Below are 144,179 nucleotides of genomic sequence, written 5' to 3' on the forward strand. Positions count from 1 at the left end.
TCACTACGGTGGTGTTAAGGAATGCTTCCTTGGCACTGTCATTTAATCGTAACGGCAATACTCAAAGGGTACAGCATCATCAGTTCCATTGCAAACAGCTGGGAGGCAAGGGGCTCTCCCTCATCCCTGTACCAATTTCTGTACTTCTCATTGGCCTGCTTCATCCTCACTGTTCCGCGGACAAGCAGTTCTCCGATGTGCTCCACCTCTCTCTATGGAGTTACTTGAAATAACGATACTTCCTTATGCCATGAGGCATGAGCAACTTCCCTCCGTGCCCTTCACCTAAGCCCCGCAATGTGCCCGTCTCTGGCTTGTTATCGGTAATGATGTGTGTGGGGGCGCTTACCGCATTTTCAGATCTGGGGCCTCCTGTGTGTGTGTGTGTGTGTGTGTGTGTGTGTGTGTGTGTGTGTGTTTCTCTTTTAGTAGTTGCTTCCATCTTCGTGTTCTCCCCCCCCCCCCCAGGAAATGCACACTTTTTTTCTTTCTTTCTTTTTGGTTCTGCTAAAAGACAGAATCTTGCAGCTCTGCCTTCTCAGTGTGGGCGGCTCTGTCATTCTCAGCACCGCGAACTTATCCTCCAGCCGCCTCCAATGGCTTTATTAGGAGACATGATGACTTCTCTCCTAAATTACAAGGATAGCTTTAAAAATAGAGAGCAGGGGTTCCCTCATCAGGAGAGGAGAGCTGTCAGCCGGCCCACCTTTGACACCCTTTTCTCCCTCCCTTTGTTAGTACACATCAAAGCATTTTTATTTTTATTTGAAAAGTGTTCTGCTCAATTTTTTTTTTTTTTTCAATTACCAGAAACTGGCTGGGGGTGGGGAAGGGGGAAGATTGGGGGAGGAGAACGGTACTTAACATGATTCTTCCTCCGGACTTAATATCCCGAGCAATTTGATTTTCTCTGCTTTACTGTCTTTGCAGGCACATTGTCAGTATGAAAATGAATCGTAAAAAATATATTCTGGTGGAGGCAGGAGCCCTGTTGTGCAGGGTTCGGCTCTGTGTCAAGGCAGGATACATTTTAGGGCATAAAGTGGATTTGGTATATCTAACTGTGCGTGTGTAGTGAAAATGGCAGAGGCCGTGAAAGATGAACCGAACAAGCAGAAGAAAAAAACCCACCTAACAACACACCCTGTAAGTAGAAACAAACTAGCCATCGTAATAGTAATAAGACCCCACTGCACACACATGTGATGGGATAGAGAATGGCCTGCCTCCTGGTAAAAGTTCTTTTGTTAATTCTTTACCCCCAGATAACAGAATTTGTGGAGACATCTTGTCCTTTGTGTAAGGGGAATGTAAAACCCGCCATTCCCCCCTGTAACTTTTTGCTTCTCCATTCCTTTCCTCTTATCTGCGTTTTCCGCTCCTCCCTTATATGGCCGTGGCCGGCTGCCCTCGGAAGTCCAGGAATTTGAATGTTATGTGAAAGGGTAATGCTAACTGGACCCAGTGACATTCACGTCGCCTGGGAGATGTATGGAGGTCACCAAATGAGAGACCAGTGAGTATCCACATCTGCTCTAAGGCTTTTCATTGCTTTCTCTCCAAACACCAGTCTTACTTAGCTAATGGCTCCAAGGCCTGCCGTCCCCCTACCCAGGCCAACTGTTTCCTTAATTATCAGGGCAAAGATTTCTTTAACATTTCAGTACTGAAAAAAAAAAGAGGAGTACATTTATAATCTCATGTATTGCACCCAGAAGAAGCCTGTGAGAGAACAGGGCAGGAATTTTTACATTATGTCCATGTTGCACCCGAAAAACTGGAGGCCTTAGCTGTTCCTAGTCATTGCTCATGACGGTTCGCTCGTGAAAGGCAGAGTCCACTTCCGCTCTTCCAGTCACAGGCTCCTTGGCGCCCTTGGTTTGGGTGGATTTCCTTAAACAAAATACTTCCTGACTTTGGACATCAGGCACCATTTGTGGATCCCAGCTAGAGATAATTTTGTCATCCGAAAGCTCATTCAGATTTATGTCTCATATTAAGTAGGCTTTCCTTATCTCAATCTAAACGACTTCATGCTTTATAAAGTATATTGGCTTCATCAGTGGATATTTGTACTTGACCTAGTTTGAGTACAGAGAAGTGAGCAAAATAGAACAAAACATTCACGGAGTTCCATTCCCACGGAGGAGACCTAGAGAAAGTGGGATGTTAAAACATGCATGAGGGGTCTGGAAATGAAAGGCGCTAAGAGAGGGGTTGCTCTCGATTAAGAGATGGGGGAGGTCAGTGCCCTTTGAAAGATACCTGAGGATTTAAAGTGAATAGGATACGGGATAGGATCAGGGGTGCGGGGGTGGGGTGGGGGTGGGGGTGGGGTGGGGTGGGAGTGAGGTGCGGTGGTCAAAGTAGCTCCCGGAAGGGTGCCGGTGCCGGGGATAGAGAAATGCATGGCAGATTAGAAGAAATAACTTAGGGTAGCCTGGTCAGAACCAGCGGGGAGGGAAGGCCAGTGAGCAGGGGAGGTGTTGGAGAGGCAGAAGCAGAGTGAGAATTTTGGCTCTAACCCAGAGGGAGATAAGATTCGCATGGAGGGGATCGAGCGTGGGATGCCGGTGTCAAAAAGAGCAGTTAGACAAATGTCTGTATCCTGCTGAGGGATGGCCCAGTTTTGACCTCGTTCATTCCTCACCAGGGGTGGATACATAACTTGCATGGCCCACTTTGAAAATAGAATCCAGCGCCTCTTGTTCAAACAGCAGGAAAGAAGACATGGTTCAAAGGTACCGAAACATACAGCTTTCTTCCTTTCTCTCCCAGCCTCACCATCAACCTGCTACGGTGGTTTCAATTTGCCATTTCCCATAGATCTAAGTAAAGACGCCCTTAGCATGGATTTTACTGTTCATCTTTGCACATACTCAAGGCCAGTTTTCAATGCAAATATAAGCGGGAACATTTTGATAGACACATTTCCTGTGTGCATTTTGTTTGTACCAGGACAGTAGAAACGCTATAAAAAAAAAAAAAAAAAAAAAAAAAAAAAAAAGCATAACCTATCCCCCACCCCCAGAAATGCAAACGCCTACTAACACAGGATGTTTTATGTGACAATCAGTAAGGAGGGCCTAGAAGGAAGAGGAATTATTGGTTATATTGTCTCCATCTATTTTTTCCCCCAGGTCATTATTTGGGGTGGGGGTCATCTGCTGATAATAACCAGGAAGCATTTGGACTAACATAGGATATAATAGGACAAACAGCAACTCTGCCATTGTCTTTGATTTACTTCTGCTGAAAGATTTCCACGGAATGGAAGATGTAGTCAGTCCCTTGATGTAGTCAGCCCTCCTGCCTAGTCACAGATGAGATGTGACTCCAGACTCTGGACTCCAGACTATCATAGATGTACAGGAGTCCTGTGCTCCTAGGACATGACAATGCCCATGGGAAGGCAGTGGTTATACAAGGTAGGCATGTAGAGGCTGAGGACTTCCCTTGCTCTTGCATATGGCTCCTTGTCTCAGTGGACTTGGAGAAACAAGAGATGAGGTTACCAAGTATTTTAGATCTGATGACATCAAACTGTGGAGCCATGTTTGCCACGTCTGTGGCCGGCATAAGCTGCACACCCACACAGCTGAGCCCGGTCAACTCTGCTTCTTTGGAGAACTAGCACGGCCATTGTGGCAAATGTTTAAAGGGCCGAATGAATAAGATAAATAAACCTACTGCCTGGGGCACATCCTGAAACCTTGGTTACAATTTGCACTGCCAGCAAAGAGGGGTTTTAGACTCTGGTTAAGAAACTGGTACTTGCTTTGAATGGAGTGGTTTTGTTTGTTTGTTTGTTTGTTTGAATGGGATGGTTTGTTTGGTTTTTGTTTTGTTTTGTTTTTCATAATTGGAGATTCCTGAGGATCAATGTGTGATAGATCACAGGATCTGCATCTGCTAGGTTGTTTCAGAACCAGAATCCTAGAGGGTAGAGAAGAGACAGCAGGCTTTAGAGGACTAAATCAGGTGAGGAGCAGATGAGGGAGAGCACTTAGACAGTAGAGGTGCCATGTTGAGACCTATTTTGTGTAGAGGGCTGAGAAACACCATTGGGCTCTAGAAAATGAGTGTCAAAATAATATCATGGAAAATTTGACTGGAGCCCATTTCAACATTAGCACTGTTGTCAAGGATACCATTAAAGAGGTATGCTACTAACATGGGGAGTAATTAAGGTCCTGTAATAGGGGGATCACTGGGTATGAGCTTTAAATTTGATTTCTTGTGGAAAGTGAGGAAAGATTGATGGCTTAAAGATGATATTCACATATGATGTCTGTGTGTGTACGTGTGTGTGTGTGTGTGTGTGTGTGTGTGTGTGTATGTGTATGTGTGTGCGTGCCCGTGCCCTCACACCTATATTCATACTTTTCCTTGGAGAAAGAAGAAAGAGTGGGATTTCTTTAGGGAAGGATAAAATGTCAAGAAAAGACAAGCTTTCTGAATTTGGAGAAATTGAGAAATTCGAGTTGCCTTTTCAGACCAAAGAGTAATGTCAGGAATGAGACATTTGAAAGCAGTCCATTGCCTGACATTTTGTGATTTATGGCTAAGGTTATGGGAATGGAGGTGTCACCTAGAAGTAGTTAAAGTACAGAGAATTTCCACCGGGGCCCACATGTCTGTGGGAGAAAGACCTCTCTGTCACCTGGAGCAAATCTGAGACGCCAGAAGAGAGGAAGGCTGCATTTTTGTCGAGGCCTGAGACTAGATGCATTTCTGCCTTGATCCCCATGCTTAAGAGGGGCTTGTCTTGACTTCTCTCAAGATGGATGGGCAGGGGGCCTGAAAGGCCAACCTCTCCCCTCATAGGAATTCTCTAATTTCATTTGAGATTGTGATCCAGATAGCCAGAACCTAATCTCCCCAGGCCTCATTCCCACCCGCACCTCTTCCTCCATACAGAAGATTGCAGTGCCAAACTGGTGGGATTGCTGGGAGCCAACTGTTAGGAATTGGAGCAGTGTGATGATCTGGCTGGAATGTGTCCAACCCTTGAGGCTGCCTGCTGTGTGGGATGGGCCTGGTGGGGAGTGAGAGGGAAGGAAGAAGGAAGGGTTATCCCCAAGTCTTCAGGATTCAGTGCAAAATTCCAATGGCCTTGTTACTAAAAAGGCACAGTTGTTAGAGTCGTCACTTCTTATATAACTTTCAGTTATTTATTTGTTTGCTATATGAACCTGCATTTATTCTCCTGTCATGGGTCTCCTCCTTGCTTCCCCACCCCCCCCAAAGTGAATTTCTTGAGTTGAAATTCTTAGGCAATGGGCAATGATTCTCAGATAGCGGTTACCTTTACTGCTTACTACTGTTACTGTCTTTAGCAGTTACGTAGGAGAGAGACCCTTAAGGCCTAGGAAAGTAATCTTTTCGCTTAAATGCGATCTTAATTGCTTCTCATTTTGTGAATGGGTGTAGTTGTTTTTAGTGCAAGAATAAAAATACCTTAGTGTTTTTGGCATTATTTGTCCCTTTGTCCATCAGGATGGAAAGACCAGAATTACTGGTTAAGCTGAGAGTCTTATTTCCTTCAGAAGTCTGGAAGGCATTCTTTTTCAGGGGAGCTGGGACTTGAGGTCTTCAGATGAAGACAATGCTGGTCTAAAAACCTGGTTTTTTTTTTTTTTTGTTTTTTTTTTTTTGTTTTTTCTTTTTTGGTTTTTTTTTTTTTTTTTTTTTTTCCTGCTTAGCTTTGAACTTTGACCCTGAGCTTTTTATTTTCCTTAAGGCTTAAAATGAGCAATTTAAAAACCTGGGCAGATCTGAGAGAACTGAGGATCCAGAATGTTCAATTGAGTAGAGTTCAAGTTCTTTGTCTTTCAAATGTGCCAACAGAGACAAGAGACCACGACAGAGGCCACTTCAGATTTCCTTTGTAATAATAAGCAAGACACAACGATGTGTGGGCAGGGTTAACAGACACAGCTGAGGTTCTAGTCAAACACACAGACACCTTTTTGAAGAGCTCGGGTACAAGCACGCCCTGCTCATCACTGTAGCATCAGTAGATTGTAACATAGCTATCATTTTCATTTTATAGGCTTTGAGCATCTAAGATACCTACCTGAGATCCTATAGCCAATTAGCTGCTGAGACAGGCCTAAAAATAGTCCCCGCTGATGATAAAGCTTATGTCTTCGACCAGGATGCTTCAGTGACTAGCTTTCCAACAGTCCTTGGTATGATGTCAGGAAAGCTATTATTTCCTCATGGATTTTGGCCCCGGGGTCTGAATGTAGGGCCTTGAACTTGCTAGACACATATTCTCACCACTGAGTTTCATCCTTACTTAATAAATTCGAGAGAGTTATTTTATTCAGTTCCTTGAAGACCAACATTTAGGGAAGGTACTTGGTCTGACCACTTCAACTGATTAGTTATGAACGAGAATAACTAGAATTGCCGAGTGATGCATCTCAAATCACACAGCTGGTTAATGGCCAAACTTTTTTTTTTTTTGGTTTTTTTTTTCGAGACAGGGTTTCTCTGTGTAGTCCTGGCTGTCCTGGAACTCACTCTGTAGACCAGGCTGGCCTCGAACTCAGAAATCCGCCTGTCTCTGCCTCCCAAGTGCTGGGATTAAAGGTATGCGCCACCACGTCCGGCTTAATGGCCAAACTTGAATCCCCTCATGATAGTGTTGTGTGAGCTCATCCACCGCTCTCTTCTGAAGGACTGGTCCAGAAACAGAAACGTGGTGCGAGTCATGCTTAGTGGAGAGAAGGAAATGCTTTCTTTCAGTTTCAAACTTGGAGCGGGGATTGCCAGCCTCTCGTTGCCCTGCGATCCGTTTTTTTTGTGGATTCTGAATGCATTCAGAAGAAAGCACATCGATTGTTAGTCTGACCTTGCCGTGTCATACTAAGAATGAAAGCAGGTGTTGGTTTGTTTTGAGACACCAAATGTGTATGTGTGTTTTGTCTTTGTGCGTGTGTGTGTGTGTGTGTGTGTGTGTATGTGTGTTGTGCACACGGATGTGCTTGTGTGCAGTCATGCAGAGGCCAAACTGGGTGAAGAATGTTTCGTGTCTTCCTTGTTTGCTCTGCATCTTACTATCTTCAGACTTTCTTTCTTTCTTTTTTTTTTTTTTTTTTTTTTTTTTTTGTTAGGTTGGCCAGGCAGCAAGCTCTGAAAGTGTACCTGTCTCTGCCCTCTCGGTGCTGGAATTCCTCCCAGCGTACACTCATAGATAAGCCCCGCTTTTTTACTTGAACCTTTTTTGCCATGAACTTGAACCCAGGCCTTTCGTCTTGCTCTTGCTGACCCGGCTGTCTTCTCAGCTCCTTTGGGTTTTGTCTTTCTTATTGTTCCATCAAAAAGCCTCTTCCTTCTCCAAGGGTAGCTAGGGCTGGAGAAAATGCCCCTGTATCTAAGTTGCTAATGTATGATTGGCTTTCACGTTGGAATGCTTGGTTTGGTTTTTCTGTCTAGTTGAAACTGCATGGAGTCAGGTGGGAGGGGTGGCTCACGTGGGTGATCTCAACAGTGTGGATGGAGGCTGAGGCAGAAAGATGCTGAGTTCAAGGTCAGCATTGGTTACACAGTGAGACCTCATGGCAAAACCAGCAGATCAACAACAATGAAACACAAAACTAGATTTAATTTGTTGGGGGCCGACTTTTAGCAGAAAGCGGCTATCAGCTTTGCAGCCATTTTGAGCCATATACCCTGACATGAGACTTGGATTACAATAGCCTACAACAGCTGAGCACACTCCGATAATCTTGGTTTAGATACCTTGGGTGTGTGAGATTAAAGGTGTGTGAGATTAAAGGTGTGTAACTTAAGAGTATGATTTAGAAGTATAGAGATCAGAGTTAGAGACAAGACCTAAGGGCATGATTAAAGGTATAACTTAGAGGCCTGGCTTAGAATGAGACTATAGAAGACAGAATCAGACATCAGAGACGAGAGAGAGATTCAGACACATCAGACATTAGGTAGAATCTGCCCTCACCCTCGCTCTTGCTGAACCCCGACCTGCAGACCGGAGCAGCAGCTTGGGCCGGGATACAGTGGCCGCCCAAATGTGGGTTGGCCTGGGCCTCAACATTTTGCCTGGGCTGCAACATTTATTTTGGCCGCCCCAACGTGGGGCTAGTGCGGTCCCCAACATTAATTCATTTAGAAGAAAATCACATTATTTATTTTACTTTAAAACACTCAGATGTTTTGTTTTGTTTTAAAAGGGGGTTTAAAACAGGAAACTGAAAAAAAAAAGAGGGGGATACTTATCTAGCTTATGGGTTCAGATGTTGTTTCTGTTAGCTTGGGCAGATTATTTTTAAAAATTAGTTGCCTGAATGGTAATTGTTCATTTGTTCATAATCACAATAGTCAATGGTCCATTCTGGTTCAAATGACTCTGTCATCATCTCTCCTATCAGTTCCCACCCACAGTGGCCAAAGTGGTGACGTTGTAGATAGCCTGCAGGTAGCTGTGGCCATTCCTTCCATCTCATACAAAAATCCTCCGTCGTTGAGAGGTTGCCGTCGTTTCTGTGTAAAGCAGCAGGGATTATCATTTGCCATTGTTTGCTGTGAGACCGAGTCCTACGATCTTGCCTAGACTGGTCTTGAACTCTCAACCCTTTTATGTCTCTGTGTCAGCTTTCTGAGTAGCTATGATGAGATGTAGAAAACCATGTTGGGCTTCTCTCTCTCTCTCTCTCTCTCTCTCTCTCTCCCTCCCCCTCCCCCCTTTGTGCTTGGATGTAATTAAGTGATATTTTTTTCCAGTGGGATGTAAATATTTCTTTTATTTATTCAGGTGAAGGGATGGCATGAGAGCCATACCCAAGCTGTTAAATACATCGCTTTGCCTGATCCCAGAGTCCTTTTTTCTCTCATCTATCCCTAGGCCTAGACCTAGGTCTGGAAGCTGCTATCCTCCATACAATCTCATCTTCTTTCAATCCGGCTTCTCTCAGCTTCTGCCTGAATTGCTCTGTTTGGCCTTATACTAACTTGGGCAATATATGTTAATCTTTGGCTCATTCTCATTCTCTGGCTCATTCTGTCTTTATCTGTGTCTAGCTTGTTCTCTTCCTGCCTCTTGTCTTTGTAAAAGCGTTCTGGTAACACTTCCATACACATATACACCACCCTCCCACCACCCCACCTGCCTCTCTTTCTGCTCTTGAGTAACCTCTCTTTCCTGTGCTGTTCTCCTGTGAGTTGGGCGTATCCTATCTCTGACTCATTCTGTCAAATCTTTCTCTGATTCATCACTTTGTCTGCCCCTCAGTTAGATGTCACTTTCAAACATGGCTGCTTCCTTCTATAAACTAACCTTACCTTCATTGTTGGGGATGGAAGGTGTGTACTAAAGGTGTGTCTGTATTCCAGCCAGATCATACTGTAATTCAGGGCATATCTGCATTCCAACTGGATTATGTAGACCTAGAAGGTCTTTGGATGTGATCCCTTGCCAGAGCAGCCATGTTGCTAGATTAAAATTCCTCTACAGTGGGCATTAGCAAACAGGAGACCATAGCCATTTGCAATTGAACAATGGAACTTGTTCTTTTGTTGCTAGGAAGCCAGAGATCACTTGTGCAAGATACTTCACTTGGTCTCAAAGAGAATGGGAACCATGTGTTCTGTTCCATCTGAGACAGGAGATGTGAAAGAGTCCATCTCAGCTCCACGGCTGTGTCAACTTGATCCAGATCCAAAGAACTAAGCACCACCGGTGCCACAAACTACTTCATATTCGTCTTTGCTAGCTTGTTTAAACTATTACATTTATGGCCTGCTTGTTAAGTCATGTGATATAACCATTTCAACAATTACTTTTGCTTTTATGTGCTTTAGGAATTTGAATATTCTAATTTCTTTTTTCAGTTTTTTTTTTAGACAGGGTTTCTCCATGTAGCTCTGTTGTCCTGAAAGTTGCGCTGTAGACCAGGTAGATCTTGAACTTAGGAAGATTGCTTGATTCTGCCTCCTAAATGCTGGGGTTAAAGACACAAAATGGTGTTCTTCATTATCTCATGTAACAGTGTGTTCATAGTTTATGAAACTGTTCTTGCTCACAAGGATGCTCCATTGATGGAAGGGAAGGGAAAAAGATGGCTGGGTTCTGTAGATCAGTAGAGGAGGGTTCATGTCTCTACCACACCAAGAGGGCCTGCAAAAGCCCAATGGCATCTGTAACGTTCCCAAATGGATGAAGGCCAAACTGAGAAGTAAAAGTAATTGGGTTCAGAATAAGAGAATAAAAAAAAAAAAAAAAAAAAAGATGAAAACTTTTTGTATTTTCCTCTTGAGACATGTCTTTGTGAACGGAGACCAGAGAAATCGCGTCACTTTTCCTTTCTGGGATGGTGAGTAGTTTACGGTGCTGGGTTTAATTAAGTCTGTGTCTTCAGAAAGAAAAAACCAAAACCCTACTGTAATTTCGACAGATGTGGGACCATTCTTATGGGCTCAAGAAACATTGTTATTATATCGTTGCCTGTAGATGGAGAACACAATCTAGTCAGGAAATATTCATTTATCCTAGGCTTCTGGCTAATGACTTTATGACTATTGGACAGAACAGCCTCTTGATGTGAGTTCTCAGAGTTTCAGAGACCTTGAATAGGGCCTGCCTAAGCCTTTCAGGGGTGATTTCTACAACCATAGAGTCCCCTATTCCCCTTCATTTCATTGAAACATAAAACTGTTAACAAACGGTAGAAGGTGCCTATCTTCTATCTCATCTACAATACCACAAAGTGAGTGTGTGTGTGGGGGGCATTTTAAAGACTTAATGTGTGCAAAATATAAGCAGGCACAGTTGTATTTGGTATATTCAGGAATTGGCAATTTGAAGGATTGGCCAGATTTTAGATGAAGTAAGGAGTCAGTGGATTTGCTTCCCTGCAGACACTTGAACCAGTGAGAGAACAAAGGCTGTTGTTATAGGTGGGAAGTAAGGGAGAAACAACACTTCAAAACTGAGTGAATGGAAGGAAAGGACAGAATTCCCGGGCTTAGGGGAAAGAGCTTTAGAAGGGCGAGGAGACTATAAAGAGAAGGGGGAGCTCACTAATCACAAATCCCCCTTCTCCCCCTTGTGTAGTTCCAGAGACTGAGCTTGGCCATATCCCCAACCCTTTGGGCTATTCTTGACTTCAGGAGTTGTGACCACAAATTGCCACCACTGTTTTCATTGCTGCTTCCCCTTCTCCTTTTCGCCCTCCTCCCCCTCCTCCCTCTCCTCCTCCCCTTCTCCTCTTCCTCCTCCCCCTCCTCCCTCTCCTCCTCCCCTTCTCCTCTTCCTCCTCCACACCCTCCTCCTTTCTATGGTCTATTTCTCAAATCTCACCAAGTTGAAGTTCTCAGAATTGTTTCTGGGTATCCTGACATACCTAAATACTTTCTAATATATGTTCCAATGTTGGTTTCTTAAACTGCTAAATATGAAAGAGATAACTAATCAAATCAGTTTGAGAAGTATTTATACATTAAACCTCACTTTTTATTACAGTGGACACTAGCATAATAGATTTCAGAGCTGTAACAGTGGAGAAACAATTCTCTCTTTTAAAAATATAATGCCTGTCAATCCTATTTAGATATAGCAACCTTCATAAAATAATTTGACATCACGTATAGGTGACTTCACCGGAGAATTACTGAGTTGGCTGGCTCAATTAAATCAATATATATGTATGTGTATATGGTGTATATGATGTATATGATGTATATGATGTGTATATGTATATGTGTATATGGTGTATATGTATGCTAGGTATCTTGGGTGGATACATCACATTAGGTATGTTAGAATAGAAAATATAAAACTTATAAATATATCCTATAAAATATAAAAAATAAAAAGCAATCAATAAAATGTTTTCTTTGAAGGTTTAAAAAAACCACTAGCTCAAAGTGGCATAAGAGACGAGGAGATGGCTGGTTTATGCAATTCCGACGTTCAAGGTCAGGTAAGGCTTAGTGAGCTTGTTCTGTCTGGGCTCTGGTTCCATTTCCATATCAGTCTTTTGGATATGTTCTTCTCTGGATGTCAACATTACCCTGGAGTTGGCTTCCTTCCCAAGAACAAAATATATATCCCTTTGGCAACATGAGCCATGTAGTTGCTAGTTTTCGAATGCAGCAAGAGAATGCACGTTTGTACAATCATAATTCTAAGGTTTGGGATGATTAGAACTTGGCTTGAGTCAGCCTATGGGGACAAGAAAATGTCAAGTGTGTATTGATCAGTCTTGGCTTACATGGACTGAGTCAAAACTGATGAAATTATCCTTATGGTGTAGACCCTGCTCCAGGCTTGCTGGAATCTTTGGTTGCCACCACATGTTAGAGAAGGTAAAACAATGTTGAAGAGAACTAACTAAGAAAGCCTGTTATAGACAGCTCAGAAGGAATATGTTCAGACCCAATGGATACAGTTAATAGGCTCCGTTTGTTAGAAATCTTAGGGGAATAGCCCAATAGCCTTCAAGCTGGTCATAAAGAACATGCATTAGCCTTGGCTCTGAGGGAGAGGAAGGGAAAAAGGCATTCCAAGGGGGAGGAAACAGCATGAGTCAAGAAGCAAAACATCACCAAGAGCAAGTGAAGAGCTGTTAAGCAAACAGACCCATTTGGACAGAGTAATCATAACAAGGTTTCTATGGCAAAATGCATTCCTCATTGCAAATACTTTAAAAAATGAGGTTTTGAAATACAAGCCATCAGCAGATTGGGAACTCCCTGTTCTCTTAGTAATAGTAGGAGCCCTGTTACCATTTATAATGTCTGTGTTCCGAGAGGAGTCCAATTAATATGTTGATGAAAAAAAAGTCATCAGAGAAAAATGACAGGACCGAGTAAGGAAAAGATGCCATGTTATTGAGTTGACCACTGATACATATTTGTTGACAGGAATTAAAGGGGGTTGGTGTGTTTCTTTCCTTTCCCCAAGGATTTATTGCAGATTACATATTATTAATCGACAAAGTAATTTAGATTAGAGATAAAGCACAATTTTACACAGTTGAGTCTTCCTTTATGGCTCGTCACTTTATTGAGTACCTAAGAAAGTTCATCATGTTCTTAATTTAATACAAACCTCTTGGATAAAAGTTTCATCTCCGCAAATAATGAAGTCCATTAAGAGTGTGTGTTAAAAATGGAAGGAGGAGGAAGAGGAAGAGGAAGAGGAGGGCAGAGGGGGAGGAGGGAGGAGAAGAAGGGGAGGGGAGGAGAGGAAGAACAGTTACATATAGGAAGAAGCACAAGAGTGGTAGCCAGATGACAGCAGCTACCACAGCAACAGAGAACAGCTCTTGTACTTTTTGAGTCTTTTAAAAATGTCTCCCTTGCCTGGTGTGGTGGTGCGTGCCTTTAGGTCCAGCTTTTAGTCCCGGCAGTTAGGAGGTGAGTTCGAGGTCAGCCCGGTCTACAAAGGGGTTCAATGACAGCCAAGGTTACACGGAGGGGGAAAAAATCGAGTCCTCAGGGTGTATTCTTATCTTTAATTTGCATATTCCTTCTTTCTCTTAAGACTCTGGGCCACTTTTTCACATAAAGGCCCTGCATTTTCTCCAAAAACGCTCCCAGCTTTGGTCTTGTTCCCTCTGCTTCTGCCTCTGGCTGGTTCTGAATATGTAATTACTTGTGGGTGGAAAGAAGAGGATTAACAGACCTTGCCCTAATTGCTTGTTTTTGTCGAGTTGTTAAGAAGGACTTAGGCTCCAGAAACAGAGGGTGTAGCCAGACAGAAGGCAGCCGGAGGAGTTCAAAAGTCTTGTAATCTTTGGCTCCACGGGCCTATAAAATGGAGTGTTGACTGAGTGCAAACAGCCTGCAGCCTGAGAGGCTCAGGTCCCAGAAAAGATTGAGGCCACTTGCTCATTTGAAAAGGCAGGGGGTTTCATAACGACCGTGACTAACCTATTAATGGATGGGCCAATTTGACTTCCCCTTCTTCATGAAGGCCAGATCTGAAGCTGTCTGCCACACAACAAAGCCTCTCTTCGTTCCTAGGTTCCCGGAATTCAAGAATAAATGAGGCTTCTTGCAAAGACTCTGCGTGAAAGAAGCGAATTAGGAATTTGAAGGGATGATGATGCCGTTGTTTCCTGGTGTCCCTCTTGAGGTAATGGTTAGAGGCTCATAATTTGTGAGCAAGACTGAGCTCAATATTAAACCATTATTACAGGCAAGTCAGAGCAGGGGGCTCTTCTGGGAAAGTGCGGGCGATCATTCACCTTCTCACCTGGAACGCTGAAGGGTTATGGGAGGTTAGAAGGCTTAATGAGTACGGAATGTTTTGCTGGGTGAGAGGGCATTTTTAAAATGGAGCCGGAAGTGCTTTCAAGTGACTGACTTCACAACAAATCACGTTCCCCAGCACTCCGCGGGGTCATTATGTCTTGACTGGCTATCTTGAAAGAAGCAGATAAGTTGTAACGTGTGAACCATAGGCACCTCATGATTCATCAGTGGAATAAAATAAAAGTATTTCACGTGAATCCTTTCAGGATAGGATGCTGTTGGAAGAACAACAAACACAGACTTAAAAGTGGTTTGTGGCTGGGCAGAAAACAGTAGGGATGCATGCAATTGCCACCATTTTTATTTCCTTCTCAGGTGCATTTGTGCGTGTGCGTGTCTGTGTGTGTGTGCGCGCGTGTGCAATCACATTTTCAATTATTTTAGGATTCATCTAAATCTTAAAATTCATTTCAATCATCCTTGAAGGAATTGTAGGTAAAAATATTTTTAAGTTGTTTTCAGGAATCTATTTTCTTCTCTTCTGAGAATCTTTAATTTTAGAAAAATCATATATATATATATATATATATATATATATATATATATATATACTGGTTAAAATAGTTTAGTATTTGGGTTATGAAATGAAGAAGTTTCTGAAACTCTCATTTATGTTACTAACTCCTGTTCCTGATTGTATTTAAATTTCTTCCTCAAACCAGGGTTTTGTTTTTTCTAGCAGAACTTCTCTACATAGCTCTGGTTATTCTAACTCAGAGAGATCTGCCTGCTTTTGCCTCTGCCTCCGAACTGCTTGAGATAAAATAGCCAAAAAGGTGTGTGCCATCATGGCCTTTTTCTTCTTTCTTTCTTTTTCTTTCTTTTTTTTTTTTTTTTTAACATTTCTTATTCTGAAATGTATCTCTGTGATCATTTAAAACTAAGTAACTAGGGCTGTGCATGGTGGCATGTGCCTTTAATCCTAGCACTCATGTGGCAGAAGCAGACAGATCTCTGAGTTAGAGGTCAGCTTGGTCTATATAGCAGGGTGTAGGCAAGCCAGGGCTGCCCAGTAAGACCCTGTCAAAAACAAACAAAACAACAACAATACAACTAAGAAACTAAAATAATCTTAGGTCTAAATGTATAGAAATAGATACTTATTGTGGTTGTTTTAGTTATTTCTATTTTTCCCTCTCAGGAACAAACATTTCTGACTACACTGTATTATGTCCCAGAAGGTGATTATCGGTTCAGTGATACCACTTACAGTAACAATCCTTTGACTTTTTTTTTTTTTTTTAAATCTCTGGGGTCAGAAATTCAAGACCTATCAAACATCTTGGTCCTCAAAAGTGGTTACTACCTTATGTATCTGACAGGGACTTTATAGTTTATTTTGGACGAGAACGACTGACTACCTTGCAAAGAATTATATAGGCTTGCATAGTTTGGACTTTGGTTTGAGAGCTGCGTTTTCTCCAACCCCAGAGCATCAGCCTTTCAGAGAGTCAAAGTAAGAGGTTGTAGGTTCCATAGGATTATTATTGGTACAAGGAAACATCACATTTAGCCTGTCACCTGTCTCTTCCAGGGGCTTCTGCTTGTTCGTTTGTTGGAAAATGTAAAATAAGTCTAGTAGGTCTTAAAAATCATTCCAGTTTGACAAAGCACACAGACTTTTTAGGGTATACACAGCTTCTCATCTATAGAGTTATCTCAAGTCTCAGGTAGTTTCCTCTGTCTCTCTGTCCCCAGCCTTAATACCCACTTAGTGACTTCAGAGGTTAGTGTTGCCAACCCCTGTGTACCCCTGAGGCAGAGGGGACGATTTGAGAGTCTTTAGATGTGGTGTCTTCTAGGCTCCAAGGTTATGGCCATCAGGCTTCTTGTCTCTCTGTCTTACTCTTGGTTTCAAAGTAAACAAAACCACACCCGTTCTTTGGTTCAGGCAATGGTGCTCGTGGTGGCTGTTTTGATGTCTTTGACAGGTCCTTATCTGCTACTGAATTCTGGTATTCCCCTCAGCTTCACCTGTAGAATCCTCAAGCTTTGTCCCATGTGGCTGGCTCCTCAGTAGGCGGACTGCATTTTTCTCTGAATTCAGGCAACAGAAACATCGCAGGTAGCTTAGAAACTTTAAACCTCAAGACTTCTTTGCCAATCCCCACGGAACGGAATCGGTTAGAATAGCCAAGCTTCAGGTCGAGTTCTCTGAACAGGGCTCTCTTTCAGACACTCTAACCTGGGCATTTGATCTTCTGGAGATTTCATCTGTGAACCCGCTTCCTTCTGTACACGGTAGAAACCAAGGTAGACAAAATTTGGAGTGACCTCTTCTTTCCTCTCCTCCCCTCTCCTTCTTTGCTCTTCCCTGCTCTCCCCTGCCCTCCACTTCTCCCCTCTCCCCTGACCGGATTTTGTGTCCAGGAAAAAAAAATACAGATGCTTATTTACTTCCTTATGGCTCATCTTTTGTCTATGACAAGGATGCCATAGGTGTGATGGACCAGGTTCCTGTCTCACGTTATCACAGAATCCTAATGACCTGAATCTTTGAGACTAGACTCTTGAGGAAAGAAGAAAGTGGTCAGGAACTATTTTCATGTTGTAATGAAATGTGCCAAGCTATTGTCTGGCACATAATCTTGCTCTCTGTTTCAGATGCTAGTTATTTCTTACCACACCCTGAATTTGGTCTACAAAGCATTTTGTGGACAGTGTCACTGTCAGCTGTGACAGATCTCTGGGATTTGAGGAAGTTCTGGGTAGCTGAGTTGAAGTGTATGTGATTTGTGCTTTCTGTTTCTGACCTCTATGCTGAAGCAATATATTCTTTGATGATCAATTTTTTTTTTTTACTTTGAATTTCAAAATAACTCAAACATTATAAAATGCTCCAAGAGTGATTGATGCAAAGAAGTCAACACATCACGGCAGCCGTTTGTCTTCTTTCCTTCCTTGCTCTGTGTATATTTATATGTATTCCTTTTTTGCTTTCTTTTATTGAAAATGAGTTTTTTTCTTACACACTAAATCCTAATTACAGTTTTCTGTTCTTCAATTCCTTCTAACTTTTCCCTACCTCTTTTCCCACTGGATCTATCTCCCTTCAGACGCTCAGAAAACAGACAGGATTTTATGGGATGTTAATATAATTAATATAATATGATAAAACAAAAACTAACACATTGGAACTAGACAGAACAATCAATCAATCAATCAATCAATCAATCAATCAAACAAACAAACAAACCAACAAACAGAAGGAAACAAGAACCCAAGAGAAGGCACAAGAAGCAGACCCACTTGTTCCCATCCCCAGAAATCTCACAAAAACACTAAACTGGAAAACCATAATATGTACACAAAGGACTTGTAAGGTAAAAAGAGAGAAGGAAAAAAATATATAAATAAAAACAACAACAAAAACAAAAACCAAAAAAAAAAAAAAAAAAAAAAAAAAAAAAATGGAAGAGCCCTGACAGAACATTATGAAAGAAGGAATCTCCAAAGATGCCTTTGGGGTCATGTTCTTCTGGCTCTGCTACCTCTGGGGATGCAGCCTCCCACTAAGAGCAGTTTGTTTCCCCAGTGTGACTCCCTTGGGAAAAAAACTTAATTTTCATTCACAAGTGGCTATCAGTTGGAGATAGCTTCTGGGTTACGGATGGGAATATACGTCTATTTCTTTCAGCTCCAGGACCCCAACTGGTTTAGACCTGTGCAGGCCTTGTATATGCTGCTTCAGTCTCTGCGAGGTCACATGACCATCCATCTGATGGACTAAGAGTGCCTTGGTTTTTTGTGGTATCCTCCATCACCTCTGGATCTTATACTCTTTCCTTCTGCAGGGTTCTTTAAGCCCTGAGGGGAGGGGTTTGATGGAGATATCCCTTTTAAGGCTGAATGTTCCAAGTTCTCTCACCTCCCATATATTGTCTGGTTGTGGGTCTCTGCCTTTATTCCCATTTGCTGTAGGAGGAAGCTTCTCTCCTCATGGCTGAGCAAGGCACTGATCTATGAGTATACAGAACGCCCTTAGGATTCATTTTATTGCTACATTTTGTATGTTTGTTTGTTTTTTTTTTTTTTTTTTCCTTTTAGGTCAATAGTGTTTGGTTTTGTCTCATGAAGTGGACCTTGCGTCAAATTAGTTATTAGTTGATTACTTCCAAAAACTTTCTGCTGCCATCGCCCTAACGTATCTTGCAGGCAAATCACCATTGTAGATCAAAAGGTCTCCTGGCTGGGTTGGTGTTTGTATTTCTTCTTTAGTTGCACGGTGAGTAACTTTTTGTATCAAAGGTGCTCGCACGTAGGGGTGAAAGATATAGGTAGGCACCAGCTCTGCTTCTCCATGTTCAATGAGTTGTGTATGGCGTTGTCTTCAGCAGTGGGACCTTGCTGTCAGTTTGTGGAGAGGAACCTATAGCCTTGACAACAGCCTGGGTTATTTGGGGGTTCCCATGGGACTCTTTTGTCCCCAGACTCAATAAGATGTAACCCAATTCTAGTATTAGAAGGTTTATTAGATGACAAGAGATGGTATGAATTGGGTTATATAACCAATGGTATAATAATCTCCCCCATTATTTGGCAATTTCATTAGATTGATATATATACAAATATATATGTATATATATCATGTATATATGATATATATCAGTCTATCTCTATTTGTATATCTATATCTTAGAAAGCTTCTACTGTATTTTATTTACCCCTCTACTGACCCTTAATTTTAGTTGTCTTTCCTTTACTCTCTCCCTCACCCCCTTCTTTCCTCTTCCTCTCCACTTGATTTTTCCATGTCAGTCTCTATTCCATTTCTATTTCCCTGTCCTATGGAGATCTATCTATGCTGCCATCCTCAGCCCTTATGTTGTACTTAACCTCTAGCTCTGTAGATAGTAGCTTGTTCATCACTGATTTGCTTCCAGCTAGTAGCTAATATCTACATGTAAGTGAATACATACCATATTTGCCTTTTTGAAGCCAAGGAGATGATCGTGTATTTTTGTTTTTCAGTTTGCTTATGTAATAGATTACATTTACCCATTTATGTATTGAACCATCCCTGAATCTCTGGGATGAAGCCAACTTCATCATAGAGGATGATCTTTCTGACGCTTTCTTGGATTTGGCTTGCAAGTATTTAACTGAGAATTTTTGCATTTATGTTCATAAGGGAAAGTTGCCTGTAATTCTCTTTTTTGGGCCTTTATGTGATAAGTTTAGGTATCAGACTAACTATGGTGAGGTTAAAAAGGAGTTGGACAATATTCTTTCTGTTTCTATTTTGTGGAATAAGTTGAAGACTAGTCCATTAATTCTTCTTTGAAAGTCTGATCAAATTCTGCATTAAAACCATCTGGCCTTGGGCTTTGTTGTTGTTGTTGGGAAGTTTTTAATTATTGCTTCTATTTCAGTAGGGGTTATAGGTTTGTTTAAATTGCTTATCTGATCTTGATTTAATGTGGATAAGTGGTATGTATTAGAGGAAATTAGCCATTTCTTTTATTAATTTTTTTTTCCAGTTTGATGGGGTTCAGGTTTTAAAAGAACGCTCTTACGATTCTCCAGATTTCCTTGGTATCTTTTGTTATGTTCCTCTTTTCATTCAATTTTCTTAATTTGGATCTTCTTTCTCAGCTTGTTAGTTAATTTGGGTAAGGCTTTGTCACACTTACTGATTTTTCGCAAAGAACCAATTCTTTGTTTCATTGATTCTTTGTAAATTTTTATTTGTTCCTTTGTTTCTATTTGACTGATTTCATCTCTGGAGTTTGATTATTTCTTGATATCTACTCCTTTTGGGTGTGATTTATTCTTTTTGTTTTAGAGCTTTCGGGTGTGTTGTTAGGTTACTAGCATGAGATCTTGCCATTTTTTTTTTTCAAAAGTGTAGGCACTTAGTGCCATGAACTTGCCTTTTAGAACTGCTTTCATTATGCCCCATAAGTTTGGGGTATGGTGTCTATTCATTTTCATTCAATTCTAGAAAGTCTTCAATTTCTTTCTTAACTTTCCATCTTGACTTGTTTTTCATTTTGTAGTGATTCGTTCCATTTTCCCGAGTCTGTAAGCGTTCTGTTATTTCTGTTGCTGGTATCCAGTTTTAATCTGTGGTCAGATAGAATGCATTTGTTTGTTGAGACTTGCTTTGTGTTCCACTATGTGTTCAGCTTTGGAGAAAATTGTGAGGTGCTGAGAAGAAGTTATTTTGTGTGTGTGTGTTTGGGTAAAATGTTCTCTAAATATCTCTAGGTCCATTTGGTTTTATACTATTAGCTCCAGTATTTCTCTGTTTAGTTTTTGTCTGGATCACCTGTCTATTGGCAAATGTGAGACGCTCTCAGAGTGTGAGGTTCAATATGTGATTTAAGCTGTAGTAGTGTTTCTTTTACAGATATGGGTGCCCTTTTGTTTGGTGCATACATGTTAAGAATTACATGTAGATATTTTTCTTTGATGAATATGTAGGGTCTTTCTCTGTCTGTTCACACTAGATTTGATTTGAAGTTTTATTTTGTCAGAGATTAAAATGGCAATACTAGATTATTCTTGGGTCCATTTGCTTGGGGTATCTTTTTTTTCATCATTTTACCATGAGGTAACGTCTATCCTTGATGCTAAGGTGTGTTTCTTGGATGCAGCAGAAGGATGGATCCTGTTTTTGAATTTATTGTTTCTGTGTCTTTATATTAGGGAGTTGAGATCATTGATTATATTTCAATAAAGAAAACAATAAGCAGTGTTTGTTGATTCCTGTTATTTCTTTTTTGCTGTTGTTGGTGTGTGTGTTTTCTCTCATTTGATTTGCTGATCTGGGATTAAGTTTTAGTACTTAGTTAATTAAAATGGAAATTAAATATAATCTTATTGTGCTTACGTGATTCCTATCTCTGATGAAACATAGCTGACCTAACATGCTTACTATCTATTTTGCTTCCCATTTCATCAATTAATTTGTTTCTATGACCTTATGCCTATCTACATAGTGTGTAGTATGCCTGACTACATAGTGTTTAGTGCCACCAAAAGAATCCTTTTTCATTTGCTTGCTAGTTTGTATTCTGTTTCTGTCTGTCCATAAAATGTGAGTAGCAAGACAAGAAAACTCATTTGTTTTATCCAATACAGTATCCCAGTGCCCAAGACAGAAATCTGATCTATTGACTAAACTCGTAAACAAAAAAATGCATCCATTCCCACAGTCAGTTGGTGGTTTCCTGTTAGTCTGCAGGACAGCTTAGCTGTCCATGTTAGTCCAGGTTTTTGCAGAATTAGACTTTGCAGGCATACTTATCAACACTGGCCTATTGCTAACAAGATTACTGTAGATGCCTGTGTGTGTGTGTGTGTGTGTGTGTGTGTGTGTGTGCACGCATGTGCGTGTGTGCGTACCCACGCCCTAGGGAGGGCACACACACATTGAGGAGTGATGAATAACCTCAAGTTTTGGTTCTCGTCTTCTACGTTGTTTGAGACAGGGTCTCTTGATCACTACTGTGTAGGGCATGAGAGCTGGCCCATGACCTTCCAGTGACTCTTCTGTCCTTGTCTCTTATCTCACCACAGCAGTGCTGGGGTTAAAAGATGCCACTTCATCTAACTTTATGTGGGTTGCAGATCTGAACGCAGATTTTCATGTTGGCACTGTAAATTTTTTGCCTACTGAGCCTTTGTCACATTTCCTAAATACTTTTAATAACACCATATGCATTTGGTCTCCATTGTAGCTTGCGCTCAGCTTAGTCCTTAACAAATAATGACATCACTAGTGTTTCCTCTTCTGAATTAGTTTCATATAAGGGAAGTTTGAAACTTAGTTTTCCTGATAGACTTTATAGAAATGATCCCAAGGCCACCGAATTCCATGTAAAATTATACACCTCATGCTCTGTTTATTTTAAATGAACAAACAAGAGTGTCAACCCGAGACTGCTTTGTCCTGTCTTAACTTCTGTGTTGGTTTTGAAAGTCTTCATAGCCAGATGGAAAAGGCATGGCTGAAATCAGTGTTTTAGGCTCTTGGAAGTCTACCAGCAACTGAGAAAATGTAAAATATAAAGTTTTTTTTTTTGTTGTTTTGTTTTTTTTGAGACAGGGTTTCTCTGTGTAGCCCTGGCTGTCCTGAAACTCACTCTGTAGATCAGGGAGGGTATCCTTGAACTCAGAAATCCGCCTGCCTCTGCCTCCCAAGTGCTGGGATTAAAGGCGTGCGCCACCACTGCCCAGCAAATATAAAGTTTCTTATCGCCGACATTTTAGTTTGTGACATTAAAACTGTCTCTCTGGCCCCCAACATTCTTTTTGGCCTTGAGGCAGCAAAGCGGAACTATGCACAGTTTAATCATGGACTTCTTGTTTGCTCATGGCAGACGTAGATTTACGTAGTTATTGTTGCCTGTGTGGGTTGGCGAGTTATTTAGATTTTCTATGCTTGGAGGGACTGACCACAAGAATTGCTGAGACATCCATGAGTGAGTTGTTCCAGGTCTATGTCTACAGTGAGTACACAGTTCTTCTACTTCCCGATGATTGTGAAGTTATGGTTATGAGTCATCTCAACTTTATGCCTAAACCATTTGGATCTCTTGGCACGGACTCACCTGTGTTTGGGAGCTGAGCTCAAGGAACGAGCTCTGAATGCATCACTGGGGGATCTTCAGGCAGTTCTCCAGCTGTCTGGGGAAAGTGATTGAACTGAGTTATTCTTTTCATTGATGCTGCCAACCGTGTAGTTTTGGAACATTTAAGGGCCACAGATTTAGATGCAGTTAGGCTATGTGTTGCTAGTGTCTACTAGTGTTTACCTGGTGCAAAGTTCATAGAAATTTTCTATTGAAGCTGTGCATACTTTATTGTTAGGAGGCCATCTATAGGAATAACGACTGATGGAGAACTCATTGTATTTAATAAAAAAAAGGATTATTAAATACCTACTGGGTGTGAGGTTCTACATGCTAGGCAGCTCTGAGAGATACAAGAGAAAGCAAGAAATGATAGTTATTGTCAAAGAACTTAACATTGATGTTAGTCATAAACTTATACTTTGATATAAGTAGTATGCAAAAAAAAGTATTTTTCCCTCCAGAGTTTTGCTATGTACCTATCCTGGGATGGCCTCAAATATATAATCCTTCTGACTCAGCTTTTGAGTGTTAGGATTACAGGCATGTGTGACCATGTCTAATTTAAATACTGTATATTTTATCATAAGACTTTTTTTTTTCCTACTTCTTCCCACATATAGCATGTGGGTGGAGAGATATACCATGCCTTAGCAACATCAAGAAACTTAGGCGTTGATGGACTTTTATCTTTTGGCCATCATAATATGGCTTCTATTTACTTTCATGTCTGTGAAGCATTCAAAACAATGCTATGAATTACATAATAGAAATGAGTGAGTTTTAGTGAAGCTTAGAGAGAAACTAAAGAAAATGACCCGAGCAACCGGAAACTCCAGTAATCAGACCGGAAGTTTGTATCTTTTAAGCGTCCTTCAGTATTTATTTTCTTGGCTTCTTTTTTTCCCCTCCTCTGATGTTGAAAGAAAAGAATACTGGAGGTGCTGAGATTGCTCTCATCTTTACTAAAGGCAAATGGTATTCAGATTTGCTTTCCTTACTGATTTCACAAGCATGGTATTTTATATTTCTGACTCTCCACGATTACTTTTCTTTCTTAGGAAAATCCCCCTCCCCGCTACCCCACCCCCACCTCGCCCTTCTGCTGCGTTCTTCAGCAGAGAGAACACTGCACCTTATAAGTCTCTCTTCCTCCTACGGCATGCTTCTTGATGGCAGCCTTCCTCGCTTCAGCTCAGCTCCCAAATTTAATTCATTTGTTAGGCCTATTTTTACCTTGAGACATGAAATCTGAATGTGTTGCTAAACTATCAGAGAGAGTGCTTTTCTTTGTGCCTTCCATCTAAGGCAATGCGTGCTCCCCTAATGGTATTATTTATAGCTGTGGGCTGTGAAAACGGAGCCCAGGCAGGATGCCTACATCCCCTGTCACGATTTCTCCTTCTTTCTCTCGCTGGCTTTTTTTTTTTTTTTTTTTTTTTTTTCCTTTTTGCTTTTGGATGGAGTAGTTAGTCATTAGCACCGATTTGTTTGGTCGTGAGCAACGGGGTGGGTGGGGGGGAGTAAGCGTGTAAATATGCTTAGTTTCCACAGCCCTCATGTGGAATTTCTGAGGGAGCCACTTGAGCGAAGTAAGCTGTGATTGACAGAAGGATGCAGGTGGATGAGATGTCCTCTGCATCTCTGACATCATCCTTCCTGTCCTAGAAGTCTCTGTGTGTGAACATCTCACTCAGGACCAGATAGGTACGTCTTTGCTGAGGCAACAAAAGGCCGCCAAATCTCACTTGACTGTACAGAGTGATGTATCTTCTATAGGATGTGCCTTTCAGCTTGGCTGCCTCTCTGCTCCCTGCTGTCTAATGGCACAGCTCTGTCTGGAACATGGTGACTGAAGCAGAAGGAAAAGAAACAGTGTTAACCTCTTGCTGGCTCCAATGGCTTCTGTGTGGAAGGGTCATGTATAACTTCCATCCACATTTCATTGGTTATAGCATGTCATCTGCCCACGTAAGAGTTCAGTGCTACATTGTATATTCTTCCCTCAGAGACAAAGGAAGGGAAGCAACAGAGAACTAGGTAAACAGGCCAGGACAGTGTGGGGTCATTGGGGGTACACAGAGAGTAAGCTTTTCCCAGAGCAGAACTGAGTCTCATGACTGAGCACGACAAAGAGTCTTCTTTCTCCAGGAGCCTGGGGAGCAGACATTAGAAAGTCTCACTGCTTGGAACAACAAGGCTGTTGAGGCTCTGTTGAGGTGTGTATATTCCCATTTTGTGGGGCATCTGTATATACTGTTTCATCTACTCGGCTGAAAGATATTCAGGCATTTGGATAGTTTGCCTATGTATACAGGTTCATCTCATTCCCGACTCCTCTCTCAGACTCTAATCTCTGGCTGCAATCAATTATTTATTATTTCAGACATTTCCTGTCATCCTTAAATGCTCAAAGTCAGTGTCCCTGTGCCTAGCCTTGATCAGTTGCCTCTGTGTTCCACTAGCAACCGTCTTTTTCTTGATCCCAAGGAAGAGTATTTGTTTATCTGTTTCTTACTTCATCTAATTCATCATTGTTCAGACGGCCGCCATGGCTCCAGTTTCATTTCTCATCACTCTGCTTATTTGACCAGTTGTGCTGGGCCTCCAGCTGTTTGGTGATTAAGCTCGGTTGGATCACACCCTAGGGTCTCTTCACTCTCCTTTCCTGCTGCTTGGAACGTTCTTCTGTCATCTCTGAGATACATCGAGCTCTTTTTGTATCACCCTTGTCCAGGTTTAACGATCACCCGTTGCTGGTCTGGTGGTGGAGGCTATTCTGGTAGCTGCTCTGGAGGTTCAGGTAGGAGTTCCAGTTCAAGGCTTGCTTGAGCAAGGTAAGTTCAAGGCTAGCCTGAGAAACTTAATGGTACCCTTGCTTAACATAAAGAATAAGAAGTGGTCTGGGGATATAGGATAGCTTCACCTCAAATTCAATGCTGATTACTGTTTAAAAACGAAATGAAACAAAACAACTTTCTCCCTCAGAGATTTTTTTTGACTACTGATCACATTATCTCTGCAAACCCTTATCACTGTCCAGTGCTTTCCTTTTTTACTATCTCTTCTTTTCACAAGAATGTAAGCTTCCGGAGCAAAGCCCCTTTGAGTCTGTTTATCTCTCATTTATCAACACAGAGGATAAGGCTGGTTAATATTAGTGTTAGCTACTCCAAATAAATAGCTCTTATATATTTTGAATAAATTCACAAAACTATAGTAGTTCTTCAAAATTCAGGTGAACACTTCTATTATTGGTAATCATATAAGATTACCAATAATTTTCAATAAAATTTTGAAAGTTCTTTCCAATTTGTGTAAAATTTTATCTTACAAGTTTTTTTTTTTTTTTTAAATTTCTGATACATAGCAAAATTCTGACAACTGTACTTTTGGGATAGGAATATTTCTATAGTCAATGGTACTATGGTCTTGATCTTAAGTGCTCCCTAAATGCTCAGGTGTGCAAGACTTGGTCACTAGCCCAAGGCTCTACCAGGAGATGGTGTAACACATAAAAGGCAGGCCTAGTGGGAAGAAGTTAGATCATTGGGAGCACTTCTTGAAGAAACTCTTGGGATTCCAGGCCTTTCCTTTTCTTTTTTGTGTCTAGTCATGAGGTGAACAACGGTCACCACTGAATTCCTTCCATAATGTACTATTTAGGCATAGACCCAGAAGCAATGGGGCCAAAACCATAATGCAAAATAAACCTTTCCTGTTTTTAAACTGACCTCAGATATTACAATATAAATAGGTTTTATTAAAAGGCTTCATTATGCAAATACTATGGCCATAATTACGATCTATGTAAATCCTACCAGGATTTAAAGGCTCAGTATACATTTCAACCACTTAATCAGAATTCTACGACCTTCCATAACTTACCTGTAGAAAATTCATCTCAAGATGCTATGGAAATTTCTTGGGATAAACTTTTTAGAAGATTCAGTATGATTTGACATACCCATGGAAGCTTTCCTCTAACTTTATTGAAATATATATTTTTCTTCTTGCAAATAGAATGTGAATCAGATTATTACTCTGATATCTTACTTTATTTACAAGGTATATGACCTTGGAAAATTTATTTGAGTTTTCTATGTCTCCATTTCTTCATCTCTAGATACATGATAATACTATTGGCTTAAAGGGTTGCTGAGAAGGTCATTGATTAAACATTAATTGAAGAATAAAAGTCCTATCTAGAGATATTGAACTCTATGGAAACAATGGGCATGAAAGAAAATTCACAGAGACAAAAATGAATTAATGAAAGTTAATACAATAAATACCCATTGGCAAAAGAAATTTTAGTATTGCTTTATGATCTTATAATTTAGTATTATAATTAAAATTTTACATTTATTTTTTAGTGTTATAGTTTAAATGGAAAATAGCTATTATAGCAAAAACACTTTCAATGAAAGAAGAAACTTGAAGACAAAAAGAGTTTATGTTATAAATATTCTTAGAGTTGAAACTTCCTCAGGAACGAAAATAGCAGAGTCAAAATGTAGGTTTGAAATGTCCTGTAGATTTTACTTGTAAATTGATGATTTTGGTTGTTGTTGAAAATTTATCTTAAGCAACTTCATATATCATCCAATGGTCATCTATACTACTTTCAGTGCGTTCATGATATCCTACTGTGTGAAAATACAATTTTACTTGCAAACAGGCTTCTTTTATTTTTTAGTTAGAGTATATTAAGATATTTGTTATTGCAACTCAATGAAGAACACTTTGTAGAAGGGTGATTTTTTTTTTTTTTTTTTTTTAATAAAAGTTACCTTTTTTTTGAGGTAGGTTTTCTCTGCGTCCTGGTGCTTGTCTGCTCTGTAGATCAGGCTGGCCTCGAACTCAGTGAGACTCACCTGCTTCTGCTTCCCAAGCACAGGGACTAAAGGTGTGTGCCACCACCACTCAAAAGGTACATTTCTTGACACTTTTTAAAAAAGATGGATTTCACAAAAAAAAGTACCATTTGGAAAACTACTGTGAAAAAAGGAGACTATGTTTTTCCTATTTCATCCAGTTTCTGATTATCTGGCATTAAGCTGCTTAGTAAAGAAAACCCCGTAGAAATGAAGCTTTTCTTTACCTTTCAATAACATCTGATATTGTGACAAAATGAGAGACAGTGTCTGAGTTGGGCTTTTAAAATAAACGAAGTCCAAACAGTGAAACTCAAATAGCTCAGAAAGAGCACAGAAGGATTGAAATGTCACAGAGAAGCGGTTTGCATTTGATCAGTGGAGATTTATTTGACCTGAGCTTATTGGAAGAGCCATTTATAGTCAAAGGCAAATATAATTTTAGGTCTCCTTCTGAAACCACAAGCAAAACCAAATGTCGTTTCTGTGCAAGGCTGAAAGGAATGGATTGGGAACAAACTAATTTCACACTCATTGCTCAGTACAGCAGTGAACACATTTCATGAAGAGTTGTTCAATGAATGAATAAATTGATTGATGGAAAGGGAATATTGATCTCATAGTCATGACAAGCAAGTGTGAACTAGAGTACTAACGTGAAGTTTTGCTTAAAACAATACACTTTCTACCATCATCTTGTGCATCACGGAGTACGAAAGCGTATCTGAGATCAAGGTTATGACTTAGCATTGTTTTTGCTGAGCACCCAGGGATGAGTGTTGGCACTTGTAGTGACTTACATGTGTGGAGTTGGCAATTGATGAGTAGGAGGGAATTCGGTTACCTTTCCGAAGCAACCACACCATACCAGACACTTAATACTTGCCAAATGCTTTCCCATTTTATAGGTGTGTGTTTGTGAGAGAGAGGGAGAGAGAGAGATGTTAAAAAAGGAAGAAAGAAAAAAGAAAAGACCAAACATCTCTCAAAGGTAGAAAGACAAGATTTAGCTGGTACAACCTCCACTTCTGTATCACCCAAAGCCCGGGAGCACCATGGTACTTACTTACCGCCTGACTTTTGAGTTTATATTCCAGTAGTATCTATTAAAATAACTCATGATCCAACCATAGAAATAGTTGCTGATACTCTCATAACACGTTAGAAGTCGTGCCTTGAGGAATATATTCCGGTCGATATGTTCTATTTTGTATCATCGCTTTCTTCTTTTCCCTTCTAACAATATCCGTGACTTTTCTTCATTCTGTCATTACGTTTCGCCACGTACCAGAGTGGTGATTTCTTCCATCCCTGTACCCTAAGTAAAGTATGAAGTCTTTCAGGGAAGAAATTTTTAAAACATTTGTATGAATGTTTACTGAACATTATATGTTTGTATTTATTATTATTGGTATAGCTTAATAGTATTTATATGGTGTTATATAATATTGTGTAGCATCTATAGTATTACATAGCATTTATATTATCAATGTCAGGTATTGTACCAATCATATCAAGAAGAATTCATTTTACTTTCAGCGACATGCCATGAAGCAATTCTGCTACTATCCCAATTTTGTGGTTAATAAGTGGTGGAGACAGGCTGAAGCCTAGGTGGTCTGGCTCTGAAATGCCTGTTCCTTTCCACTCTACTCAGGACCTGACACACACAACTGAATGCTTGTCATGTGTGTCATATCCTGGCTCATGTGCAGGAAAGGGAAATAAATAAGGAACACATTTCCCTAGGACAATAATGTGTTTTTATTTTCGGTATTAACAGATACAGAAGAGACTGTGTCAATAGCATTTGCAGTATAGTCAGAGTCAGTTCCAACAGTGTAGCCCAACCCAACCAGATGACAGTAAGAAATCTCCAGCCGTGGTATGACTTGACAAACTCCTGTCAAGTCAGAAAACTGGCTTTTTCTCTGCTTCCCTCTTTCATTGAGTCTTGCAAGGCCTGCTTTTCTTTGTGTTTCTGAACACAGCAAGACTGATTCTTCAAAGTTTGGTTTTGCCTTTCTTGATTGATCCCTTTGCCTGGAATACTTTGCTCTTAGCTTTTCATTGGCTGACTTCCTTTCACCATTTGGTCCTGAGGACTGATCTCACAGTCTCAGCTAAACTGCAGTCACCTCTCCTGGTTTTAGGTCGATGCTGTCAGATCCAGCTTGTTTGAGTTTCTTCACAGCGAGTCAGTCTCTTGTACATTTGCTTGCCTATACCTTCTTCCATTTAGAACATGGGGTCCCATCCATTTTCCAGAGTTTCTGGAGTGTTTTCCATATAGGAGTTTCCTGAAAATGATGCCACACAAACTGTGCACATGATGTTTAAGATGCTGCGTTGGAAAATTGATTGGTTATTTTAGTAGAGAATTTTCAAAACTTGATCAGTCTTTTCTTTCCTTTCTTTCTTTCTTTCTTTCTTTTTTTTTTTTTTTTTTTTTGGTTTTTTGAGACAGGGTTTCTCTGTGTATCTCTGGCTGTCCTGGAACTCACTCCGTAGAGCAGGCTGGCCTCAAACTCAGAAATCTGCCTACCTCTGCCTTCCAAGTGCTGGGATTAAAGGCGTGTGCCACCACTGCCTGGGCAGTCTTTTCTTTCTTAAAAGACAGGATCTAAAGTGTCTCAGGCTGGCCTCAAACTGACTAGGTGGCCAAGGATGACATTGAATGTATGTTTTTCTTGCGTTCACCTTTTGAGTGCTAAAGGTTATAGTTATACATTAACATTCTGGGTTTATATGAAGGTTCTAGGGTATTGATGGTGAAGTATATAGTTTTCGTTTTTGTTTTTTTGATTTGTTTATGTTTCAAGATGGGATTTCTCTAGCTCTGGCTGTCCTGGAAATAACTCTGCAGACCAGGCTGGCCTTGAACATAGAGATCTGTCTGCCTCTGCCTCCTAAGTGCTGAAATAGAACCCAATGGCTTTGTGAGTACTAACCAACTGTTGGACAACGGAGCTACATCCCATCCTAGTAGATTTTATAAGAGTAATTTTGTCTGGGTGAGAGTCCTTGTAAAGAGGTAATTCTAGCTTACCAGGTCAACCATGCAGCTTAAACAATGAACATGAGCTCTCAGTTTGATTCAATAGTAGCATCTACCTTGCCTGTAGAGATATTTAAACACATATGCATTCATGTGGAGAATGAGATCACTCTTAGTCTCTAAATAAGAGCTGTTTGTGTGGTTCTTATACAACAATATCTGAACAGTTTTTGGTCTTTACTAAAACTCTTGGTGAACATTTTGTTGTTGTTGTTAATTTTAAGCAGCACCCTTTCTATTTAAATATGCAAAAATGTATCCCTAACATCTCACAAATTTACAAGCTCAATTTCTCAAGACGGGGATGATACTTAGAGGAGAAAATCACTGTAATGAAATTTCAGGTTACCATGGCTACCTTTAATTAAAGTCTATCTGTTTGGGAGCCATTAAATCTAGCTAAAATGTGTAATGATGCTTTTGTGGCAGAGTATTTGGATTGTTAATTAAATACAGTTGTGACTTCAACGTTGCCCTAAGAATCTACTGGTATCTGTCTGTCAAGTGAAGACGTAGGTTTTACCTAAGATTAGGAGACAAGACTCCCACTTCTTAGTGTACACAGCCACATAATCTCCAACTTTTGTTTGGGGTAGGTTGTAAAAATGATGAATTTCAGTCCTTTGATTAGGGAATGTTGTATGATAAAGGTGAAGGGATTGTGAAGTCACTATAGATTCTGTGTTAGTCGACTTTGCCCTATTAAAAGGAGACCATTAAACACCCTGCAAACTCATGATTAGTATGGCACAGGTCAGAGTAGCTCAGACCTGGAATCAATATAGGTGCCCATTAATAAATGAAAGGATAAAGAGAATATGATGATAAATACACAATAAAATAGTATTTTTCCATAAAGAATGGAATGATTTTGTTTGCGGGAAACGGAGAACATCATGTTAAGTGAAATAAATCAGATTTGGAAAGACATGCTTTCCATGCCTTCTCTCTCACACACTAAGTCAGGCATGGGTACAGTCATGGCAGTAGTAGGGGACAAGTGAGGTGGTGGGAGGACCTAAAATAGAAGAGGCGAATATGAGGGCAGTGGGAGGGATATGACTCCAGTATGTAAAATGTGTGTTTGAAAATGCCATAAAGAATCCTATTGTTATATACAATTAATGAGCTCTAATAAAACATAATCAGGCAGGCTATTCTTCACGCAGAAGTTAATGCATGGCTGCTCCCACAGCAAACATTTCAAAGATGACAATTAACAAGACTTAGTAATCATTTTAATTTTACCAGAGGCACATAGCATCAGTGAAGTAGATCCTTCCGAATTCCTTATAACTCAATAGATTCCTTTAATTTTGATTTTTACATATTATTTATCATTTTGAATATACTCTTTGAGAACTATTTTTTTTCTACCAGTCATAATCTGACAGTGTCCTTCACATGCAGCACGGCCTTAATAAATCTTAATAAACAGTATGGCACGGTTTACCTGGGACCAGCCAAACAGTAAAGAAAAATCAATTATGTCCAAGATGATTATGAATATCCGTGGGCTGGTAAATGCTTTCAAGGGAAGCCATGTGGAACTATCAAGCTAGTAAAGTCAAGGTATTTGTGTGATAGACCACAGGAGCCATGTATAGTGTCAGCTATTATGAAATTATCTTTAAAGGAGCATCCATTATATTGTGTCTGATTTTAAAAGGAGACTATATCCACGCTGCACAGTGAGAAGCTAGTCAGTGCTCCAAAACACTCAAAGTGTTCATCAAGTGCTTTGGGGCCTTCCATTCATCCTAGCTCCAACCACTGGCTATCCCCAGAGACGGATGCGCTCCATAACTACTTCCCAGTTGTCCCCATCTTTAAGAAGGGGCTCCTTCCCTTCCCTTCATTCTGTGTGTCTTCTTCATTGCTTCGTAATTATTTTTATTGCATTAGTCTAAGCTGGTGGTGAAGTATCTCCAAGAACAGGCTTAAAGAGAACGATTTTGACTTTCCTATAAAATTATAAACCTGTGTCCATGGAAACAGAAAGAAAAGCAAACTCTGAGATTTCCTTCCTTTTTTTTTTTTTTTTTTTTTTTTTTTTTTTTTCTTTCCTCGCTGATTGACAGGAAAGAAAATAACCAGGGTTGTAATAGCACAATTACAGGGTGCAGCAAATCCGATATTCCAGGGGTCTTGAAGGTACAGCCCCAGAACCTATGAATGTTTGCCTAATATTTTAGATCATAGGAAGTATGCCTTGGTCATTGTTAATCTCAGTATAAGATTCTAATCTATTATAACTAGTTAACAGTAGGATGTTGAGTTTTAATAAATATCTGTTCGAATGAAATCACCACGACATCTCTGAAACAATGAAAGTGCAGTTATTTGTGAATACTTTTATATTGGAACCTGCTGTGTTAGTAGAATGTTAGGGTCTGAATCGGTTTTACGAACAGAAACTTGTTTTCTCACCTTGCTTGTGGCTGGAAATCCAAGATCTCTACTTAAAGCCACTGGTTTAAATTGTTTAAATTCTGTTTTTAAACTATTTGTTTGTTTGTTTAGTGTGTGTGTGTGTGTGTGTGTGTGTGTGTGTGTGTGTGTGCGCGCGCGCAGGTGTCAACCTCAAATGTCTTTCCTCAGGCTTCATCTACCTCCTTTTCGGAAACAAGGTCTTTCATTGACTTGGAACTAGCTGACTAGGCTGTCTTGGCTGGCTAGTGAGCCCCCCAGGGATCCACCTTCCCACAGCTGAGATGTATAAGGTTAAATAACCACATTTAACAGTGAGTTTGAGGGATCGAACTCAGGTCCTCGTGGCTGTGCAGCAGGAAGTTTACAGACCGAGCTATCCCTCCCAGCTCTTGTAGGCAAGCTTTGCTTTTCAAAGCATCAGACATGGCTAGAAAGTTTGCGTTGTGAATATTGATATTACGGAACAATTTGTACTATACTGAGTGCTAGTTTGATTCTTCTGACGATAAGTTAAATTCTAAGGAGTACAGTCTGTGAGAAGTTGGGAGTATTTCCCAGGAGAAGCAAAGTTTATTAAGGTGCTAACATGGTTTTATAAAATCATGCAATTTGCATACCGTGATGGTTCATTTATGTGACAACTTGAGTGGACTAACGGTGACCCAAATAATTGGTAAAACGGTATTATGAGGTATATCTCTAAGGGTATTTCTGGGTTATAATTTAAATCATTGGGCTGAGTGAAACAAATACTTTTCATCAATGCAGGCAGATATTGTCCAGTATCCTAGGGTCCTAAGTAGAAGAAAGAGTAGAAGAGGGGCACATGTACTGCTATATAGTTCCTTTTCTTTTGCGCTGACCCTTGGAGAATCTGGCTTTTAGACCACTGGACTCTGGAACTCACACCAGCATCTCCTGCTCCTCCTCTGATCCTTCTGTGGCTCTCCTGATTCTTCACCCTTCAGAGCCAGGCTGTGGGCCTTTGGGGTTTCCTTAGTCTTGTGAGGATGTCACTATGTTCTGATTTTCAATTCTGTGAATTGTGGAACTTGTACACAGGTCCACAATTAGAGACAATCAGTCTCTAGTTTAAGAATACACTCCATAGCCAGGTGCCCAGCACTCAGGAGGCAGAGGCAGGCAGATCTCTGAGCCCAAGGCCAGCCGGCTCTACAGAGCAAGTTCCAGGACAGCCAGGGCTAGAGAAATCCTATCTTGAAACACAGAAACAAAACAAAAACCAAAAACGATATACTTCATACACACTCCACTATCAATGCCCTAGAACCTTCATTCATGTTTTGGTCTAGATATTAATTTCTGTAAGCGACCATTGACTACTTTTTTTTTTTAAGCACATATTCAGTGTGTGAAGCATCTCTGTTTATAATACTCCTTTTTTGGTGATTGCTTTCTTTGTTCAACATTACAGTTATGAGAGCCATTCACATTACGGGCAGCCGTAATTTTCTTTATTTCAAATCTTCAATAGCGTTTCATTCTATGAGTACTTTGTCCGTTCCACTGCTGGTAGATATTTGGACTGTTTCCAAGTTTTGTCTATTATGAATTATATCACTGTGGACACTCTCCAATTTGCCTTCTTCTGAATTTATATCTCTAGGCAGCATTCTGGATCATGAAATATGCGTATGGCTTAGCCTTCCTCTTTCAGTGAGACGGATTTTCAAAGCACTTGTATGGACTTGCAAAGACCGGATATGTGTGGACTCTAGTTGCAGCACACACCTGTGAATGTGAGATGTACCTTTTCACCCTGGGGCAAGCCAGTTTCGACACACACCTTCGTATTATCTACATTATTCATATGACACAGTGTTTTGAGCCCCAAGAAAAGCTGGAAAGAAAGAAAAAGCTGCATGCTGGGGTGCATGCCTGTGAGTTCAGCACTCTGGAGGCTGAATCAGGAGAAGCTTGAGTTTGGAGCCAGCCATGAATGAAGCAAAGGAAAGAAGACAAAGGCTGCCAGAGTTGTGGAGGAGATCTGAATGTAGTTTGGCCATCTATGATGTCACAAATTATACTCCTGTGGGGGACAATTTCTAATGCTTTGATACCCTGATTTGTTGGATTATAAGGATACCATGATTGGGTAAATGTAACACAATGAAAACATTCGGTAAACTACAGAAAAAAAGGACACTCTCTGAAGATTCAAGAAAAGGGATACTACGCCAGCATTAAAACATCTTGTTGCCTACGCTTTTATGAATCTCCACTGCCTGCATTGTCTGCTTCATCTCTAGGGCACATCTACCAACATACTCATGAAAAAGTTAAAACGATTTAGATACTGGTTTGTGTATGTATATGTGTTTGCCTGCCTATCTGCCTGTGCACCAGTGTGTGAGCAGATGACTGCTGAGGGTGGGGGAGGGTGTTAGAGCCCCTGGAACTGGAGTTACAGGCAGGTATGAGCCTGCTCAGTGTGTATGCTGAGAACTGAATCCCTGCTCTCTGCAAGAGAAGCACCAAGCCATCTCTCCAGGACCTGAAAAAGCTAAATATATATACATATATATTTACATGTAAATATTTATATATCACATTCATAAATATATATATATATAACATTCATATATACATATGTAAATATATGTATATATATTAGTCTTTGAAGTTAAGTCTTTGATATTATTACATCATCTCCCTTCCCTTTTCTCCCTCCCACTCTTCTCATGTTCCTCCCTCCCCATACTTTCTCAAATTTATGACCTGCATTTTTAAGTTGTTGCCACACACACATATGAGTGCACATGTGGCACATTGCTAAACAGGTAAGTCCAACTTGCTTAGTCTGTATAATGTTAACTGTATGTATATGTGTAACCACAGACCTTCTCCTTGTGCCCTACTCCCTCAATAACGACTTGGAGGCTTATTTATTCATGAATAAATGCATAGGCCGGAAGCTTTGTCCCCCTTCTCCCAACTAGCTTGTAACTTATATAACCCATTTACACTATTTTATGTCTGCCACAAGGCTAGTTACACCTCCTCCTCAGTTTCATGCGTTAGACTTCCTCAAAGTCCAGGGCAAATCCCTGTGTCCCTATCTCGGAGAGTTCCAGTCTTTCTGCTCGATGTCCCACCTTCTAATCCTGCCTTAGCATAGTGGCCATCAGCTTTTTATTGACAGGCGCTGCTTCCACACAGTGCAAAAGAGATTCTCTCTATATACGTTATTTCAGGGATGGCTACTTGGTATTGGCCAGGCAATTTCAGTGCGCTTCCCTGGGGAAGAATTTCTCCTAGGCTTCCTGTCGTTCTCTGTCTAGGGTTGAGACCCCATGAGATTTCCTCACTTCATGCTAGCCTGTCTATTGGAGTCATCCTTGTTCAAGACTTGTGGAGGAGTGATGCTGATGAGAGTTCATGGGTGTGGCTTTTCTAGGAGAAAAAAAAAACATCTCACAGCAAACTTCTGGTTCTGGCTCAGGAATCACAGCGGGAGAGAGTGGAAAGACTGAAAAAGTTGTTTTGATTTAAAAGCGTCTGGAGAATTGAAGAGGAAGAAGTCAATGTCTTAGCCTCTGAGTTCTTTCTTTCCTTTTGTACTTTTTGATCTGATCTAACACACTTTACCCCAGAGATGCTGAGGAAGAAGGCCAACTGATTTGCCACCCGTCAAAGCCCACAGACTTGAGTTAATGTTCATTAACTCAAGAAGTGACACCAAAGTCCTGACTGGCTATGGTGACAGGGATCCACCTTAGAGCCTCAGAGTTGCCATGAAATGCTGGATCACGGAGCTGGGCCATGGGACCACCTCTCGTCCCTGTCTCAGAGAAATGGTGGCGAGGAAAGAGAGAGTAGATACTTTCTGAACAATGACTTTTTATTTTTCTTTTATCTGCATACTTTTGTATGTTTTGAGGGGGCAAAAATCTAGTCTAATAACTTCATGAAGGGGAATTCCCCAGGGTTTAAAGCTTCTGCGTACTTAAAACAACACTCACCTGTGCCATTCTGCTGGGTAACAGTAGCTTCAATAAAAGTTGGCTGTGAGGGAGGCTGCATTGGATGCAGGGAACTGTGTCTCTCTGGGTTTGCTTGCTAATTCTGTCCCCCACTCCCACTACATGAGCCATCTGGAAGGAGGGAGCAGGCTTCAAGTTAAATTTGGACATCTATGAGGCATGAGATACGTAGTTGCTCTCCTCATTTGAATTGAAAATTTGATCCAATTCTGGAGACTTCTCAGTTAGCAGCAACCTTCTGGATTGAACTATAAATCTGGAACCGACCGGGACATTATTTGCTTTGGTTTCACAGGGCAAAGTGCTGTCTCACACCTAGGAGAAAAGCAATAGAGGGACAGTTGGGTCATTGCCACACCTGTCATCTTTCCTTTAAGTAAAGCATCCTGCAGAACTTTAAAAATGGCTCTATGCCTAAGTTATCATAAGTAAAACAGTCGGAAAACCTGGGCTCCTTACAGGGACTTCCTAATGCTATTCACGTAGTGTTAGCCATAGCTACTGTTACAACATTAGTCAGCTAAGGTCATAGTTTATAGGACGAAAATAAGAGGAAAGCCAAGCGGTGGTGGCACATGCCTTTTATCCCAACACTTGGGAGGCAGAGACAGGGTGGATCTCTGAGTTCAAAGCCAGTCTGGTCTACATAGGCAGTTCCAGAACAAGCAGAACTAGGTAGTGAGGCCCAGTCTTGGAAAACCAAAGAATCAAAAAACCAAAAAACGAAACCAACCAAACAAACAAACAAAAACCCAAAATAAATAACTAAATAAGGAAATAAGGACAGAGAACCAACGACCACAAAGCAATCAATACATCATTGCAGAGAACGCCAAAGCACACAATTCCTGCTGCTACCGTGACTGACTTAATCGCCCGTTAACTTCAATTTATACCTACACAGTAGCTAAAGCTAAAAGGCACTAATGAGAACTTCAGCAGGAGCTGAGGTTTGCATCAAAAGTATACTTACTTTCCAGAGGTTATAATGTTAGGTGCTGAAGGAATTTCTAGGCCCCTTTGGTCTAGGTGGAGAGTTCTGTGGGGGTTATGCTATTATTTGGCAGTTACTTTCCTAGTAAAGCATAGCCAAGTCATTTCAAAAATGCATGTAACATATAAAAGATGGATTCAAGAGCAATTTCATATTCCTCCTCCTCCCTTCCCTGGTGGAAGTAGGGATTGAACCTAGGGCATTGTGCATGCAAGTCAAATGTACTGCCCTGAGCGATAGCCCCAGATCACATTCCTTCTTTTCTAGTAGGATACAGATAACGTGGGGTAGACGACACGCAGGAACTCTACAGAAGAGTCATCACTACCAACCACTCAGAGTTTCACAGCTGGAAGGGTAAGTGGGGATTTGTCGCCCATAATCTTTTCTCTGTGTAGACGAAGCAGAAGATGTTTACAGGAATCGACTGGAGCTGAACAGCATGGCTGCTATAGCTCCCATCCCCCATAGTCAACTTGTGTAAAGTTTATGGGATAGCTTTCATATCCAACAAGCGAACACTGAGAAATGGAAGGGGAAACTGCGTGCTGAGAGAGTGCATGCATACATCTGGTAAAAAACATGTTTTGTTGTATTTATCAATGTCCGTCACTTTTCTGAGTTCAAAAAAAAAAAAAAAAAAACCAAAAAAACTGGATATGTCACTGAGAACTACACTTTTCCATATAAGACGTAGCTTAATCACAACATAGCAACATGTCTAGCAGGCCATCTAATTATTTATGGATTTAATAAAAACATGCAAGGGGATAGAGACTGTCCTGCAGGCATGGTTTTGCCCTCATGCATGACATTCTTCTCCAGAAGAGCGTAGACTCATTACATGATGTTCTACTGACTCTAAGGTCTACAATTCTCTCTCTAGTTTGATATCTTTATGCCAAGAGACATGCTAGAATTGCAAGAGTGCCACAGATCCACATTCTCTTTTTTAACTGAAATGATTTAAAGAATTTCATCCATGAGTACTGTATTTGTGTTAGCACCTCTCCTGATCTCCTTCAATTCTTCCCATGTCTCCACCACTCCTTCTCAGATATCTAACCTCTTCTTTAGTTATTGTTTCACACATATAAACATGTAACGCTATGACCCGATGGCATTTAGTGTTTAGGGATGACCACTCGGATTGAGTAACCTATGAGGGAGCTTGTCCTGAGAGAAGACTGATTCTCCTTTTCTCTGCATTTACTATTTACCTGTAGTCTCTCATCTAGGAGTGGGATATTATGATATTTCCATCCCTGTTGGCGTGTCAACTGATGCTGTCCTTGTGTGGGTCTTGTTTAGGCGACCATATTGCGAGACTTCATGGTCATATATATATAGAAGACACTATCTCACAGCAGATGCACTGGTCCTCTGGCTCTCTTTCTACCTCAGTTTCTCTGCAGTTCCTTGAGGTTTAGGCACAGGGCTTGTGTGGAAGACGTATTAGTGTGTGGGATGCATGGTCAGTGGTTCTCTACATTTTGGATAGTTGTGGATTTCTGGAATGATGTCTCTCTGCTGGAAACAGAAGCTTCTTTGATGGGATGTGAGAGCTACGCTTACACATGGGTACAAAGATGAGCGTCTAGAATGAAGTTAGATATGGTTTGGGTTTAGGAAAGTAGCTGTAGTAGGTTCTCCTTTCAGGTCCACGAGCTTACCAGCTATGGAGAGTTAGCTGGCTTTGCATTATCAGGCAGGAACTGCCTTCCATTGAGCAGGCCTTAAGCCCAATTAGACAGCCATTGTTTAGGTATTGCTTTGACTTCATTTTATTGGAATAGTTTTAAATATAAAGGCTAGGAATGGTTGTATTTTGGATAAGCTATTTGGATTTATTTTTATGATTTTTTTTTGGTTTTATTTTATTTTGTTTGTTTTTGTTTTGTGTTTTGTGGTTTTTGTTTTTGTTTTTTTTTAGACAGGGTCTCTTGGTTGGCTCTGCCTGTTCTAAAACTCACTATGTAGACAAGGCTGCTCTCAAACTCAGAAAGAGATTGGCATGTCTTTGCCTCTCCAGTGCTGAGATTAAAGGTATCCACCCTATACCCTCTCCCTCTCCCCCCATTTGGAATTTGCGTAAAAAGATAATGTTGTCTTTTATTTGAGCTTCATACTTCCTTGTTATCTTGTCATTTAAATCAAGTACAATAGACATCTTGAAAACTCCTTACTGTGAAGGTTTCTGGGGATTTTGTGATTCTAACAGAAACATAAATTTGTAAGAAACTATATTCTTCTGGGAAGCATTGGCAAGCCACATGTGGGTTGTGTTCCAGCTGTTTGCTTATGGCAGTAATGCTTCTTAAAAAGATTAAAATATAATAAATAAGTCAGGCAAATTGGTGCATGCTTACAACATCACATTTTGTCAGAAGGACTTCCACAAAGTTCAAACTCAGTTTGAAGTGTACAGTGAGATTCTTCACAAAACCAAACCAACCAAACAAACAAAGAAACAAAAGGCCCAACCAAATAAAACACAGAAGTTAAGTGTACATAAACAGAAACTCACACAAGCTCAAGACTCAAAGTCTAAAACACACAGTTCATATTTGTGTGCATGTGTGTGTATATGCACACACCATGTGTACAGTTTGTCACATGTGTACACATATATGTGGATATTGCAGCCAGAGTTTGACATTCAGTGTCTTCTATCACAGTCCACCTTATGGGTTTTTTTTGTTTTTTTTTTTTTTTTTTTTTTTTTTTGTGGGTGCTAAGTCCTCATGCTTGTATGGCAGGGACTTTACTGAGCCATCTCCCAAGCACTTGTAGTTTGTATTTTTAATTTATGAAACAATGTTTCTTATAATATGATTTATACTTTATTAACATCTGCTATACATTAATACTTTCATAATGAATGGACACATAGTTGAAGTATTTTATCTCTATCTGTAACCCAAAAGTTAGCTTATATCAGGCACCTTTAAATGGACACATGCACATATCCAAACCCCACAAAACCACAAAATCAGAAATCATCACATATAAGCAAAAGACCAGGAAGCGAGAACCTAAACAAAAACAAATAAAACCCAAATAAAGCAACATACGGCAGAAAAGAATATCTTCAAAATTACCATTGAGTTTGTTTTGTGTTGGCCTTCTATTGCTAGGCATGGGGTCTGCACTTAAGTGTGGTTTATATACCCAGTGAGACTCCACTAGAGAAAACTAAGTTTTCCTTTGCACGTGGTTGTCATTTGAAGTTAGTTAGGTTGGCTAGAGGTGAGCGCTCATGGTCTTCATTTCTCCCTCTTCAGGGCCTTACCCTCGGTCTGTGGAGAGCAACCAATAAAATAGCCTTGGTGTCATTTTGTTTCCTGTTCCCACGACCTTAAGTTCTGTTGGCCCAGAAGTTCTGGATCCAGAGCGGGGAGAGAGCTCCTGCCAAGAGATACAGCAAACATCCCATTGAACTGAAAGCTTGGACTTCCCCTTGGCCACTTTGGGTTTCTGATGCCCTTAAGTCAACAAGCTAAGAAAAGAATTACAGTATTAGGAGGGATGGACTTATTCTTGGTTGTCAACTTGACTCCATCTAGAATTAACTACTATCCAAGTGGCTAGGTATACCTATGGGGGATCGTTCTTCATTAAAATCATTCTTAATAGAATGACCTGCCTTTAATCTGGATCTTTTGAGATGGGAACACCCACCTAAATCTGGGCCGCACCTTCTCATGGTGGCCTGTGTAAAGGATGTGGATAAAGCTAGCTTTTTGCTTTTTGCTCTTTGCCTGTCCTCACGCCCACTGGCGAATCCATTCCTTCACTGGCATTAGAGCCTCCATCATCAGGATTCCAGTGTGTACTGAAGATCAACCAAGACATTCAGCCTTATTGATTGAACAGATTTTTCTGTTGATAGACAGCCATAGTTGGACTCACCAGACCACAGTCTGTAAGCCACTCTAATAAATCCCTTTTAGACACACAGAAGCACACACACATGCACACGCATGCACATGCATGCACACTCATTCCATCAGTTCTGTTCCACTAGGGAACCCTGACTATTATACTTGGCAACAGCCTGGGTTGTTTGGTGGTTTCCTTGGGGTCCCTTTGGCCAACAGCTAACTTGGATCTAACTCATTCCTGACTCTGGAGGTTCCCCTTGGTGGGTAGGCTTTATCTTGCCTGTTATTTGGTGATTCCATTTAGATTTCTTTCATGTTTGCATACATTTTTAAGGAGTTGCTTCTCTAAGAGGTTTCCATAGGACCTCTCAAATGGCCTTTGGTGCTAGCTGTCCCTCCCCACATTCCCTCTGTCCTCTCCCTCTCCACTCATCCTCATGTTCCAGTCCCCCTTTCCTAGTCACTCTGTAACTCTTTTATTCTTCTTATTCCCTTCATCTATACCTAATCTCTGTAGTTATATGGATTTAACATGACTTTAAGGACTTAAAAGGTAGCATCCATATATATGAGGATATATTCGGTATTTGTCCTTTTGGGGTGGGTTACATCACTCAGGATGAATTTCTTTCTAGCTCTATCTGTTAGCCTGTGATTATCTTTATATTCCATTGTATAAATGTACCATGTTTTCCTTATGCATTCATCTGTTGATGAACATGTAGGCTGTTTCAATTATTGTTTGCTATTTTTGAATAGATCAACAATGAACAGGGATGAGCAAGTGTCTCTATAGTGGGATATAGACTCTTTTGGGTATGTGGCCCAAAGTGGTATAACTGGATCTTGAGGTAAATTATTTTCAGTTTTCTGAGGAGCCACCACACTGATTTTCATCGTGGCTGGACAAGTTTGCACTCCCACTAGCAACGGATGAGTGCTCCCTTACGTACCCCACATCCTCGCCAACATGAATTGTGATCTGTTTTATTGATCTTAGCCATTCTGGCAGGTGTGTCTATGACAGAATCTCAAAGCAGTTTTGGTTTGCATTTTCCTGATGACTAAGGAGGTTGAACATTTTAAATGTTTCTCAGTCACCGTGCTTCCTCTTTTGAGAATTCTCTGTTTAGTTCTGGTTCCCGTTTTTTAATTGGGCTGTTTTCTTAAAATCTAGTTTTGCTTGTTTGTTTGTTTATTTTGTTCTTTAGAAATTAGCTCTCTATCAGATTCTTAATTGGCAAAAATTGTTTTCCATTCTGTAACCTGGTACTTTGTCCTAATGATGGTGTCTTTTGCCATGCAGGAGCTTCCTAGTTTTATGAGGTCTCATTTATTAATTGTTGACCTTAATGCCTACACTAATGGTGTTCTGTTCCAAAAGTCTTTCCCTGTCCCAATGACGTCAAGACTATTCCCCACTTTCTCTTCTATCAGATTTGGGGTATCTGGCCTTACACTGTCGTTTTGTATCCATTTGGAGTTATGTTTTACATAGGATAATAAATATGGATCGATTTGCCTTCTTCTATGTGCAGCTATCCAGTTTGACCAGCACCATTTGTTGAAGATGCTGTCTCTGCTCCACCCCAGTGGGTATTTCTGGTTTCTTTGTCAAAACTCAGGCGATAAAGGAACATTTTTCTCAGAACCACCACAAAGTATCAGATTATCTCATTATATAAAAATTGCTTTAGAGTTAAAAATCACCGTTAGCAGCAATATAAATTCCCATTACAATAAGTACAGAATAGCTCTTCATCATTTGATTCTGTTTTTCTTTTTCTTTCTTTTTTTTTCATGATTATCTCCAGGGCCTGCTTTGTGTTTCAGTGTTATTTTGCTAGAGACCACTTTACATAGGCTTTCCTGGATGTTACGCTCATTTTAAAACCCAGGTGCACATTTGCATGAAAGCGTTTGCAGGAGATAAAGACAATCGGTGGTGGGTAGGAGTAACTGGGATCTTTCATGAAAACAGTGCAGCTTCTTAAGAGAGAGGTTCACCACCAAACGAAGTCGAGGCGGGGTGCTGTCTACCTCTGACATGTTCTGTGCAGAGACATGTGCGAAGAACTTGTACCCAGCAAACTACACTGACGTTTAGAAACCCGATAGAAGCCCCACCAGTTTCCCAGGAAGTGGAGTGGTTTCAATGGAAACACCTCTAGACTGCTGGGATTTAATTGACCACACATGGTGGAGAATGTGAGCGGAAGAGCTCCGAGGATTACATTCAATTCCTGCAAGGAAAAGCCATCCAACTTAAACAGGAAGGAACACCATTTGAATGCTAGAGATGGAACAAAATTGCTGTAATTTCTCAGGTGGAAATACTCAGGCCGCTTGATATTTTCTTTATGTTTTCCTGCAGAAAGGAGGGGGGGTGGCGGGGAGGGGAAGCAAAAAAAGCACAACGAAAAAGACTGTACTTGAATCAAAGTAGGGAAAAACTTTAAAAATAGAGCAATCAGAACTGGAAGGGAAAAAAGGGTACCTCGAATTTCTACTTCATAATTTGTGTTGAATTCAATTAGCAGTGATGGATCTGTTTTGCCTCGTGTTCATTAACCATCAGCACCACCCATGGAACCGTCATATTAATCAGCTATGACTGTACTTTTCAGGTTTCGAATCAATTTGTTTATCTAATTAATATGAGTGCCTCTCACTGGATGCCATTAGGGTTTCAAAGAGTGTTAATCGAACGAGTGTTAAGAAATGAAAATATTGTTTTAAAAGCTTCTAATAGGATAGCAAAATCCAAAACATCAACAAAACCTCCCACATGGAATTAATAAACTAGCTGGAGGTTGGATAGATAGATGTAAGGGGACATATTCATACATATAGGCAGCGTTCTTTCCTTTGTATGCAGAGGGTAAGGTAGAGTATCCGCACAACAGTGATGTAATTCATTTGTTTTTAGCTATTCTATTTGCTAATAGCCTATGACTGTGGGCAAAATGCCTTCACAGTTTTGTGAACCTCCACTGTTTTTTTTTTTTTTTCTTCATACTTTTTTTTTTTTTTAAAGAAGAAATAAGCAAGTTCTCCCTGACAACTTCCTATGGGACTTAAATAAGAGGATGCATCAAAGTATACAGTAAGAAGTCAGATAACAGGCTAGAGGGATAGATATCTCAGTGGGTTAGACCACTTACTCCTCTTGCAGAGGACCCGGGTTTGATTCCTGGCACCCCGTGGTGGCTCACAGAGATGTTTTCACTCTGAGCAGGAATGGACAGGATACCCATATATACACACACATGAAAAAATGTTCATATACATAAAGTAAAATAAATAATAGAACCAAGGTAAATAAATAAAATAAATTCTTTATAAAGAAATTAAATAATCACATCAACTGAGAAATATGCAAATAATGTTGTTAGTTTTATGCTCTGAATGCCCAGCCATAGGCCGGCATGTGTTGGTCTAGAATGCTAGCACTTCCTGCTTAAGGAATTCTTTGTTTCTTTCTAGGTCTTGATGAATTACTGAACACTCGTGTTATTCTTCTTGGCTGTTGCAGAAAAGTAATCAGAAAAAAATCATTTGAGTTAGTCGGCCAAGCCCTGGTACTGAGAGTTAATTTTGGCTCATTGTGTCCAACATGTTTAAAACTGTCGACAGTTTTTGTTCTCTTCTTTTAACAAGGTCAGAAGTTTAAAAGCAGAGAGATTTTCTTGGTACAGTGTTTGCTTCTTTCCGTTTGGGAAACATCATTGTGCACAGACGTCTTTAACGCTGGAGCTGGCAGGGTGCTGCGGTTGGGAGCAAACAATGAGAAGTTTCTTTCTGGCTCAGCCATATGGGACAAGCGCATCTCCAACTCCCACCCCCGAACCAACCCAGGAGCTGACAACCCACCTTCCCTTTTCCAATCTCAAAGTCTAGAGGGCTCTGGACAAATCCTGGGAGGACAGGCAGTCTGGGGATAGCACCAGGGAGCTATGGTTCTAAGAAATTCCCTCTCTGAAACCTGTCCAGGCTCCCAGCTCAGAGCCAACATGGCAGACTTCAGCTGCATCTGTACAAACAGATGCATGCAGTTTTCTGAAGAGCTGAACCTCAAGCCTACAGATCCGTTGAATCAGAATAAGAGGAACGTAGTATTTAGAATGCTTCTCACGAGCTTTGTTGCATCCCTTAGATGTTCAATAAGAAACTTTTCCAACAAGTTTACTCCACTGGGGAACTATCATAATACAACTGCACATGACAACAAACGCAGAAGAATTTCTGCTTGTTCTAAGGGGAAGGACCAGGCTAATGAGAATGCAGCCCAATCTTCTGCTTCCTTCCGTTTGAACTAGACGGTTATGGAATAGAGAATGCAGTAAGCTCACACATGGTACATTACAGAACAATATATCTACTGAAAGAACTTTTGGCAACTTAGCCTTCTCTTTCTTCCCCTCCTTTCTCCCTCCTCTTCTTCTCCCTCCTCTTCCCTCCATCTTCTGTGGTTCAAGGCATTAAATTAGTGTTGCTTACATCAGCCTTGGTGAGGAGTTATTTATAGGAGCACCGATGACTACACCACTGAAGAAAACATCTCCCCATCCTCCAGCAAGCATTAGCTTCCTCCCTGGGAGGCTTTTTGGGGCTCTTTACCATTTATGACAGTTTTTATAGCTCCGTCCAGGGAGTGGCACTATTAGAGGGTGTGGCCCGGTTGGAGTAGGTGTGGCCTTATTGGAGTATGTGTGTTACTGTGGGTGTGGGCTTTAAGACCCTCATCCTAGCTTCCTGGAAGTCAGTATTCTGCTAGCGGCTTTCAGATGATGTAGAACTCTCAGCTTCTCCTACACCATGCCTGTATGGATGCTGCCATGCTCCCCCCTTGATGATTATAGATTGAACCTCTGAACCTGAAAGCCAGCCCCAATTAAATGTTGTCCTTACAAGAGTTGCCTTGGTCATGGTGTCTGTTTACAGCAGTAAAACCCTAACTAAGACACCATCCATGACTGAATGCAGATAGGTCACATCTTTGATAGGTCTTGTGAAGGGAATCACAGCTGTCATGAGTTCTTCAGTTTGATGACCATACCTTGCCCAGAAGGCCATGTTGGACAACATTCCTCCTTTCCCTTTGGTTCTTTGGTTCTTTCTACCTCCTCTTCCATGATGTTCTTTTGAATCTGACAGGGCTCAGTATAGATGTCTGTTAAGCAATGCATTCAGACTGTATGCTTACTTATTAAACTTCCAAAGTGGGGAGGCTTAAATCTAGCTGAGCAAACCCCAGGCAAGGTTTTACCTTTGGAAGTTCACTTTGCCCCCTGCTCTCTAAAAAAGAATAAGAAATAATATATATTAACCTTATAAGCCATATTATATAGGTTCAAGTGAGTAAATAGCAAAAGATTGTAGCCAAGAAGACATTGCATGTAGATATGCATTTCATCATTTTTCGTAAGCATGAAAAACATAATTTAAATTAACAAGTAGTAAAGATGTTTAGCCATTTCATTTTTATTGACAATGAACTAGATAAATGAGCTGTCTCAAAAGAACATGAGGAGCGTATTAATTAAAAATTATAATTTTGTGGTCTTTACCATCAACACGTTGACATTAAACTCAAATTAATTATGCTCCCTTCATTTTATTTTATTCATTTTATTTTATTTCATCTACATTAGTATATCTTAATCCACAAAATAATTGTGACAGGCAGACGACATCATCATCATCACTGTCATTGTCGAGACTCAGTCTCCCTATGTAGCCCTCCCTGTCCTAAAGCTCTCTCTATAGACCATGCTGGTCTTGAATTCACTAAGATCCTCCCGCTTCTGACCCCAGAATGGGGGGATTAAAGGAGTGCATCCCCACTCCCAGCTTATGCTCCTGTTTTAAAGATGGTGAACTGAAAGTTGTCCAACCTCATTTTGCTAATTGACCCTTGCAGGAAGGTATGATTAAGAAAAACATAAAAAATAAAACCAAGGTAGCCCTTTCACATTTTTGGCCAGAGGACAATCTAAAAAAACTACAAATGGGTCAGAACTAAATATTTACAGATGATTTTTAACAACTAAAATCCTCTAAGACAAAGGGGAAATCTTGTTGTGTGATTAAAACAGAAGAAACAGGGTGGTCTCCAAGTTGCATGCTGGGAACCACAGAATGTGAGAGGAACAAGCAGGATGGTTAGGAGTTCAAAGTCACCCTCCTCACAGCTCGCTTATGCCCTACCAAGGACAAGAACACAAATCCTTGAGTATCGTCCGTTCAGTAACATGAAGAAGTGGCTCCCCAAACCCTTGACAAAGACCTTAGTTTTGATAGGTTACAGGCAATAACAACTGCCTTGCTTCTAAATTATATAACTAGATGTTTTGGGTTGGAACCAGAAATTTAAATACCAGGTAATGGGTTTCCTGCTGGACTATTGAGAGACATTGGTTTTGCTAGAGAGGGATCAGCATCCGGGCTATTCAGGGTGGTACAACCCCAGGGCAGAGAACATCCATGAATAAGGAATCTGAGGGCTGCCATTTAATGTTCGAAAAGTACTTCAGAGTGAGTGGTCACCTGTGGCCTGCATAATTCTACACATAATAGAACCAAGGGCAGAGATGGCTTTTGTCTCAGGAGTAATTCAAGAAACAGCTGTTCTCTTTGTTTGCTGAAGTAGAATGGTTTCCAAGGCGGCTGTACATGCACCCAAAGGTTGGTTACAATCGACTGGGGTCCGAAGAGAAAACATTGCAACTGTGATTTATTTTTGCTCAATAATGAAAGAAGGAAGTGAAGTTTATTGGATGTGTGGAATGATCGGCACCCTGCCTTGACTTGTATGTCAGGCTGGTTTCTGTCCGGAAGAGTATGGAGGTTTTCCAGAGATAGGGAACAGAGTCCCACAAGGCAGAAGGCAGCAGGAACGGGCCACTGTTCCCACTCTTTTGTTTGCTTTCAGACTTCTGCAATGAGAAACAGAGCCCGTAGATTTACAGATTATACTTGTTTCGACTGAATGAATGCCTACTAAATAGATACGTACCTTCAGAAAAGACCCAGACAGAGAACAATAGGATAGCAAGGGTGGATGTCTGCCTGCTTAGCTTTGTGACAGAGACAGGCACTGATTGAGTCAGCTCTTTTACCAGCCAAGTTATCAAAAAATATTGTTTAAAATACAGACTTAAATCTATCATTGATAAATGGTGTCTGTGCCTGCAATTTTATGTCAGTGTGACACAAACTACTAGAGTTATCTGAGAGGTGAAAACCTCAATTGGGAGGGAGGTGGGGGGAAGCTTCCAAATGGCTGTAGGCAAGTCAGAGTCAGGAGGGCATTTTTTTTTTTTTCATTAGTGACTGCTGGAGGAGAGCCCAGACCATTATGGGCTGGCTCCTGGGCCATTCGTCCTAGATTCTATAAGAAAGTAGACTGAGCAAGCTATGGTGAGCAAGCCAGTAAGCAGCACCCCTTTATGGCCTCTGATTTAGCTCCTACCTCCAAGTCCCAGCCTTGTTTGAGTTTCCGGTCCCAAGTTCCTTACTGAACAGTGATGTGAAAGTATGAGCCAAAAAAACCAACCAAACAAACATACAAACAAACAGACCAACAAAAATCCCTTTCCTCCCTATGTTGGTTATGATGTTTTGACACAATAGTAATGCCAACAAAGACAGTGGCCAAGTTTATATTTAAGTAGTATACTGTGCTTTTGCTATGTGCCCTCTTGAGGTGTTATAGATATGTCATTTGCTAGGAACGGTGGAACAAGGGAGCCACACTGGAGAAAACCAAAGCTGGTTATTCTCCCACAGCTCTGGGGCTAAAAGCCCAAGATCAAGGTATCAGCTCTCCTGGTTGTTTCTTTCATCGAGTCTTCCTGGCTTATAGATGGCCACCTTCACTGTCTTCCCTCCAATAATTACACTTGGAGTTGCTGAAGACTTTGACATGAATGGAGGGTGGGGACTGTATTAGTCAGGGTTCTCGAGAGTCACAGAACTTATGGCATGCCCCTATATATTAAGGGAATTTACTGGAATGACTTACAGTCTGCAGTCCAACTAACCCAACAATGGGCCACTGTGAATGAGAAGTCCAAGAATCTAGTAGTTGCTCAATCCTACAGGGCTGGGTGTTTCAGCTGCTCTTTTGTATAAGCTGGAGTCCTGAAGATGTAGGCTGGCAAGTAAGTGCAAGCAGTTGAAGACTAAGCTTTCCTTCTTCCATTGTCCTTATGTAGCCTTCAGCAGAAGGTATGACCCAGATTAAAAGTGTGTACCACTATGCTAGGACCTAAACTGTTCTTGGAATTTGCTCTGTCCCAGGCTGGCCTTGAACTCAGAGATCTGTTTGTCTCTGCTGGGATTAAGAGCATGTACCACCTTGCTTGGGCCTAAGCTTCTTATGACCACTATGCCTAAGATCCAGATCAAAATCCTGTGTCTTCCATCCTCAAGATCTAGATCACAGGTGTGCCCTTCATTTCCAGATATAGTCAAGTCAACAACTGGGAATGGCCATCACAGGGACAGACACAATTCAGCCCATAATATGGTCGTTGAAATTATGCTTGGGGACAGAATTAAATCCCTGTTCAGTTTAGCCAAAATTTATAGAAACGTATTTATAAAAGTTCTGTACCCATTTCATCTCAAATTATTTTTAAAATACCTTGTATTGTAACTCGACTCATTCATTAGAAGAAACTTTTGGTTTGGGGGTATGTTCTGTGGCTTAATTAGGTATTACCGTTAATTCATTAAATTAACACACATTAAATGCCTTCCAGGTTTTTTTTTTTTTTAAGTTGTCTAGAAAAAAAGCAAGACATGTGCCCTTGTAGAGTTGACATTGAAGCAGGGAAAGAGGCTGATAATAAATCATGTGTGTGAGAGTTGAGGTTGAAGGACTTCCCCCTAGCTCTGGGAGTGTCGCCAGACACAGCTTTCCTATGACAGCCCGCTTGGCAATTGCCCTTGTCTGAAGACAGCTACCTCCGTCAAGGTCATGTACCTACCCTTGCCAGCATGCCTCTGTGTGAGGTCTGGTTGCCAGAGAGCTGGAAGAGCCCAAGTAAACAACTTGAATGGCTTTGAAGGGCCACCCTAACTTAAGAGCACCCGAGTGTGGTGTGTTTGTATAGGCACCACTAATGGCGTCACTCAGACTCAGTCTCAGTCCACACATCCTCCATGGTCGTTTCTTGAGGCATAGAATATTAAATAATGATGTCATAAATAGTATTTATGTTGCATTAAATCACTTTACATCATCTTGTAACATCGCATTTTGCTACAACTGGCCTTCCATATCCACAGGTTCTGCATATACAGATTCAACTCATCATACTGGAAAATACTTCTTAAAAGTTTGCAACTGTATTCAACATATATCTATATCTATATCTATATCTATATCTATATCTATATCTATATCTATATCTATATCTATATCTATCTACCTATATATCCCCTGCCACAATTTCCTACATAACTATGTATCTAGAATCTCACTGTATTAGAGATTATAAATAGTCTAAGAATGGCATGAAGTGAGTGAGAAGATACGTGTAGGCTGCATGTAAACAAGAAATTGAGCATCCAAGGATTTGGGTATCCAAGGGTGTCCTGGAATCAGTCCTCATGGATGCCATGTGATTATTGTTTGTTTCCCTTGTTAGAATGTACCCTCTGTGAAACCTGGGACTTGTCTTTTTTTCTTCACAAGTGTCCACAGCTTCTGGAATAGTGCCTGGAAGGTCAAGTGTTCATGGGACTATTTGCTAAAGTGGTGAACAAATATGCAACGTGGGATAAAAACTTCCTAGGACTAAAATGATCATTATCACATACAGTGCTTACTGCAAATGCTTTTCACAGCGTACATGCTTAGGACAGTAGATATTCATTATTTCCAGTGACCAGATGACTTATTATTCTCTGTTTCCTAGAAGCTATTACCTTGATTCTATTTTTTATGTGTTAATTCATCAAATGTTTATTGCCAAGCACCTTTTGCACTAAGCAGAAGGGCTAGGAAGGATAAGAAATGCTCTTCGCTATGGAAGGGGCTCCAGTTCACTGGCAGGGTTCTGGTGATGCTTTCTTAGCTAGCTATTGAGTTGTTTTTCTGTGTGTGAGCTAGCCAATTTGTATATTCTTTCCTCTTTGAAGCACTCAGCGTGGGATTAGCACCTGTTTCCAAATGATTCTTTTTGCTTCTTCAATTATGTGGGCAAAATTTCTCAGCCAAAACATATTTCATGTGAATCGTTGGGTTAGCAGCTAGCTATGCATTGCAGAAAATGTTGACTTTAACTTTACTCTGAGGAAATTCTTTTCATTTTCTAGCTGATTCCTCTTCCTCCTCCTCCTCCTCCTCCTCCTCCTCCTCCTCCTCCTCCTCCTCCTCCTCCTCTTCTTCTTCTTCTTCTTTTATAGGTTAGCATCTTCGGAAAGGATTTTTCTTCTAAGGAAAAAATTAACTAAAAGATGTCAAACATACTGTAAGACCCTTGCCATCTACTGACTGTCCTTGAAGATTTAGCTTAGATATTGCTTCTTCCAGGAAGGCTTCCTAGGCTTAGCCAGCTACCTTCCTTCTCTAACCCTGCTACATCCGGCCACAGGGTTTATATCTTGGCAACTGATAACATTTTACTGGAATTCTGGCTTTTGTTTTCTTTCATCTGAGACAGAGTCTCATTATATTGCCTTGGCTGGCCTGGAACCAGATTGGTCTCAAACTCATAGAGACCTGCCTGCTTCTGCTTCAGAAATCCTGGGATAAACGGCTAGTGTCAATATGCCTGTCTGGAGATCTGGTTTTGATTCAGTCTGCTTTAGTAATTCAGAAGTTCCTAAGGGGCCAGGACTCATTGTTTATTATTGTATCTCCTCTGCTGACTGTGTGGATACCAGGTGGTTAGTTATACTTGTGATAAGCAACACTTCCCGCAGAGCAGGCACTGTTATGTTTTATGAACTCTCACACTGACCTATTGAAGTGTGTGTTGTGATCCTTTCCTATTCTGCAAAGGCCTGGACTGAGATCCAGAGATACCAAATAGGCAACATAGTCTAGCATTTGTGATCCAGTTTGAGTTTGAATATGCACAATATACTGTGGAATCCAGGACCTAAATCTTTGCCACCCACAAATGCATTTTGGATTAATCTGCACAGATACATTCTCTATAACAGTACATTTTAACCACAATCAAGGCTTAATCCTCTCTTAAGTTTAGAAACTTTTTATAGGTAGGCTTCCGCTTTCAGGAGCAAAGGTTTCTCATAATCTCTGGTTTAAAGAAGGAAAGTTCCATGGTTCACAGAAATCATTTGAATATTGATACAGTCTTCCTGAGAAAGAGTAACATGTTTAATCTTGGATCTCTCCATATCCTGGAAATATATAGTTAGTGCACTGGCTAGTTTTGTGTGTCAACTTGACACAAGTTAGAGCCATCAGAAAGGGATGAGACTCAGTTAAGGAAATACCTCCATGAGATTCGACTGTGAGGCATTTTCTTAATTAGTGATTGATGTGGGAGGGCCCAGCCCATTGTGGGTGGTGCTATCCCTGGGCTGGTAGTCCTGGATTCTATAAGAAAACAGGCTGAGCAAGCCATGGGGAGCAAGCCAGTAAGCAGTACTCTTTCATGGCTTCTGCACCAGTTCCTGCTTCCAGGTTCCTGGCCTGTTTGAGTTCCTGTTCTGACTTCCTTTGGTGATGAACAGCAATGTGGAAGTGTGAGTCAAGTAAGTCCTTTCTTCCCCAAGTAGCTTTTTTGGTCATGGTGTTCCATTCCATTGCAACAACAGAAACCCTAGGGTGGTTAGAAATAATATTTATGGGACTCAACATTTAATAAGCATTTACTGTGGCCAAAGACACACAGCTCGGCCAAAGCTTTCTATGTACATTATTTTCTGCTGTGAGACACTGATTTTACATCACAGCACTGATGCTGTGAACCATTTTATTTTGAATAATATCTTCATCTTGTGGTGCAGGAGGCAGAACATTGTGCTGTGGTTCCTCTTATTAAAGCCTTCCTTCTGTCCCTGCCTAGAACTCCATTTCTGGGACTGGCATCCTTCATCTCAGTCACTGTGGTTAGATGTCTATTAAACTTTCTTCCTGGTCATTGATTTTGCTATTTTACCAACAATGGCAGGCTCTTATTATCTTATGTGTCTTCTAGTAGCCCTATTGCCTGGGCAACACTGATGCCTAGACAGAGATCCATAAATTGTCTTAGGAACCCCAAATGTCACCTTTCATGACTACACAATGAGTATTTGAATATAACTTTTGTAGCAAATGATCATATGGATCTCTCTTTCTCCCTCCCTCCCTCTCTCACTCCCTCTGTCTCATTCTCTCTCTCTCTCTCTCTCTCTCTCTCTCTCTCTCTCTCTCTCTCTCTCTCTCTCTCTCTCTCTCATTGTATGCGATGGGGAAGGCCTAAAGCCTAAACTACCTCAGATAATCACTACACAATCTTGCCAATGGAGTTCTTTTGACCAAGGAAAGTAGATTTCATTTTTTTTTTTTTTCAGGTGACTGTAGGTAGGAGTTTGTCCACAGTCTCTTTCTCAGTGTGTTTGCTATTGGTGTGTAGAAAGGCTACTGATTTTTATCAGTTGGTTTTGTATTCTGCTACTTTGCTGAAAGTGTTGATCTTTTCCAGAAGATTTCTGGTAGACTACTTGAAATTTCTAATGCTTTTACATATCATACCATACCATACCATACCATACCATACCATACCATACCACCATTCCATCTACAAATAGGGATAATTTGATTTCTTCTTTTCCTATTTGTATTCACTTTATTCTCTTACATTACTTATCTAATTAGTGCTTCAAGCACTATATTGAAAGTGACTGAGGATAGTGGACAGTTTTATCTTCTCTATTGTAACTGGAGTGTATGTGTGTCGTGTTTCTTTGAGGTTTTCCCCACTTAGAATGATGCTGACTATGGGTTTGTCTTATATAGTCTTTACTATGTGTAGATATATTCTTTCTGGTCCTACTGTTCTCAGAACCTTTTTCATGAAAACTTTTTGAATTTTATGAACAGCCTTTTCTGCATCTGTTGAAATAATCGTAGAATTTCTGTCTTAGGTCCAGTTTATATGATTTATTACATTTAGTAACTTAATGTATGTTGAATCCTCCTGCATTGTTAGGATGAAACCAATGTGATCATAGCAGATGATTTTTTTTTTTTTTTTTGACATATGCCTGAATTTAGTTTGAAAGTTTTATTGAGAGTGTTTCCTTCTATGGTCACCAGGAAAATTGACATGTAGGTCTTGGTGAGTGTGTGTTTACCTTTACCTGATTTCAGTACTAGAGTTATGGTGGCACCATAGAAGGAATTTGGAAGTGTTCAGTCTGTTTTTATTTTCTTGAATAATTTAATAAGTATTGACTGTAGATCTTATTTGAAAGTCTGGTAGAATTCTACTTTAAATCCATCTGGACTTCTGGACTTGTTTTTTTGTTTTTGTTTTTGTTTTTGTATTTGTTTTTTTTTTTTTTTTTTTTTTTTTTTTTTTTTTTTTTTTTTTGGCCAGAGGTCTTTTTATTACTATTTATGTCTTATTTGTTATGGGTCTGTTTGAGTTGTGTATTTCTAGATTAAACTTTAGGGGTTTAGATGAATCTAGAAGTTTATCAATTATTTAGAACTTTATAATGTAAATTCCACCATAAAATATTTCCTTATAAGATTATGATGTGTGTGTGTTGTAATATTGTAGGAGGAGCTAAGGTGGGAGGAGTAAGGAGAGGAAGAGGAGGAATAAGGAGAGGAAGAGGAAAAGGAAGAGGAGGAGCTAGGGAGAGGAACCATGTAGGAGTGATGGAGAGCCATGCAGGTATGGAGAGCAGTTGTGGGTAAAAACTTTTATTTAGAGTTAGCTAATTGGGAAACAACTCTCTTTGTATGGGCATATTGTTATTGAGCATTATCAAACATATAAAACCTTTGATTAATCTTTAAGCATTAGAGTCTCATTTTCTTACTGGGCCCTCATGAATGGTGGGATGTTCTGGGCAATGCCCAGCCTTGTGGAGACAGTGTGGAAGATTGGCAGAGCCATCTCCCATGCTGGCATCTCGTGAGTGGCAAGGTTGGAGTTTTTGGTGGGCTGTTTCTAGCTGCAGCGTGCACGTGGTTTCTGGCCATGCAACATGGCAGCTGAGCTAGGCAGAGTTGCCACAGCTTAGATAGGCAGCATGACCAGAGGTCATTTTAAATAATTACTACAACATAATATATCTGTTCTCATCTCTTATTTTGTTAATTTGGATCTCCTCTTTGTTTCTTTGGGTTAATAGGGCCAAGGTTCAGTTAATCTTGTTTGTCATCTCAAAAAAGTAGCTCTTAGAATTCTTCATTCTTTGTATTATTTTTCTTATTCCTATTTCATTAATTTCAGCTCTGATTTTTATTATTGAGAGTTGAGTCTCAAGGAGGAGTTATCTAGATTGATTTGACCTGTAACTTGTTTGCTAACAAATGCAGGAAGACCCAGCCCACTGTGGGTGGCACCATTTCCTAGGCAGGGGGCTCCTTCACAGTTTATAACAGGAGAAAGAGAGCAAGCAAGCTAGGATGTGCTTATTATCTCTTTGCTGTTGATTGTGGGTGTGATGTGACTATCTGCTATAGTGTTCATGCCTTGATTTCTCCAAAAGGATGGACTGTATCTTGGAATTGTAAGCCAAATGAAGTTTTCCCTCTTCTGTTATATCCTTTTTATTCTGTTGTGTTTTAACACAGCCACAGAAATGAAACTAGAACAAGCAGCCAACCACTAGATCCTGTCATATTCTCAGGTACTCAGAGTTAATGTTAATTCTTTAAACATGTAGAGTGTGTGTGTGTGTGTGTGTGTGTGTGTGTGTGTGTTTTGAGTCTTGAATTCAGTATCTCATGCAAACTAAGGATGATTCTTTTATGGAATTATACCCCAACTCCTCGATATATGAATTATGAGGGAACATAATGAAGCCATAATACAAGGGTGTCGTATTTATATCATTAATCCTCTCTTTTTGTTAGATGTGGCTTAGGGCTTAATGAAAGTGTCTTTGAATCCTCATTTTGTTCCCCAGGGTTCTTGCCATTCCTCCCTAATTTGTGCCATCTGCAAACTCAGTATGACTTCTGTCTGGACTCCCACTGACTGATGAACCTCCACAAGGTAGCAAGTGATCCAGCAGCTCAGCAGCAAAGCTCTGGATAACGATATCTAATTTGTCTTCTTGCAGCCTTTGAACCCCTGTGATAGCCTCTGTGCTCTGTGGCTGGCTTTCTGGTAGCCATGGCTTTATATACTGCTTTTGATTTGATGAAGGTGGAAGATATTTATGAGCCCTTTAGTGCTAGTGTAGTAAAAGGTTCTCTTGCTTTGGTAGCTTGGGTCATAGAAAAGTCACTGGCTGAAGAATGAAACTACTTGGGCTGTTGTCCTGGCTTCACAATTTTTTGTGTTATGTAATCTCTTGGAATTTCACATTTTTTATTTGGTAAAAAAAATGAGATATAATAGAGGCCATACTTTGAGGCCTTACAGGGTTTGTATCAGATTCCAGTGGAACGTATTAGGTGCCATCCTGTAGATAAAGCTCTGAAGATACCTGCTTATCATATATAAGTTTATAAATCATATGCTTATCATATATGTTTATAAATCATATGCTTATCATATATAAGTTTATAAATCATACGCTTATCATATATAAGTTTATAAATCATATGCCCCCCGCATATGATTTATAAACTTAAGTTTAATATCTTGGATTCAACAGCATTCTGAAAGTAAGTCTGTTTCAAGATCTTCCTGTAATGATCTTTTAAATAATATAGAAGAAAGCATAGAATATACATTTGCATTAGCTGAATAATCAATAATTGGAACACAGTTGATGCTTCCTGTAAGACAAATAGCTGAATGTCTAATCTTGTTTCCATACTCCTCTCCATTGGAATGTATAAGCGACTGTCCTATGGTAACTATATATCATCATTACATTATAAATATTGCCAAGTCACCTGTCCTTGCAGACAAGAACCCAGAATCCAGGCTTGGTGGACTGGGACTGACCATGCATATACCTCAAGGAGACTTAGAAGGCATTGGGTTATAGAAGAAAGGATGCAGAGGACTTGAATTCATTGTACATCTACATGTCAGATTTTGTATGCTATTTAAATTTTCATTTAATCCTGAAAATTCTGAGGTAGCACAAATATAGCAGCCGGGACTAGAGTGTGTATAACAGTTAAAATGCCAACGTATTCAAAACCGGCTTCCTAAATTATGAGCCACGTCTGTTGATTCTATTTGTAGAAAATAACATTGAAATAAAAAACTTTGCTTTTCAAATTAAGATGAAAAGAGATAGAGGGGAATCCTGCTCAGTGTTGAGGAGGGCCAATGTCATACCTGAGTATTGTCAGGTCATGAGTGCTACTTTCTGCAAGGTTGCCATGACCACCCTAGGGTTTTTTTTTTTTTTTTTTTTGTTTTTTGTTTTTTGTTTTTTTTTTTGTTTTTTTTGACAATGAAACTGAAGGCTGAAATATGTGTTCCACATCCTAAATGATACAGATCAGAGTTGGGCTGATGCTAAGTATGCATTTGTTCTGTACCCTAAAATGCTGAGCCTGGGGACTGGGAGAATTCTTGATGCCATTGGGACTAATTTATGACCTTTCTGTCATTTAACTCCTAAATTTCACCTTCTTCTCTCCAACTAGAGGGACAGTTTTAGCTTAACGATAAAGAACATTTTTTTTTTTTTTTGAATCTCTGGAAAGATCATGGAGGGAAGCCATGAAGGGCTGTACACATGTAAAGTACTAATTTGCAAAATATCATGAAGTAAGGCTTTCTGTTGTTGTTATTGTCATTAAATTCTTTTCCTAATTTTAGGTTGCTGAGAACCCAGAAGTGGTACCCAATAGAGTTATCAGAGATGATGGAGAACTCAGTATATTTACTGTCCAACACTGGAGCCATGGACTGCTGAATATCTAGCCACTGTGACTGAAGAAGTGAAATTTTAGTTTTATTGAAGTTTTCACAACTTTAAATGTAAACTATTGCCAGGCGGTGGTGGTGCACACCTTTAATCCCAGCACTTGGAAGGCAGAGGCAGGTGGATTTCTGAGTTTGAGGCCAGCCTGGTCTACAGAGTGAGTTCCAGGATAGCCAGGGCTACACAGAGAAACCCTGTTTCAAAAAAAAAAAAAAAAAAGTAAACTACTTGCTACATATTGCTGTGGTTATAACAGATAGTGCAGAACATTGAATGATTTTATCCAAAAATATAGATTCTTTACAACTGATCACTGATCATCTAGCTGGGGAGCTGAATGAATCTCTTTTGCCCTCATGTCGTAGGGCACACTAGAATTGTTGCTTTGGTTTTTAAATGAACGAGATATGATAAAGTCTTCTAACTTTGGGTAGCCTTAAACAACTAATCCATGTTTACATGCTGGATGTTGGATGATACACATCATAGATGAACATCTTGGTTTCCCTTTTGCTCTTTGGGAGAACTCTCCAGGTATGGTAAGACATGCCTTCAATCCCAGCACTTGGGAGGCATAGGCCAGCCTGGTCTACACGGAGAAACCTTGTCTTGAAAACCCAAAACCAACCAACCAACCAACCAACCAACCAAAATCCAAACAAAACCAAAACCAAAACCAAAAAAAAAAAAAAAAAGGAGAGAATTATACATGGCAGGCTTGTGCTGAGGTTTGAAAGTACTTGAGAAGGTGTCTATCATGACATGTACTAATGTCTAACTGAGAGTCTATTTTCTTTTCTTTTGAGAGAAATTGTGATGTTGAAGGAAGAACATATTAACTATAACTGGTCAACTGGTCAGCCTCTGTCTATGTATCTTTGTCAGCTGTCATACTTTTTTGTTTGTTTGGAGACAGACTCTCACTGTATAGCCCTAGCTGGCCTGGAACTCACAGAAATCCCCCTGCCTCTGCCTCACAAGTATTGGGATTAAAAGTATGTGCCACCGTGTCTGCCTTATATATTTTTTGGTAAGTTCAGCTCAGCAGTCTGGATAATCTTTCATTGTGTAGTTTCATTTGCATCTTTTGTGATTCTTAAAAATATAAAGTTAAAGGAAACATATCTTTTCACAAGGCTCAATAATATATTTAATGGGGACCATTTTAATTCTATAAATTCCTAGAGCCCCCTTGTTCTTACATTTTTTTTTAATTGATCAAATGGTCCACCCCCTTTGGTTTCATACATGTTGTAGTATCCCTTCTTTTCATCTTTTCAGTGTTGGGCAGGTTGTGAATCAGCACATGCATAAATCTAAAAAAATAAAAATAAGGTAAAGAATTCTTCTATCAGGACAGTGACTGTAGATATTCTTAGCCTGTGACTTAGTAGACACTTGTTTTAACACTGTAGTTTTAACTTCATGCTTTCTTTAAAAGAAAAAAGTGAAACTTTACTTACAGAAGTTCTAAGGACCTTTTAAAAAGGAATCCTTTGACCCTGTGTTTGAACAGAGCTTCCCTACCCATCTGTGATGCTGTACATTGTTTTGACTGCATAAGTAAAGAACTATGCAGTGGATTTATTCTGCCTGATGTTGGGGGAAAAAACAATTTTTTCTGAGACACTGAAACCCTTAGGACTGATTTCTCTGTATCTTGTTGCTTTCCCTTTTTACCTCAAGGGTAATCGTAAATTCAAGGCGTCCTTTTTTCCGTAGACAGACCCCATAATCGTTCTCAAAGTGGGAGCATAAGAAAAAAAATACAAAAGGTAATCATCGTGGGAGCAACTTTAAAACATTAAAAAAAAATAAAATAAAATTAATGGGTATCTTTTGTAAGCCCAGCCTAAAAAAGATTCCTGTTTCAGAGCAGGCATTAATTTACATAACAGAGCATGGCAGTATCTTGTTGCTCTGCACTATGACAATTTTTTGTTTGTTTGTTTTAGCGAAAAGAAAAAGATGTTAGATGTCATGCTAGTACGATTACTTGGGAGTGCTCAAGAATGGAGTGAAATACAACTAGGAATTTAGTGTCTCCATCATAAAAGATCTTTTGAAGACCCGTTTCAGGTCGTGTCTCTGATGAAGTACAGTGCCATAAAAGGAGTGTTAGTTTAGGAATCTGCAGAAGTCAAAGGATTCTCCTTTGACATCTGATAACTGCTCCCGTGATTTCCTGCATGCCTCTCTTTTCCCAGGAAGGTAACACAATATCACCATGCAAAGAATTCTATTTTATATCTTTTTGTTTAAGTGCACAGGCAGGCTTTGACAAGAGGCTATAAAAGGGAGAGGTATCTTGTGTTCTGGGGACTGTGCAGATGTACTGGTAATGCTCTCTACCCCCATCTATCTGGGTACCCTCCTTTGTGGCCCCTTCCTCATTTGTTTGTACTTCCTGGGATGAGGCACACTGAGAATGCAGTTGTTGACTTTCGTCTCCTTGGCATTTTTCTTGAACCAATTAAATGAATGATGTAGCAAGTGCAATTGCCACAGAGTTTAAACCCAGTAATGGCCCCAACGGGTTACACATGGCTGCTCCTTGACCCAGTAAAAAAGGCCATCGTAAAAATCCACCAGGCAATCCGGAAGATGCTGGAATTCATTGCTCAGTGAGTCATCTGCTGTTGTCAACAGGCACGAGTTAAAGACACGTGGAAACAGGTTATTTTCGTAGTAACTAAAGTTCAACAGATGAACAAAGAGTTGTCATTCAGTTCTCCCAAAGAACAATTATGCCATTTCAAAGCCAACAACCCCGTGCATCCTTTGAGGATGTCTATCATTCAAATGTCTTTCCAGTTCTTCCAAGAACACAAGGATGAGCAGCCTTTGCCATTTCTGTGCAGCTAGAAATAGATGGTGTAGGAAGAGACCCTGTTGCTTTTTCTTTTCTAGGCATCCGTTTTGTCATTTGTAAAACAAAGCTGTGTGTGTGTGTTTTAAATGATCCCTCAAAGTCAAATCATTTCCGTTCTCCATGTTTTGCGACCTGTGAACTTAGAGGCCCCAATATAATAAAATCTCAATGTTTTGCCAATGACTAGGTGAAAGTTGTTTGTAATATGCTTTAATCAACAAATACAATAGCATGAAACCATCTAATCATGAGAAGCTTGAAGCAGGCTTTTTGATGTATGTGCTTTCTTTTCATAAGCATCTAAACTATTAAAAAAAAATAGCAATTTGGTGACCTATTAGATCATTGCTAACATTTTCAATGCCTTACATAGGGAAAAGTATTGACCTTTTTTTTTTTTTTTTTGGAAATAAACCTTATATAAAAGCTTTCAGTAACCGTGAAATACGAAGTCTATGGACATAAAAGTAGTCTAACAAAATTCCTTTTCCTTTCAAAATGTCACTGTTACTATACAAATAAAGCATTTTCTGGGTGGGGTAATGACCATCTATAATTAAGGAGTATCATCATCACCACAATCAACAACATCATCATCATCTTCACCATCACCCACAGCAAAACAAAACAAAACAAAAAAGTCTTCTGAACGAATACTCTGGAAACCTTCTTACGTTTTTCCAAAGGCATTGGAAATTCTGAGGATTCACTAGATATGTTCTACAGTAGTGTGAGAGTTACTTGTAACAGCTCCTTGGCAATTGGATCAGAAATAATTCCTTTATATTAAAAGTGTGTTTTATTTGATAGGTTTTGTGACTTTGCAGAGTTATGAAGACGTGTCAGCATTAAGACAATGAGGCCAACATTAAAATGATAATAGATAGCTGTGTCATAGCTAGCCTTGTCCATAAGTCAGATCCCTTGAGATGGCAAGACTGCCAAATAGTAGCACAGTGGCTGAGCAAATGTTAGTGGCTCGGGACCTGGAAAGGCAAGCGAGACTGAGAGTTTTATCAGGTTAACAAATAAAGGATTTGGATACAGGCCCTGAGATGAAAGGTTGAGAGCCAGGGTTTAAACAGCAACTTGACATGGAAGCCACACACAGGTCTGTCAGAGAAGTCATTCTTGTGCAATGCTTACGGTCATAGCTTGTCATAAACAAGGCCTACCTCATGGAAGGACAACACTCCATGTCAACCAGCATTTCCTTTTGATTTTTTACTTTGAAAAATTAGATAATGTGTGTGGACCCTTAGAGATTATAGGTTGTCACCCTGGATCACTCCTTTCAATACTAAATAAAATTATGAATTTCCTAAGCACCTTTTTTTTTTTTGCCTGCCAGAACCTAAGTCTTTCTAAACCAATAGTTTTATACGGTACCTAGTTCCCATATAAGATATGCTTCCTAACTCCTTAGAACCCCCCACAGTATTTAGCTAATATTTGTTCTGCTTTAGTAGAAATCTCTTGTTTTTCTTTTCTTTTTTTTTTATTGATATAAGACCTATAAATATGCATGATAAAGTGTGGTGTTTTGATATATACTATATAGGGAAATTTGAACTCAGGCTATTAATATATCTGTCACCTTAAATGTGTATCATTGATCTATGGTAAATACATCTAAATCCTATCTCTCTCAATTACTTTAAAATAAGTAATGTATTATTTTAAAATTATCCTTTTCTGCTATAAATATGTGTATTCCTTCATGCGTACTTTAAAATCTAGAATACCAACACAGAGACATCTCTGTCCCTATCTATCTATCAATCAATCTATCTATCTATCTATCTATCCATCCATCCATCCATCTAGGTTTTTTTTCGAGACAGGGTTTCTCTGTGAAGCCCTGGCTATCCTGGAACTCACTCTGTAGACCAGGCTGGCCTTGAACTCAGAAATCTGCCTGCTTCTGTCTCCCAAGTGCTGGAATTAAAGGTCTGTGCCACCATTGCCTAGCTTCCTTCTTTTTAAAAATTTCATGGTCATAATATTTGAAATTCTGCCCATGTCTCTAACTATTCAAGAAGACACCTCACATTTTGCTGGTTATTCCCACCTTTGGATTTGGAACTGGATTTTCATTATTCAAAATTAGAACTAGTAACTTCTGTGTTTCTGATTGCCCTTATAAAGTAGCACATCATGGGGACACATGGTCTTTCTTAAACTATAACATTCAACGTTTGCAACTGAAGTCATGAAGAAAATTTGTGAATCTACCCAACCCTGTTTTCTTTTGCCATGACGCCTGTCTGTATCTAATTTAGAAGTCAAAGATCACAGCAGCCTCTGCTTTACACAATAACTCTCTGGTTATTACATAACCCCTGAGATGGGGTTTCTCTGTGTAATAGCCTTGGCTGTCCTGGAACTTCCTTTGCATACCAGGCTAGCCTTGAACTCAGAGATGCACCTGCCTCTGCCTCTGGAGTACAGGGATTAAAGGAGTGTACCACTATACCCAGCAGATAATTTCTGGTTAATTTTCAAAAAGAAACTAATTTAATTTAATTTAGAAAATCTGTTACATTCTAGAATTCAAGGATCTAACCTTTTCAAATAGCAAGGTGTAAGTAATAATTTTGGACATTAAGCTATTTCTGCATAGAGTTGACTTTAACTGATAACCAAAATAGTTTGGGCATCTGCTTTGTTGTGGGGTCTCTAGGAGAGCCATGGTCTTGACTGACAAATATATCAGATGACATGCCTTCTCTTTTCCCAGTCTCCCTTGCAATTAGGTTGTAACTATTCACAGGTTTTATTCAGCCATGCAGAAGCACCTCGCTTCACTCTTTTGCAAGGACATGTAAGAAGAGAGGGTGTGCCACCCCCATTTGCTGTTCAAGAGCCTAGAAGTTGTAGGTATAAAATAGAAAGGGGCGAGCCATGTGAAACAGAAACACAGTTCTGACTGAGTTGAGCCACTGAGATTCGGAGTTCGATATTTCAGCACTTAGCACCAATGATCCTGACTTTTATACCAAGAGATATATCTAGATGTTATGAAATTTATCGGAGAAATTGGGTTCATTTTCTAGAAGAGGAAATCACAAATCTTTGAATTAATACCCATTGTGTGTGTGTGTGTTGGGAGGAGATTTAGAGGAAAGTAAATCACATTGCTGGAAACTACAATGGAGTAAATCTAAGCTTCAGGGTAAAGGGCACATGGACCCGTGTTTTTATCAAGCTTGTCAAATGCTTCTAGATCATTTCATTTCATTCTAAACTTGAGTCGCTTACCATCAAAGTATTTTCTGGGATGGTGAAATAGAAGATCAAAAGGAATTGGCAGTCTTAGAGTGATGGGGGTTGGGGTGGGCAAACTGTGACCCCTTAGGCTAAATCTGGACTCCTGGTTGGTTTTTATTGAAACACAGCCAAGCTCCTTTGCTTACTTATTGCCTAAGGCTGTTTTCACCACACCAGCAGAGCTGCGATCAGTGACCTCAAATGTCACAAAGCCTAACATATTTTAGGTCTGGCTCTTAGGAGAAAAAAAACGTTTAAGCTCATAGTCTTCTCAGGCCCCACTTCCGGAGACAGACACTAGTACTCAGTCTGCTCCTTAGCAGTAGGCTCAAACTCTACAGTGCTCTTGATGCAAATGAGCTGTAGAAGTGATTGAATCTCATAGGTCAGCTGCCTACGAGAGTATTTCCATGTTCTGTGAACAAAGTCCAACAGGTTCTCGGCAGCTTTTCTTTTAGGTTGTCAAAGCCAGCAAACACACAGCCTAAATAACATCATTGTCTTAGTGGGATCTAAAAAGTGCTGGAGACATTCGCAAGAATAGAGGTTATAGTTTCCAGATACATGTGGGTTTCTGAAGTTTTTTTTTTTTTACTTCAGAAGGAAATTATCAAATATGTTAATAATTAGTGTTACCGAGACACATTCAAGATCGTACGATCTTTATAGTCCGCTTTGGATTCTGGTCAACTTATATCAAAAGCTTGGCGCCACGTAAAAATTTAAAAATAACCTATATTTAAATATATGCACATCTAAATGTGTATACTTAAACATGCTTCTAAATATAAAATTTAAAGCTGTCAGATCCAGGAAATTCAGATGTAAAGTGGAATTCTGGGGGATGGCTAATAAGACTGGCTCCAAGAGCAGACAGAAGTGGCAGACCCTTTAACTTAAAGCAGTGGTTCTCAGCCTGCCTAATGCTGAGACCCTTATAAAACAGTTCCTCCTTTGATGGTGATCTCCCCAGCCATAAAATTATACATGTTATTACTTCATAACTATATTTTTGCCATTTTATGAATTATAATGTAAGTATGTGACATGCAGATGGTCTTAGGTGACCCCTGTAAGCTTGAGGACTCCTGGTGAAGAGAGGAAGGAAGAACTGTAGAACTCAGAGGGGTCTAGGGCACCAGAGGAACACAGCCATAGAACCGACTAAGCAGGGCTCAGAGGGGCTCACAGACTTTAGTGACAATCATGGAGCACGCACGGGTCTGAGCTAGGTCCTCTGTATATATGTTGTGGTTGTGCAGCTTGGTATTTTTGGTGTAGCTCCTAACAGTGGGAGTGGAGGTGTCTCTGACTCTTTTGCTTGCTCTCGGGACCCCTTTTCTCCTACTGGGTTGCCTAGCCTAGCGTTGATATAAGGGCTTGTGCCTAGTCTTATTTCATCTTGTTATGAATTGTTTGAGCCGTATCTCTGGGAGGCCTGCTCTTTTCTGAGGGGAACCTGAGGAATGGATCCAAGGGAGAGGGAGGTGGGGGAGAACTGGGAAGAATGGAGGGAGGAGAAACTGGGTTAGGGATGTGGTATATAAGAGAGGAGTAAATTGAAAAGAAAGAAGGAAAGAAACAAAGGAAGAAAGGAACAAAGGAAGAAAGAAAGAAAAGAAGCCATCTTTTGACCTACCTCCCCATAGGGGTCTCAACCCACAGGTTAAGAACCTCTGGCTTAAAGACGTCTTTACAGTTCTCTTCTTTGATCTTTCATTGCCCCAACCACCAGTCAGAAACCTAGCAAATCACAGCAAAGAAACCAAGTACACGTGTCTCCAAGCAAACAACTGGGGGGAATATCCAAGGCTAAAAATTCTATTATTACTCAGTGAAGAAAAGAGGAGTGAGCCCAGGTTACCTCACAAAGAAACCATCTGGATTTCTGTGAACCTCGTTGGCATCTGGATCGGGTCCACTGCTGAGGTTGGGAGTGGAAGCTGTTGCTAAGGCAGCAGGAGTTTGGATGTAAGAAGTTCTTTCACCCTTTGGAAAGAAAAACTTACACTTAGCATCCACTTCCCCCAACCCCTCCACTGCTCGTTTAATTTATGTAAGTTCTTGGAGCCAGAAAAGAAAGAAAAACCAAAGCAGAACACAATTTCATTACAGTCTTAATGGGAATAATTGGTAACATGTGTGCCTCATTTGGCGTATGCAGTCTTCATTCCCCTCTTGTTGGTTAATTGAGACTGGCAGTCCCAATTAGACAGCTCCTAGTAGCATGTAATGGCTAATTGTGAGCAGGTTAGAAGCCCTCTTTGTCTTTGAAAAGGCCTCTTAACTTTCCAGGGCACGTCTGCTTCGCATTGAAGTTGTAACTTGCTATGGAATGATTGAAATTCAAGAAAATCCTTTAATATTACGGTTCAAATAAGCGAATTCCTACTTCGTGCTGGATGTTTAGCAGGTGACTGAAACCATGTGCTCTTTAGTCCAGTTACTAGAGAGTTACGTGTAAGGGATTTAAAGATGCATGTAAGCAGTTTTGTAGCTAGGGGCAAAGAGTGTCATGGCTAATACAGCAGGCTAGAGTAAGAATTATACTTATTTGGGCTACTGGAGTGACTTTTAGTTGAATTCAGTTAGTTTCCTTAAATAATATGTACCTCTTTCCCCTATACCTATAACTCCCTAAAGTCACAGCCAAACACCCGTTGACTTGCTCAGTCACTATTAACAAATGGCTAGTGTCTGAAAAGGCTTTGCCTACTGGGGAGAGAGGAGGGTCGATGTATATGATTATATAGTTCAATTTGGATGATGACATATATTCTTTCATGGTACAATCACTACTATGACCCTAGGACAGATTTCTAAGCATTGTGCAAGGAAGCACTCTCAAGAACATATGGTTTGTGGCTCAGTTGGTAAAAAGCTCACCATGGAAGCAGAACAACCTGGGTTCCATCCCTAGAACCCATATGAAAACTTGCTGGCTGTGCTGAACGCCTGTAATCCTGCACTGGGGAGGCAGAGCTAAGCAGACCCTTGGGGATGGCTTCAAAACCAGCCTAACCTAACCCACAAACTACAGGCCTGGGAGAGGCCCTGACTCAAAACAAAAACAAATTGTAAGAAGCCCCATGGTGGTCAGAGTCTGAGGAACAACACCTGACATTGTCCTCTGGCTTGCACACATGTGCACACACACACACAAATACACAACCACACATACACATCTATACATGTGTGTACCTAACATGTGAACATGCACACACACACACACACACACACACACACACACACACACACAGATATGCACACACACAAACAGACACAGACTATGCAATATGGTGCCTGGATTTTATCACTTCTTATCATCAGAAAAGTGAACAAAGTAGGTGAGACTCTTGCCCTCTTGGTGAGTGTGTCTGTACCAAGATAAGACTCAGTTCTCCTTTCTCCTTTATCCCTGAGCCAAGGTGAGAGTTTATGCAGTTGATCATTGCCCTCTGAGAGCATCTACAGATGAAGATGGGCCTGGATGAGGAGAAGATGACCCAGCCCACATCAGGCTACAGATGAAACTTTCTTTGTCATCCTTTCTCTTGACTCACCATCAGGGTAGCACTGAGAGAGGCAAGCCAGCCTTGTCTACTCAGCATTCACCAGCCAGCCTTGGATATCACTTCCATTCCTGCCTTCAACTTCTTGCTTTGCCTCTCTGCATCTTTTACTTTTTGGAGAATCTTTTATGACATATAAAGTGACACATTTTCTAATGAGGAAAGGAGAATAGAAGTAAGAATCATACGATAGTTTTCTACCCTATTTTATTTATTTATTTTATGACAGGGTTTCTCTGTGTAGTCTTGACTGTTCTAGAACTCATTCTGTAGACCAGGCTGGCCTTGAACTCACAGATGTCTACCTGCCTCTGCCTCTCCCAAGTGCTGGAATTAAAGGCATGTGCCACCACAGCTCAGCTCTTCTGCCTTTATTCTTGATCTTTTCTTTCACGTTTGCAGATTCAAGGAAACATAGACCAGTCTTCTTCACTCAGAAGACAAGTCCTTATGAAAAATAGGGATCTAAAAATATCCCTTGTTTACTCACGATATATATTTGCTTATCTTTCATATAAAATATAAGTATATGGTGACTTTTCAGCCATTTGGAACATGGTTGCCTTTAACTTTTTTTTTTTTAATATTTATTTATTTTATGTATATGAGTACATTGTCACTGTCTTCAGACACACCAGAAGTAGACATTGTATCCCATTATAGATGGTTGTGAGCCACCATGTGGTTGCTGGGAATTGAACTCAGTACCTCTGGAAGAATAGTCAGTGCTCTTAAACTGCAGAGCCATCTCTCCAGCCCTGCCTTTAACTTTAAAAAAAATTTTTTTATAAAAATTAATTTTTTTTGAGATAGGGGTCTCATGTAGCTCAGATTAACGTGGCACTCCCTCTGTATTAAGGCTGATCTTGAACTCCTAATTCTCCTGTCTCTACTTCCTAAGGGTATTATAAGGGTGTACCATGATGCCCAGCTCTAAGTTTCCATCTTATTACTGAACCTTTGTCCTGCTAGGCAGGGCTCTAGCCCTAAGGAAAAATAAGAGGAATATGCAGGTGGGGTACATAGTCTCCCTCCAAGAAGTCTACCTTTTGTCTGCTCATATGATGCTAGCCACTCTGGGTTTCAGGAGAGGCTGAGATAGGACTCTAATTTGGAAAGCTGAGTAGTCAGCTACATTTTTAAGTTCTAATAAGGAAGGAGAAGGGGGAAAGACATTTAGAGTCACCCAACAGTCTCTACGAGGTCCCATTCAGGTGAAAACATACCTATACCTTCTTCCCATACTTAAAAGGGAGAGCATGATCCCCATTGGATGCTAGGCATGGTCTCTGTCTCTTACATTTGGTCAAAATAGAGTTCTGTTTGGTTCTGTCATTTCCTGGCCCCATGTTACCCAGCATGCTTCAGTGCAGTGGCAACATAATAACTGCCAGGGAAATTCTCATTTGGAAAAAAAGGCAAGGCAAAGCCTGTCCAGTCACTAGGCTCTGGTGGTCACCAAATCCTGCTGGAGCAGAATTAAGGAAGAAAGCCTGGTCCCAGGAGAGGAGGGACTCTCCTCCTGCTCAGCATCTGGAAGCTGTTGGTGTTACCTTCAAGGAAGAGCTGTCTTCTTGCATTAGCTGTTCTGGTCACATCTAAAGCAGGTCCTGGGAAATTGCCTGCTTTCCCAGCCTCGTTTGAGTGAGTGGAAGATTTGGGTTCCAGGGGTTGTCTTAGGGCTTGAATGGTCACAGACTTTGCTTGTGGTTTCAATTCCTGCCCCAAATTAATAAATGTGGTGTATTTGTTTCTGGTTAGTGCCTCTGAGTATACAAAGGCAATGATAGTCACCCCCTCCCCCTCCCCATGTTTTAAGAGATTTTTCCCTTTCTGATCCTTGAGCTGGGCTTGCTATTCTGCCTCACTGTGTTAGCTTTTCTATTAAGATCAGCCCATTGGGCTGCTTAGACAATGGAGATTTATTTCCATTCAGTCCTTTTTTTTTTTTTTTTTTTAAAAGATGTTTAAGATCAAGGTGCCTGTAGGTTTTCTCCTGAACTCTTGCTTCTTGGCTTGTAGAAACCAATCTCTCCCTGTGGGTTTAAATTGTCTTCACTCTCTATTTGCCTGTGACTTGGTTCCTTCTCCTTTAACACCAGTCATATTGGATGAGGGTCTACCCTGTGGCCTCATTTGAACTTAATTGCATCTTTAAAAAACTAACTCCAAATCCAGTCTCCATCCTGAGATACAGATGTTATAGCATCATGTTAGTTACTCTTCTCAGTGCTGTGATAAAACACCTAGCCAAAGCAATGTACGAAAGGAAGAGTTTATTTTAGGAAGGAGGAGCTTACAGAGTGTATGATACAGGGCTGTGGATGCCACGATGGCAGGGATATGAGGGAGGTGGTCCCACGGCATCCGCAGTTAGAAAGCCGAAGGAGAAGAACATGATGTCTCATGCACTTTCTCTTTTTGGTTCAGCCCAGGACCCAAGTCCAAGGAAGAGCATCCTTCACTCTGGGTGGGGCTTCCTAACTCAGCTGACACAGTCTAGAAACTTCGTCACACACACTCCCTGAGGTGTGACTCAGAATTCTAGATCCTACCATGCTGACAATCAACGTCATTTATTACAGGTACGGTCATGAATGAGGACGGGCAGAGTTAACCCACAGAACTAGCCTTCTGAAATGCCGAGAATAGGCTTGGATAGGATCATCTCCCAGAATGATTTTACCCAATCCTATTCTCTATATAAATCATAAGACAGAAGCCAGAAGTGGGGACTTTTTTTTTTCTCTTGCTAAGTCTATGGACTCTTTCTATAAAGAGCTCAGTGTGAGAACAGAGGAAAATGAGCAGTTTTTCATCCCCAAAAGTCTCCAGATGTAATACACTGCTCCAAGAATGTGGGCTGCAAACCCTGGGCAGATTGCATCCGCTGTCATTTCTGCAAGTGGTTAGCTGTATCTGCAGGTACTCTCTCACAAGTCTTTAGTAAGAAGGGCAAGAACCAAGCTACTTGATTGCTATAACATGTGACCTAGGTTGGGTTGGTGTGGGGGATACAGCAGGAGATAGTTTGATCACATGGTCTAGTATATAACACAGGGTTCCAGATTGCTGGTCTCCTGGATATATATGTTTACTACTTGACACCTCACTCAGATGCTAGTGCTACACCTTAAAGGGGATAGGACTAACAGTTTCTTAAATTAGGAGTGTTCTTTCTGCCTCTGTGGAAAGCCCAGCTGTTGGCAAGTCAGAGCTGATATGGTGGGCCTCTGGTCCTTATATTTGGGATGCAGATGCTTCTAACCTTTTCCTGTACCATTTCATGGATGTGCCTTTCATTGCTGTGTCTCCAATTAGTGTTGCGGGCATGACTTTCCTATTTCAAGGATCTGGGTGAATAGAAGTGTCTTAGTTAGGGTTTCCATTGCTATGAAGAGACACTATGACCAAGGCAAGTCTTATAAAGGACAACATTAAATTGGGGCTGGCTTACAGGTTCAGAAGTTCAGTCCATTGGAATCACAGATGGAAGGATGGCAGTGTCCGGGCAGGCAGACATGGCACTGGAGGAGCTGAGAGTTCTACATCTTGTTCTGAAGGCAGCCAGGAAAAGACAGACTCCCACATGGTTAGGAGGGTCTCATTGCCCACCTTTACAATGACACACTTCCTTTAGAAAGGCCAAACCTACTCCTCCTTGGGACCAGCCAGCTTCCATCTTAAAAAAAAAAAAAAAGTCCTGAGAACTTGACCGACAGCTAAACCCAAGCAACACCCAAGTACCAGGAAGGGATCCCATGGCTTGTCCTTGGCCAGAGTTACTCCTTAGTTACTTCCTAGCAACACATAAACTGAGATTAGACTGATTGTTTTAGATGTACTTTCAGACTCTTCGTGATTGTATACGGTCTTGCTTCAGAGCACCCACCTGTCGTCTTACAATAGTTATTGTATTAGATACTTGCCAGGCTGGATATCCCCTCACTTACTCCCATTCCTTATAAAACCTTGTCCTGCTGAGGGTTCAAGGCTATTCTACCTTCCTGCTGTGTCAGGGTAGGTGGGGAGTCCAAGCTTGAGCTTAAATAAAGAGACCCTAATGTGATTCTATCGGAACTGGCTCTTTGGTGGTCTTTTGAGGGTTCATGAATGTTTCCTGGTGCAACACTTTAACAAGGCCAGGCCTATTCTAACAAGGCTACACTTCCTAACAGCACCACTTCCTAAGCCAAGCATATTCAAACCACCACAGAAAGGAATAAGGAAGTGGTCATCTTCCTTTAAAACGAAATCTTACAGAATCATATTCATATTCCACAATTGCTTTAAATTGGGAAGGATTCGGGGCTATAGGAATATATTTGGGCCAGGTAATTCTGGAGACTTTTATCATTATGGATAATAACGATGATAAAATAAGGGGGACTAAATACAAGGAGACAATGGAACTCTCCCCTCCAAAACAGGAAAATCTGTCCCTACATCCTGTCTGAAACCTTTCCCACTTGCTTCAGCTACAGAAGAGTAGCCATTGGTGTTCCTAGAAACAGTGAGATGGCCAATCATGGGCCAGCGTGACGACAGCGAATGATGCCTAGGGAATTGGTAGAGCACAGGTCTGGATGTGTCCATGAGAGTGTTTCCAGAGATTTGGGCTTGTGGGGGAATGTGGAAAATGATGTCCAATAACAGGGAAGGGCAGATGAAACAAACTGTAGGAGAAGCAGGAGGTGGCAGAACATACAAGCTTGATCCTCCTTGAAAGACGTGATTTCCGTTTCTGCTTCCATCTACAACCCACCGATTCCCACATGCCACCTTCCCCAGGCATTGGATAAGGACTCTCATCAGCAACTCTCTGGAGATCTAGGCCTTCAACCTCAGATGGCTTTGCATCATTTGGTCCCTTTGTTCTGAGGCTCCCAACTCCTTGGGCTGAACGGCTACTGGTTCATCTAGCTTCCTGGAAATGTTCATTGGAATATACATGGTTCTTGAGAGCCTAGCTTCTTAAGCTGTGGGTTGGCATTCCATATGGGCTCCTGTAACTCTGAGTGTGCCAGGAGGGGGGTCTTAAAAAATTGGCAATGGTAAAAGTTTTTTGAATGTACAGCAACCAAAAATTCATTCAAAATTAAACAGGTAATGAATGAGTCTTTAGTGCTTGCCTGTGTTACATGGCTTATTGTAGTCTTAGTTCTGAGTGTACAATGTGTACATTTTACATTATACACACATAACAGTATGCTATACAGTGCAATAAATGTTGCCTGAGATACAATGGCTCAGAGTCCAGTCTATTGTGTTATGAATTTCTGGGTTTTTATTGTACATACAAAGTTCTCTGCTGTTATAGAAACATAATCATTTATTTACATAAAACAAAGACTTAGCATTCCTCTGCCACCGCTCCTTAGCCTGGAAGTATCAAATTATACATCTTTGCATGGCATTAGAATCCTAAATTTAAAAATTTGCTGTCTGAGTTGCTGACTTGAGCTCAATTAAAAAAAAAAAATCACTAAGTAAGCTATACTATAGGATTAGAACAGAAATTTCAACAATTTCTCAAGTGGTTCTAAGCATACTTCTTTCCTTTTATACAGTGTGTGCGTGTGTGTGTGTGTGTGTGTGTGTGTGTGTGTGTGTAGCAGCTCTCTTAACAGTCCTGATTATAAACTTAAAATTTCAGTCAGCAAATATTCATCCAAGATTTAATTCTTTATGCAAAAAAAGTTTATCCACCTCACTGACATGAGGCAAACATGTATGTATGTCAAGTAAATGCTTTAAAGCAAATTTCTTATCAGTACATATTTGATTTATATACCTATTTCATACCTATACACCAGAAGTGTAAAATATTTTTAGGCAAGATGGGATACATGTGGAAAAAGTGTAAGAAACCATATTCTGGAGGAACAGAACAAATAGACTGTGTGTGTGTGTTAATATTTATATTTATGCATGTAAGTATATATGTATATGATATCTATATATGTGTATATATGATATATGTATAGATGTATAGATATGTGTGATATGTGTGTGTGTATGTGTCTGTGTCTATGTCTGTATATCTGTATGTATTATAAAAGAGAATTTAGATTGGCTTACACGATAGGACTTGGGTAACTCACCAATGTTTTTCTGTATTTGGAACAGCAGAGAGACCAGAAATTGCCCAGCCTAGGAAAGTCAACATTCCCAGTCCAGCACTGACAGCCTGCAAGGTTGCTGGTATGGAATTCATGTTGCTAGGCAGAAGAGGCTGGAGTGTGATGTCAGCAGAGGATCTCAGCAGAGGTAAGAGACACACTCAGAAAGAAGTGCTTGCCAGCAGTGCACAGTGATGTTTTCTCACATTTGTTTTGCATGCTAACTGCTTGTGGGGAAGGGCTACTCAGCTCGAGAGTGGGTACTCACTCCTCATCCTCCGGCTCTGACTCACCTGTCAGTCTTCTGTGAAAATGTCCTCTAAGGCACACAGATGTGTCTTATCAGTTCTAGCCATCTTCTACTCCAATCAAGGTGACAACTAAAAGCAACCATCATGAGGCATTATGGGATGCTGTAGCCTCTGATCCTCCTATAAGCCGATCTAATGTCTCATAATTGTGTACACGTTCTCTTAGTTCTGTTTCCTCCAGAGAGCTCTGGCATACAAAGAGTACAAACAGTCAGAGTCTGAAACACTCCTGGACTCTTTATGTCTTAAATTACTTTCAGTGCTATATAATAGGGTCTATTTTTGTAGGTTTTTTAATTACAGCAAAATCAACACTCAATGTGTAGTTAATAATGAGAGATAAATATTAGCCATTAATTACTTGAGGTATAGAATGGGATATGCTATGATAAGAACTTCATCATCATTTTCCCATTTAGCCTTTACAAAAATCCTAAAAATGGGTTTTACAGTACCACTACAGAAGAAGAACCTAAAAATGCCAGACATATCATATGTCATGACTTTCTTTCTCTTTCTTCCTCTTTCTTCTCCCCTCCTTCCCTGCCTTCCCCTTCTTTCCTTTCTTTTTTCTTTTTTTTCTTTCTTTTTATTTTATTCTTTTTTTTTTTTTTTTTTTTTTTGAGAAAGGCTATCACTCTGTAGCTCTGACTGGCCTGAAACTTACTAGGAAGACCAGACTGGCTCCAAACTTAAAGAGGTCCTCCTGTCTCTGCCCCTTATGTTCTGGAATTAAACTTGGGCACATACCTAGCCTAGGCTAGCTTACAATTCACTATGTAGCCAGACTGTCCTTGAATGATTCTTGGTCCTCAGTAAATGGTAGGAGATGACTTGTGTCCCTTTAGAGCGATAGTATCTGGAAACAGGGGGCTTCCTTTTCTCTAAAAACTAATGACTTTTCCACAAAAGAATAGATTTTTCTCCCCACACCCCACCCATGATCCAAACCTGAATTTTTCTCCATCAGTAGATATCAGTTCTCTGTTTTATAATGACCTGTGGGGAAACTAAAGCTTTTGTGCATGTAAGACTAGAGAAAGTTACAGAAAGAGAAGTATAACATAATGTTTGCAAACCAATTATATTACACCGTGTGCTGTTTAAACAGAAAATAAAACTTTAATTTTAAAAAGAAATGAGGTAAGTGGTTATCTTTAATTTTTGAGATGTAAATGGTGTTATATAACAGATGTGGTTGGGAACAAACAAGCTTCCAGTGTTACAGATTTTAAATGTTATAACCACTTCCAGACTAACCAAACACACATTCCTTTAAGCAGGATAAGAGAGACAGAACCTTGTCCTAGGCAACCGGGGTAGAGATAACCATGTCTTACTCACACATAGAGACTATATATAGGTCATGTAAAACCCACTCCCCTCATAGCAAAGGGATAAGAATGTGACAGGGATTCGGCTGTCGTAGAACAGGATGCTGTAGAGCTGAGGGCAGGTACCATGTACTCAGAGGCAGAAAAGGTCATTGGAGAGAAGAAGGCAAAGGTAAGATAAGAGTCAAGACATGAGGCCAGCCTGGTCTACAGAGTGAGTTCCAGGACAGCCAGGGCTACACAGAGAAACCCTGTCTCGAAAAACGAAAACCAAACCAAACCAAACCAAACCCAACCCAAAACCAAGAGTCAAGACTTAAAGATGCCTAAGATTTATAAGGCTGACAATAAAAAGACAAGGAAGGAGTAGGTAGGGGTTGGGGATAGGGACCGAATTGGGAGAGAAAGCCCAGACTGCTTGGTACCACTAGCTACACAGTTGCCTGAAATCTAGTGTATAGTCAGAGATGAGTCCCCTATAGACACGGCACTATATTTATTCTGTATAATTTCTGTTTGTGTTTTCAGTCCAGTGTCAGAAACCATCCCGGACTAGAAGCAGGCCTGTTGAGAATGTGCACTGATATTTGATTCCTTCACTAAGAGATATGGGACTGACCTACTAGGTATTGGATCCAGGACATGCAAAACCTTAGTGGAGTGAATTCGGGCATCAGAGCTTGTCTGCCTTCATGGAGCCGGTGAGGCTGCTGATGCTGAGTTTCAGTGAGATCCTTGGTGTCGACGTGGAAGTCTGACGGCCTGTTACAGCCATCGGGTTCATGGCAATAGAGCCTGATGAATAGAGCAAATCGTAGTTAGCGTAACTACTCAAAACCAATGCCATAATTAGCTTTAATCCTTTGAAGCTAAGGTTAATGGTGAGATCGTCTGCTATAAACATTTTACTGTCAGCAGGATATGAATCATAAATAAAGCCACTTTGGAGGGAACAGCAACCAATAAAGTGACATATGCTTGTGGAACGAAAACGAAGATGAAAACAGAGAGTTCGTTAGAACACAGTTTTGTCCTTCTCTTCCTACCCCCCTCCTCCCCCCCCCCCCCCCCCGCACTCCTTCCTATGGGATAGAGCCCAGGTCTGAGGCTTCATCCATATTCTTTATAAAATTTAATTTTACAAGGGATATTTAGAATCTGAATTTTTCTTGAACTGTTGGGGGGAATGTTATTCACTAAATTTGATGCGAAGTAGGAAACCTTTTAAATACCATTCTGTGCTATTCATGATATTGTAACAAAAATTTTTGTTAAGTGTCAGTTTTGAAAACTCATGGATGGTTACAAGGAGAAAGATCTGATCAATAGAAATAATATCTTCCAACATTTTTTTTTTTATTAATGAGAAAGTTGAAATTCAAAGATATAGGATTTATCCACATTCATGTAGGAAGGAAAGGGGCATATATCTAGAAGCAGGGTAGAAATTTCTAACTCTGTGTTTGTGGGTAGGTGTGTCTGGGTGTATTTGTGTATGTGTATATCTATATATGAGTATGTGTTTGTATGTGTATCTGTGTGTCTGTGTATGAGCGGGTGTTTCTGTGTGTGAGTTTATGTGTGTGTATATTTGTGTGTCTCTGTGTGTAAATGAGTATATGTATGTGTGCTTGTGTGTCTGTATGTGAGTAGGTGTGTTTGTGTGTGTTAGTGTGTGAGTGTGTGTGTGAGAGTGGGTGTTTGTGCATCTGTGTATGAGTGAGTGTGTAAGTGAATGTGTGTCTCTGTGTGAGTAGGTCTGTCTCTGTGTGAGTGGGTATAAGTATGTGTGTATCTGTGTATAAGTGAATGTATGTGTTTGTGTGTGTCTCTGTGTGTGAGTTTGTTGCATTAGAAAGTGAGAATTTTTTTTCCTTCCCAAGAATTTTTATAATCAACAGTGCCCTGCTTAATGTAGCAGGTTTCTTTAGTCATCCTGTAGAACTGTTCAAAGGGAATACTTTTGTTTATATTGATTTTAAACAAGCGATTGAGGCTCACCTTTGGTGGGTCTGTATTTTGGTGTCTGTTTTTCCCTCCCTATTGTTCGTGTAGGAACTAGAAATTGTGGTGTGGTCTCTTGTTTTGGGGGAAACTTTTTTTTGCTTTGTAGTGTAGAGGGAGGTTCCCTCCAGGTATTCAGTGAGAGAAGAGAACCAACTATTAATGAAAACAGTGAGATTAAGATAAACTTTTCCAAGTTAATGAATGAGTGAGCACTTCATGAGAAAACATCCTGGTTTCCCTGAATCCAGAGAATTTGTATAGAGAATATGAAGCTGAGACAATGAAATAAAGTAATATATTCTCTCGAATAGGTTGGAAAAGATTTCTATAAGACTTTACAAGATGGCGTCTGGTAAACACATTCTTGGCAGGAAGTTGGAATTGTTATTCTTTGGCCCTAGAAATAGTTTCTTGAAGTCAAATAGGGTGTTATCACTTCATCTGGCCTGGTGTTTCATAAGCTATGAACTCCGAGTCACAGTGGGGCTTTTTCTTCTTTAGGCTAGTCCAGGCTTGTTCAGGGTGCTCTCTCCTTGACTTTTGAATTTTTAAAAGAACGATGCTAAGTGCTTTCTGCATCCCAACACAGCTGCACTTTAACTCTTCTAGGTCAGCATATTAAGATCTTTGCAGATGTAGCTTGGCCCCAGCACCATGCAGTGACTCGGGTTTCTGTTACATCAACAAGAAGGTTTGTGCTTCTTCCTATACTGCCAGGGTCTTTACTCACTGAGCAGTGTTTGTAAATACCACACCACATTTCAGATTCTGAGGTCTGCTACTTGTATGGCATTGAGGTCATTCCCCACTTCAGTTCTGTGATGCTGACATTGCTAGTGTCCCCCTATAGACATACTCCCATCATGCTTTGTGTTCTGAGCTTTTGCTAGACAGCTGGCTTTTCAGGACAACACTTCATTTCCCAATCGCCCTTGTAACTAATATGGCGGTGTGACTAAATTTGGCTAATGGGTTGTGACTTAAAGCATGTGTGAGTATTATGGGTTGTACACCTGTCCTTCTCAACTTTCCACCCTTCTTACTGGTTGGACTTGCCTATATCCTAGAGTGGGAGCCATATTTTGAGGATTACATTACTGTCCTATCAATTCCTCATATATGGAAATGAAAAAGAATTTATTTCGGTTTGATTGTAAATTCTCTGTTTTGGGTCTTTTTGTTATAGCCCTATGCTTTATCCTAATTCATATAGTTCTAGGATGTTCAAAAATGATTTCAAATTGTTCATAACCAGGTGAAGAAGAGACATTTGTAGAAGTTGTAAGGAAGTCCTTATTTTATTATTTTGGTTTGGTTTGGTTTTTGAAGACAGGGTTTCTCTATGTAGCCCCAGCTGTCCTGGAATTCACTCTGGAGACCAGGGTGGCCTCAAACTCTGAGATCAGCTTTCCTCTGCCTCCCAAGTGTTGAGATGAGTTGTAAGAACGTCTTATAGCCAAAGTGTGAGGTTTCCTTCAAGAGAATACGCAAACAGTACAACCATTCTTAGCATGACTGCTGAATAGAGAACCTTATATACTCAGTATGTGATGCTCACCTTTGTCCACTTCCATTGTCAGAGAGTTTCTTACTTAGAGATGAAACCAAACCGTGCTGCAGCTTTGTTCTGGATTGAGGAATAAACATCTTCCACTGAGTGGGTCTCAACCAACAATGCACTATATCCTTGTAATCGAAGCTTCTGAAAACCTGCATGGGGTTAGGCAGACAATCGAGGACAGAATGGATATTTAAAGCATCTACAGCTTTCTAGGGAGTTTTGTTGATGCTTCTATGTATTGGGTGCCAATGACGAACCGTGTTGTTGAGATTGCCATGTTCATGTGGTAGGAAGATCAGCTAGGATTTGAGCTCAGGTCTTTGTGGTTCCAACGTTTATGTGACCCTTCCCTCCCCCCCACCCCCAAGCTGCCGCAGGAGTAACAAATAATAAAAAAAAAATACATTTCTTTGATAAGCAACATACTCAACAAAAGAGGTTACATTTGTAGTCTCCAGCTCTGCCCTGGCTTAAGGTATTGGTGCTAAAATGTCACGCTTTCTTTCATGTGTTAGCTCATCTCGATGTGCAGAAAAACGGGGATAATCTGGCATCTTGGAAGAGCATTCCTTCACAAACACTGTTTATCAGGAATATATTTAGAAATATATAGGCAATAACAATCAATGAAAAATGAGGCTGTAAATTTGAAAGTAAGCAAGGAGGGGTAGATGAGAGGATCTGGAGGGAGGAGAGGGAAGGGTGTAATGTGTGGTACATCTATTGTAATCTCAAACAATCCTTCATTTTTAAGTTCTTCCTCTGTCTGAATGCAGTTCATTTTTTCCCACAACTTCCGCTGCAGTTCTTTCTTCTGTATGATGTAAGTCCTTTGTACTGTCACTCAGAAGTATTTTATGTCCGTCTTACTGAGCAAAGATAGCAGAAATGCTCCCACCTATGTCTAAGGCCTTTTCTGTTTTGGGAACAGATATGCCCATTCGTCATTTTTACTTCGTTTGGACTAGTCATCCGCATTCTTATATGTGTTTTCTGTGGCTTGCCCTTCTACCTTCTCCGTTGCCTCGGGCTTATGTCTTTGGGGGTTTTTTAATTTGTGGAATGAAGTCTGAGGCACTGTCAATGGATACGAGGCATTACTGTCTAGGGGCCCCGGCACTGTGTGGAGTGTCACTGAAGTGCGTCATCAAACTTCGTCCACACCAGCATTCTGCAGGCAAAGGACTATTATTAGCTCCATTCTACATCAGAGGAAACAGACTCTTGTGAGAGATTAAGCACTGTGCTAAAGAATAAGATGAGAGAGCTTCTAAGCCTGCTCCTTAGGAGTGAGTTGTTTTATATGTTAATATTTATAAAGCCTATCAGATTTGGGGCACTTTTTCAACATGTTAAGGCACATGCTCCTGATAGAATCTCTAAGGCTAGTAGAAGTTGCTTGTATCTGACAGATTCATTCTTGGATTCGAGTGGAGATGGTGACTTCGAAATTAGTAGGGTGGCATATTAAGATGAAAAGTCCCCTAAAGGGGATGTATCAGTTATATTACATGAACAGGAACAGCATGCACACTTGCTCAGTTGTTTCTTTATGTGAATTGGTACCTGTGGTTAGATAAAATTTCTCAAGATAGGATCAGAGGGCCCTTATGGAAACGGAGAAATCTCTTCAGTCCATATTGAATATTAAGCATCTGAAGAAGCTGGGTAGTGGTGGCAGCATACACCGTTAGTCCACTTGGAAGGCATTAATCCACCATTAGGCAGCACTGAGGAGGCAGAGGCAGACATCTTTGTGAATTCAAGGCTACCTGGTCCACAGAGTGAGTTCCTGGACAGCCAAGGCTATACAGAGAAACCCTGTCTTAGCCAAAAACCAACCAACCAACCAACCAACCAACCAACCAACCAACCCAAAAACCCCAAACCACCACTGCCAACAACAAAAGCCGTGCGCATGCTCAGCTCTGAGAAATCAAGTGCCTACAGGTACATAAGAGTTTCCTAAGCACAGTGCAGTAAGGGTTCAAGTGTGTCGTCAATAATGAATGTTATATATATTAGTCTATTTTTTCTTCTGCTCAGTAACACTAATTTACATTTAAGGGGAAATTCTTTCTCCAGAATATTTTTCTTTTACAGACTGGGAGATGGAGAATCACGAGGTAATTCCATTTCTAGGAATTCTTTGGCCCTATTATACCACAGACATTACATCAAGGGCCTTAGATAGGTCACATAAGCCTTCTACCCCCATTGCCTCATCTGGAGAATGAAAGCATCAATTCTTTATGATTACATCTCCTTTCCTCATCCATTTTCCTTACTCCAAGTGGGAACAGGAAGAATGTTTGGAACGATGCTTGTGCGATATATCCCTGTTTGCTTTAGGACAAGTGATTAGCCATGATGGAAAACATATGAAAGTACCTTGTATGGTTATTAGCTGCCATCTCTCATCCACATACCCTTAACCATCTACTCCCATGTCTTTTGCTAAAAACCAAAGCATTGGATGTAAATTATGTGATGCTCCCTCTTGCTTTACTACACAAATATTTCATTCTAATAACTGCCCCAAGCTATTGAAGGCTGTCTTTCTGTTTTCTTATTGGAAACTGGCTGTTTTCCTTCCCTGGCTGAATTCTACTCGAAAGAGCTAATTTTTTTTTTTAAAGGCAAATGGCAGTTATTGGGATTTGAAAACACATGGGCTACAAACTGCCCGCTTATGTTTTAAATCAGGTCCTCCTGATTAGTTCCATTCCTTTGGCCATTTATGCCACAGGTGACTTCATGAAGATGCTTTCTGTGGCCTCCTATTAATATCTCAAGGCCTGGGGCTCTGAGCAGCAGGATGTCTGGTCGCCAGCTGTTTTCCCAACAGTAAGAGGGGATCAAATAGACAATGCACACACAGTAGTTCATTCAAAACCACAGGTAATCTGCAGCTGTAGCAAAAACGATTCAGCATTGCCAAACAGGTCCACCAAAGAGCTGCACATCACAGGAGCAACGTGGAAAATAGTCTCAGGGTAGTTGATGGTCTCTTTCACTCAGACTGCAGCCAACCTATAAAATCCAGGATCTGATACATGAGATTCAACTTTTGTGCATTTAAAAAAGTGTGAAATTGTGTGTGTGTGTGTGTACATGCCAAAGACCCAAAGATAACACTCTGGTTGTGTGTGCATGTATGTGTACATGCCAAAGATCCAAATATCACACTCAGGTTGTGTGTGTGTGTGTGTGTATACTCATGCCAGACTCCCAGGGATCAAATTTCGGTTATCAGTCATGGCAGCAAATGCCTTTACCCACTGAACCTTCGAGCTGGCCTGCCTTTCAAATGATTTTTAAAATGAAGTTCTCTGTCAAGGAAAAGGAGTAATTTTGATGTAGACATGCAAAAATTAGTACAATATCCTAGTTATAAGTTAGATTTGAATTTAAAATTTCCAACATTTCCAGATTGTCACAGCCTTCGAAATAGGAGCAGATCATATGTAACATTAACCGTGAAGCTCCTGATAGCAAACACTGCCTCCTCCGACACCTGAGAATAGAACCTCATCAATTCAATATGTAAAAACTGGGCCATGTGACATATTTCTTGGTGATACAGAACATAAGGGCAGATATGCAAGCTTTATGTGACACGTTTATCAAAGAACCCAGAATGATGGATTCCTGGGTGAGTTCTAAGCAGGTAAGTAAATTTAAAGTCTGAAGCTCAGTTTTTTGCTTGGTGCACTCTTGATGCTTAACCTTTATGTGGTACCACCTAAGGCCAAAACCGCATTGCCAGTCCCATTGCCAAGAACCCGGCTGTAATCTTCAGTTTCTATGACAGTACTTCTGAAAGAAGTATCAGCACACCCCTTAGTCATAACTCAGATCTAAATCCTGAACTGCCAAAATTCTATTAATGAATCATAAAAGACCTGCTCTCCTCCCTGAACAAGATGTACATTTATTCATCTCAGTGAAGCAATTGTCATCGTAGGGCCAAGTGTGACTTAGAATAAACTGGAAATTGGATGAAACCAACCATGCGGCACCACGGGCTTGAACAGTCATCGATGTTGTCAGTGAGCATTCGTGGTAGTGAAAAGGCCGTCCTAAGCCTTCCAAGCCCTGTTTCTGTTTTTTGACTGTAACTATGGAGACACTCATGCGCTTTTGCTATATTTAGTTAATTCATTGTGTTTAGAGGCTGGTTCCAACCTCCTGGCATTGCTTTTCTTATTATTTCTTTTTCTGTATTCCCCATGAACTAAGTGAAATATCATCCTGAGTATTATCATCTGGGAAGCTGGATGGGTGTATGAGGTTGACTCAATGTTTAAGGATTACGCTTGTACACCATAGGCCTCAATTCTGGGAATATTTTGAGTAACCAAGATTTATTGTATCGATTTGAATTCATTAAGAAATCCAAGAGGGCTGAAGATGTAGGTCACTGGTAGGGTGCTCGCCTAGCGTGAATAAAACCTTGGAATTAATCCCGGACACCACCCAAAACTGTCAGCAAGGTTAAGATGAAGCCCAAGCTCCCTCTATCATGGTGTGAGAACACAGGTTACAGCTGGTGAGCATAGGGATGAACAGTGTTGGTTCTCAGGAGTCACAAATATCAACGGCTGATCCACTGTACCAGAAATGATTGGTTCCTGATTCTGCATGGGTCATTATATGAAAGAGGGAACGGCTGAATTCCTACCCTGGGGAGCACAGAGAGGAAACACCAAGACCGAAACTACAATGTGATAAATAAATGTAACCCAAAGCTGCCTGCCACGAATTCCCTTCTCGTCTTTGGGTTTCTTCTCTTTGAAAATCATTTATTTTATTCTCTGTGTATGAGTGTTTTACTCGCATGTATATATGTGCACCATGTGCTTGCCTGGTGACTAAGGAGTTCAGAAAAGGCATTTTTTTTTTCCAGAACTGGGAGCTGCCATGAAGTTCTGGGAATTGAACTTGTGTCCTCTAAGATGAACAGTAGATGCCCTTAACCACTGAGCCATCTCTCCAGCCCCTCTAATTTCCTTAATGGAGAAATAATCTCTTTTCTACTTGTTAGCAGCTAAGTAAGGCAGGCACTGTTGGAAACACATTTCTGCATTTACATCACGTCTTCCTTCTTACTGCAGTTACAACTTTGGGGAATTTTGCAGAGAGCTAACTGAAGTCACAGAGTCTCTTACACACTCTTGGAAGTGACCTATGTAAATGTTTTAATGTTTTATAGCTCTGAACTGAACATGGCCAGAATGATCCTTGCCCCACTTCCCGCCCCGACACACACTTTTCTTGAACTAAGACCTTCAATTGAGCATGCTCAGAAATGTGCACCTTAACTTGAATATGTTAAGTACGTTGCCTACCTCTAAAACACTTTCCTGGATGAATGTGTTTTCTTCCCAGTCAAAATCTCCATGTCTTCTTCCTCGGTTAAGAATGTTGCTTAGGAAGTAATCCCAGTCATTTCCTTTCCCAAGACAAGTTATCCTTCTTCACTCTCCTAATTGTGCTTTCTTGGGTTGGTACCCACCAAGAAGACCCCGCTACCCTACATATTGAATACGCAAGGTGGGACAGTGATTTCCACTGATTCCTGCTCGAGAAACTGAAACAGATGATCTTTCTTTCATCCTAGTATGACCATAGGCTAATTAGAAGACCTAAAATTGGCCAGTGAAACCCACTTCTAGGTCTGGAAGGTGGTGGTGAAAAAAAATAATTTTGAGGCATACATGGTCAAGAGAGATAGACGCACATAACGGTGGTGCTTTGGGGTATAAAACAGTTGGCATCAATTACCTTGGACTTCAGCCATTTCTAAGACTACAAGCTACTGTTGGGCTTTTCATGGCCTTCCAGTAAGTTCTCTTGTATCACTCTGACTTTTGAGTCTGTTTCTAATGCTTATAGGTAGGGATCATGAAATAGTATCACAGTCTGGAATGGGAGTTATAGCTGAGACAACAGCATAGGTTGAAGAGGGCATTACCTGTTCCGTGGCTTCTAGGACAAGAAAAATTTCATAGGTCAGGAAGCTATGAAGAAAGGGCATGGCAGGTTAAGGAAAGAGCATTTGTAGATGCATGGAGCTTAGAGTGGCTAGGGCTTGGTGCCATCCAGAAGAAAAGCACGTGGCTGGCTTTGGTGTTTGCTTTGTAGTGCAGCTATGTACTAGAGTAGACAGAATTCTGAGAGCTGAGGCCCAACAGTTTTCCCTCTGAGTGATCCCTGACAAGCCTCTTCCCTCTGTTACCATAAACTATGCCTTTATCATTATGATGTTAGCTGGTAGGTGGGCCTGGTAAGGGGGGTTAATAAATGTTTAGTGAAAAAGTGACTTAAATTCAGTTCTGCTTAGATACATTCTTCAAGATTTCAGAATTGGAAGGACCCTTGAGTGGCAGAAATCCCTATCTAATCTGAGGATTAGAACTGTATAATTTCTGAATTTGGGCAGTACTAAATAGAGAACTGTATAATTCCTGAATTTGGGCAGTACTAAGCAGAGAATATTCCAGATAGTTGGGGGAATCCTGTGTGTTTTGTTTGCATGGGGAATCCTGCATGTTTTATATGCATAGGGATCTTGCATGTTTTTGTATGCATGTGAAGAAAAAGAAGACTAAGAAGATACCACTCCTGTTAAAACTTTGAATATTTCATAACGTTTTCTTTCAAGTAAGTGCCTCATTACTTGTCCAAGTGTTCTAGGTTACAGCTCATCTCATTTCCTGTTTCTCTCCTTGGAGGGCATGGGCATCACGAGTTAGTCATCTTCCCTGTAACTAACAACCTGCCACATGGTTGACATTGATTATCAAATTGCCTTTGGCTTTTTCCTTTGGTTTTCCTATTCTCTTTTTTAACCTTTAATCATCTCTGTGGGTCTCTTCTCAACCATGTCCAAGCCCACAAGAAAAGTTTGTTTCTGTTTCAAGACAAATGCCCAAAGTTTCTAGGCTTATTCAAACTGGCAAAAGTTAGATGACTTTCTAAGAAAAAAAAATATTTGAAAAAAGGCATTTCAGGAGTTCCTAAAATCTGACATGGTACTCTAGTCATTGAAACGATCTCAATATTAGTCACTTCGAGTGGATGTAATTTTAAAGTCAAATGTCTTTAACATTCTTCCTGAACAAACTCAAAAGGTCCTGAAGTAACTGTTATTCACAGATCTCCCCCTAAGTGCCACAGTTATTCCTCTTGTCAAAGAGCTCACAATCTAGTTGTTCATGCAGAGACAAATAAAAGAGATTCAGTGTGCTAGACACAGAAGAACGAACAAGAAAAAGAGTATGATAAGGAAAGGAGGAGTTCCAAGCCTAGCTGGTAAGGTTGCCTTGTACCCTACTCCCTCCTCCTCCACTTCTTCTTCCTCCTTTCCATGTAGTATGTTTTTAATTGAAATAGAATTACATTACTTTCCTCCCTCCGATCTGCTGCCCATCTTTGAATTGCTCCCATGCCCCCATACTCTCAGACTGATAGTCTTTTTCTTTGATCTTTATTTTTACACACACACACACACACACACACACACACACACACACACACATGCAGACACACATGTACACATAAATGCAGACACACACACACACACATGCTTGCACATGCAGGTTGGTGGTAGTTTGTTTGCTTTGGTCCAATTAGACAATTGTTGGTTGGTTGCCACTACATGAATTGCCACAGATTGAACTGTTATATAAATCTTGGTCATTGTTGTGGTTGATAAGTACTTGCAGGATTGTTTAGTTGAATACTCTTGAAAGAGAGCTATGAGATTTCCACAGTTGGGAAGGAGATAAGGAAGGGCTCCATTTCTCCTGGCAAGATAAGGGTATGAAGGCATTGGATGACATTGAGTGTTTTTGTTAGCCTAGGATTTCATGAATACATGGCAAGAGACAAAGCTAGTGGTCAGGAGACCCCAGAGGAATCTACATGATGCTCAGAGAGGGCTTTGGATTTTGTATAGTGATTGGAAACAAAATATTTATGAGCAGTTGTTTAGACAGAGTAGTTGTCCAGAATAATCACTCAGCTAAGAGATTAACATATTTGATAGGTGAGAGCTTGAAATAACTTTGGCCTAGATACGAAGGTTACAAGGTGATTGTGATCCACAGATCTGGTGAAGTCCTGACTTGGAAGGGAACAGATGAATCCGTATTCCTGGCTAGGCTGAACTTTCTATGTAAATAGGGCTGGCTTTCAATTTGTAACAGCCCTGTTATTCTGAACCCTAAAGCCACCACATGGAGATTATACACAACACCTAATACAATGCAGATGCTTCAAACTGTTATAGGACTGTATTTCTTGGAGAATAGTGATGAGGAGACACCTGTGCATCTTCAGGCTGGAGATTTTGAATGTGTGGATCCAGAACCTGTAGATACAGGCAGATAACTGCAATTCCTCAAATAATTCCTAATCTTGCATTCAGGTGGCAGAGGCCAGATACTTCCGCCAGACTTCAAGTCCCAGAGTTACAAAACTACAACACCTCCTTGTAAAATCAAAAGGGGAGAATGTTCCAGAAGCAGTATTAGATTTCAAACCTGAGATTCAGGTAAAGAAGTTAAAAGAAAATCCACAATTCAGCAAATGACCACACCAACCACACTGACCCACAATGGGGGAAAGTACTCCATGAAACAGTCTTCCTAATTTAAGTATGTAGGGTCTATATGTCTATGATACAGGATATAGAGCACCCCTCAAGAAGTATATATTTCAGAGTCAGGCATGGTGGTGTAGTCTGTGAGCCTAGCACTTGGGGGGCTGAAGAGAGAACATCTCTATAGAAGACAGTCTGGGTTATATAACGAGACTTTGTCTAAAAAAAAACAACACCAACAACAACCCACACCCCAAAACCAGAACGGAAAGGTTTATGTTTAGCTTAGAGGTTGAATGCTTGTTTAGCGTGTGCAAAGACTTAGGTATGACTCTCAGAATGGGGGGTGTGTGTGTGTGTTTCAGATGATGTCAGATCTAGGGCTCTGTTTTTCACTCATTAGAACAAAAAAACCAATGGGTAACAGTTGAGTAAGGGTGTAGTTGTTGTGGCTGCCAAATTTGTTTGGCAGGTTGTGGTGCTTTAGAGACAAAGTTCCTTCTTCTGCCCTTCTTACTTCTCCCCAGGGCCTGGTAGCCACAGAAGGAGGGTAAGCATGGCTTTGAATTGTAGCTAAAAATGGGACAGGATGGCAGAGAGAGTTCTCAGTATATGCCAGGGGAGACTGAGAGAGAAGGGGAGTGGGCTAAAGTGGGGCTAGTGGGAAAACTACCAATAATACAGGGAACCTCTGATGTAATGATGAATCTTGAGGTTCAAAACATGGGGGCGGGGCTCAAGTCAAATCAATCAACTTTCTGCATGGGATTAAGTTCTGAAAAGAAATCGGAAAGCTTTCGTGCCAAGTAGGTTTTAGAAAGCATGATATGGACACTTGATTTTCTTTCTTAGAAACTTGTTCTTTTTCAAAGATAAATAAAGTGAACCGTATTCAAGAGAAACTGGTCAACATGAATTCTTAAGATAGTGTTAGGCAGCCTGGCCCTGATCTGTCATCTAACAATAGCAATAACGCCAACACCAGTAGCTGGCTCCAGTGTTCAGGATGAGAATAACGCTATAGGGAAGGGATTTTTAGGTAGCAAATCTAAGCCTAGGAGGCCAATACTCTGTCTATAGCCAGACAGTGAAGTCCAGACTCAAGAACTAGGTATCTCTGCCTTTAAGATATTGGTCTCTCCTCTTCCTGTTTCTTTCAGTCCACACAATCTGGAACAGACAGGCTATTATTAATAGAGCCACAGGCAGAGTTCAAAGCTGTATCAGAATTGGAGAACTGGTGTCTGTGACTGGCTTGCAGATATTGTCCAGCAACCTTAGTAGTGTTTGGTAGAACCTGATTAGGCTAGTGAGAGAGTCTGTTGGGTATTCTGATTGAAGTTAATTAAGGGAGGGCACACTAGGCGCTAAAGCCATGCTACTGGCTAACCTTCACCTCACAGGCCAGAGTGCCTCTTACTATTCTCTTGAGTTTTGACTTATACCCAGGCTAAATTGCAGGCCTTGTGTGAAAGCCAATGTGACTATTGACCGATTGAAGGTATCAGGCACCAGCATATGAGATTCTTTGGGTAAGAGCACCCAAGGGCACTTTGAACAGGGCTTCATGTCTTCAGCTGCACTCCCCCAGTGGACAGCTGGTGCTGATTTCCTGTCAATGATGCATGGTCTGATGGTCCTGATATGAACTAATGAAACCATGCAGAGTTTCCGTGTTGCTAATTGGCATAGCGTTAAAAAAAATTGGATTAGATGGGGTCATTTTTTTTTTTCCATCTCTCCTTGGCTTGCAGGGCAATTTTGGATGGTAAAGTCACTCAATGGTTCATTTGTGAGCACAAACTCTATTTTAAGCACTGTTCTGGGTAATCAGGACAAATCATTGATTAAAATAAACAGAATTGATTGTCTCTGTCAATTTTGTAGGCCTATTGTACACATGGCATTGTTTCACGGACATGGTCTTTTGGTTTTTCTTTTTAAAAAAAAAAAATGAGGTAATTCTTGGAGTGTGGTAGAAAAGTATCTGGCTTTTGAGATGAGTACCAAGTTAGTTCACAGTCCTATGCTTAGACATATATATATATATATATATATATATATATATATATATATATATATATACATACATATATATTCAATGTAAATACATAACTGTCTATAATACATATTTTAAGAAAACAAATCAAGGACTCAAAAGCAGAAGCCTATGGCCATACCTGCTGGATATACTCAATCTCATCTGCCAAAAAGCTGAAGAGATTGTATTAGGTTATCAAAATTAGGACCCAGAGAATGGAATTCAAGTTGTCTTTTTAAAAACTGGGAGGATTTTGAGTGATAAAGACGAATGGGAAAATGCTATCATATGGAAAGATCAGCGTGGTGAAGGCTTGTGTGTTTAGGGAAGACTGGGACCAGTCTGGGAGATGAAGGCTAGGAAAACAGTTTGACGGGAGTCCTGAAGGGCAACATTGCTATATCTTGTTTCAGTGGAGAAAGGGAAATCATGAGGCTTGCGAGTGTGGAAAATTTATAATTAGAGCACTTCTCTAGGTTAAGAGTAACTGATTCTTTGAGCAATTATACATGAGGCACTTTGAATTGCATCAAGTTGTAGTTCTGTAATGAATGGCCATTTTATGAAACAAAAAATGAGGTTTAGAGGGCTTGGGAAATTGCTCATGATCATACCCCTTGAAAGAGATAATAGCAGGAGCTGACTACGGTCTGCATTGGCTATTTTCCTCTATGAGTAAGAATTAGCAATAAAGCACACGAGGAGAGAAGAGAGCTAGCCGGATGTGGGTACTGAACCGGAAGAAGGTGTGGGATATTGAGGTTGGTCGGGAACAATATGTGGGAAAGGGGGCTTAAAGAACTTTGCAATGGAATTTAAGAATTGGATGAGAGCAAAGATTCACTCGCAAGAGGAAGGGGTGAGTTGACAGTTGAAGTTTGGACTCAGCACAACAGTGGCATCATTCAGAGAAGCTGGGGAGTTAAGTGGAAGAGCAGGTTTTTGTGGAGGAGGAAGAAGATGAGTTTGGCTTTGAACATATTTGGTTTGTGGTATCGGAGGGACATCCGGATATCCAGCTGGAAGATTACAAAGTAGGTCTGAGCTCAGGGCCAAATCATTGGAAGCAATTCATGTGGAATCCAGTTCTCAGCGGGGTGTCATTATTGGAGGAGAAGCATATTTGGACAAGAGGAAAAGGCCAAACCAAGATTAGAGACCTGGTTTCCAAGTAAGAGGAGCCAACAAAGGATACCATTCTTATTTGTTTTAAGAGTTGACTACAATAAGGAAAGTCAGTAAAAAAGAAAACAAGTGTCTGATTAGCATCTGATATCCAGGAGACTTCAAGATGTAGATTCTGGACGGCTCCAAGGTGATAGCCATATTTCCTTGAATGTTTGTTTGGATAACTTTTGGCCACTTGCATAAGTAACCTAGATGACTTTCCGGCATTAGTGCACTGTGTACTTCAGTCACTCTGGTGCATGAGGCCTGGGATGTCCCTGGATATGATGATTTAAACGTTGGCACTCTGTTTGGGAATGTTGGAATAGTATTTCTTCATGCTTTGATTTTTCTGTGGTTCCTCTGTAAGGGAATGGCCACATGGGTTTTTCCTATACTTCTGGTCTCATCTAAACACACACACACACACACACACACACACACACACACACCCTCATCCTGGAAGTAGAATGCAATGATTTTGGATTCTGAGTGGAAAGGTGTATTGGAGTAAGCCACAGGCAGGGTCTTAACTACTGTACCTTGGGAGCATGGGTGTGTATCACTTTTGGTAAGAACTTTAGAAGCCAGTGAACCTCTGAGAGCTTACAGAGAAAGGCAAATTCAGGCAAGTGATTCATAGATTGCAATTATGAAAAACAGGAAGTGAGGGAGTGAACCTGTAATCAATCTTTATAAATGGTAAAGCCACCTTCCTTTCCCATAGAAAATGGTCTGCTGGGAAGAGATGAAGGTCTGTGCTAACACACTGGCTCTCTTGAATTGGTGACATGCTGCTTCGAGAGGCTTTATTTAGCTGAAATTTGTCTTTAGTTCCTTCTCCACCTTTTCCATTATTTCCCCCCGGATTTACATGTTCACAGACTTCATCTTTTTTGTTGGGATACTCCCTTCAGTAGCTGTTTTCTGAGTCCTTGTATCCCTGCATCCAACTTCCCACACATTCACGTACTTACCATCTCATGCGCTATTTTATAAAATACTTCTTTAATTTTTTTAATACACACACACACACACACACACACACACACACACACACACACACATTATATACTGGATTCTGTGCTGTTTCTTGGGGGATGCAAAACAAATTAGAAGTTGTTGCCTTCCTAACAGAGCTTAAACCTGGTGGGGAAACCACAGCACACACAGGATCACACTTCCTCTATGTAACCACAATCATCGACCTGTGCATGCTCATTCTAGATACAGGCCGTTGTCAGAAGGACAGAGATGTGGGCAGGGGAGGTCACAGGAGGCTTCCGGAAGAAGGAAACCTCCCTTCCTGTACTTTAGAGATCTCCCGGTGCTGATTATCTTTTTGACTTCTCTAAGCTTAAACCGCTTCCTGTCTACTGTGTCATTCCCACCAGCCTTTAAGTTTGTTTAAGCTCCCACCATCTTAAGAAAAACAAGTTCTCTTAGTTACTGTTCCTCATTTATTTCTTTTTGGCTTCCCTTTCTTTCCTCTGCCCCTCATCCTTTACTGCTTGACACTTAAGCTCACTGGACCACATCTTGATCTTGCCCCCAAATTGTTCTTGTTTGTTAAACACAACCAGATTGTTGGTGTGTGTGTGTGTGTGTGTGTGTGTGTGTGTGTGTGTGTGTGTGCACTTACGTATGCATGCAGAAGCCAAAGCAGGACATTGGTTGTCTCTATTACTTTCTGCCTAATTGACTTGCGACAGAGTCTTTCTGTGAACCAGGAAACTCACCATTTTTCCTAGGTTGGAAATTTTTTGGCTGCCCACCAAATTCTCCACAGCTACCCGTTTCCTCCCCTCCAACATTGAAGTTATAAGCACATGCAACTATTTCCAGCTTTTCAGGTCAGTGTGGGGGATTTGAACTCAGGTCCTTATGTTTGCAAAGCAAGGGCTTGTACCTTTCTGAGCCATCGTCCCCAGCTCCATCTTGGGTTTGGGGAACAGAATCCCTCACTGTGACTCGAGTCTCATCGATTAGGTTAAGGTAGCTGGCCAACAAGCCTCAGGGAGTCCTCTGTCTCTGCTTTTCCAATCCTGGGACTCAGTGGATACCACCATTCTGACTTTTCCTGTGGGTGCTTGGGATTGAACTGGGGTCCTCACACTCATGCAAGCACTTTACTAACTGAGCTGTGTCCCCAGCCTAAGAGTCCCTTTCTTCCTTGCCTTCTTGGTTGCATTCATGGCTATGGCTATCTCTCTCCCTCACGATCCATCTCCTGCTCTGATTCTTGATGTTCCCCTCTCCGTCCCGCCCCTTTTCCTCTGGCTTTCCTTGTGTTTAGGAGATAGCTAGCTCTTTCCAGTTATATGCACATTCTTCTACAGTTCACAATTTAAAGATTGGTCAATGTTGGAATTTTTCAGGGACCTCTTTCAGTGCTGTATTTTCTTCCTAAGGAAACTTTTCCTGTTAAGATTCCTATATAATTTTTAACCTGATGGTACCTGTAGGATTTTTTTTCCCTTTTGTATGTGTATCCTCTGATTATTAGACTAATCATGCATTCCTCTCATCTATTCAGTAATTAACTGTGGGTTCCCACTGTATAGTAAATAGTATTTTAGACGTGGAGGTTGAGCAGGAATCAAAAATCCTGCATTTGTGCAACTTCGACTAAAGCAGACTTTAAAACACAGTCTGCCCCCCCATCCCTGACTGAAAAGTGCTATGGAGAAAAAGCAAGCAAGCAAGGGAGTGCTGAGCTATGGGTGGAAGGCTTTGCTCCTTATAAAGAGTAATGAGTAAATTCCCTCTAGTCAGATGATGATTAAGTAGAGACCAGTGTGAGCACGGGAGGCTCCAAGCCAAGCACGTATCTAGAAGAGCTCAGTTGTCAGAGACTGTCTCCGTTCTCCATCATCTACACTGAGTAAGAAATTCCAGATGATGAGTCTTCCACTCTGGGAACTGAGATAATTAAGGGAAGAAGTGATGGTGTCATTTCTGTATTATCTCTTCTTGCCCTTGTACCCAACAAATAGATGACTTCTTTTCTTGCTTAATGTAGTTGAATCATACAGGTGGGCTTGAAATAGTCTTTGTAAATTACTGGCTATCCCAGAAACCATTGCAGCAATTATCTTCCCCCACAAACCACTCCCTACCCATGTTCTCAGTGTCAGTGACAGGCACAGGGAGACACCCTGTTGCCCAAACCAGAAACATGTGCATCAGCCTCCCTCATCTCCGAAATATGATTCATCACCAAGTTCCGGTTGGTAGCATCTTCTCTCAAGTCTGTCTCTTTCTCGGAGCCTTTGTTGTTTCTTCCTAAAGCCAGTGGCTGTCATCTGAATGGCTCCTCTGTTTTCTCCTCCTCTTTTCGGTCCCTCCTCCACCAATTACTTACAGGGCAGCAAAGGAAACTATTAATGTCACCAAACAGAAGTGGAGTCTTAGAGCTTTAGTGTCTCCTCCTTGCCCGAGGGAACGAGCTTCTGTTGCTGCCAGTACACTGTTCTGTCAACTGAGATATTTTTGAGCTCTTCAAAGGAACAATACTCTTTGAAGCATGCGTTAGGCTATTCCATTTGCCTACCTTTCTTGTTTGCTTCAGATTTGTTGAGTCACCATGTAGCCCTGGCTGGCCTAAACTAGATCTATAGGCTAGGCTGGCTTTGAGCTTTGTGGAATCCCCCTGCCTCTGCTTCTCCAGGGCGAGGAATACAAGCCTGTTCCGTGTTGCCAGACTCCACACACTGTTAGGTGGTGGGAACTGTTCCCCTCTCTTCCGCTCACTCATGCCGTTAGCTCTGTTGAAGCTTTCCTTTTTAACTTGTAGCTTCAGTCTACTTTGCGATTTTTGTTTGCTATTAACAAAATAAGGTTACTTTATAAAGGAGAGTAGTTTATTTGGTTCATAATTCTAGTGCCTGAAACACTACTGGCGTCCTTGAGGGTGTCCATTGGACGGATTCCTGCGCAGTGGAGAGATGAAGAGAGAACCAGACATGCGCAGAAAGCATAAAGTGAGAGCGCTGACCTCACATTTAACCAGCTACTCTCACCGCTGCTAGCCAGAGTCTTGGGAGAACTTCATGTATTTCTTTGGGAGAAGACACTTACAATGCCTTCGTCTCCTTTGACTCTGCTTTGAGCCGTCTACCACCTGTGTTGGGGACCAAGCTTTTAGCCTGCGAACTTGTGGAAGTTCAATCATCTACATGTATGTAGTCCATAGCAACCTGGATATCAATTCTTCTCCCGAAAACCTTTGGTTTGGGCTGCGTGCCTTATAAGATGCTCCAGCCCTCTCCCAGGTATTGCTCTCATCGGCCACCATCAAGTATTTCCTTGCCTGTATCTTTACGATAGTGTCTAGTCTCTGAAGACAGGGTCTTTGTGAGTGTTTTTACCTGGTTGCTAGCCTAAGGTGGATATTCAATGGTTGTTTATTGGCTGAATGAGCAAATGAGGTGACCCCTGAGAAAAAGGGGGAATAGCCGTTCTGTAGACAAAAGAGCATTGGACACACAATGTCTAGGTGGAGAGGGCGGCTTGAATAAAAAACGTGGAGCTGAAATGGAGGCTGCAACGTTTTATCTACGAGAAAAAAATTGGGGGGAGCTAACTCTTTCTGCTTGTAGTTAGTTAGTTAGTGCAAAAAAAAAAAAAAAAAAAGAAAAAGAAAAAAGAAAAAAAGCTCTGTGAGGATTGGAACAATGGTGGCGTGTAGGGAGAGAAATTATCCTATGGCTCCATTCTTTCCTGGTTCTGGCTTGAAGCCCAGTTATTGTTTCTCATCCCAAGGCCCATTATGCCTTTTATGATGGTCAGAATTCTGAAGTGGCCCGAGTGACCTTGGCTCTCCAGTGCTACTCGATAGTCACTTGTAACGTCGCAGAAGATACTTGCTGGTGAAAGAGAGCTACTAGCCAATTTAATAAGGAGATGATCTGGGTTGATTTAACATGATCACACCTCATTACTCTTAAAAAACAGGCCTTCTTCTGACTGGCCAGGGAAGCCTCTCGGGAAGCACTGTGGAGGCAATCCTCTGAGCTTGACTTTGAACTCGGAGGAACTCGGGTGGAAAGGCATTGAGTGTAGCTTTGCTGGTGACCGGAAACAAGAAACAGAAGCTTCTATCCTACCTACAAGGACACAAACTCCTACGACCACTGGGAGAATACAGAAGCAGATGTTGCTTGAAGTCCTAGCGCAGAACTTAGCCCAGTGACTCGAGGTTTCTGCTTTGTGAGATGCCAAAGAGGAGAACCCAGGCGTTTGTAGCATGGCAGATTTCCTGACCGGACAGCTGTAAGCTAGTCAAGGGGTGTCGTCTCAAGAAGTATTCTTTGTGGAAATTTATTATTCAGGAGAAAAAAAAAAAGTACAACGCAAAAGGACCGGGGAGATAGTTTAGTCAGTACACAGCTTGTCACATGATCTTGAAGAGCCAAGTCTCATCTCCAGCACCCATGTAGGAAGCTGAGTGGAACAGCGCATGGCCATTATCTCAGTGCTGGGGAGGTGAGGATGGAGGATGCCCTGGAGCTTGCTGGCCACTCAGGGTCATCAATTGGAAACAGGTTTAGTGGAAGACTCTGTCTTATAATAACACATGTAGAGATGTGACTGAAAAAGACATTAAACATTGACTACCAGCCTTCAAATACACTTGTTCATGCATGCACACACACACACACACACACACACACACACACACACGCATGCGCATACCCTGACCAGTGCACACTTCAGCAAGATAACACTTTGTTCCCGATAGGAAGTTCACTATGTCATCTTTTGCTTTAGGAACTATTGCTTTTCTCTTGAAACATAATAAAAACGGACAGCTAGCCCCGGGGCCTCACAGAGGAACCAAGACCACCTCAGACACTTGGCAATGATGTCTTTGTGTGTGTGTGTGTGTGTGTGTGTGTGTGTGCGTGTGCCCATAATTCACTCACGCAAGAGACCCCATCTATTGTCTCCTGGTTAGAGATGAAAACCCAAAGTCTGGAAAACCCAAGTGATACAGCCAAGCTCATCCCTACTAGCAACCGACAGCTGGGTGGGGAAGTCAAAGGGTGTCTTACTGTGCTGTTTAGACCAGTCAAAAGATTCAGGGACTCCTTCGGTATTTACAGCATTTTAGCATTTCTTGGAGAAGGCTTTGATAGGCTTATTCCGCCTAGGAAGAAGACAGTGGGAACGATTTTCAGATTCAAGTTGTGTCTCATCTTTCTTGGGGCAGCCTAGAGAATCAGTTTCAGGATGATGGCATCAATTTAGTTTAGTGGTTTTGTTCTTGCAGCCTAGATGAGGAGGAGAAGAAGAAGAAAATGAAAAGTAATTGGGGAGAAATGGTTAGAACTAGTTAAAAAAAAAAAAAAAAAAAAAGAAATGGGTTTGATGTGGGTTTAAAAGCAGACCTTTAGTCACAGATGTTTTTAATTTGGCAAGTCCCCGCTTCATGTCTGTTCAAGCTTGGGCAGGTGTCCCTTTTTTCCCATGTGTTATAGAAAGCTTGGGGCTGTCTACCTTGTGCCAAGCGGGGGGAGGGGGGAAGAAAAGCAATTAAATATTTTAATATTTCCTGCCTATAAACCGTTCCCTGTTTTATTACTTCAAATGCATTGGATTTAAAAGGAGGTTCGAAAGACTCCTGAGCCATTAATAAAAGGCTGCAGCTGTGGAGAGATGCTGCAGGGGCTTTTCAAGGGGATGTTTGGGGTCTGAGGACCTCATCCATAGACTGTTGATTTACGGCACAGAAGCATAAGCATGAAGTAGACACTTTCAGGGCTTCCGGGATGGAGAGCTGACAGCCATTCCTTTTTTCCTTGAGGAAAATATAAAGATATAAAGAGAAACACAAAAACAGTAGTTCAGAAATTGTGGTGCTTGTATATACACACACACACACACACACACAGGCACACTCACACACACATCACACATCACACGCACATGGGCACACTTGCACACACCTGACACACACAGGAACACTTGCACACATGTGTGCACATCACATATACACATACACAGAAAAATCTTTCCCTAGAGTAAGCCCAAATGATCTGTGGCCTGTGACGGTGTTTGTAAGATTTCTTCTTTGCACAGACAGAGTGTACAGCAGGGGTTACGGATCCATTTGAGTCTCTGAGAGCTTTGAGTAGATGTTAAAACATAAAACCAAGACATGATTCTACAGTTTCCCCTCTTCATCTCATCAGCTCAAAAACAGCTATACGTGATTTCTCACAGATCTTAAAGTCTACCTTCGAAGTTGCTCATTTTTCCTCTGTAGCACTGGGTATGGCAGACGTTAAAGGCTCAGTTCAGACTGCTCGAGATTCAGTTCAACCCAGAGAAATCTTCTTGAGGGCAACATGCAAAAGTTAGGCTGGGTGCTGGGCAGACCCCAGGGAAGCAGTGCCCTCATCCCCTGTCTCCTGCGGCCGGTGGGCTTTCTGCCGGGGCATGCGGACATCCTTTCTAACATGTGGAAGAGGTTTCGTAAGCTTTAGTCTTTCTTGTGCTATGTTCCCAGTATGGGCTGTGAGTCACCTTATTATTATCTTCTTAATTAAAAAAAAAAAGCCTTAACTCACAGTTTACTTAAATTTAGCCTCATCTTAAGCAATAATGTCAGTGAAACCACAGGTTTATTGTGCTGGTGACCCCTTTGAATGCATCTTCAAATAAATAAAATTTAATGATATCTTTACCCCAAACTATAAGCATTTAGACCATACTTGGCTTTTATGAAGGTTAACAAAGCACACATATATTTGTATATTGGGTTGCACCTTAAGATAGTTAAAGTACCATATATTTGGTGGCATTGTTCTGAGGTATATAACCTTCTGTTGCCAAAAGATTAGCAGTCAGACATCCGATACTTTCATGTGGTAGAATGTTGGAGGAAGTAATTAAATTACTGTCATGCTAGGTGGGTATGATTTTGCCTTTCAGAGTGGTTCGTATTTCATAACAAATAAGGAACTGTTTTAGGTTTTTAGGTTCCATTTTTAAAAGTACCATAGAGCCAGATGGAGTCAATCCCAGCACCGTAGAGACGGAGGCAGGCAGGTCTCTGTGAGTTTGAGGCCAGCCTGGTCTACACAGTAAGTTTCAGGAAAGCCAGAGCTATGTAGTGTGACATTGTCTAGAGAAAACAAGACAAGGGCTAGAGAGATGGCTCAGTGGTAAACACATGTACTGCTCTCTTCCAGAGGACCCGAGTTCAGTTCCCAGCACCCACAACAGGCTCCTCACAAACACCTGTAACTCCAGCTCCAGGGATTCTGACACTCCCTTCTTGGCTTTGTAGGAACCTGCACACAAACACAGCACATTCACATAATTGAAAAAGAAAAAATAAATATTAAAGAAAAACAAAATATAACAAGTACTATAGGAAATGGGGTTGTTTGTTAGTAACAATCTGAATCATTTCACCCTTCTTTCAGGTTAAAATCACAAATGGCTTTACTGAAGTTTAAAGACATTGAATAGGATATTAAAGAACATTATCTTAAATATCCAGCCCAATCACTATACATACATGTGAGTGTGTGTGCGTGAACATCCTAGTCGCATGTGCATAAGCTTCCCTTGGGCCCTTCCAGTCACAGGCTTATCTTCCACTCATATCATAAGTGTTATGAGGGAGCTAATCTTTTGTTTAGCATAGCATCTAAAGAGGTTCTCCGATGTTAGGACGTACACCACAAGTCTGTTCCTTGTTAGTGTTGTATACTATTCCTCTGTTAATTATTGCCACATGTAAGTATTTAGGTTAACACCTCCCAGGGTAGAAGGATCCTCTTTCTCTTCAAAGGACAGACCTGTCACTTGAAAAAAAAACAAAAAAACAAAAAACCAAAAAACCCTCTCCTCAGGAACCGTGAGAGCAGCTAGCAGTGCTCACAGAGACTACAGCCTTTTCAGTCAATGTAGAAAACACAGAGCTCCCTTTGGGGTGCTAAATAGTGGTTAGATTAATTTCCCTTCTTGGTTTTGCCACATTGGTGAATGGATGCAAGCTGCTAGCTTCATGAGAGAGAGAGAGAGAGAGAGAGAGAGAGAGAGAGAGAGAGAGAGAGAGAGAGGATCCTAAAGAAACACAGAAACATTTTGATTTAATTTTTGGATGGTGTAAAATTTTAGAACAGGAAATTAAAAGCCTACGTAGCTACCCAACAAGATGGTGATAAGACATGAAAGAGTCTTTCAAATGAATCTGAGGCTAAATTTAGGAGAGTGCTTTATGTTCAGGCCAGCTGTGTGTGGATTCAGGCGAGCTGAGTTGGGAGCGAGCAATCACAATCACAGGCGGTTCTTACTTCCCCTTGACTTCCTTCACAGCCAGGCTTCATTTAAAACATGTGAGCTGGTGTGAATTACTGTAACGGGAGCTACTCCCACTCTCCAGATACAAAAGTCCACGCCAGAGGCAGACAGGAGCACTGGATGCCTTGCTACTTACATCTTAAACCAAAAATTGAGAACTCAATGACCCAAGACTAGTTGGATTTTTTTTTTTTTTTTTTTTTTTAAGGTGTGTTCCGTGATCTTGAGTAAAACACCACTAAGCTTTGGCTATAGAAATTTTCTTCTGAAAAAAGACCCCCACAGGATCCAAAACTGATCGGGCCGGGGCCGGGGCCGGGGCCGGGGCCGGGGCCGGGGCTGGAGTTGGATACCTGCAATCCCAGCATTCAGTAGGTGGTAGGAAAGTTTGCAAATTTCAGGTCAGCTTGGGCTATGCAGCAAGTCTGTGGCCAGCCTGGGCTATATAATAAGAATTTGCCTCAAAAGGGAGATGAATCGGGAGGGGGAGGGGGAGGGGGAGGGGGAGGGGGAGGGGGAGGGGGAGGGGGAGGGGGAGAGGGAGAGGGAGGGGGAGGGGGAGAGGGAGCAAAACAAGCCTTTAGGCCTTAAACCTGAGACACGCTGAGATGCCTATTTGACAAACCAAAGTGGACCCTGGTCGACAGGTTCTCCTTGCGTCCCACAGTCCCCACCAGTTACAGGGTATGATTGGCAAACCCTGCCCCTACGAAAACTTCTCTAGCCTAGGGGTGGGCCTTCTGTTCCCACAGCTGCCCTTCCCTGTATAATCCAGTCCTTTTGATCACCTGGTCTTTCGGTCTACATTTTATGCTCCTCTCCAGCCTCCTGGTCCAAGTCGCCCCACTTAGCCAGTGGTTCCCTTCCCCTCCTCCCCTCCTCACAAAGCTCAGGGTCATGGACTCTAACAGATGACTCTGCCTTTGGCTATGTTCTCCTTCTTATGTACTTTCTCCTCCACCACACCAAGGAGCAGGAGTGTCCTTTCCCTTGATTGCTTTTCATTCACAAACAAAACCAACAAAAACAGAGAACTTAAATTTTAAAAAAATTATTACTTTTAAAGAATATCATATATTAATTCAACATACACACATCATTTCCACCCGTCCTTCTCTCCCCTCAACTAGTTCCACGTCCCCTCCACATTCCCCTTCAAATTTATCAAATATATATATTTATCAGATATATATATATATATATATATCTGACCGTTTAGGAATGGACAGTCTATCAGATGGTTCATCTCTGAAGAAAGTTAATTGTTTTTTTCCTTTCTTGGCAGCCATTTACTGACTGTAGCTCTTCAGTTATGGGTGGGGCCTTGTAAGCCTTTTTCCCTTCCTCAACTGGTGTAGTCTTGTTAGGAGCCGCAGTGAGCGTGACAACATTCGCCATTACAAGATGGCTCGGGCATCCTGTGCTCCCACAAGTAAACAACTAACTGCGAAGGTACAAAAGGCAAAAGCGAGCCAAAGTCACTGCCCATCCCCGGGGCGTAATATGGGGTGATGAGTGAACAGCCAATCAGAAGTGAACACACCACTCTAGGGTACATATAGCAGCGCCTTTGGGTCTTTCCGCTTCTGCTGATACAAGAATAAAGCCTCGCTGTAGTAACCACCCGAACACTGCCTCACGTGTCTCTTTCGCGGGCGAAGGGGACTCGAAAAGGGGCGCAGAACATAGTCTTGTACAGGCAATGACTATTTTAAGAGTTTATGTGTGCCCTGGTCATGTCTAGAAGACAATACTGGAAGGGGACAGGAATACTTCTTGTCCCCTTGCATTCTTTTGGACTTTTTTCCCTGTGAATTTTCCTGAGCCTTAGTTGGAAATGTGTTACAGGTTCTTGTACAGGCAATGACTATTTTAAGAGTTTATGTGTGCCCTGGTCATGTCTAGAAGGCAATACTGGAAGGGGACAGGAATACTTCTTGTCCCCTTGCATTCTTTTGGACTTTTTTTCCCTGTGAATTTTCCTGAGCCTTAGTTGGAAATGTGTTACAGGTATCCCATTTGGATCTGAACACTCCGTGGTCATTTACACACTACATTCTGACAGAGATCTTTCCATAAACATTCATCCCAAATCATCTTTAAAAGACAAAGCAGTAAAACATTAACTGTGTGAGTTCTGAGCTCAGAAAGCTCTGGGCCTAACTTTCTACCCCTTTCATTGGGTGATTTTATGTTAGTATATTAACATCTCTGATTGTCAACTTTGAATTGTCTTTCCAAGCATAAGTGTCGTAAATGAACCCACCTGAGGAAGGGCTAAGGTAGAGAGAGATTTTGAAAGTGAGGCCTAAGTGTGACTGAAGAACCCAACCTGCCACATTTTGTGTCAGAATGCAAGGCCTGACTTTTAGGCACTGACCATGTAGAGGATTGAGAAATACCTCAGAACCATGAGTTCTTCTAGGTCTCTCTTTGACTGGCAGTTGCCAGAACATTTTCAGTTTTATTTTGTGGGTATAATTTTTCCAAGAGCTTACCAAAGTATGAACAGAGCTAGTTGTATGGTTGTGGGTTTTTTTTTTTTTTTTTTTTTTTATTATTTTATTGTGGTGATCAAGTGTTGGGGTTGTTTATGGAGTACCAGTTGTCTGAAAGGTTGAGTTAAGGGGCTCAGAAACTTGAGCATTCATTGACTGCAACTGAAAGCTAATATTGTCACAGATAACTACTTTCTAGAAGAGACCACTTAAAACCATCCAGAGTATTCAGGCCAGCGAGGTCAACAGTGCTGTAAAACGTAGCAAGGCTTAATTTATTTGATTGCATCTTGTTTTATAGACCAATGATTACTGTAGGTTCAAATCTGGAGCCAGTATTTTATGTTTGAGAAAATTCTTCCCCCATCCTCGTCTTCTTCTTCTTCCCTACCCTCCCTTCCCTTATCATTTTAGACAAAGTCTTCTTACATAGCCCAGGCTTTCCATAACTTTCAATATAGGCCAAACTGGCCTTGAACTTATGATTCTCTTGCCTCCAGTTCCCATTCCTCCCAGTTTTGTTTTTTTGGTTTTTTTTTTTTTTTTTTTTTTTTTTTGTTGTTGTTGTTTTTCTTTCTATGCTTCCTTGAACAACTCACAAAGAGTTATCACATTTTCATGTCTTGGGGGAAAAAATAAACAGCATGTAAAACGAAAAATGTCCTGTTAAGTGTCAAGGCCTCCAAAGTATGTGTTACTGGGCCAGGAACAAAATAAGGTTGACCTTAGTCTTGGTTAAAAATTGCTTGATTTATTAACCTGTAGACCGGGAGGCTTAGATAATAAAATGCCAACTTGATTTTAAATGCAAACCTCCAGTAGCTTGTACTTATTCATCCTGATACCTAAGATTAATATGTTTTTGGAAAAAAAATATGAAAAAGACAGGTTCATAAGAAAAATTCTGAAAGCTGTGGGAAGTGGCAAATGGTTTTCTGATGTGGGCATTTACCTTCTGAATGTTTACTTCATATATATATTTTTTTTATTGTATAGCCTTGATTCTATACTGCCAAAGTACTTTATGATAAACCTTACAAATATTTGTTGATTGATATACAGGTTATATAGCAAGTAGTATATGCTTATAGTCTCTGAAATGGAAAGGCTAAAGCAGGAAGATTACCATTTCTTGAGGATAGCTTGGGCTACATAGCAAACACTAAGCCAACTTGGACTATGTAGCAAAGCCCCCATTTCAAACAAACCAATATAATATAAAACAAAGCAGCATAAAAAAACAACAATGACAGTAGGAAAGGGATCTACCATGGAATTTCACCCTGGCTCAACTTCTTTCTATTGATAGCTCTTACCTTTCTGCATTGGGGTTCCTTTAAACCATTTGAATCATAGCCAAGAAAAAAAAAATCTATATTAAAAACAGTACCTGGGAAGAAGCCCATGACCTGGCTGCCCAGTTTGAAATGTACACAGATGATGTCTTTCTTAAGATGATGAAATGCCAGAGTAAACTTGACTTGCGAAGGGCATGTTTTCTTTACCTTTTAAAGACATAGAACTCTTTTGTTTTTGGTGGTGGGAAATGAATTGGGACTGGGGCCGGGGCTGGGGCCTTTAATGATCAAGTTAGGTAACCCAGTACCGTGGAGAAAACAATGAAAGTAAGATTCACTTTCACAGAAGGCTGGCCCATTGGTGGTTGGCAATTCCAGTCTAGCTGATCCAACAAGTTTTCACATCTTAAAGCTTTGTGCACTATGAGTCAGAGGGTGAGGAAGAGAGAGGGAGGATGTGAGATCACTGCAGAAGGCTGGTATTAAAGCCGGTGAGCATTGTGTGTTGGACCCAAACCAGAGCTGGGAGTGGCTGTTATTTCAGCAAGAAAATATGAGCGCTGGTGGGAGTGGCCAGGCTGTTTATGGAGTCACCTTTAGGGCCTCCAGGCAGATCTTCCAGAGAAGTAACACATTGCTTACTGGTTTGTACAGCAAGCTGGCTTTGAAATCTTATCCCCTCTTAGCCTTCTCTCTGCTTGGAAACAACTTTAGAGGAGGGAAACTTGTCTCTGAATTGACTCACCCATAACCATATTTCCTTTCATCTGAACGTCAGCGTGAGGTCACCACGGTGACCTCATCTGAATTCAGGAGTTAGAAAAATAAAGCATGTTATCGTGTGGAGCTTGACCTACAGGTCCTTAATGCTGATGATGTCTGGATGGTACCCAGACCCACATCTCAGAAATTGTATAGTTGCATTAAGCCCAGTTTCAGTTGGACAGTGGTTCAGATTCTCTCCCAACTAAACTTGATTTATTCATGATTGTTATTGAAACTAGATTCTATATCATACAATATATCTTGATTATAGTTTCCTCTTCCTCTACTCCTCCCAGTTCCTCTCCACATTTCCTCCCTTCCAGAACTACTTCCTGTCTGTCTCTCATTAGAAAAGAGCAGGCTTCTAAGAGATAACCACTAACACGACAAAATACAATATACTAAAATAAGCAAAAACTTTCATATCAAAGTTGAACATGGCAACCCAACAGGAGGAAAAGAGTCCTGAATGCAGGCAAAAGAGTCAGAGACCGACTCATTCTTATGGTCAGGAGTCCCATAAAAACACAAAGTTAATACCAGAGGGCCTGGTATAGATCCACATAGCTGCTGCTTCAGTCTCTGTGAGTTCATATTCATCCTGATTGGTTGATTCACTAGGCTTTGTTCTCCTGGTACTCTCCATCCCCTCTGACTCTTACACTCTTTCTGCCTCCTCTTCACAGGGTTCTCTGAGTTCTGAGGGAGAGATTTGATGGGGGTCTTTCAATTTAGACTCTCTCTCTCTCTCTCTCTCTCTCTCTCTCTCTCTCTGTCTGCATAATGTCTGGCTGTGGGTCTCTGCATCTGCTCTCATCTGCTATCAGAGTAATCTTCTCTGATGATGACTGTATAATACACTGATCTATGAATATAGCAGAATATCATTAGGAATCATCTTTAGTCTGCCCCGAGGGTCCAGCTTCTGGTGTATAGAACAGTCATTGTAATTGGTGGCTTCCCTGATGCATGTGCTGGTGTAAGAAATAAGCATTTCCCAAAGAAAAGAGAAAAGCTGATGGAACTGTGTCTAGGAAGAGAAGACTATCAGAAGATGTAAATCTTTATTATAGGACCCAAAATCAAGTATGACCCAAGGGGTCCTGGTCAAGGTTTTTCAGTGAGATACAACCCATGGGAATTATATAGATCTAGGTGGATTCATTGACACCAGTGATAATTTATTATAGGTCTTAGTTCCTGTTGTTATAGAAGCAAGAAGTCCTACTATCCACAATCTGTAAGTTGGAGAACCACAGAAGCTATCAATTCCAGAGGCCCAACAACTAGAAAGCCAATGATGTGAGTCTCAGTCTCATCTGAAAGGCTTGGGCATGGGAAGAGAGAAGGCCAGTGGTGACAGTGTCTGTCCAAGCTTGAGCCTAAGAATCTTGAGGGCAGATCCGTCTGTGGGGAGAAGATGGGTCCCAGCTAAAGTAGAGAGTAAATTCACCATTGCTGTATCTTTTTGTTGCGTTAAAGCTTTCAGTAGATTGAATGGTTCTGGCCTGCTCTGCTGAGGATGTATTCTTCTTAGCCTTTGCTGATTCAATAATCTCTTCTGAAAATACCCTAACAGATATTCCCAGAAATATCTTACCAGTGATGTGGGCATCCTTAGCTCAGTTTAGATGGCTCATAAAAGCAACCGCGACAAAGATATAAAAGGGAACATTCTAACAGAGATTGCATTAGGGAAAAAAAGAACCCATAAAGCAGATAACTACACATCGACGATCCTAAAGTTGGTGGTGTGAATTGATGATTAATCTCTGATTAAACTTTTAGCCTTGATTATGGGAAAAAAATCTACACCACCAAATGTTCATTTCCCAATGAGGTGAAACACAAAAGAGAAAAAAAAAAAATTCTTGTTTCTTTCACATTCATACCTCACTTTAAAGACTCAAAAATAATTTGGCTGGCTTCATGTGGAAGACATCGTAGCTCTGACGACTCAGTGCAAGCTTTGGATTAAACTCAGCTGCTTTCTGATTCTAGAAAAGGAGCCCCTCTAAGCTGTGTTCTCTGAAAATGGGGTGCCAAGCACTCATGTGTCCTATAGAAACTGATTGAATTCCATTAGTTAAAAGTGTGCCCAAAACTCTGCCTCTCGGTAAGTGTCTTGTAGCTCACTTTTCCTAAAATATATGCTATTTTCTATCTCTCTAAGTTTTAGGGGTTAATCGTGGTTTTTTCCTAAAACTATTTCCCTATTAACTTCTGTGAGGTATAACAGCAATAAGGTTTTCAATGGGAATGGAAGGCCAAAGGCAGAGGAAAAGTGTATGACATATTAAATTGGTTATAGAAGAGATCCAGGTTCAGGGCCTCTGGGAAAGATTTCCAAGTTACAGTGGAGCAGTGAAATCAGAGAACTCCTGACTTCAAATGCACCAGCAACGCCACGGCCTTAGGGAGAGTGTGGAGTGCAGGTGTGTTCTTCCTGGACTGTGGCGTGTGTTTCCCTTGCACCAAACCTGACACCAGGGCTCTAGATAGGTAGTTGAGAAATGCACAGTTGAATCAGAAGCACAAGTTAACCTTATCTTTTTCTTACAAGAGACATTGTCTTGTTGAGTTCAGTACAAAGTAGATAGAGGAAAAGCTAAGAGGTAATCCATGGATGGTAACCAATAGTCTTAAAGGGAAAATGTCCATGAAATGTGTGCCTGAGATTGAATTGTCTCTTCTGTAGGTTCTTATGTAGTTGCTCTGTTCAACTCTTCATGTTTAATAATATAATAATACATACTATATAATAATCAACATGGTTACTATAGTAAAATTACTCATACAAAGCAAATTGAGAAAAGTTCCATGTACAGTAAAAAAATAGAGACTAACAATTTCTTATCAACCAGCTTAATCATAAACGCATCAATGTACACTGGAGAATTACAGGCTTTGTCATCTGGGAATATTCTGCTTGTGTTCATTTTTCTTACTGAATTGAGTATGCCAGCATTCTCTTTCTCCCTCCCACCACCTCTCTCTCTCTCTCTCTCTCTCTCTCTCTCTCTCTCTCTCTCTCTCTCTCTCTCTCTATGTTGTGTTTAGTGTCAGGATTATACTAGTTTTGCAAATTAAGCGAGGAGGATTAGGTCTTTTGTACATCATGGAATTGTTTATATAATGTAGCAAGTATCTATTTCTCAAAAGAATTTGATCACATTGTTATAGGGTTCAGTCTGAAGATTTGGCTTGGTTTTTGAATGAATGTTTTTGAAAACAGGTCTATTAATCTATTCAGTCCACTGAACATTTTACATTATCATTTGATTACATTTCATATTTTGATGAAAATTTAAAAATTAAGACACTGGCCCATGGAGTTATTTTTGGAGTCGCTCCCCTTTGCAGCTATGATCATTGCTTCCTTTTTCCTATTCATGCACCATTTATAGATATTAAAGTGATTTCTGCCAAGCAGTGGTGGAGCACACCTTTAATCCCAGTACTCGGCAGGCAGAGGCAAGTGGACCTCTGAGTTTGAGGCCAGCCCGATCTACAGAGTCAGTTAAAGGGCAGCCAGGGATACACAGAGAAACTCTGTGTAAAAAAAATAAAATCAAACAAACAAACAAAACAACCAAAAAGAAAAAAAGATTCTTGGTTATTCATCTGTGGTTAAAGAGAATTAGACTTTGAATTTATTTTTCGATCAGATGACAGTTTTGGATTGCCCTCCCTTACTTATTTTTTTCCACAGACAATTCTGCTACAGAAGAAATTCTCTTCTGGGATGAAAACTGGGGCACAACTGGCTGTGTAGTTAAAGGTCTCCTTATTGACCTCTCTGGGTCAGGCACTCACCTAGGGCAGCGTCATGCATGGAAAAGACTGATCTTAACCCCATTTTCTGTCTCTCTTAATGAGCATTTGTCTTGGTGGTTTTGTGAAATATTTCGCTATATAGGGAATTAAGAATTGTTATGGGAGAACTTTATTTCCTAGCAAAAGATTTAGGCAACAGTGGATAAAAGTTTGGACATGTTTACTTCCTGAGGATATGTTGAAGTTGTTCCACGCACTGTGGGCATCCAGGAAACAGCTATACATCCTTTCCCCCAAATTCTTTGTCTCCAAGGTTCCTTTGAAAGTCGTTTCATGATGTTATTCTTCTGTGAACTTTATTTTAGGAGCACTTCTGAAATACATCAGAGTACTTGGAAATCTATGCCAAGTACAAATGGCTAGGACGATTCCTAGAGTGTTCTGTTCTCTTACATTTTTCTTAGAACTGGTCTCCAAACAGATATGGGATGATACAGATATAGGATGACTTTAGCTATCTCAAAATGTCAACTGGTGGCAAGGCCATAGTTTATGGGTCCTGGCGTAAAAACTAAGGGCCTGGGGAAAGAGGCGAGGAACCACCAGGCTTCCTACTTTTGTTTCTCTTCAGATTTTTCATTGGTTGAAATACTCGGCATGAACAGATGAAGCACAAAGGGACCTCCACATTGTTCAACTCCACTGTTGGATGTCACAGAGCTATCCAAGAGGCCCTTGGATGAGTCTCCTAATTTTGTCTTTCATTTCTGTCTATGTCATCTTAGGTATTTTGAAGGGAAGAGCGAGTGGGCTAAACACTTAAAATACCTTGTTTCTGCAAATATTCCTCTAAGTCTGGTAAATTAGTCATTATTATTCATCGCTGATAAATTTATCTCTCACTGAAGTGAGTGAGAGAGAGTCCAAGAACAGCAGAAAGGGACATATGTCCTTCTATTCCTTATATAGTCCTGGTAGGTGTTACTTGTCTTAGAACCTAAGATATATAGTCTTAGAAACAGGCCACTGCTGTTGTAACCAATAGGTGTCCTTTGCTGCCCAATTAGGATTTCTAAGTAGTCTAGGTTTTTCATTTGTTTATTTGCTTGTTTGTTTGTATTTTTTTTTCAAGATAGGGTCTCACTGTGCAGCTCTGGCTGTCCTAGAACTCACTACATAAACCAGGCTGGCTTTGGACTCACAGAGATCTACTTGCCTCTGCCTCCCAAATGATGGAATTAAAGGTGTGTGCCACTATACTAGGCCAGTAGACTAGTTTTAATGCGAGTTGTTCACTCATTAATCTGCCTTTTAACTTCTGCATCAATTGTACTAAATACAACAGAGTGACCACTCCCAGCAAACCATGAGCAAATCATTATTACCTTCACCCATCTTGCTTAATCCTTACAGTAAATCAAAAACAAAGTAAAACAAAACAAAACACTCAGAAAAACAAACAAAACAGAGGAACTCTCCAAAAGTTTCACACCAGTGATACTTCAAAGGGTGATCTGGTCTTCAGACTAGAATTGAACTCTATTTGTCTATAATAAAATAAATGCAAGGATGATGATTTTTTTTTACTAGGAATTTAATATTTCATGTGCATAGTTGGAGGACCTAGCTGTTGTACAGATTAGCTTGTTTTAGAGTTACAGACTTTGATGGAGGTGGGTGTGTGTGAGAGAGACAAGCTATGGCATTTTGCAATGAAAATGGACAAAATTTTTAAAACATAAGCCAGCCCCAATGAAATGTCTTGCTTTATAAAAGTTGCTGTGGTTATGGTGTCTTTTCACAGCAATAGTACGTTGATTAAGACAGCCACAACAGAGGGCCCTTAACTCAGCAACCTGTACCTAGAACCTAGCGTACAAGTAAAGATTCATAAATATGTATGAAACAAATGACTGACTTCAAGATCTAACTTTGTACATTTGAAACCCCCTATATGAACTGAGAGCAACATGTTAGCCCTTGGCGTTGGCTTTTCCTATTGACTTGCATATTTTTTTTTTCTGACAATCTTAAGGGAAAAGCTCTGCTGGTTGACAGCTATTCTTAGCCATTTTCTGTTCTCATTTGTCACCTGCTCTTAATTTTGCCAGCATTACTGATTGATCTGACAGTTCTCTTCATGCTGGTGACACAGAATATTTGTGTCAAACGCAGTCAGTGTTCTGAGACTGTCACAGGGCATCAGGATATCATTACATACTCCTAATTCAAGATTTAGGTATGCATACATTTTGTAAGGCAAAAGAAAATGCTAGAGTTAAAAACAAATAATATGTGTTTCTTCTTCTCCTCTTCCTCCTCCTCCTTCTTCTTTTTCTTCTCCTATTTTTGCTTTTTTTCCCCCAAGACAAGGTCTCACTAAGTAACACTGGTTGTCTTGGAACTCACGATGTAGATCTGACTGGCCTTGAACTCACAGAGCCCCACCTACTTCTGCTTCCCATCTGCCGGGATTAAAGACATACACCACTACATCTGAGTATCTTGAGTATCTTATGTCAAAGTGTTTAAACATAAGTGGTAGAACCAATAACCCATAGCACTAAACCTGGCTGGAAGTCTGGCGTAAGGTAACTCTTCCTTTTGTATTTATGAAGTAGGAAATCTACGTTGCGCCTTCTAACCAGGACTTTTTAACAGGTGATGACTCGAGAAGCCAGAAACTGACAGCAACTAACCAATTATGAAGACCACACACAATTTTGGACTTAAATTAATGAGATTTATCAAAAAAGAATTAGTTTCACAGGACGGCTGAAAATGCATTTCAAAGGAATTCAGTAAATTGAAGTTGATTCAATTAAAAAAACACCTTATTTCTTCGAAAGATCCGCTGACGGTTTAGAACTTACTTCTGGTGGTTTGAGTTGTCATTGCCCTTTGCAGATATTTCCATAAATACCCTCCTTGCTGCCAGAATCGCTGCGCTTTACAAACAAGGTTCATTTTTTTGGTCCAGGGCTCTGGCCAGCCTCAGCCAGCTATGACTACATGTTCACTGTTTGCATTAGTCATTGTCTGTTTTTAATTTGTTTTTAATTTGTTCTTCAAAATTTCCACATTTTTTTTTTTTTTGCTCTAACACTGCCCCTTTATTATAATGCCCTTTTCTGTGTTGCCTGTATTTAAGACTTTCTGTTTTAAAGGGATGGGAAAGCATTCACATGCTGATGAGGAGAGCATGTGGAGAGGATACCAGGGCATCTCTAAAACATGTTGAAACTGGAAGGAAAATAGGAACTGTGAAATCAGCAAGTCCCTGGCTCTGCTTTTCTAGGCTCATCCATTCAGCTCTGTGCTCTTTCTCTCTGGACAACCTTCCCCACGGCTGCTCTTCGTAGGGTAGCTGTTTTGCGTTAGGGAAGGAAAAGGGTGCCATTTGGCCTAAGCAGGTCTCTTTGAAGTGGGTGTGAACATTAGGTAATGATTGACATCTTGAGTTCTGTGTTCTCCCGCAGTGGCCTACTCAGTGGCGAGGGCAGAAAAGGGCTACCTTACAGACTGAAACGGATATGGCAACCCGGCAGGCCTCACAATCATGCGTTTCTTTTTAAACTAAGAATTTCACATCTTTCCTTCCAATGCACTAGCTTACAAGGCTGCCTCTGTACCAGGGTAAGAAGCCAAAACTGATTTTTTTTTTCAATTATATAAAGTCCTCACTAGCTAAATAAGATGCTTTAGGTCTCTTAGAGATAATATAGAAAGGGCATGTCTTTCTTACCATAGCTCTCTGTTTTATCATAACCTATATTTATGAATAAAGCCCAACCAACGAGCCAGTCAATTAACCAACCATCCAAAAGCCAACTCTTTTTACTTCAACTGAGTTTGACATACTTTCAACATGATACATCATAATAGTATTTAGTTTCTTAGCAGATACTTAATCATGCTTAAAAACTGGTTTAGGAACATTGATTGATTGATTGATTTTTAACAAAGCTTCTCATACATACTGTATCTTTGGCCTTTGGTATTAACTGTTAGAAATTTCAAAAGTAAAAAAAAAAAGATCATTTTACAGGCTGAAGAGACAGCTCAGTGGTTAACAGTACCTCAGCTCAGTGGTTAACAGAATTTGCTCAACACCTACATGGCAGCTGTCTCTAACTCCAGTTACAGGGGAATCTGACGCCCTCTTCTGGCTTCCATGGGAATTTCAGGCATGTAGTGCACATACATATATGCAGACAAAACACTCGTACACATAAACTAAAAGTAAATTAATCTTTAAAAAATTCATTTTGCTAGTCTTTGGAGGAGTATACTTAGTGTCTCCTCTCCCTCTGTTTTTAATGTTGGAAATAGAATATGGAGCCCTGTCCATCTTAATTAAACACTGAACTCTATTCCCAGACTAAAACCTTGCTATTGTCATGGAGCACATAAAACCAGCTTGAAGGATTGCCACTTGGCAAATCTGATCTATTTCTTCTTTCATGCTTTTCGGGTTCTTCTAGAATTTCACCAGTGAACACAGAAATACATCTGATAATTTTGATTTAGTCTATTGATTGCAGAGATACAGTAGCTTCTGACCAGGCATCTCCTTTCTCCTTTTTTTTTTTTTTTTTTTTTTTTTTAAAAAAAAACTGGATATTTTATTTATTTACATTTCAAATGTTATCCCTTTTCTTGGTTTCCCTTCTGCAAACACCCTATCCCATCCCCCCTTACCTTGCTTCTATGAGGGTGTTCCCGCACCTACCCACTTGTTCCTACCTCACTGTCCTAGCATTCCTCTACCCTGAGGCATCAAGCCTTCACAGAACCAAGGGCCTTCCCTCCCGTTGATACCAGATAAGGCCTCTTCAGCTCCTTCAGTCCTTCCCCTAACTCCTCCATTGGGATCCCTGTGCTCAGTATGATGGTTGGCTTCGAGCACCTGCATCTGTATTGGTCAGGATCTGGCAGAACCTCTCAGGAGACAGTTGTATCAGGCTCCTGTCAGCAAGCACTTCTTAGCATCAGCAATGGTGACTAGGTTTGGTGTCTGCATGTGGGATGGATCCCCAGGTGGGGCAGTCACTGGATGGCCTTTTCTTCAGTCTCTGCTCCACTCTTTGTCCCTGTATTTCCTTTAGACAGGAGCAATTCTGGGTTAATATTTTGAGAAGGGTGGGCAGCCCCATTCCTCAACTGGAGGCCACGCCTAACCTCTGGATATGGTTTCTACAGGTTCTGTCTCCCCTTTTTTTTGAGGGGGGTATTTCAGCTAATGCCATCCTGTTGGGTCCTGGGAGTGTCTTGCTTTCCTGGTGTCTGGGACTTTCTGTTGGCCCATCCCCCATTTCTACACATCTTTCTCTGTTCAATTTCCTGACCCTCTGTACATCTCCTCCCATATCTGATTCTTTCCCTCTTTTCCCCTCCCCCTTCTCTTCCTCCCATCCTTTCTCCTTCTTAATAACCATGTGCCCTTGAGGAAGTTCTGTCTGTACGCCATGTCTCAGTTTCTTGACACACGCAAGGGAATAGTCAGCCCTCAGTACTTGGGAAGCAGACTGTGAGGATAAAGTAGAGTCATACATGGGAAAGCGCTTTGTAAGCTGCAAAGTAACATAGAGCTATAAGGGGATATTATTGTTTATTTTATAAGCCAGCCGAAATCAAAGCCCTGATTTCACTGCCAGGAAGATTTTTCTCTCATAGATCTAATTCTTAAAGCTTGGCTTTGCCTACTTAATGAATACTTTCAAAATAAAGATCCCTTTTGCTGCTTTGATTTTTGTGAACTTCCCTTTACTCTGATTCAAAGTCACATGGGGAGGTGCTCCTGTAAAGCCATTGTTTAATTTAGAGTCTTCATACTGCGCCTGTGTCCGGCTATTCTCCGGTCTCAGTCTCAGAGGAGCCTTTGAGGGCAGACCTTGTTTCTTTCCCTTATGTATAGTTTGACAACAAACGAGATGTTTTGAATGGGGATGTAACCTGTCACCTCAAGGAAGGAGCACATCCTGCTCTGAAGGGGTTGCCTCAGCGCCAGCCAGCGGAGGATCATGCTGGTGTTTTGACTTGTGACTCAGGCAGGAGCTGCAGGATCGCCTCACAAAGCTCTTCTCTTCAGACACCTGGACTTTGAGTCTTATTGTTGTCTAGTTGGTTTTCAAGACACGAAGCCTAAAGCTTTCCACATTTATAAGCAGGGAAAGTACAAAACATACTTAAAGTCATTGGTACAAGCAGATCTGTTTTGAATATTAATCTTCAATGCAAAGTTGGTTTGCTTTCCTTAAGCCTCTTAATGAGTTTTCAATGGAGGTGATCTTTTCAGGGTTTTGGGTATCAATATCACCTGTTAATATGTATGTATTATAAATATATATGCAATATGTATATATATACATATGTACACACATATATATACATACATGTTATATATATGTATATATACACTATATATACACATATGTTTTATACACACATATATACATTTATGTTATCTCTCTATATGTATATATGCATATATATACACATATACATCAATTATATATACATATATAAACAATATTTTTATTGATTGAATTTCACATCATATATCCTATCACACTAAGTTCCCAGTAGTGTCTGCCCTCCAAACCTAGTGATGTGCCACGCCCAAAGAAAATAAATATTATAATAAGAATAAGTCCAGTTTGTGTTATCTATCTACTCACTGGAGCATAGTCACACTCTCAGCTGCCTGCCCCTTCAATAGAGCTGAGTTGCTCCTTTCCTGCACCGGTGCCGGAAGCCTTCAGCTGTGGAGAGCTCACTCCAGCATCCTTATCACACTTTTTAAGAGTTCTCTTCAATGGCTTCCTGTTCAGGCTGCTACTTTATTGGGAATGGGGAGTGGGGGTTCCGGTAGGGTCAGGGAAGAGGCTACTTTTGCAGTGATATCAATGATTGTGGATGCATAGTCGAAAGGGAGGGACCTGGAAGGCTTCTGTTAATTATATTTTAATTCTCTCCTAAAGCCTTTGTCATGAAGGTGTTGAAGCCAGGAGAATGAGAGACACAGAACCTTCACAGTCATAATTCTGTGGTCACTATTCAAAGTACAACAGAAAATGGAGGAACCAAAAGATAATCTCCTATCTCTGGCCTTGTATATAGTATTGTGATGTTTGTGGAGTGTGTGTTCCTCTACACGTGTGTATGTATACATCTGTGTGAAGGCCGACATCTGGCGCTTTCTTCACTTGCCCTCCATGTTGTGTTTTATGACAGCTGACTCTGTCTTCTCGCGCTCTGGCTCGGTCTCTCTCTCGCTCTGTCTCTCTCTCTCCCTCTCTCTTTCTTTCTCTCTGCAAATTTGGGGATACCCTTTTTTCTGTTTCCCCAGTGCTGTGATTCGCGGCCTGTGACACTGTACACCACCTTTCACGTATGGATTCTGAAGATTACAATTAGTTTCTCATGAACCATCTTCCCAGAATACTTCTGCCTAGTTTATTTCTATTTTATTTTGTCTTGTCTTACCTTACCTTATCCTTTTAAAACCCAAATGTGTGGCAGTCAACACAGACACATCAAGTGGAGTGCCACAACGACAGTTAGAACCTCTAGAGTGTCTGAGCTATTCTAAACTTTCTTCAACGTGGTCCGGCTCCCTGGGATGGAATTTGAAGCGCCAGGCCTATGAAGTGGATTGCTCACAGTGATAATACGTTTTGGCTGGCAACCATATTCTTGAAGCCCACATTTACTTGTAGTCAGAAGTAAATACAGGACTGAGACTCTTTTTAAGGTAATATAACTTTATTAACTCTTCGAGAATTTCATTTATCCAATGTAGACTGAGCCTATTTGCTTTCCACTCCTTCCCTGAACTCCTCCCAGATTCACCCCTACCTTTCTCAACTCCAGTTTGTTCTTCCCATATACTTATGAGTATGGGGCATTAACATCAGCATGGGGAAACCTAGCACGGGCCACAACCATAAAGAAAAATGGCTGCCTTTCCCCAGAAACCATCAACTGTCAATAGCTCCTCAGCCTGGGGTGGGGCCTTGTGAGGGTCCCTCCCGCTCTGGCCTGGAGTACCGGCTGGCTTGATCTTAAGCAGATCTTGGGCAGGCCACACTATAAAGGGCACAACCGTGAGTTCACAACTACAGCAGTGCTGTTTTCTCTGACCTCTGACTTTTACAGTCTTGTTGCTGCCTCTTTGGTGACCGTCCCTGAGCTTTGCTGGTGGGGCTACGATATAGATCTCTCGTCTATGGCAGAGTACTCCACAGATAACTGTTTTCTGTCCTTTGACAAATTGTGACTCTATACTTACTGCTGTCCACTCCACAAAGAAACTTCTCTGATGAGGTCTGAGACCTGTGCGAGTCTATGCATGAGAGGAGTTTGAGGGCAGTTTGCCACTCTGTCTGCTTAGCAAAATAATAGCAGTAAATTAACTCCTAGGTCCTGTGATCCCACAACTGCTGGGTTTTGGGCATATTTTCAGTACCAGGCTTGCCTTTCCTCCTGTCTGTGGGCCTTAAATTCAATCAGAAAGTGATGGCTTCCTTCCTTCCCATTTATAGAGTAGTGCACCTGTAGGCATATCTTGCCACTTGGTTATGATTTTAGCTACCAGGGTTCACAGCAGGGTGAGCCTTTGATGACCTTTCTGCAACAGCAGCCCACACAGCACATCCAGGTAGTATGAAAGCTAGCCAGGAGGGAAGCTTCCTCTCTAGTATCAACTTGGCTTTTTCATGTTTTGTCATCATGGTGTGTGGTATCTTCAGCAAAAGAGTCTTACCACACGGGTCTGAAATTCGACTCTTATACTTCATGATTCCATTCTTTTGGTCTGTTCCTCCACTAGTGAATTTATTCCTAACTTACAAAAGAAAAGGAGAGAGAGAGAAAGAGAGAGAGAGATAGAGAGAGAGAGAGAGAGAGAGAGAGAGAGAGAGAGAGAGAGAGAGAGAGAGAGAGAGCGGAGAGAGAGCTTAGCTTTTAATAACCACAGAAGCAGGATTTTGTGTCCCAGTTTTTATTAGTACTTTATTTCTTTATAATTAAGAAGCCTGGTAGATAGATTGTGAATGTTTGGGTTTTTGTTGTTGTTGTTTTTTTTTTTTTTTTTTTGTTTTTTGTTTTTTGTTTTTTGTTTTTTGTTTTTTGTTTTTTGTTTTTTGCCTTATACACAGTCTCTTAATATCGACAACTCCTTGTGAGGTCTGGCCTAAGCATCTCTGGGATTCCCCCAAAAGCGCCTCAGGTGAACCCATGAGCAGGTGCAGCCAGCAGTACACTTGTTAGTTACTTGAAGATAGTCAGCAACTGAGTAATGCATGATTTATTACTAGAGTGCTACTTTGAGGGTCAGGTTCAGAACATGTATGAACTATTTAGAAAATAATAAGTTACTTGATCTGACTTGTGTACAAGGTTCACAGAAAAATAAAGACCCAAGATGGATCGAAGAATTTCCCCCTCCCCAACTCTTTTTAAAATCACCTGGAATGTAGTTATTGATGACACCTGTAGATGAAATGATGTTTTTACAAAATATTCACAAATGTACATAAAAATGTAGAGTGATATTGTAGTAGAGAGGTAGCCAGAAGACTTATATCACCATCTCTCTCTTAGATGGCTGGACTAGCCTCTTAAGTGGTTATCTTGCTTTGGCCCTGATCCATTCTATCCACACCGCAACACTTATAATGATCCTGTTACAGTGTGAGTGGGTCTCTGCTCAAAAACTTCCCAATGGCTTTTCCATCACACACAGAATGTAATTCTTATAATGGCCAGCATACTTTAAGTTTTATCTCCTCTTGGCTCCATCTGCTATGTTGATCCCACACTTCCATTATGTTATTGTTTCTCATGTGAAGATTATCCTTGTATAGTCAAATGTTGACTTCTGTGTTCCCATATCTGGTTGCAGTCTCCTGTCTCGATGTGGTGTCAACATTGCTCCCCAGTTATTCCCTGATTGATCAATAAAAAGCTGATCAACCAATGACTGAACAGGGAGAAAATAGGGCTTGACTTCCTCCCAGCAAGAAGAGAGAGGAAGGAAGTGGAGATTCAGCCAGGAGAAGAGGGTCCAAGAGACATCATAAGAAAACAGCTGGAAGAGACAAAGGCATAAAATGTGAGTATCCCAGGGATTTTGACTGGGAAGTAGCAAGGTTAGTTTAGTAGATTAAAATAGATTAATACTGCTCAAATGTTGTGCCTTAAAGCTGTTAAATAAATAAAATAGTCTTGTCTCAATTATTTGGGAGCTAGCTGTGTTAAGAAAAACCTGCGACATTTATAAAATTTCTACTAACACTTCCCCTTGCTTAACATATACAGTTTAGGTAGTACTTATAGTTGACACCTCTAATGTTCCTTCTTTGTTTAATGTTTATACCAGGCATTTATTGCCAACTAACACTCTCTTCATGTTTTCTTTCCCTTATATTGTCCACTATTTGTATTAGTTAAGTAGATAACAAACTCTAACAGGATAAGAATTTCTTTTGTGCACACATGTGCTCCTGTTCTGATGCCTAGTATCGTGTGGTACATGTTGGGGACCAGCTGTGGTTCCGAATCCTGTTTCCTCCCTCAGAGTGACCAGGTACTGGAAGGATGAAGCAGAGTTCAGAATGAGAGGGGTCTGCAGGATCCAGGTCTGGCTGGGAGTGGGTGGGAGGATGGGAGGGTAGGAGGGTGGGATAGGTCTTCTCCAAAGAAGGCCTTCTCTGAGGATTTTAGTGTTAGGAATATAGTGTTAGGCTATATTCAATGGAGCAGCTCTCTCAGACAATCTTCAGTAAGACAGCTGGTGTGCATACACTTTATTTGGGGGGTGACCAAGGGATGTATATGAACCTTGGAGAATGGGAAGGAGTTTTCATGGTGAGTGTAAAATCATTGGCTAGAATTTCAAGCACTACAAATGCCCTGCTGGAAAAAGAAAGTCTTCCATTTTTTGTACCAAGCTCAGAGGTAGACTTTGACTTTAATTAGCAGGGTTTCCAAGTACTGAGCCCAGTATTAAAAAAAAAAAGCCCTCAACAAATATTTATTCAGTTACTTTAAAAATTATACATATATATTTATCTTTGTGCACATGTGTCTACTAAGGCACAAAGTGCGTAAAGGCCAGAAGACAGCTTTGTGTTTCATTTTTCTACCTTGTCTGAGATGGGACCGTTATGAGCCACTATATAAGACAAGCTATTGGCACGTGAGCGTCCATAGATTCTTCTGTCCCCAATGGGGAATCTGGACTCAGATCCTCATGCTTGCTACCTAATCCCTTAACCATCACCCTCCTGCGCCATCTCCCAAGACGGGAAACTGAATATATTTAAGGTGTGTAGGGTGATCCTCTCACATGCTTATCTTGATGTAGGTATGGGTAATGAAGCCATCCCTACAGTAAAGCAGGTTAACATTCCTGCCATGTCCTGCATTCACCTGTCCTGAATGCAGGAGACCCTGTTAGAGAATTAACATCATCTCTTCTGTTATCAAGTATATCATTATCCATCCATTCAACAATATAAGCCATTATTACTTCTGTCTTCCTTAGGACAGGAAACTACACATAACCCACTGTCCTGGAAATAATGGTCTTTGTGTTATGGGGATTGCAGTGTAGGTTTTCCCACATGCTTATAAGGGGAAAGATTTTATTTTCATGATACACTATGAATATCCTTTCAAGTTTACAGAATCTCTAAACACTCTATTCTAAAGAATAGAATTTAGAAGTTTATTTTACTTCCGATTACTATTTTCAAAGATAATAAAAAATAGAAAGCTATTTTCAGAGTCTCCCCCCTCCCCCCCGAGGTAGAAACAAGCTCTAAACATCTCTAGAATAACTGGATTTTATTTCCTAAATATTTTTTTTCTCACACCAATGGTCAAAACAACATTACATTTAACATACTTTTTAGGCATACTATAAATATGTGATGATTTTACTAAAACGTCATTTGAGTTCTTACCTAATTTTAGTTCTATATTTGGTCTCATTATAATTTGACTCAAGTCTCTTTAAAAATCACTATTCTCAGTTTGAGATTTCATTAGCTACTTACCTATGACTAGAGACATGAATCTAAAAACTTCACACTTTATTATTATGTCTGATAGGTCAGATTTGAAAAGTAATTATCTGATTTAATTCTTAATATTTTTTATCTCCACTTATGAGACTAAGCTATGAAGGTATTTCTTTCAATCAGAGAAGTTCAGATCTATGTTTTAATATGGTTTTAATATGGTTCTTGATTCCTGATTTTACTTGAATTTATTCAAAGTAATTTCTCAGTTACTTGGTGGTTTTGATTTTTAAAACCAGCACTACTGTCTTGTTGCAGTTCTGTGACTTAAATGGGACTCCTTCACGGTACTTTCTCTGTGAAGGTCTTGCATCTGCTTGTGTTTGTCACCGTGTCGGCCATGTTTAATTGAATTGAGGTTTGCTGAAACCACGCACGCAATGTCCCAGCACAGAGCAATCAGTGAGGGACTTGGCGTGCTCCTCTTGCTAATCACAAGAGGTTAACGAAATTGTAAACTCTGAGATAATGTTACTTTGTGAAGAGACCTGGGTCCAATTATCGAGGGCAATTCTCAAATGGAATTAAAATTAGAGAGAAGGAAGTACTAGTTGATTGTGATCTGGCCAATCTCAGTGCTGTAAGGATCAGATGTTTTGTATTTATTCAAGTTTTAGTTCACTTTTCCACAGCTATAGTCGAAATTAAGACCTCGTTTTGGGAAACGTGACCATTCCATGGCATCGTCTGCCTGGTTTCTTTAAAAGAAAATGCATCAAATTGGAAATTGGATGAGCCAAAAATGAATGAGCAGGAAAGGAAGGAAAGGTCTAATTTGTTAAGAAATTACACTGATGAAAATTGATAAAAATTTGAGGGAGAAATCAAAAAGGATTTTTCCTAAGGTAAATTGCAAAGGTGGAATTAGAAAACGTTTTTCCTTAGTTTTAATATCTCGTCTGCATTCAAATTAGGTTTATTGTATTCTTTCAAAGCCACAAAAACAGATAATTATCTCAAAAGGATGTTATAGAAATTGCCATATCGAAACAGAACTGACAGGGCCCTGCTTGCTACTTGGAAGATGGGTAGGCAGGAAGTGAGTTTGAAAAAAACAAAACAAAACAAAAACACGGAAACATTAAAACTTTTCTTTGTGACACTTCCTGACTAAGATCTCAGACAACCTTAACAAAAATAAAGGTCTTCCATTTTCTTTAGATGTCAGGGTAAAGAAAATGCAAAGCTCCCAGAAGTCTCTTGGTGACAAGCACTGCAGCTGTTGACAGCCCCGCCCCTTCCCTGGCCGGAAGACATTGTGACCTGCCAGCATTAACTGAGTTCCTTGTAGGTGATAGGTGCCAAGATCATCCCGGACTCAGGAACCAGATTTGAGGGGGTGGTGGTGGTGGTGGTGAGCATCTAAAAGGAAGTGAAAATTAATTGAATAACAAACTTTTTTCTGTTTCTTTTTGTTGTTGTTGTATGTATGCATATGTTTATTAAGTATGTTCGTGCATGTGGACATATGTATACATGGATATAGATAGATTCATTTGTATGCATGTAGAATCCAAGAAGTTGAAGTCTGGTGTTTTTCTCAATCACTTTCTCTCTCTCTCTCTCTCTCTCTCTCTCTCTCTCTCTCTCTCTCTCTCTCCTTCTTTCTTTCTTTTTTATTTCCTTAACAATTTTAAATTTTTAATTAAAATATAAATATTTCATTCTTCCCCTCCTTTTGTGGTGTTTTGAATGAGAATGGCCCGTGCAACACGGCTGCCTCTATGTAAACGCTGGGGTCCTCCGCAGCCCCAAAAGCTTCTTTAGGAGGACCTGTTTGAGGACTGCCTGTGACACCAGCATTCCTGCAGGAGGATCTAATTGAGGACTGCGTGGGAGACCAAAGATTGCCAGCCAATCAGGAACTGCTGTTTAGAAGAGATGCTTCCTTGGGACCAATGGGATCATGGGTGGAGGATATAAAAGGAGCTTGCAGTGGTGTTCGAATGGGCTTGCTTCTCACCTGCTCCTGTTGAGACTCCTGTTGAGTCTGTGCTGTCTGCAAACTCTCCCCCAACCCCTCAGGGCAGGTAGGGTGGGGCTATCCAGGGCATTGGCAACAGGCTCACATAGGCCTAAGTATTTGAATATTTGGCTTCCATTTGGTGGCTGTTTGGGAGATATTAAAAGGTGTAGTCTTGCTGGGGCCAGTTTGAGGTTTCCAAATCCTCTCACCATCACTACTGCCCTCTCTCTGCCTTCTATTTGCTCACTGAGATGTGAGCTTCCAGCATTGCTCTGGAAACCCACCTCTTGCTACCTTTGTTCTACCATCATGGACTCACTCTCTGAAACCATAAGCCCTAAATAAACTCTTTCTTTTTCTATAATTTTCATGGACATGGCATCTTAGCCATGAAAAAGCAGCTAAGACACCATTCCTCCCTCCAACCTCTCCTGTCTCCTCTACCTTTGTCCTTTTCCATGTTTCCCTCCTTCCCTCCCTCCCTCCTTCCTTCCCTCCCTCCCTCCCTCCCTCCCTTCCTTCCTTCCTTCCTTCCTTCCTTCCTTCTTCCTTCCTTCTTTCCAAATTTGTGGACTCTTTTTCTTTACTATTGTCATACATTGTTTGTGTGTATATGATTTGAGGGTTTACCATTTGGTACTGAATAATCAATTAGGGGACTCATTCATGGGGAAAACTAACTCTGCCTCTCTCATTTTTGCCTGTGTTTGGTTTCAGAACCCCCCCCCCCCATCCCAATCCCCACCCCTCAAAAAAAGGGACCAAGGTGCATATTTTACATATCAAAGAAGACCTAGTCTCCAGGTTCTCCCAGCAACCCTCAGTCCCTACCTGGCATACCCTGCCCTCAACCTTGAATTTTCCAGCCCAGGGGCTGGGCTACCCTTTCCCTAGAGGTTCTTCCCTAGATAATTCAGACATTTTGATCTCTCTCTTTTCTCCCTCTCCCTGCAAGAGCATCTTTTCTCTCCTTCTCTTCTGCCTCCCCTCCCTTTTCTCTCCCCATGGTGACTTCCCAGGCCTTGATCCTTAGGGTTGAGAGCAGCTTCCAAATAAACCTGCATTTAGTATAATCTAATATGGCTTGAATTGACTCCTTTCACTTAAGGCATTTTATCACTTAAGAACTTGAAGCTCAGTCAGCAGTCAGGGAGAAGGAATTCAATATTAATTTATATTAAATTATATCTACAAAGATGAGGTTCTTCATATTTTCTAGAATGTTCAACAGGATATAAAGTTATATATATATATATATATATATATTCACACACATATGTATGGCTATCTATATACACATATATAAACTGTATATAAATCATTCATATGAAATTATGCACTCTTTATAGACCAAATAAAATGTATATTTGATTCATTTCTTTACATTTTTCAGTGAATAGAGTCTATGTTTCATTGTTTCATGTGGGAAAAATGCAATGACAGTGTAGTTCACTTCTTTCTAGAACCAGAGTTAAAAATACTCATATAATAACTCTTGGATAGTTTTGGAATCGTACAAAGCATTACTAAAACTAACATCTAACTATATACAAATACACTTATTAGTGCGTATGTTTGAATGCAATAATAATCAGGCATCAGATCAGATACTAATTATAATCTTCCGAGTGGAGATGTACTGTGACATGGAACAGGGCAACAGCATGTTGGAGTTGCATAATGAATCCAAATAACATTTGGCAAAATAACTGAGCCAATTACAAATATGTAATACTGATTGAATCATTGCTTGAGGGTGATTAACGGTGAGAAGAGAGGAAAAATGGATGGTTTGGTCCTATTGTGGTTTGGTACTGAATGAGAGAGAAGGAGGACTGTCCTGGAGGGCACTGGTGAAGTAGAAGACATTCCAGGTTGGAGTCATTGTTCTGGTCTAGACCATTGGTGGGCAGGCTTCTGTTCTTGAGATGATATGGATAGGAACCACCATTTGAAGTCATAGACAAATCAGTAGGACAAAAGAGACTGACAAATGGACATCCATTGGCATGAATGACTACAGACAACCCTGCTGCTAACAAGTATGCATTTGAATGTGATGTATGTCACAGTCACACACACTTGACAATTAGTATGCATGATCAATGTTTTATTCTTAAAGAAAAGTTAATATATTTTTTATTTTAATAGAGCTCCATCACTTTTTCCCTTTCCTCCTCCAGCCCCTCTAGGGTACCTTTCCTCCAACTCCTCCCATGCCTCCTGACAACAGCTCTTCTATGCCCCAGCTCCAAATTGATACCCTCTTTTCTTTGATTGCTATTGTTACATGCATATACATGTATATGTATATACAAACATATACATATAAGCTGTTGAGTTTGTTTTTTATTATTTGTATGTATATGGTTTCAGAGCAGACCATTTTGTGTTGAATAACCAATATGGGGGTTCATCCCTAGGAAAGGCTAACTTTCCCTCCCATATTTTCTTGAAACCTTTGCTAGCGACTATTCCTAATGTGTTTTTTCCCTTTATCTCCAACTAGCGACCAGTCCTGAGCACTAACTGGAATGAATTCCTAAGCTATAATACGTGAATTTATGATGTTAACACTTTTGCAAAAATGAATGTTTTGTTGTTTACCAAATACAATTTTTTTTGAGGGAGGAGGCATCATCTACATTTTTGTTGTATTCCACTTCCTCAAGTCAGCACCAAATAGCCCAAACAGTTTAAACTTAACCCTTACCACAATTTTCTTTTCATGCCTGACTGATGAATCTGAGAGCCTTTTGAAGTAGCATACCTCTCATGTGCTTCCTCATCCACTACGCTTCCTCCCTCTCATGGGTTACATGCCACGTTCTTCTGCATGAAGCTAATCTGACATGTCTTGGTAAAATACCATGCCTTGATGAAGCCCACATAGCAATCTGTTATCCCATGTGACGGAATCATCTGAAGTCCATTGAGAGGCAGAAGGTGAGGAGGATCTGCAAAAATAATTTTCAGCTCCCGGTGTGTCTTTTCAGTAGACTACCCCAAAGCAATATTTCTCCATCTGACCGGTCCTGAGCCAAACAGAGTCCGTAAGGGATGCATCTGCGCAGAGCTTCCAGCAGTGTGTTTTACATCCGAGCTGCTACCGTGGCCTTGCCTGCATTACTTCTGATCCTTCAGTGCCTGGCATCCTGTTTTCCTCCCTACCCTGATTTACACACCAGTGAAACAATGTTGACACATCGGCTGCTCCCAAAATGTTGCTTTTCAGGTACTCTAGGCTTAAGCAAATATCACAACACAATCATCCAGATCATCAATTCTGCATCAAGGCAACTTTATCTCAACCTCCTTCATGGGATACTGTGCTAAGGCAGTACACTGAGCCACAGGTAACAATGTGGTATGGTAGAAGGAAAAAAAAAAGCAGTGAAGTAGTGTTGCTATGACCATCAGTCCTATAGAATATAAGAGGATCCTATATAAGAAGATTATTATAAAACTAACCTGCTTGCAAGATTCTTCTGTACACATCCTTTGATTGGCAGTGACAGCTCAGTCTTCGTGGCGTTATCAGCTATCTCCTTTGTCATTTTTATGGCTATATACAACATTAAATCCCCCGATGACATTTCTCCAAAAGCCTTGGTTTTATATTTTTAAAGCATTAGTTTTCAATTGCCTTTACACTTTCCATAGAAATTTCCTTCTATGCACCACACCTTGTACGTCTGCCTCCCTCTCCCTTTAAAGGAAATAAATGATAACACGTTTTTTTTTTTTCCCAAATGGCTCAGGTTTATCGCTATTGAAGATTGGCCTGTGATATATGTAAACTGTCCAGTTTCAACCTCAGTGTGAGTGGGAGCTGCTTTAGTCATCTCTTCAAATTACGGCCTGTTGCCCTCTCTCGAATGTACCATCCGTTGTGGACTGGCTCATCAGTCACCAGCAAACACACTTTGTGTAAACATAGATTCATTACACTGACAGTAAAAAGAGGAGAAGGAAACTGACCTTTGCTGAGCATGTGCTGTCTCCCATGAGCCCTGCAAAGCATTTCCCTTTTGATTGATCTTTCTGGAACCCTGTGCAGTAGACGTGATCCTCCTGCTTTATATGCAGGGAACTCAAATGAGTGACAGTACAGCGCAGAGACTATTCAAACTCATCTATGCCCAGATACACAGCCCTTGCTCTTGACCCAGTACTTTGCAGTCATGGATATTGTCCACACTTAGGCTTGTAATTCCAGTATTTTATTTTTGTTTCCAACTTTCATTCCTTATCAGATCAGTCCCTTCCTTTTCATCTTCTCCGATCCGCATCCCACCCTGCCATCCTTGAAGATGTTTGATACCTTCTTCTTTACTGTTGTGTGCCTTGGTGACTGCTAATTCAGGACACTAATGTATTTCTTTGGATTTTAATAAACGTAATGTTACGCTTTGAATTTGAAGTGGCAAGCGTGCGGTGGCGTATGGCTTTAGCACCTGCCCTCTGGTGGTGGATGTGCCCGGGTTTCCGAGTTTGAATCCTGCCCTGGTCTCCCCGTGTGACTCTCAGTGAGTTTCATGAGGAAAAAAAAAAAAAAAAAATCCCTCACTTTGAATTTGAAGTGGCCCTTGAAGACTTAAGTGTTAAAAGACTGGCTGACAGCTGGTGGGATTTTGGGAAGTGACCGACTGGGTCACTTAGGAACCTGACCTAAATAGTGTTTGAATTGATGGCTGAAATCAGAATTGATTATTGCAAATGGTAGGAGCTGAGGGCTGGTTCTGACTGTGCTGCTGAGAGGTCTTTGAAGTGTGTGCCACGCCCCTGAACTCTTCCTCTGCCTATTTTCTCTTCACCCTAACCGATATGAGGCAAGCAGACATTCATTCTACTGGGATAGTCTAGCCTCATCCAGCAATGGAGCCAGCCTAACAGACTAAAGCAGTGGCTCTCAGTCTGTGGCTTGTGATTTCTTTCGGTGGTTGTCTATCAGATATCCTGCTTATCAGATAGTTAACATCATGATTCATAACAGTAGCAAATTACAGTTATGAAGTAGTAAGGAAAATATTGTTATGGTTGGGGGGGGGTCACCACAACATGAGAAACTGTGTCAAAGGGTCTCAGCATTAAGAAGGTGGAGAACCACTGGACTAAAGCATATGAAACCATGAGCCAAAATAAAGCTTTATTTCCTTTCAGGTGCTCTTCTTGTGTGCTTTGTTACTGTGGCAAAAAAGTCTGACCAGTGCAGGAGCCATAAACCCTCCAAAAAAATTAGAAAAAAGATCATTGAATGATACAATGGCATGTATACAGTTAAGTTTGGTTCAATGTGTGTTTATATTTCAATTTCTTTTTCAGATGGATGGGTTTTTTAGACATCTTTTGTTCATCTACTTTATAGTTATTATTTTTGTTTCTGTTTTGTTTTGTTTTATTTTACACTTAAAAAGCATTTACTGCCAACCAGGGAGAAGATGATTGTAATCAGTTTAAATAAAGAAAACCTGGAGATGGGCTGAGACATGTCCTCTTAGCTGCGAGTTTGGGTGGTTGGAACATCTTCACTAGTGTTTTGGGGATATTTAATCAACTATTTTTAAGACTCAGAAAGCGGGTTTTATATGAAAATATTTGCGATTCATTTGGGCAAATACATGAGTAATGAGAACTCAGATAAGAAGGGACGCTGTGTAAAATGCTTCACTGTTTCTGTGAACAATAAGTCACAGAATCCTAAGAAATGATAAATCATGCCCTGTTGAGTCACAGGAAATACCGTCTAGATGTGGCCTGGGAAACGGCTGAGGTACTCGGCAATCAGATGGAAGTGATTTATTTGGAAGGGGGAGGGTGACATCTGAGTTATCTTCAGCAATGGGAAAGAGGTAATCCCTCTTAGGAGCAACTGTGAGTCTGCCTTTAGCCTTGGAGATCGCCTGCTCTCCTTTGCCTCTCACGTCTCTCTGTGATTTACCCATGTTGTGGTGCATGTCACACGATTCATCACTTTTACGTGTCCACCTTAACTGTGGTCAGCCTTGTATGTTTATTGAGGTAGTTACTCACCATTTGCTAGGTACTTACTATATAGAAGGCTATTCTAAGTACCAAGAAATGGCAATGGACAAAAATCAAACGCTAGCTGCCCCCATGATGCTTACGTTTGATTAGATGTGGCCCATTTTAATCTTTACTTTGCTATGGTGGGAATCCACTACTTACATGTGTTAGACAAGTGCTTTATCAGCAAACTATATCATTGACCTATCTAAAGCCTTTTATACTGAACATTTTTTATATGAAAACATGTTTATTATAGAACATTAAAAAAACGCCCCAGATGATTGTTTAAAATACACAAATCCCACACTACTATACATGACAATGGCCTGAGAGCATGCAAATACTCTAGGCTGGAGAGCCATGTCTGTTCCTGACAAATCACTCCAGAAAAGTTCTCAGATATTTGAATCCAAAGTGAACGTGTGAATTGGCTTCACATGATTCAAAAAGTAAAATATAAATATAAGGGCAATTAAACGAAGGCAATAATTAGTTTACAATAGCCATTTCTGGACAGTAACTGGAGAGTGGTGTGTGTGTGTGTGTGTGCCCTGTCTGTGTGTATATACACACAGAATCAGGTCAAAAATCTAGGGAGTGGCCTGTGCCCACATACTTGAAGGCCCTGAAGTAAAAAGATGTATAATGTGTAACATCTATTATACATTTGTCTTGAGAACAGCTCATTTCCAAAATTATGCATTGCTTTAGAAGGAAACAGTGTTTTAACCAGTACAGATGACAGGAAGATGAGCTCAGACCACGCTGTGCTCACAGTATCCGAGGCATTCATTTTAGTCTTGGGGCTTTAAGAACATCTTCTTCGTTTTAATGGCTTTTATATTTCCATTTTCATCTTCTTCCCAATTGGCTCGGTCCCTTTTCTTGGCAAACTTTTTTCCAATTGTTCCCAGCAAAGTCTCATACCTTCTTGCCATTTCTTCATCCGACACATCGACCTCTGCCGTCTCATCTTCTCCTACCATGGCTCCGTTCTTAGAATTCATCTGAAGCATTAACTTCTCCACGTCAGGATTAAACCCTCTGAATGACATCCTTCCGTAGAGAAGATCCTCACAGAGGTAGAAGCTCCGCTCTTCTATGATGAAGCTCTCTTTCTCCTTCAACTCTGGCAAATCCAGGTACCATTGCTCATCACTAATCATCTTCCATTCTTCTTCTTCTAGTTGTTTCTTGGTTTCCTAGTCCAGGCCCATTTGCATGAACTTCATGCACAGCAGGTTCTTGGATAACTTAGTCTTGTGCCCTAACACCATGTTGGACACACTTTCAAACACTGAACATTTTTTAAAGTAATGTTTTTAAAGGAAAAATAATGTTGTTTTTATGCAAAGGAAATCTACCAATAGCATTCTATTTAGACAACATTAAATTGAGAAGTAATTTAATAAAGGATAATAGATTCAAAACCTATTCATATCAAAGAACATTAAGGACTTATTTTCAGTAAAATCGGTCTAATTGTCTGTTCCCAGTTCTAAGACAAGGAAAGCAATGTTTCTTTGAACTTTCTAAGTCTTTATGTAGTCTTCTTCTTACTTTTTTTTTGGATTTAAACATTTTATTGCATTTTTATTCATGCAGTCTTTAATATAATTTAAATGAATTCATTGAGTGTAAGTCTTCGGGAACAGCAGTATCAATAACCCACATTATAGATTGGTCAAGATTAATGATGTATGCAGATCTAACGGGGTGTTTCATCTTTGGGCCATAGGAGATATGCAATAATTATTCTTAATTATCACTTAATTTTGAATCACCAGGAAGAAACTCTTATGAGCTTTCCTGTGGAGCAGTCTCTTGATTAGGTTAATTGAAGCGGGAAGACCCATTCACTGTGGTTGGGATGACCAGGGATGGGATCTTGGATTGTATAAAAGGAGACAGCGAGGCAGTCTGGCATGGCAATCAGCATTGTTTCCTGACTATGGATACAGTGATACCTGCCTCACGTTCCTGAAGCTGGTCCTTCCTACTGAGGGGTAACCTTGATCTGTGACCCCCCCCCCCCAAAAAAAAAAAAGGCTTAGCTTGCTTCTTGTCAGGGTTACTTTATTGCAGCAACAGGAAAAAATAAATAACATGGGCTACTAGTTAGAAGTTGGTGCCTTTGATAGATTTTTATCCACAGAAATCCCAGAAAAGGATGGGTATGGTATTACCAAGTCAATGGTTTGGAATTATTTTTGTGATAAAAAGTTCACACGACTACTAAAATCATAATACATGTAGAATTGCAGATGTGCTTAGGTAATTAATGCCTTTGCCTTTTTTTTAAAAAGTATGTCTTCAATGGACTATTATGCTATTAGCTCACATTCATGTATCTGATTTGTGCCTGCCAGCTGAAGTATTTAGAAGGTGAGGCATGGGCCATATTTTTTTTCTACTGCTGCGAGCATGGAATTCAAAGTCTCCCTCCTAGAGACTGAAACGGAACACCCAGTAGCCCGTGCTTTTCAGCTCACAGCACATTGAAATTGTGGCTGATTTAGGTTCATCAGGCCTCTCTGTGTGCTTCTGTTTCCTCACACTAAACCCATGCAGACATTCATTGTGTGATCTACTGCAGTACACCGATGGTTCGTAAGAAGAAGGCTGGTTGACATCATGCCCCTTGTGTGATTAATACTTTTGCGGGGCGATCAGTTTCTCTTTACGCAACACATCCTCAACTTGAGCTTCCTTACTGACTTTAGCCACTGGCTCACTAATTTACCTTTAGTGTGTCTCAATTATTTATGAGTGAGTGTGTGTGTGTGTGTGTGTGTGTGTGTGTGTGTGTATGAAAAAGAAAGAGAGAGAGAGAGAGAGCGCGCAGTTTGAGGGAGTCCATTGTCCTTCCTCTCTTTCCACCGTGTGGATTCCAGGTAGTAACCTCAGAAGGGTGAACTCAGATTGTCGAGCTCAGGTGCAAGCGTCTATACTTGGAAGTGTTCTTCCAGGCCTGTGCCGTGTAATCTTAAATATCTCCTAGAGGATGGACCTTTTCTCACGTTCTTTGAACCTACTTCTTTATGAATAGAAGCCCCTTAGAAATAGTTCTCTCCCACCTTATATGGAAAACACTTCTACCTGCCCACCTCTAGGAGGCCCTGGCATACTATAGGTATTTAGTAAATGCTCAAATAACTTAGTTTTATGGAATGTAAAATGCCTATTTTAAATGAACACATATTTACTGGGTATCTATGTTATGAGGAGGGCTCATGTAGATGATATAGAGAGTATGAGGATGTCTAAGATGTGTGATTTTTTTTTTTTTACAGTCTATGAAGCAAGTAACAGGGTCACCTAGTAACTAGGTATGCAAAAAACACAAGCAATGATTCATGGTATGCTATTATTAATTATTAGGTTCGTTATATCATGAGTGATAAAAGTTTAGACTGGTAGCAACAATACTTCAAAAGGAGGACACAGAAGAAGAAAAAAGTGCCTCTGGTCTGTGGGAACTAGTTGACCTATGTGTAGACAAGTTATTCAAGACTGAGAAAAGAAGCCGGGTGTGGAGGGAGGCCTCCGATCTCTCTTGCTGTATTTCCTGGAGAGCACTCTTCTTAGTGCTTTTAAGGCTATGAATGCCTTTAAGGATTTGAGTTCCTCTCTAAACAAACAAACAAACAAACAAACAAACATAAAAATACCAAGCATATATGGACATGTGATTGAATATCATTAGCGATCCCAGTAGACATCACCAATTAAAAATCAATTACTAACAAATTAATAAATAGATTAACAGATTATCATGAGGAGTATGCAGAGCTTGAAGATGAATAGAAAGGGAAAAGGGCAAGTATTCAGCTTGGGGGCAGGAGAGATGATTCAACAGTTAAAAACAGCGGCTGTTCTTCCAGAGGACCCAGGTTCCATTCCCAGCAATTCTTGGCAGCCTGTAACTGTCTATAAGTTCAGTGCCAAAGATCCAGTGTCATATCCTGGACCCCATGGACACCAGACATATACATAGTACACAGATGTACATGCAGGCAAAACACCAAGGCACACAGAATAAAAATAATAATAATAGAAAAAATTTAAGATTTGATTCTGAAATTACTGCTTTCCCTTTGCCATTTTTTGCCCATCATGTGAGGACCATCACAATCCTTTCCTTCCATGCTCACTGGAATGCTTGATAGTAATATTGACATCAGCCATACATTGTTGTACGGGACATGTATATTTATTTTACATGGAAGGAAAAAACCCAGAAGATTCTGTGAGTCATGAATAAGAGGATTGAAGCAGGATGTTAGAAGAGAGACGTGTTGGCAGTGTGCACAATGGGATAAAAGTGGCAGCTAACTGTTGGATACAGGAGGAGGATGTCCTGACATCATGATGAGATGGGTAGGCCAGACTGCATTCTCAATATGGGTAACAACGAGGCTTTTTTATATATGAAAGAAATGCCACGCAAGAAGGAGTTAGCATTTAAGATTTCTTCCTTGAAGAGGTCACTTCGCAGAAACCTACTCCCACATAGAATTTAGAAAAGCAGTACTGTAGTCATTATAAATGTCCCCTTAAAATATTCAAGACGTGATAGTTGGAAGGGTGCATGATAGATTTTTTTTTAAACAACAGAAGTACCTTTTTAGATATTTCATATTAGGTTATATAAGGAGACAGCATAGAATGTTCCCCAGCATGAAATAATATGCCACTTTCTCTGAAGGACAAGTGGCATCTCCTACTTCCTCTCAACCTTAACTTCTCCATTACGGTCATAATGGAACTTGGTATCTGCTGCTCCATGGATCCTATCAACTGATAGGTTTGCTTTCTTCTTCCTGTTTCTACAATACTTTGTTCAGACCTTTTATCTTTTATTTATCTTTTGTGGAGGCCAGAAGTGGGCAGTGGATCTGCCAGAGCTGGGGTTACAGTTGATTGTCAGCTGCCATGTAGGTGCTGGGAATTGAACTTAGGTCTTCTGAAAGAGTGGCAAGTAGTCTTAAGCACTGAACCAGCTCTTCAGTTCCTATCTTTTTTTTTCCTTTACTCTTTCTTCATAGGCCAGTCCCCATCCCCCTCTCTGTCTGTCCCCTGACAGCTCCTCATCCCATTATCACCACCTCTCACCCCTGTCTTCAAGAGGATGTCTCCACCCACTACCAGACCTCCCTACTTCCTGGTGCCTCAAGTCTCTCAAGGGTTAGGTACATCTTCTCTTACTGAGGCCAAACCAGGCAGTCCTCTGCTGTATATGTGTTGGGGGCCTCATATCAATTAGTATATGTTGCCTGGTTGGTGGCTCAGTGTCTGAGAGATCTCAGGAGTCCCATGCTGCTGGTCTTCCCATGGGATCACCCCTCTCCTCAGCTTCTTCCAGCCTTTCCCTAATTCAACCACAAAGATCTCTGGCTCCTGTCCATTGGTTGGGTATAAGTATCTGCATCCGACTCTTTCAGCTGCCTGTTGGGCCTCTCGGAGGGCATCCATGTCAGGCTCCTGTCTGTAAGCACACCATAGCATCAGTAGCAGTGTCAGGCCTTGGAGCCTCCCTTTGCAGTTTCTATCTTTTTACTTGAGTTTTCTGTGACAAGAATTATTGATCTCATAACAAGTCTTTCTCCATGTAATTCACTCTCTGATGTATAGCTAGTATAGCTGCAGTATAGCAAGAAGAGTCTGAAATAGAAATTTGTCATTTGTATGGTTTATAATCCACTTTCAATCTACTTTTCCTGACTTCTCCCTAGAATCCATGTCTACACTACTGTCTCTGCCAAGAGGCCATGACATTCAACAGTCTGCTTCTATTTCTCTCTGAGAAATTGTAATATTAATCATGCAAGCCATACTATAAGACTATCCATGTTCTTTTCTTTTTGGACAATGTATGACGTTCCATAATGGAAATCAATTAAGTATTCATTTAACCCCTTAGGTCTGCTGTCTTTCTATCTAATTTATCCTTCATGTGTCTCATTTATCATTCAGGTATGTCTCTATTATCTATCTATCTATCTATCTATCTATCTATCTATCTATCATCTACCTACCTACCTACCTATCATTTATCTGTCTTTTTAATTTATCCTTCATGTGTCTATTGTTTATCATTTTATGTAGGTATCTATATTCTGTCATTTTCCTGGTTTTTACATTTTAGGCTTTATTTAATGATACCACGATAAAATGTTAGAATCTAGCTCCTCTGACTCTTGCTCTCTATTGGCTTACTTTTTAAACTGGGCACCAGTTTCTCTGTTTATAACCCACCCTGGGTTGCTACTCCCGGGAACTGCCCAGTCATTTGCTCTGGGGATGTCCAAGTCCTTCCACTTGGCTTCCTGTTTTGTGCTGAACCAAAAACTTTAAGGTTTCTAATTTCTGGTTCTTATTAGTCCAAATCCTGAGAAAATGAGGTTCATCATTCTCAGTAGCTACTAGATGGGCCAGATTATTAATTCAGAAATGAGAACTACTTCATCTATGAGCCTGATGAGAGGATAACACATTCTTAACAGCCAATGCTGTTTCTTTACTTTCTGTCTTGCTTTGTTTCTTCTCTTTTTACCAAGAAATCCTGATCACTTGAACTCTTCTCTGAAGCTCAGCTTTTCTAGACTGTGGAGGACAGTTGTCAGGGACTTTAATAGTTCTTGTGTGTGTGGGCAGCTATTGTAGCCTGTCCCTGTCTTGTTCTATCACAGTGAGGTTATTCTCTTATAATGTCTGCCCCCACTATCCTCTTAATTCTTTGCATTTCCTGTTTAGACCATCTGCTTCTTGAATCAATACTTTTCTTTTTCTTGATCTCTTGTCCTATATTAGTAAGGTATATTTTCTAGAAGCTTCCTGAAAGAAAAAGTGCCTGGGAAATAGTTAAAAATTAAAAAAAATTTTTTACCTTTTTAATTGATTATATGATGTGTGTGTGTGTGTGTGTGTGTGTGTGTGTGTGTGTGTACATGTGTGTAGTACCCATAGAGGCCAGAAGAGGGAGTTAGATTTCTCAGAGCTAGAATTAAAGTTTATAACTTTTAAGTTTATTGAGATTTTTACAGTGCTCAAGATCCAACTTCCCTCTTGCTGGACAAATACTATCATACTGGTCTAAATCCTTAGCATGCATGTAATAACAGCAACATGCCTGAGAAGACTTTTATTAAGTCTTAGCATTTATGTTATTTATTTTGTTGTGGATTTTATTTCTGATTTCGAGATAAGATCTTATATAGCTTAAGCTAGCTTCAAGCTCCTTACATAACCAGGGAAATCACTAAACTCCTGATCCTCCAGCCTCTACCTCCCAAGTGCTGGGTTTACCAGTATATGTACAGTACTACTTATGTGGTTCTGGGGATCAAATTCAGTGGCTCCTGCATGCCAGGCAAACATTCTACCAGCTGAGATGCATCCCTAGTCCAGGATGTGGAATTTTGATTGAAAAGACATCATTCTTTCTTTCTTTATTATTTTATTTGTTATTAGTTTATTATCATATAGTATAGAGTATATTGTACAGTATTATTGTGCATTAACCAATTATGTTGCTAATAAGAAGCATGGCATCAAAGCAACTGCTAATTCTATGTATATTGCTGATTACCCTATCACAGAAACTTTTAGCATCTTTAAAGAGGCTCTCTAACATTTCAGATGATGATACTGTTCTTGGTGTGGGCTTTATCGAGAAGATGTCTGGTGTCAACAGTCCTTTGAGTTCCGAGACACTTTCTTGGATAGTTTTCTACTTTTCAGTTTCATGGTTATGTCATACATCATGCAAACTCCCTTTTCATACTCCTGTATTTTTCCAGGCTCTGGGGACATGAGTGACAAGCAACACAGTAGCAAGCCCTCCTGCCCTCCTGGATAGTGCACATTCTAATAGTGGAGGTAGAACTCAATGTGCAAAATAGAAAGTACTTTAGGTAGAGATGAGTGCTAAGGAAAGCAGGCAAAGGTCAAGAAGGTGGCATATGTGATGTCACACGTTTAGACACAGGGCAAAGGCCTCATTCACAGCATGAGATTCGAGTAAAAATGTGAGACTGGGGGATGCGTTCCAGGCAGGAAATATCAAGTTCAAAGCACTGATGCACTTAAGGAATAGTGAGAAGAAGAAGAAGAAAAAAAAAAAAACAAAAACAAAAACAAAAAACAAACCAGAGTAACTATAGTGAATGAGGCTCCAGGGGCATCCAGGGCATGAGGTTAAAAGCAACTGGGATGCAGATCATGCCAAAGATGACAATCAGGAAAGGGGCCATGGGAAGGTTTTGATCTCAAGAGAAACATGATCTGGCTTCAGTCTTACTGAGATCGCTTTAGACAGTACATTGAGAATAGGCCGAAGGAGGGCAGGTACAGTGGCAGGCTGCTATCTGAGACTATTGTAGAAAGTGGGGAAAGAAATGGTGGCTGGTACCAGTTCAGTGACAGTGGGAGAGTACTGGGTTGCTCTGTGTGTCCAGGGCAGAGTGTGTCATGGTTTGTAGACCAGACAGTATTGACAGAGTGTTCCGTGAGTTGTAGACCAGACAGTTTTGAGGCTGTGAGATAAAGAGGAAGTAGTGATGCCACCAGGTCTTTGGCTCAAGCCTGCAAAGATACCTTGCCAAAAACAGAATGAGGAAGGAGTACAGGAGAAGCTGTTTTTATTTTTGTTGAGTGGAGGGAGAGAAGAGAGGATGGTAAGGGATGTCTGGAGTTGGACATTGGCAGTGTAAGACAGCTATATAACACACTCATGCATTTTCAGGGCAAGGCATGAAGTACAGCCTTACAGACAAGGAAGCAAGTAGAATATTGGTGGTTCATGTATCCATAGGACTGAACAAGTTATCTTATACATGTCCTGCTCTTTTTTCCTCCCTTCTGCCCTCTTTCCATCCCTCTCTCATTTGCTCCCTCCCTTCCCCCTCCTCCCCTCTCTGTTGCTTTCCTTCCCTCCCTCTTCCCTCCCTCTTTTCTTCCCCCCTCCGTGTGTGAGTGCCTGCATGCATGTGCATGCATGCATGTTTATGTGTGTGTGATTGTGTGTATGTATGTGTGTGTAAAGAGATCTAAGGATGGGTTCTGAAGGCGTTGCCCTTCTGGACAGATAGCCAAGCTGAGCAAGGAACAGATCAAGAGGCTGAGAGAACAGGCCAGTGAGATACAAGAAAAAGAGAATATGTTGCGTACCACAGCCAGGGAAGGAAAGGATCCCAAAGAGCAGGAGATGACCCACTTTGCCAAGTCCCACAGAGAGCAGCGTAAGATGAGGATTGTGAAGCCACCTACTTAAGGCAAAAATAGTATTAGTGGTGTAGTGGGGGAGGAAGTACCAGGAGCTGACCAAGAGGGGCCGGAAAGGACAGGAACGTGTCCACATGGACAGTTCTAAGGAGTTTTGCTAAAATGAGAAGAAGCAAGAGCTCAGCTCACACTGTTGGATTTTATTCATTCATAGGAAGCATCAAGATTCTTTTTGTTTTCATTTTCTAAGTTTTGATCTTGTGGTTCTGATTTTTCTGGGAATATCTCTGAGTTCATAAAATGCTTCTGTTGACTGGCCCTGCTGTCATTTTCATTTTAAGAAATCTTTGTTTTTCTGGTCACTCTTAGGGACAGTGAGCTCTGCCCTTGTCCTTCATTTATCAAAGTTTTACAATGAAATACGTGAAAATTATTATATTTTACTAATAGCTATTCAACTTTGGTTTAGCTAAATTTTTTTTGTTGTTGTTGTTGTTGTTCTTGTTGTTTTCGAGACAGGGTTTCTCTGTGTAGTCCTGGCTGTCCTGGAACTCACTCTGTAGACCAGGCTGGCCTCAAACTCAGAAATCTGTCTGTCTCTGCCTCCCAAGTGCTGGGATTAAAGGCGTGCGCCACCACCGCCTGGCCTTTTTCTTAATTATTAAAGGGTTATTATGATATGTAAAATAATATGGCTGCTACTAGAACAGCATCCTCTATATGACGGCTGAACTATATGACTTTGAGGCGTTGTAGTGAAGTGTTTGTTTAGTATATGTGAGGTACTAGAATGGATCTCGTATAAGTTATGCAGCAGTGTTGTATATATGGGCACACTCTAGCTAATATATAAAGTTATCTATAATATACAGGGTGTAACATTAAACAATTTCATTGTCTCTCAGTTTTGTTTTATAATATCATCTCAGTTTCCTGAAGGGATTCAAATGTACTCCCCCCCCTTCCTCTTACTTCTTTTTGTATCAATCTCTATTTCTTCTATGTCCAAGTCAGCTCCCTGTTCTTTTCCTGTTTGGTTTAAACTGATTTTCATATGGAAAGACTCCGTTGGTCAGTTAGAAGTCCTTCTCTGCCCATTTGCAGTTATGAATGAAACCTAGAAAGCCTGGGAGACGCTTGTGTGTGTGTAGATAGCATGGCTAACCCAGGCTTTTTTTTTTTTTTTTTTTTTTCCTCTTTTGCCCCAAATGTCTGCCTCTATACTTTCCTTCTCTTGGTCCATCTCTTTTCTCAGAGAAGAATTCAATCATTTCCTGCTAGGAGGTATAACTCCGTAGATTTTCATCGGTCCCATTTTTTTCTGTATGATATCTTACCTCTGTCCTTAGCTATGCTTGGGATTTGAGATTGATCTTTCCTCGGGTGTAAGCATTTATCTTCCGTCCAGCCTTGAGGGCGGAGAATCTCCCTCCACAGGGAAACAATGAAAGGCATTAAAATTCCACACATGTTTTATACAGCCCTGTTTTCAATGCCGCTGTATGTGCTGCCGTCTGGAGACGCCTTGCATCAGCAGCTTTGGGGGATCTGAAGTACCAAATCTGCTCTTCACATCAGTATATCCCCACCACAAACTGTAGGTTTAGTATTCCTTTCTCCACTCGGCAGTCTCCATCCCTGCAACACCTTCCCATCCATCTCAGTGATTCCTTTTCCCAATCCTTTGCATCTCTGGTTTCAGCCAACCAAAAAGATATTTAGAAAGAATGAAAGTCCATTCACGTAAGCTTTATTACAGTCTGTTGTTCTTATTGTCCTTCTGTATTATGGGTTATCGTTAGTTATGCAGTAATGGGCCTAATTTAGAAATTAAGTGTATTGCCATCACATGTAAGTATGGAGACAATAAAACAGTATATTCAAGGTTCATTATCACCCACTGTATGCAGCATCCACTAGTGTTGCTTTAAATTTTCAAAGCACACTTTGTAATGATGGTTCATTCTTAAATGCTTTAACCTCCCTTCTAGCCAACCGTTTAGCAGAGTTAGTGGAAAGGAAAGATATGAGGGAAGTGGGCCTGTTTGGAAATGGTTCTTTGGAGCAAATCCCATCTGCATTGTCAGGGAATCAGTAGTTCAGTCCTCAGGCCAGCAACGGCAGCTCGATCCAGTAATAAACACCTCATGGATATAACAGCAGTCCAGTTTGGTAGAGTCAGGATATCAAATATAATCAGCAGTGGTGACATGACCTAGCAGAGACAGCCAGGCCTCAGCCATCTCGGCATGAGTCAGCCTTGGAGGGAGCAGGGCCAACAGGGACACCAAGAGAAGTTCTTAGCTGTGCCTCTCTCATCGAAGTGAACATTAGCAAAGATGTCAAGGTTGAGAACCACAACTTTGGAACCGTGAGTCAACCCAAATCTCTCCCATTTTCAGTTGGTTATGTCAGGAATTTTGTTACTGTAATGGAAAACTGACTGACATACCTTTCATGCCACATGTTTGATGGCGGAAGCACAACATAGTGTGTAAATATTACGTCTCTTTGACAGACTAGATGTCTGAGGACTTCATTTCAGACCTATCTCAATGCTGTCTAAAACAATTAACTTGGTGCACAATCCTTTGGAAATGTTTGGAAAATGGAAGGAGGAGAGATCTCATTGTAGGCTGTTCCTTGTCTATCAGCTCCCGTTCCTACTACTGTCAATCACCCTTCTCTGAAATAGTTATATAGAAGTATAGAACATCCTTATTGGATATTCATAACAGAGTGTTGTGTGCTTTGCAGACATAGATATAAAAACGACCACCACTAAAAATTTACCTCTTAACTATCACGCAGTGGTCAAGTCTATGTGTATACATGGGTATCAGATTTTCTCTGTGGAAATACATGTTTGTTTTCTCCCCACTTGTAGGAAAGTTACCTCTCTTGTGTTTAAGGCTTTAGGATTGGAGGGACGTGGGTCGACAGCTTGACTTTTCCATACATACAGTAGCTATGTGATCTTGGGCATGCTAGTTAATTTCTCCAAGCTTAATTTGTATCTGTCCTAAAATGAAAAGGGTAGTGCTGTTATTTTAGGATTGTTGTAAGAGTTAAACGAGAAAATATATTCAAAGCTCCCAGGATAGGGTGTTATACACAGACAGGGTTGAAGAAATTATATGCATATGTATGTATGTAAATATGAAGATCTAGTCCACTTGGTAACAAGTGTTTGCATATTCATTTTGTGGCTTCAGCCTTTCCTTTGCAGAGTTAATAATGATGTGTTTCCTGGGACTGAGTCAGATCTATTGGCCCAATGAGCCACTGTTTCCTCACATCTCATGCAGTGTCCTCCACAATTAAACCCACCCCCCCATCCACTCCACCCATACTCTGCCTCTTAATTGCCTCCCACCCACCCTTCTAGGACATGACTTTCCCTTTCTCCCACTCCAAATGATTATGAAACAGTTAGGATGTTCTTTATTCTGGAACCCTTATCAGAGCAACTTGAGGATAAATAATCATTTCAAGTGAAGAAATGAGGCAACTCGTCTCTCACTTCGTCCGTGAGTCAAGAAATGTATTGGTCATGACTTCCGATACCATCTTCTTCACTGATCTGGAATTAATCTGATGAGTTATTCACTCTTGGTTTTAGATTTTCTTTTTTGATAAATGATTGGGAAAGAAGCAGGTTGGCCTGCCAGTGCTGGCTGATGGGAACCATAATGGAGACAGGTCCTAGACAGGTAGGAAGATCAACTTCAGAGCAATCCAGCACAGTCTGGATTTTTAGTGTCTCTCCTAAGGTGATGTCAGGTTAGAGACTGTGGCAAAAATTATGGAAAAGAAACGAGTCCTCAAATATTATTCTTACTCAAGCCACTTGATCTTGGCAATGCTCCTTCTTTGTTTTTTTTTTTTTTTTTTTTTTTTTTTGTAGGGTGGAAAAAAAATGAGAGGAAACAAAGGCCTGGAAGACAGGACATCAATAAACTAAGCAGGACTTACAAGTACTCCTAGATTCTCAAGCCTAAACCAAGGAACCTGTATGTATCTGAGCTGGGTCATCTGAGTATATGTTATGGTTGTGCACCTTGGTGTTTTTGTAGGGACTCCTTTTTTGTTTGTTTGTTTATTTGTTTGAGACAGGGTTTCTCTGTGTAGCCCTGGCTGTCCTGGAACTCACTCTGTAGACCAGGCTAGCCTCAAACTCAGAAATCTGCTTGCCTCTGCCTCCCAAGTGCTGGGATTAAAGGCATGTGCCACGACTGCCTGGCTTGTGGGGACTCCTAACAGTGGGAACAAGAAGTGTCTCTGACTCTTTCTTCTGCTCTTGAGGCCATTTTCCTCCTACCGGGTTGCTTCACTAAGCCTTGATATGAGGGTCTGTCCCTAGTTTTTTTGCATCTTATTATCTTATGTTTGGCTTGTAACTCTGGGAGGCCTGCTCTGTTCTGAAAGAAAATGGAGGAAGATTGGAACTGGGACAAAGGAGAGGTAGTGGTAGTGGGGTTGGGAGGAGAGGAAGGAGGGGAAACTGTGGTCAGGATGTCATATATGAGAGAAGAATTCAAAACAAAACAAAACAAAACAAAAACAAATCAAGTGTTCTGGTTGGGGTTGAGACCATCAGAAACAGGATCAGTTGTACCCAAGGACTGAGCTCACACAAACAAACACTGCTTCCTGTTTTCGATTCCAGAAAGAATAAATTTTAAAAGTTAGGAGAAAACTATACTTAATGATTCATTCCATCTATTGCACAATCTAAAACCTCTGGAATGTATTCATGTTTTAAGCCAAATAACAGATTTTTTTATGTGTGTGTTTAAGTGAAAAAGGTTGTAGTTTCTTAGAAGTTACAAAGAAGAATAGAAGTCTCCAAGAAGAATCTCTTTTCCCCCCATCAATCCTTCCTTCCCATACACATTTACCATAAAATCAGTCACTCCAGTCACCTGAGGCATGAAAACTCTTACTACCTTAGTGCACAGAAAATGTGTTGAAATTGTTGGTGAAGAGAGCATGTTCCATAGAGTCATGCACCTTCTTGTTCTAGACTGTTCTGCAGACAGCAAGCCACAGTGCCAGCATCCCGGATGTGCCATCATCCCACTCACTTCCAAACAAGCTCTTACCTGTCACCATCCCTGTGATGGCTTAACCTTACTCTATGGAAACCAGAGACAGGATTTATCACCATTGTTAAAAATAAAG

General features: G+C 40.7%; 1 long non-coding RNA gene and 1 pseudogene across 3 annotated transcripts; one reads left to right on the forward strand and one right to left on the reverse strand.

Annotated features, from left to right (window-relative positions):
- The first annotated feature begins 11,879 nt into the window (after nucleotides 1-11,879).
- LOC143436131 (uncharacterized) lies at nucleotides 11,880-77,647 on the forward strand. 3 transcript variants are annotated; one of them, XR_013106336.1, is made up of 5 exons: nucleotides 11,880-11,951; nucleotides 13,999-14,110; nucleotides 25,606-25,705; nucleotides 75,008-75,148; nucleotides 77,174-77,647. It is a non-coding gene; the product is annotated as an uncharacterized LOC143436131 (long non-coding RNA). The 3 variants fall into 3 exon arrangements; XR_013106335.1 differs by lacking the exon at nucleotides 11,880-11,951 and adding an exon at nucleotides 13,268-13,389; XR_013106334.1 differs by lacking the exon at nucleotides 11,880-11,951 and having other exon boundaries at nucleotides 13,735-14,110.
- A 52,917-nt stretch (nucleotides 77,648-130,564) lies between these two features.
- LOC143435700 (M-phase phosphoprotein 6 pseudogene) lies at nucleotides 130,565-131,026 on the reverse strand (annotated as a pseudogene).
- Nucleotides 131,027-144,179: the final 13,153 nt, after the last annotated feature.

Source organism: Arvicanthis niloticus, chromosome 22 (genome assembly GCF_011762505.2).
Source record: "Arvicanthis niloticus isolate mArvNil1 chromosome 22, mArvNil1.pat.X, whole genome shotgun sequence".
Taxonomy (NCBI): Eukaryota; Metazoa; Chordata; class Mammalia; order Rodentia; family Muridae; genus Arvicanthis; species Arvicanthis niloticus.